We start from the raw sequence: 144,179 nt of genomic DNA, 5'->3' as shown, positions 1-144,179 counted from the left end.
CAACTATCTGCCAGCTTTGCAATTATCAGTGCGAATATGCAAATTCAGATTGATTTCATGGTCCGATTTAAGAAAAACAATACAGCAAAGAATCATCATGTGTGTCAAGTCGAAGAGTGAAAGGCAAAAGCAGAGAAAAGAGCAAATATGATGCTTCTGACATGAAAAGGGCTCTTGGTATGAGCTGTAGGAAAAAATAAGTTAATCAACAAAGTGTTAATTGAATACAAGTTCCATAATTGTTGTATTACAAGCACAAACAGCACTTTCCTTAAATATTGTTAATGCGTTTTTTTGTTGCACCTATTAGAGATTCTTGTCTCTAAGTTAATTTCATTATGCTAATCAGGCCCTCATCCGCACAGAACCTCCGCTTTGATCCATGTTAGTTGTCGTGATCTTCAAAGACAACGTCACCACTTACTTTAAATGAATTTTACATTTTTTTTAAAGGAATCTCATGGAAATGAGGTGGGTGGGGGCGTCGGGGGGAGTAATTAATTTTTTATGATGTGTCTGTGTTTTCGACGTGGGGAGAGTCAATGGCTTGGGCTGGATTTCATTTCACTGTTTTAGCAGGAGGAAATGTGAAGGCAGGAGGCGTGTGTGTGGGGGGGGGGCATGGTTTCAGATGTGGAAAGATTAAAGAAGCTGTGAATTCAAGACTTAATTTGGACTGATAAACTTTACTGTTTAATATGCTCTTTTGTGCTCCCAGCATGAATAAAGAAACTTTCTCTGCCTTTCTTTTCATTTCCTCCCTCTCACGTCCCGACTGCTCGCAGCCTTCCCATCCAAACTTTCTCTCACGGTGAGTGTTTCCTGTCCAGCCCCGGCCGTTTCGACATCGCCGCGAGGAAGCGCCTTTCTTCAGAAGGAGGGGCCGGGGACGGACCCCGAGGCGGGGGGTGAACCACCCGCGTACACGCCTGCATTATTAAAACCGGACAGCGCTGTGAATCAAAGGCCTGGAATGTGTATTAAAAACCTGGCCTTAGGCGGTGTGATTGATCAAAAATAAAAATAAAGTGAGGCTCCTGTCGATTTGTTTGTTTATTACTCCTGTAATGTTTCTGTGCTGTGGAGAGTTTGTTGCCAAAAACAGGGAAACGTGGAAAGTCTGCAACCCCATCATCTGGACTGAAAGGTGAATACCAACAACTTAACTTCTCATGTTTGAAAACACACTAAACTTTGTAAAAGTGAACTTTAGAGTTTGCTGTTTGACAGAATCATCCTTCTGCTGAAATGATGAGGCAATGAATGTATTTATCAATATCAATTTGGGTGATCAATGCTCTTTTATCAGGCGGAATACCAAACACACTTTGGTCAAACCTTCTCAAATTTGCTTTGCAAATTTTTGTTTGCATTTTTCTTTGTTTTTATATTTTGAACTTTTTCAATTCAACATGTTTGAGCTTTGGGCAGAACAAGTCACATCTGGCTCTGGAAAAATTGCCATGGACATTTTATAGATTATAGGAGTAATTGATTAATCTAAAACAACAACGGGAGAAGAAATCATGTGTTCTCTCCCTAAAATAAACCCTGAAACCTGAGCAACAGAACAAAACACAGACATTTCCTCCGGCTATCCCAACAATCAGCTCAACAATGAGTTTAATATGCTGCAGAGAAAACACTGTGTGTGCCAACACACACTCATAAATATGTTTAAATACCTGTGATTATTCATTTGCTTTCTTCAAACTACAGAAAACTAATAACATCTTCTTGTCTCTTTGTCCAGTAAATCCTTAATAAAAAAAAAAAGGAGTCGAACCTTCTGATTCATGCTGACAATCCGTGAACAATAAATACCTCAAAGTACAATCCTGCACAATAAACACTGAAGTCCTGAAGCTGTTTGTGTGCCACGGTGTCCTTGTTGGATAATATCACGTAGGTGAACGCGACAGATTGTGCTTACCTACTAAATCCGGCATTAGAAACATTTTTAAAAAAAGCCTCTTACACGCCAAAAATCAAATCTGTCCCGTCCTGTCTGAGTGCTCAGGCATTCTGCCAGATCTACTCAGGTAATGCAGGCTGGAAGCTGACTGCACAAATCTACCACCGGCTGTGCCTGGGATACCGCAGCTATAATTTTCCATCATCTATCATTTGAAAAACATACTGTGGCATGTCAAGTAATTAATTAGGAAGACAAATACAGGCAGAGAGGGAGGTTTTATGTCGATGGGAGTCGTGTTTTGATGGATTGGACGGCAGGTTTCTGGGCTGAAATGGAGTATTGGGCTTATACACGTTGATACTGACGTAGGGATAAGCTCTCTCTCTAATTCCTCTGGTCACTGCGGTCAAACTCTCACTCTGTTCCTCAGTCTTTCTAGCCCCTGTTTCTGCACCAGTGTTTAGTGATGGCGTGTCTTTGCAATGCTAGATATTTCTCGGCTGTAAAATGCCGTTAAATTTCTCTAAACACACTAAAAGTCACCATTAAAAGGCATAAATGTAAAGACGAGCTGTTCTGGAAATGGTTTTTATTTTATTTGGATAGTTTTGTAAATGCTTTATTTAATTCTTCATTTGTGTTAAAGTTGTGCAGACTTATGTGTTTCCCCCCGTCCACTGAGACTGGCCTTCTGTTTGCCAGAATAGTCGTATGTTGTTGTCTCTTTAGTTTTTTAGTACTTTGTGAATTTTGTTAATTATAATTTAGTTGTACGTAAATTCCTTTTTTTGCCGTCCACACCTGGCGGTCCTGAGCCTCACTGCTTAATCAACAAGACAATATACAGACAGAATAAGTGTAATTATCTTTTACACAGGAACATTTTACAGATTTTTCTCCAGGTTCCGTATTAAACTACGCCTTGTGAGGTTGTCTATTTTTTGCAGTGTGCTGCACCTTGCAGACTCCCAACAGGTGCCTGCTGGACTTGGTGGGTGTTGATCCAACGCCAGCTGGCTGTGCTGATGGATGACCAACCACCAGCCTTTTTCTTTTTCCCTTTTTTTTCCTAGCCTGCAACACGAGCTGCCGATCTAGGAGGAGAGAGGCGAGGAGAGACTAAGGAGCGGATAGTGATCTGAGAACCAAAAACTGATTGGGTTTCAAAGAGCTTGGCACCGGGCTGCTGCAGGAGGCAACCTGCCAAGAAAAGGTTCCTGTGTACTTTCACAACGGTAAATGGGAAGTTTAATCAGGGCTATATTGAAATGGTGATTTCCTCCATGGACACGCACACGCATTCCCATATACACACATGCTGATCCCCATGCAGGCATATACTCCTGCACGCGGATATTATATAACCACACACACACACACACACACACACACACGCTGTATTCATGCAGGTGCACCGTGTCAATGAGGTGCTTTTTCACACCCAGAAATGAATGCATTCACACATGTAGATAGTCATGCACACACACAATGTATGTGCACATATAACACATGCACAGTAACACACACATGGATAGAAACGGACACACAGACAAGGCTTTATAGTCCAAAATGACCATCTCTATAAGGACCAATGGACTAAAGCTCATGATGTTCTGTTTATTTTAAGTTAATTTTCAGTGACATTTACTCTCTAAATCCTAAAATTTCAATTGAAACATGAAATTCACCAATTGGAGTTAAGATGCTTTCCCACCACAGGAGCTGTGGGAAAAACGTGCATTGGAATGTATGGGATAAAGTAAAATGGAGGTACATGAGCTTCAAACCCTAAAGTAATGACGCTAGAGGTCAAAGGTCAAAGCTGGAATAGTGGCTGTGATAAACACCTCTGTACCACTGCAAGACAGGGAGGTTTTAAGTGAAGAAATAACCAGCATGTCAGTGTCTGCTCCACCTCTGAGCCTGGTGCTATTTTCCCATACGTGCATTTATAAGGGCAGTGTGCTTTATCTTTTCCCAGCGTGAGGATTAACAAGCCTCGGCTACGCGCTGCACCTGACTGAACCTGCCTCTCGCCCCTCAGCTGGAGGATAATGCCTCTCCGGCCGGCGCTCTGTCCAACCTCGCCCTCAATTTGCTCGGATTTGAACTCTTGAATTATGGCTTACTAACGGCGTATAACAGCTGGTACAAGAAGGGCTTCTCCTGCATATTTAATCGCATGAATTAAAGATGACCAGGAGGCTGCTTCCCTGGGCCTTTTTCCTCATCGCACTGACACAATGAGCAAGCAGGAGTCGAGCGTAGAGGTGATCTGCGTTACAAGAGGGTCGAGGCCTTTCTGCACCTTACATCCATTTCTGTAATCTAGTCTTCTCCAGATTGGGCCTGAATGCTAATGTGCACAACTATTCACAGGACTCTAATGTCGGACGAGAGACTGCTAAAAGGGGACACAGATATTTTACCTCAGCATGTTCCCTGCAGCAGCTGATATCCAGGTTCTAACTCATTTAATAACATTCAAGTTCAAAGTTAAAAATACTACAATTGAACTGTGCATGTGCTAGTAAACACAAAGTACACCTGAGGCTAATGGCCATGTCATACATTTTGCATTATTACATGTGTTTGTGTGTTTCCTAGTTTCATGGCAATTCATTCAACAGTTGTCAAGACATTTCACACATATGAACCCACTGTAGGTGCTAAACAGGAAGTCAAGATTTTACCAGCGACTCTAACGTTCATCGTCTGGGACCATTAATGTACAAACTCTCTTGCTCTTCATGAAAAACTAACTCCAGGGCTAAAAACTCTTAATGTCTTGTAAAGCTGAAAAAATTGGACAGAAATTCCTTTTTATTTTTTGATACACACAAATTTAGAAACAGGCTCCTGACAAGAAATTATGGTCTTTATCTTTTTTTCATAACAAACTCCAAACACATCTGTGCTGGGCACTTGTCTGTAAATAACGAATAAAATAAACAAACATCTTCGAGGTAAAAATATGAATTCATGAAACATCAGAGCTAGCTGCCTTGGGACACTCACACTCTGAAAGCAGCCTTAGTGCCACAGTCTCCCCACTCAGCTACAATTGGAATTTAAACCACAACACACACACACACACACACACACTTGTGCCAGAGTGGCGCCATGCTGCACCCGTTGAGCTTCAAAGCCTACAGGGGAGCGTGACCACAGCCAAGCCTGAGAGTCTCAGGTGCGGTGGGTCTTAGCCAGACAGCAGATGTATAGAGAGCTCCCACAGCACTGATCCCTATTAGATCTCCACAATTACCCCTCCCAAAACCCCCCCAACTGCAAACTCTGCTACAAATTAGCATCTGGCTCCCCGGGGCAGCCAGGGCCTCCTGTTAGTTCAGACTGGGTTAATGTCAGGTAAGCTGGCTGACTGGAGACTGCTGCTGTCCTCAGTGATAATTACGTTTTCACCATTTGACCCAAGTCATTTAACACTGGGGAGGGGGGGCGAGGAAACCACCATTTCCTTTCTTCACCAGAACACTCACCCCTCACCACCATGACCACACACCCATTCCTTATGTTCTCAGATCTCCATTATGATGAGAGGAGCCACTTATGTCCTCTTGTTAAGTACACCAATGACAAGCAGAAGGAAGAACGTGAGGAAGGGTGGAGGGGGCAAGAGAAAGAAATCCTCTCTGATGAGATATCCTCGCGCTCCCTTTCAACTACCACCATCTTGTTTTGAATATTGGCAATTAGATGAGCCTGAGAATCAACTTTTTAGTAAAAAAAACAAGCCTCGCTGCCATTTTCTCCCATTTCCTAACTAAAGTGATCCAGTCTTATTTCTCCCACTGGGTATGACTCCACTAATAGACCCTGGTGCATCCGGTGTCAGGTCGGGATCTGAATAATCTCTGTGTAAAGTAATGTCCTCTGTTTACAAGCCATTATCTGTTCAGAGTCCCTCTCTTGTCTCTCTCTTTGTTACTCTCCTCTCTCAGTGGTAGCCTAATTGCGTTATCCAATATGCACTCCCCTCTTTGATCACTTAGCGCCACTTAAGGTGTCTGCTAGAGTTGCTGGAAATTGTCGGAATAAAGCAAAAAAAAGAGGGGCAGAAGAGAAAGGAGAGGAGCTGTCGGCGGTGAGAAAAGGCCTCCCTAATTGCAGGGAGCCTTTGTTTTGTTGAGGAGAAAGGTGCCACAGCCGCTCTGACATGGTTTATGTGAACGGTTGACAGTGCTATTCTCTCAAGTTAAAAACATGGGAGACAGATGTCGCAGAGAAGCCATGCAGAGACGCTCGAGAGCCTTTTCAAGACCATTAGGAGACGAGGCCAAGGAGGAGGTAATTAATACACCGATGCTGATGAAGGTGACAGGTAAAGTGTATACGCCCTGACTTCAGTGCAATCTTTAACTCATGTTTTCTTTACTGTCTTAAAATCTGCTTTTTAATCTCACCAAGACAAAGACCAGAGAAAGCCCACCTGCTATCAGACGGAGTTAATTAAAACGATTATTTACCTGCCTGAATTTAGAAATACATCAGTGTTGGTTTGTACATAAAGTGCCATAATTGATGTCTACAGAAGATTAGCTTCACTGGTTAAGGTTGTTTCTAATTATTCTAACCAGAAAGACGTTAATCCCACTGGAATAATTGCAGAAAAGAAATATTCTCAGTGAAGGATTTGCAGATTCACTGGTAGTGAACAGTTTGATATGTTGATAAAAAAACAATCAAGGTGGTGTTTGCTTAAACTAATGACTTTGCGTTTTTATAAGAAGGTTGGTCAAGGACGAATCACAGATAGACGTGATTACTGTTACCTGTTACCTCTATCAACAGGATATTTACATTTTAAAGGAATAGTTCTAACTATTCTGTGGTCTCTTTCACGTCTGTAAGCTAAATATGAAAGACTGGAAACAGGTGACCAGAGGTAACAAAATCCACCTACATCTGTGAGTGAACTTTGTTTAATATGAGCAAAACAACAAAATGTCAGAATGACAAGTTGTGATTTCATGGGTGGGTGGGTGGTTGGGGTGGGGGTCGGGGGGTTATGTCTGGGACAGTTTCTTGGCTGAGTGCCGTCTGTGCTGGTAGCCTGAGAACCTCTTGAGCTTTGTGCATAATCACATCCAAATTCATGCACTCGATTCCACTGCTACGTCTTTTTTAATGGCCAAGTAAAAGATAAAAATCACACCTTTTATGGAAGATGAAAACTGATATTTGAAACATTTAGAATTCCCAAATGATCAGAATAACCAAAAACAGCAGATAATAAAGTGCAGCTGAATTTTTCCTAAGAGATTAAGCCGATTTGCATGGGATCCTCCACTATCTGCAGTTTTTACAAATCGCTGAACATCCCCAGGTAATATTAGTCCTGTGTAAATAAGGTTTTAGAATTTAATGTCCTGCTCTGCTGACACTCCTCTCCCACCGCAGTCTCCGTCTCCCTCATTTCCATTCCAGCTAAGTCTATAATTGCATTGTGCATCCACTTTTCTCCCTCTGTTCCTCCCTCTCTCGCTGTCTCTGTCTCTCTTTTGACATTCTGTTGCAAACTAAACGCTGGCAAACACACTGTACATACGTGCTGTAAAAGAAACCAACAACTGAAAGGTAAATACCACTTTATCTGGCCTGTCACAGCAACACGCAGCCAAGCACTTTGTTTACCTCGCTGCTGAGTGAAAGTGGCTCAGGCCCTGCTGCTGTTGTGATATGGCCTCTAATTAGCTTCCAGGCAGCCTTTACCTGCCTCTCCCTCAGTGGGAACCGTCAACTCCCTTGTGTTTTTCAATATCTGTAAAAAAAAAAAAACAACAATAAAATACCCTTAGCTCCTTTGCTGGTCCCTTTTTTCTTCTTCTGTTCTGTTTACTAAAGCCTTGTGTTGCCCACTTCACTTCCTGCATTTTCCCTCTGCATTGTTTTATGGAAGATTCAGCTGTTTTCTTATTCTTGTAAATACAAAGCTGTGATGCTGATTATTACACAACAGTAAAACAGTAAATCAATCTGACTCTACTCATAAAAGCTTCAGCAGTTGCTCTTGTAAACCCTTTGCATCTCCTGCTAAACAGGGACTGATGTGTGTAACTGTTTGTTTATGAATTCGTGAAACACGAGGGAAAGCAAGAACGAGCAGGAATGGCTGAGGAAACCTCACCTCATTAAAGGTATTCAGGGAGTAAACTATGTTTTTGATATTGTTAGAAAACTCCATGAAAAGACTGAAACCAAAGCGTCAATACATCTTTTTTTCCTCTGCACCATAGATGTCCCTATGCCATGCTCCTTTATTACCACGAGCACATACACTGGATTTTAATTTGATTCCACAACCCATTTTCAATAGAACATGCAATATGTATTAATCCGCTGCTGCAAATCGTCCCCATAATTTCCTCCTGTTCGTTACAATTCACTAAAAACTCCAGCACGCAGCTAATTCAGTAAAGTCACTTCACACGTTTTTCTTCAGTAGGAACCAATGGGGGCTTCAACCAGACACAGTAGGGAACTTGGAAAGTTGTGTCTTGCTCAAAGGCAACTAATCAGGGAGGACTGATGTGTTCCCAGTGGCTGTTGGGAAACAAACCAGCAACGTTTAGGTCTGCCTGGAAGACAATTCCAACTAAACCTTTAATCTGTTTCTCCTAGCCTCCTCTCCTTTCCTTTCCTTTCTCCTCCTCCACCTCCTTCCCTGCTGCCGGTGTGGTTAGTCGTCACGCTCTGCTGAGCCGCTCTCGCTCCCCGAGGAGAAAATTTGTGCATGCATACTGTACATGAACTTTGGATAAATAAATAAACACAGAAAGAGCTGCTAGATAATTGAGCACAAGTGAGAAAGAAAGAAAGAGGGAGAGAGAGAGAGGGGTAGAGAGAGGCAGGCAGGCGAAACACTTTCTCCGGCAAAGAAGCAGTAAGACAGGTATGATTAAAACCACAGTGATTTATGGGAAGGTGCAGCACCCGTCGTCATGCTCGCTGCGTGTATTAACGTTTTTGTTCTGCATAGAACTCATCTACACACACCTGACCCCCCCCCCCACACACACACACACACATACACCAACACACAGCTGAGAAACAACCTCTCCCCTTCAGTTTTGTCTTATTTAAGCAACAACCAGCTGGGACTTTAGAGGTTAAAGCGGGAGCGTCACAGTCGCTGGCATTGACCTGACTGGCCTCTGACTGTGCTGTGAGTTAACGTGAGGTGCTCTTCCCCTGTGAACATCTTATGGTTCGTGTCTGTAAACACAGGATCTACAGAAACTCTACAAAGTCTGGACTTAAACACAAATACTGTGAAGACAGCGAGGACTGGCTGCAGCTGCTCTGTCTAATGTACCTGTTAACTAATTTATAAATGCCAGAACAAAGCAGAATAAACATGCCTTTATATTAAAGACACCAGAGATAATAAAGCATCATCAGCCCACTGGACGATTTGACTCAGAACAAATATATTAAATGGCTGCCTTGCTGCCTTTTTATTCAAATGTTCAAATTCTTTGATCCACAGTGTGTGACATCTCCAGAGGTTTCATGTGATTCACTAGTTCCTGTGATATTGATGTCCATCTCTGTAAAAAGCAGCCATGCAAATAATTAAAGTGGAAATACAGTGTATTGTCAACCAGAAATCAATAAGGATGAGAATATTGATCAATATCCAATAGTGTTCATTCCAAACGCCAGAGTCAGCTCATTCCAGAGCCAAAAATGACTGAGGAGCCATCGTTTCCAATAACAAAGCCTTCATCGTTTAAATAACACACACCGCATGGATGTTCTGATCAACCTAACAGCTGCTTCTGGTTACACATGTGTAAAGACTGTGTTTCTCTGACGTTAGGGGTGTTGTGTTGTATAAATGTCATTTTCTGTGGCAACAACAGCAACATCAGAGTAACATCTGCACGTACTGCAGCTACTTTTCTCACTTGTCCAACAATAATACTGACTCGAAGCTGAGCTACTGTTACTTTAATCTGATCAATAAATCAATGCGTCATCATTTACCAACTCTTATCAACTCTAAGTGACCTGTTTAAGTGACGGTGTAAAGATTTAATATTTGATATTTTGGACTTTTTGCTGTGCCAGTGTGACGTCTTGTGTTATTTAACACACAACAAAATTATATTTTATTCACATATTCAACTTCTTTTAAATAATTCTGCAAACATCTGCCATATTGTGATATAAAACTAAGCTAAGGTGCATCCAGAGTGTTCACACTCGACACTCCACATTAGCCACAACATCATAGCCCGTCACGTTCGACTGTTATCAATGTGCTTGTCCCTATGTCTTATTCAATCTAAATAAAGAGACTTTTAGCTTCAGATGGACGTTTGGTGGGAAAACTGTTTAACGTCACGTATTTGGCAGGCAGACTATTCTAAGCATCCATAGGCACAGCATGTGTGCAAAACATTCATATTCTGTAGAATAAAAAACACAGATGCAAAGAATTATCTGAGCTCTAACTGAAAATGTGTTGAGAGCCACTAATAACAAAAACTAAAGTAAAACCAGGAGTCTGCATGTGTTATGACAATATCTCCATGCCGGTTAAATGACGATAAGGCTCAGGTGGCTCATATTAACCTGGGAAAATAGAGGAGGCATATTTCCTCCTGTTAAAGTGTCGGTGCGCGCCAGCGACGGCAGCGGCGGGGGTGGGGGCGGGGGGTAATTGAATTCAGGGCCGTCATACCTACCTCAGCTACGGGCTTCATTGAGATTAATTACTCACACAGACCCCACACGTACAAGCTCTGAGATAGCAGCCATTTTAACTCGATGGTGTCCAGGACAGCAACCTCAGCAACCTGAAGAAAAAGCGGGTGGCCAGACAAAAGGGGGAACCACACGGGCACTGATGCTATCGCCGGCACTGTTGTGTTACGATTAATTAATTTCAAGGTGATTATACATCACTGAGCATGCTGCGGCGTTTCCCCCCAGAAAAAAAACAGGGATATAGGCGGGCTGTGGTGGTGGTGGGGGAGATAAGCAAAACAAAGCTTGAGGTGATATTCAAATGTTTCCAGGACAGACTAATAATAAAGGCTAGTAATCTAAATATTCATTTAGCAGCATATGTGTGTTTAATACACCTTGTACTGAGCCATAAAGAACAATAGTATATTGCCCTTAGCTGTGTTTGCAGCTGTGACCTATAAATCCCATATCTGAGCACAGTGCCATGTAGACATTAGCTTTACAGTACACATGGAGGGAGGGGACATCCAGAGGCATTACTGAGGCAATAAGCAGCGATTTTACTACCCTGTAGCAAAAAATAACCACAATAGATGGAAAAGGGGACAACAGACTCTGGATCAAATCCAGTGTGTCAACACTTTACTTGGACAGGTGATTTATGGCTTTAAGAAACGCCTCTGATTAAACAGAAATACATTTTAAAATGTTTATTTTATAGTTCAGTTCTTGCACTGCCCAGCCTCCTGCGCAGTGTGTTTAAATATGAATTTGTTCCATGGAGATGTATTAGTCGGTCGTTCTTAGGATTTTATCTATAAGATACCTGACAGAAATGGATGTTATTGTGATATACTGTCTGCATAGTGAGGTAACACAAACTGTCACTGTGAAAATCTGACTTAAACAGCGAAGACATAAAACAATACCTCAGCCCCTAAATTCTATCAATAAGAGAAATCACTGTACAAAAATAATAACTCAGCCCAAGCAGGTCTGAACTCGGATCAGGTCGTCGCAGCACTGTCACACCCTTTTTCCACAGCAACACTTGTGAGTGATAAAACAATACACACCTTTCAGAATTAAACCACACTGGAGCCAGAGGATCAGATCAGCACAGTCCCACAGGACTGAGTGGGCTTCAATTATCACCACACACACGTTTTAACTTTCGACAAACACACACAGCACACAGTTCTCATAGCTGCTGACAACACTCAGCATGTACTTAAGGGGGACAAACATACTCCAAATCAGATTTTGTCTCTCTAATCAGAGTGAACAGTCACATTTATCAGTTCTTTTCTGAACTACATGGGTATTTGGAACAATGCTGGCTCCCATGGCATCCATCACTCTCAGTGTGAGTGCTCATACAACAGAGACAGTTGTCGTAAACGTCGGTATCCGGAGTCTGTCTTAGCATGGGGGAAAACAAGAGACAACACAGGAAAGAAAGCCAAATAACTGTCTCTACTGTTACTCAGGGAAATCCCCCAATTTAGTAAACCTTGAAAAAAACATACTGTGGCTGATGATGGAAAACAAGAACTGCACGAGACGAGCAAGAATCAGAAAAATAAACAATCACATGATGTTTCTCTGAGATCCACAAGACACGACAACCTCAGATGAATAAAATATTAGGTAATTAGGTAAAAAATGGACTTGACAAGGTTAAAAAAGACAACAGAATATCAGCTTATTAAAATTAAGTATCAGACACTAACATGGGTACGAGAAAGGACAAACGGATGTACCATCCTCTATTTTGTGACAGTTCTAATTAGGATGTGCTCCTGGACTGAGAGGTCTGGTCCATCCTGCACAAAGGTTGTGAAAAGACACGTTATGATTGGTCAGCTTTCAACGTGGAGCCTGAAAAGGCTCCAGGTTGGATTTTGAGGCACCATCCAAAAAGACAGAAATATTACATAGTGTGTTTTTGGTCATCAGGTTACGTCGGTCCCATTTATATAGCCCAATAGGTCCCTACTCACCTACTGGAACCTACTGCACCTACCAATAGGTCCAATAGGTCGTTTTTATCCTACAGACTTTCATTGTCGTCATTACGTACATTAAGTTTAAGCACAACAACTACTCAGTTATATTTAGGAAATAAAACGTCTTAGGTTAGGTTTAAGAAATAGCAACATTGCTAATGCTAATGCTAATTGCCATTGACACACATTGTCCCCAGTAGGGGCAGTAGGCTCCTACTGACCTATACAGACAGGACTGATGTACGCTGGTAACCTATTAAACAGTAAGACGACAGTCAAATCAAGCAGAAGTGACTCAAACTTCACATTTTATTACAAACATGATATGTTAAAGCACAGATTCATATTGATTCTGGGCCTGTGATTACAGAGACAGATGATTTCTGCCCTGCATGCTTTCTGTGATGTGGGTACATCACTAAAACAAACTTTCTAAAAAAAATCTGCTGTGCGTAGAATGAATGTGCGAATATATTCACACATGCATGTCTACTACTGTCTACAATTTCTACATGTCCACACAGCTCACATAAAAATCTCCTCATGCCTAAGGTGTTTGCACCAGAGAAACAAAAACATGTAAACAGTAGCTCATTAGTCTCGTTAGCACAACACAGTACACAAAAACAACGTGGATGCAGTCATCTTCCGAAGAACACAAAGAGGTCCACCTTGGCGGTCAATATTCTTTGCGGTGTGTGGGGGTGTACGGTTACAGATACCTCCCTGCTCCAGTCCCTCGCTGAACAGGCTCTGTTTCATAGCTAATCGACAATATTGACAAATATCATATGCTATGAGGTCCTAAAAGACCGAGCTGCAGTTAACTCTTTGTAAGCTCAGGATAGTCGAATCAAAGAAGGATTATTACACCTAAAATCTTTTCAGTAATCAATGTATATATTTGGGGGGAAATGAATTAAGGACTCAAGTGCTTTAAAAATAATCTTGTCAGCAAATCATCAACTCTTCCAGTTAAATGTGTATATTCAATCATTTAGTCCAACTCCTCAGATCTTCAATATTTCCAGTCGGATCTGTTTCCAGTCTATGATTTGTCTCAAATTATTCATGTTATACAGCACTATACACTTATCCTTACATATCCTATTATAATGTAGGAAAGATAACTGATGGGTGGTGAATCTATACGTGTTACCACATTGTCAATAGAGAGAAACACAAAAACTGTGATAATGGGCATACAAGAAGGGCTCCACTCCAAGAGGTGCATACATATTTATACCCATGTCCCCTTTCATGTGTTTCTACAAATCTTATCTTGCACATCTCCTCTCTGCTGCTCGCTAGCTGAGAAGCTTTTTGTATTAACAGAGACCTTCACCGTTCAGGCTCTATTTGGTTCCAGGGAGCCGATACCGTCTCATATCAGCGCACAATTTGACCGCGAAGAAAAGGGATTAGACCTGCAAAAGTGTGACCCGTTTTACATCTGACCTGCTAAATCAGTCGACTTATATTCATATCTCGCCTTCGCTCCCCACTTCCTCGCATATCCCCTGCTCACGTCCCCTTGGGTCGCTGCAGATAACCTGAGATGAGGATGAAAAAGAAATAAGGAAGGAGAGGAGCAGCCATGCAGGTCTTGTACGGTACAGTTGGTGTTCGTCGGGGTCCAAAGTAAAGCCAGGTTCTCTGTTTTCCCTCCTAAATCAATAAGAGGGGGTCCTCTGGGGTGCCCTGGCCAGCCATCTGGACTGAAATCCAGGGGCTCAGGTTGTCCCCTGGGCTCCCCCGCCTACCAACCCTGTATGCACAAGGACCTGGCACTAAGTTAATCGTCCTGCCTTCCCTGCCCCTCTCCCCCCTCCATCATCATCCTGCCTTCTGTCCCTCTTCGTACACCTTCCATCTAATCTGGCCGGCTGCGACTCAAATGTCAGGCCACCTGGGAAAGGCAGCTGTTGGCCTGCAACGAGAGCCGCCGCGGTGGGCCTGGACCGGTCCCAGCATGCACTGCCCAGCCGTGTTCCCGACATGCTAACTCAGGAAATAAAACCAAATCTCAAATAGTAGACAAAACAAAATAATGATAAATGTAATGATCTGGGATAGGTTTTTTAAAAAAAGCCAACATTTCCATCTACAAGGTCTTACAAGGCACCATTTGGACATTACACACACTTAGGAAGAGCAAGATAACTATTTAATAGGATGCACAATGTTACAATAGCTACAGATTTGAATAGAAGACCACCCAAGTCTTAGAAATTAGTGGAGGGACATACATCAGCAGCTAGATCATATGTAGTCTGAAGGTTTTTAATATAATGCTTGGAACAGGTGATCGACACCTGTCAATCAAGCAAACTCCAAAACACACTTTTACCGAAAGCCTCAAACTCAGCACATGAGAAGACAAACGTCTGATCAACACTAAACACTTATGGAGTCAAACTGTGACGTCAGAGAAAATACAAGACTTTTTTGTTTATGTTATTTTCTTGAAGGCACCACTGGATGTCAAGGCTGCTCATTGCTCTTGTCACGTTTTATAAGAAATGTTACTAGTAGGTATTAACAGATCATGTACATTTTATGTTTGAATTTTTTATATAGCCAGCCTGTATTTATGTAGCACCTATAATAAAGTAGGTCCAAGTGCATTGGTTTTCAGAAGGAGGGAGGTGGAGTAATTGGACCAGCGGAAACAGGGAGATTCTGGATGTGACAGGTTTCACAAATCAATGGCTTTGGGACACATGATGATTCTTCTTAGTCGTCTCCATGCAGCTCCACACACAAAAGAGCATATAGGTGCCAGGCTAACATTAAAGTGCATACACACATATCACCCTACATAATTATTCAGATTCATCAGCTATCATTAGTGTCAGAGTTATCTTCATCCTCACCATCATCCTCCTCCTGCTCGCTCACAATCTGCAGCACAGCAGGTTATAAATCTCAAACTGAAGTACAAATTACAGCAGGTACGTGAGTCTATCATTTGCGTGTGGAGGAAGGAAAGAGGGCCAGCAAATGAGAGGAGTGATTTTCATCAATACATTGCCAGATAAAGATCCATCTGGATCCACTGAAAGGAGGAGGGGGGGGGGGCAGCTTTTGGCATCAATGCGTGGCCATTGATTGTGCGTCCCATTACCAGTATATGATCCAATCTAAAAAGGGAGAAGAGGAGCAACGCTGTGAGCGGGCCTTTCTGCTGCCCTGCCATCAAATAACGAAGACATCCCCCCTTTAATCATTCAGGAATGATTTGGGAAGGAATCCAAACATGAACACAGAGCAACGCTCAGGAGAAAACCCAAGATTTGTTTGGGGGTATTAAAAAAAGAAAAGAGAAAGAGGGAGAAGAAAAGAAGAAAACACACTGACAAGGCCTCCCTACAAATACTGAGTCCGCTCCGTGGGGAAATAGGAGCAGAAAGGTAGCAATCAATATTGAAACACAGAAATTAAGCATTTAAATCAGTAATTAGGGAGCAGGCACGTTTTTTCACACCTGTACGCCGCCGAGGCTGCCAACCCCGGCGCATCTGTTTCCCTCCACCTGCCAGGCACCTGGTATCATTTCAATGGCGCTTGATTGCATTCAAACGCCGAAGACTCTTTTAAGCTTCTTAGTGATTCCCCCGCACCCCCCATCCTCTCCCCACCACCACCCCCTGCATTATTTTGTATTTATTTGTATCTGTTCATTCCAATGCAGGTGCCTCGCAGTAATACTCAAGTGCGGCATACATGAGTGATTCTTTTATGCCTCAGTTCCTGCATTTGTCATTTTGGCGAAAGCAAGAGGATTAGGGGTTTGGATGTGTACCTCCCTTTTTTCCTCCTCTCTCCCTCTCTTTCTCTCTCTCACACTTTTAACAACATCCTTCCCGAATAATTTGCATACCAAATTCTTTAACCCTACGGTGGTCAGAGAGGACTGTCAAATCCTCTCCACTTGGCTTGCTGTGTGCATCAGACCTGTGACCGCTGACTTAGTTCCATCACAGCAGATAGAAAAAAAAGTCAAACATGAAAGACGCTAATACTAAACTAGCTTTTCTCCTTGTACTTTTTCACAAGGACCACAAATATCTGTCCTTGCTAACAGGTTTTAGTGGCAATAGGCTCTGAATTCTTCATTAACTAATATGTTGGCAATCTCAGAGTTCAGGCCTAGTGAATCTCTGAGCCAACTGTAACATAGTCTCTATGATGCTAAATATAAACCCCAAAAGCTGCTTACTCCAAACGTGGCATCACTGGCGACATATGAGTGGACGTCAAGGATGTTGGATGATGTTATCTCACAGTTCTTATTTGCTTGATGAATAAATATTGAGCGTAAAGCAATGTGGCAGTTTGTAATCATGTATGAGAAAGCATGGGGACAATAACATGCACATTGCCTCAGTGTTGGACAACTGGAACATACTATGAAATTTAAAAATGTAGGGGGAATCACTGATTTAAACAATTTTTAATTAACTCTAGTTATGGTGAAATGCATATATGCATTTAATAAATTCATTTATTGTTGGAAATATTGCTTCATGATCACATAATCGCATTACGTTGCAAAATGGATGCAAAGCATCACAGATTAGATTTTCATTTGTACAGCAGTTCATTTGAATTTAAAGTCCTTAAATGAATCCTGGCCAGCTGAGTCACCCCTGAACCACACAAAAATCAGAAAGTCACCCAGGGGTGTCAGATGAAACTTGGCCGGTGGCAGCACCATGTGCAACTATTGCAAATTACCAGAATTCCCTCACTTTTCTCGCCCTCCCCACCCCTGGAAACTAATGGGATCATTCTGATTCGGCTACGGAGATTCAACAGTTAGAGAGCCACCATCTGGGTTTCTGTTAACCTGAGTCAGATGTGTGCCTGTCGCTACTGCAAGGTACAGCAGCTTGGTTAATGATTCTTAATCTTTTCTTTAATTAAATTGTGCAGCCAACCTGAAAAATCTATCTTAATGCAAATGAGGAACTCCTTTTTTTGGCATTTGCTTACCGTAATGCACTAATAAGGTTAATTTAATAAAAATCTGTTCCAGTTTTTAGAGATAATTGTGTGTTTCTTGATCTATTTTGTACAGAGCGGGGAAAAATGTTTGTTTGTGGAAATTGCTAAGGGAGGGAGAAGGGGCTCACAGGATGAGCCAGGGAAGAGAGACCTGCCGTGGATAATAGTATTTGTGTGAACTGAAAATCTATTTTGCTACACAGCAGTGTTCTACTTCAATCCATGATGACAAGAAGTGACGTACGTTCACTACAAAGGTCGATGGTCAGGACAGGCAGGAACAAGAACAAGTGGTGGACCAGAAAGGTTTACAGGACATGGTGGCTACTGTTTATAAAGCTAAGAGTTTTCCCATGAGCACAGTGGCCTCAAGGAAGAAGTCTGGATGCACCAGGACTTTTCTGAGGGTTGCTCATCTGGACGAACTAAGCATTGGTCAGGAAGGTGAACAAGGACCCAGTGGTCACTATCAGGCAGTCACAATAACTAACTTAACTAATAACTAACGTCAGAAGTCACTAACGAGTAGTCACATGTCGTCTGCATAGATACGGACCTGCTTTAAGGATGAGTATCTTATTAGCTCTATGTCAGTCAGGCCTTTTTGGTAGAGAGTCCAGACAGAAGTCCCTGCCAGAACTGCACTGATGAGCCATTGCATTTTGACCACGTGCCTGTTACTGTGTGTCAGTGCAGCAGCTGGTTGGCACTTGAGTCATTGTGCATCTTCTGTAAATCTGTTGGCTTCCATAGTTCTACTGTCAGGAAGAGCTCACACCTGTCTGCCATTTATCAGGAAAACGGCTGGAAAATGAGCGAAAACTGTGGCCGTGAGGAAGTTAGATATCAAATTCAACAGCCTTCCCACTATAGCTGAATATTTCTTTGGTAGAGACCAACAGGCAGTATTTCTGGTCTGTGCTAACCAGGGCTGCTATGATCATGAGTCATCCAGCCATCACAGTCTGGTTCCTTCCAAAGTCACTTAGATCCAGTCACCAGCCTAAAACAGTCACAACTTAACATACAAGACAACAACATTATGTAATAATGTTGAATTCCTTTGGAAACGGTTTACTATCTGCTAGACAAAATCAAAACATGTGCCACCAATATAATAAGACACAAAACATGTGGTTAAATATCAATATCATGTTCCACTACTGTAAATGCTGTTATCAGGATATTTTGTCCGCTACATAAAATCAATCAAATCAGTGTCATAGTCCACAGACACTATGAGACCAAACAGACCCAGTCAACTGTTAAACAGCTTAGAAAACCCTGTACCACAACACAAGAGAATTACTGAGTTAAGGCAAATTACTTGGGATAAAATCCCAATGTTGAGTTTCATCCAAAAAAATATTCAGAAGTTAATACACTAATGTAGCAAACTACAGAAAGTAAAGTGGAACAGCCTGGTGTTGCTTTATGACATATATGAAAGCTCAGGCTAATTTGACAAAATGCACATTTTAATGAAATATTCAGAGACCACATGCTTAAGGTACAGAACCTAATCTGAAAGTGTTAAATTATTTATATTTACAGCACAACCGGTGCCTGGTACTTGCAGCATAAGAAGCCCCTCTGGCTCTGTGGCTCTAAATTAACACCACTTACTACTCCTCCAAATATGCTGGAAATAATCAGCAGGTACCAACTTTTTGTGGGTTTAGTGCAGATTAATTCATCTGTGCACTGTGATACAGGAAGTAAAATGAGGTCTCTAAATGTATACAAACTCATTTGCGATTAGATAAAGACCACCGAAAGTGTTGTTTTGTGGAAAGCGCAAGCATGTTCCAAATTTTATTACAATGCCAGTCTCCTGATGCAGAGATTAGAGCCTTGTGGAGGTATGGCATTGTTAGAAAATGTGCCTAATGGTCAGGAACATAGGTACAACCCTACGTATCCTCTTTCATCTTTAGTACATTTGGGATAGAAGTTAATTTCTTTGCTTTGTTTTGGGGGTAAACCCAGGAGCTGCTGAAAACTGAAAACAAGGAAATGGTATTTCAATGATCTATAAAAAAAAACTGGGAGCTACGACCAAGAAAAATACATTCTCTTCTTTTTGACGTCAGTTCGACTGACACAAATGATTTATTATTTGAAATGAAACATGCTATCATGGTGAAAAGAAACGGGGTGCCCTGGACTATACTATGTAGACATGTAGCTTGTCTGTGAAGAGTTGGACCCACGATAATGAAATCATAGTTTCTGCCCCTCCTCATAGTCTGTACAGTTGAAGTTTGCAGCAGGATCAGGAAAAAAGTCATTAATTAGATTACATTAGCTGCAAAGGCTTAGGGGGGATTAATGCCGAGAAACGTGTGGACCCAAAAGCAAAACATAGCGTACCTGGGTGTGCTTCAAACCTGATTAGCTCTCGCACCGGTGAGCTACGAGAGGTTTGACGGCTCACGTCTCGTTGTCTACCTGGCAGTTTGTGAGTAATCTCTCCATTGTGCTTCTGGGAGGAAGGTAGATTTAGACATCGGTGTGTATTTCTCAGCTGTCTGCAGAATAACACACGCTTGGTGTCTGTTTTTTCTTCTTTTTTCATTTCTTTCCTCCTGTCTTGTACATCTGTTTTGTGCACACAGAGGCCTGCCCCTCTGCTGTTCCTGGCAGCAGCTTATCCAAGAGGCTTGTGTGCACGCCACAGTCAAGGTACGTGTGTGACACATTTCCTCCGCCAGTAGTAATAGGTGATTCACTGCAGCGTATCCCAGCATCCTCCCTGGTGGCGGCCCACTCTGGCAATGGAGGCAGGAGGCTTGTGTCAAGAGATGGGAGCTGGAGTAGAGCGTGTCAGAAGCTCCTCGTCATCGTCGGTGTTGTCTGGGACGGCAGCTCTCCGGCGGATGGAAGAAGACATCCGTCAACGTCTCCTTGGCATGTGATTCCTGTGCTGCTGGGAATAAGGACTGCGCTACAAGGCAAGTCAACAAAAAAGAAATCACCAGTAGAGGTAAGGAGGGGGCTTCGCACTGAGTGGAGTTATGGATTGAAGAGCAACCCCCTCTTCACTCAGTGAAAAGGTAGAATTATTATCATACCACATGTCATAAAGTGGAATTCAGCCGATAAGTTGACGGCCCCGATGTCAGACAGGCTCACTAACAAGTCTGACAATTGAAAGTCAAGGTGATCCTTCTGGGAGATGGAGGGAAAAAAGAAAAGGGCCTGCCGGCTACGTGCACTCCCTCCCTCCTGCTACACACTCAGTCTCGCTCGTTCCTCTTCCTCCTCTTCCTTTAACAGTGAATAAAATTCTCTTGCGGTGTGGCAAGCAAAGGTGCAGAATCTGGTAGCATCACCTAAGCGGAGGCGTGCTGATCACACCTTCACTTAATGAGCTCCTTAGAAGGTTTAAAATAGCAGAGCCCCCTCCTCCTCCTCATTCTCCCCCAGTTCAGCTGTACCTATACCCATCTCCTCACCCCCCTCGGTGGTTTGTCAGGTGGAGCCTCACTAATTTGCAGCTCCGGCTGTCATCCAGGGGGAGTTGAGGAGGAAGGAGAGAGGAGGTGAAGCAGAGTGAAGGTGGTAGTGGTTGAACGGATGCAGAAAAGTTTAGATTTGAAAGAAGGAAATTTACTAAAAACAGCAGCAAATCAGGAACCATGCAACAGACTTAAGGAGTCAGACCCGCAGTCTTTCAAAGGGCCGACACAAACACTCACATTCACACCACTTTAGAGTCAACAATCTACCAAACCTGTGTTTGGACTGTGGGAGGAAACTTAAATTATTGTAGTTATTTTCCTAATTCTGCTCATCTTTGACTTGATGGCTGCATTTATCTGCTAAACTGTAAACACGGGGCTGGTTCACGGGTTGTGTGGCTTTGCAGTGAGTCTAAGACAAACTGTACACAAGGTAAAAGCACTAAGTAAATATAGTACAAGGACACAAAAGATGCTGCATAAAACCATGTACCACGTTATAAAACCAAGATCAGTATCTCCAATCAGATCTACTGTTTACTTTTCCCAAGTTTTGATCTGAGTAAATCAGAAACCCCTTTCAATGGTTATATAAGCAGCCTTAACACAGATGGGTCCATAAATGTAAATTAAAGTCAAATGAGGTGAGTCTGCTATCTCGTGAGCAACCTATTATGGCTGAGGATAGAATTAACCACAGACACACTGTATACAAACACTTTACCAAAATACATTCGGCTATAACACATAATTCACAGTCTGTCAATAATTAATCCAGGAATACCTGCTCCCAACATGTGTAATCTTCTTAGGATTAAACCGGGGGAAAAATGCTGTCGCTGCTATGACAGGTGTTCCTGCATTAGCATCTATTAAAAACAGATTATATGCCAGTTGCTCTCATTTTGGCGGATGACATGGAAGAAAATGTTGTTGTTGGCGGTGAAGTAGTTGCAGAACACATATGCACCCATCGACGGACTGCACTGCAAACCGCCTCTGTAATCATGAACAGCTATTATCTAGATGTTTTTTTAAACCTTTATTTATCCGAGGAATGTTTGCTGAGCACGCACATCCTTCAGCAGCAGTGTCCTGCTTTGCATTCAGGCGATTACACACATTTAGACCTGCAAGCTGCCCAGTGCAATGGGCCTTTTTGTGCTGAACACTGAGCCTTAGCAGGTGCTGGAGTGGTGCAGTATTAACCCTACCAGATACACTCCTATTTGTTTCTCAGCAAACTTTAGTTGTTGACCTTTTTGGACTTGAGTTAATAATATCTACCATATAAATAAAGACAGAGGAACAGCTGAGCTCACTGAATGTTAGTGTGCTGTCACCAGAACCTGATGTTTAGACTTTCGGATTCCTGGCACATTAGCTATTTTCCCTCTGAAGGTTTCACAAGAAGAACAATATACAAAAATAAACTGACTGAAAGTTGCCAAATGTTATCTCCACTACCCGCTTCTGAAGCCATAACATTTTCAGGTGGTATTTCCTCTCAGCAAACATGCTGCCAACCTGCCGGACCGAGCTGGTTTTCTTCACTCCTCAAATGTGTTGTATTTGACTTTGAAACAACAAAATATCCCTTCCCATTACCTCCACAAGTCTTTTAGTATTTTTCTCTTTGAAATGTAATCTCTACCTAATCGCAGAAACATTACCCCATCATTGCATTACACCCCAGTTACATCCAAATAATTCTCATGTTTCTAATGAAAACTTTTCTTTGAATTTTAAACATATTGTTTCACTGTGAACCGCTCAGAATAAGAGTTTTAGACAAATACATCAAACATAAGCATCATTTAAAATCTAATCATCATGAATTTAACAGCCTACAAAAGACCTAACCCTCCCCCACCTCTTCCTCCAGCTGAAGTAATGGCTGGCAGGTCACACATGCACATTTGAAGAAAGGAAGTGCTAACGTTCAGTCACAGATGTGAGTCTATGTAATGAGGCCCAGTAAGAAGACGCCATAATATCCTTGCTAATAAGGTATAATCGTCTCATTGTAATCAAGTTACGTGCAATTTATGAGGGTTAGGGAATGGACCTTTGGAGCCGAGATGCTTTTTTTTCCTCTGGATGCTGGGCAGCAGGGCTGAGAGTGAGCATTGTTAAAGGGTTGAAGGAGGACACATAACTCCCCCCCCCCCCCGTTGTGTGCACAAATGTGTGACCGTGTGTGTAGCAAAAGAAAACGTGTGAAATGTAAAAAGTTAGTATCTTTTCCTCTTTAAATTTTGCTGTTGTTTAAAAAAAGTCTCAGTACGTTTGTTTTCTACCTAGAAAAAATATGTGGACAACAATAAATAGTTATTACATCGTGGAATGAAGCTTTTTCCCAAGATTAAAAATGCATCTGTGAATTCCCTTTTTTTTACATCATGTGAAAGTAGGAGGTTAATAATGATAAAAAAAAAACAAACATTTTACATTTAACACTAAGAAATAAACTGAAAAGGTCTTTGTTCGTACCAAGTAACACACACACAACAGACACTAGGTACTGCCAGCCCCTAAGAAGATAAATTACACCAAAAAACACTGGTGCAACTCTGTAACAATGACCTCTCAGCATTGGACTAGGACACAGTCTATTGCTACACAGTTTAAAAGCTGTGCAGTCCATGCTGTAACATTATACTGTCAACAGTTTGTGTATGCCTGAGCTGATACAGTTACAATTGGACGTTTGCTGCTTCTTCCATACATCAAACCTCTGCTACGTGAGAAGCGTATATAAAAAAAAGTGCCTCCTGTGCCACCTTGTGAGACCTACAGCAAAGTAAACCAGCTCACCTTATTGCACCAAATGTGTTTTCCATGTATGCAGCTCTACTCATACCACGGTAATTGCATTCCTGAGCCAAACACCCACCCACCGGTGATTTGACACCGTCTGTTTGATGCACCGTGTATGTGCGTGTATGCACATAAATGTGTGTTTGTGGTGCCTGGAACACATTACTGTCGGTAAGCCAAACCTGCCTGGGATTGCTCTAATAAAGGCCATGTTCCTACAGCTCAGCCCCAACAGTAAACAGCACCAATTACATAAAATGACTGGAACGCAAAGGGGTCGTCTTCCACAGCCTCCCTGACACCCGCTTTGAACACCCACTGACTTCAAAAGGTATTTGCTGAGTGATTACCTGGTAACAAACTGGGTAGAAAAGAGAAAGTGTATCCTTCAAATCACCTACATCCACACAATGACATTTTGATGCCCTTGAAACATGCACCATTGTCTGAAAACCAGTAGATACAGAATGACAATAAAGTGGGCCCATTATGAAAGTCAATAAAAAGTCTCAGTGTTAAACCACAGATGCTGAATGACAGACAACCAAAGCCTCAGAAAATGGACAATATTCAGATGGACACTTTGTCCATGTGTAAATTAGGAGCTGCTGTGTGTTTCCACTGATGGAGGAGCTGCAGATCAGTAGAGTCTTACACAAAGAGGAGTTGGCAGTCTGGTGGAGTCTGAGTGGGTGAGCACCGTGCTGAGACAGCCCATCAATCAGCCCTTCGAACACCTTTCCCCCCCACTTCCTGTAAGTGCTCTGCGATCCACAGCGGCCGCCAGGAGTCCACAGGAAGCCACCGGGTGAGGATTCAGCAAACCTATTTTTTCCTTTTAATTTGAGCAATTGCTGCAAGTATTGATTGAGTGAAAGCACAATTCAGTTACAGGAGAGGTGGAGAGAGGAGCACTGAGGGAGGAGGGTCCGGGCACCGTTAATGCAGCTCTGACAGCGGAATCAAACGCTCCCTCTTGTTTTAAGCGCTCCTCCACCCAGGCTGCACAAGGCAACGGTGCCGAGTGGGTCGATAGTGCTGATTAAACAGCACATATCCACAGTCATCAATATTATACACACTCTATTTATGGGACACCAATGTTAAAGTCACACTGACGGTGAAGTAGTTACATAGGAAATATAGTGTAGTGAAGCAGTGCAGGCACCTGACGCAACCTGTGATCCCATCTCAAAGAGAAAGAGATGAAATCACTACGCAGTCATCTACTGGTTAATTACTGCTCAGGTGAAATGCAGCACGACTGGAAATTTGAATTTTCTTTCTCAGGCTGATTTTGAAGCTCTGATTGAGTCCATCAGTGGCTATATCTGCATATAAACTACGATTTTATTCCATATTCCATGGAATCAATCAGTCCAAGAAGTGTGAACTTTTCCTGTGATATCAAACACGATCCGCAAAAAGCAGTTGATAACCAAGTCCACAGTGAAACAAGATGCCGTAAAGCCTTTTTACTAAAGCCAAAAAACTTACAGCAACACATCTGAGTGGAAAAGTGGTTTGGGTGAAGGTGGGGTCATGGGTTTAAAGTAGAAACACCAAACCCAGAAAGTCACAAACTTTAACTGGCGCTATGGATCAGATGTAAAGTACCTTACTATTCAACAGACAATGTGTGTCCAAGATGTGTAACAGCAAAAGATGAATCTGCAGTTGCAGAAGGCGCTGCTACACTTCAGAAAGTACAGACACAAACCCAGAACCCCGACACACACACTCACACATATACAAGTGTTGGACAGTCGATAGTACTACTGCATGATAATCGATCGCCATTTGTAACAGCAGGGTAGGCAGAGGGGTCCGATCAGTGCAAATTATTGTCACCACATGCTGTCGTGCTGTGCAGTCAGTCGGCTGGCATAGCGGCGCAAGATAAATGACAAAAGAGTCGCGGGAGCAAGATAGCAGTTAGTCATACCTGGTAGTGCAGGGGACCCGACAGGGGGGCACACATCAATACTATAGGGGAGGGCGCAGGGGTGAGGGGGGAGGGCAGATGGGTGGGAGGAAAAGGGGAAGGACCAGCGACAAATTAAAATACAACAAACGACAGATTTCCCCACATTCAGAGCAGCAGAGTTATGCTTTGTTTGTGTGCTTCTTTCCTCTTTCCTCTGCGAGTGAAGGTTATTAGTGTCAGAGATACACAAACACACCTGACAATTCATAATTTCCATGTATGTTTTATACTTTGAACTTTTGCAGGATTACAATTACCGTAATCAACAGGAGCAATTACACTTCACTGTTAAAACACATTCCTGGTTATGTGTAATGCACCAGATGTTGGTTGTCATGAAAGAAGAAAAAAATTCATCTAAGTACTTTACAAAGATTTTCTTTGACAGAAAACATATCTGTAGCACCTGCTCCTGGCTTTGACATATACACTGATTTCCTGTACTGATGGATTCATGACTCCAGTGTTGCACTAACTGCAAGTTCCACTAAATGCCTGCACTGTGGATTCTGTATAGCACAGATGTATTTGAGCTGGTCCAAAGCTGCATTTATTCCAGTAGTAATAAAAAAAAAAATAAACACAAAGATCAAAATCCAAGTAAAGTGCAACAATATCTGTGCGGTCCAACGATGAAGACAACTCTCAAGAAGTCAGCAGTGTTGCATCAAGCGGCCCCATTGATTTCAAAACGGGGAAATGGAAGGCGTTCATTGATTGGAGATGCTCAGGGTCTTATTAAACAACTGTGACTGTCCCTAAAGCAAACGTTGGGGACAACTTACCTAACATCTGACTAGACTGCATTGATTTTTTTCCTCCTAGGTTGTGTTTGCATGTCCTCCGCACTGCTCACTGATGCCTCGGCAGCATCGGAGCAGAGCAGCACAGACACAGCAGCTGTAATTTGTGATAGCCGATCAGACATTCTTCTCGGTCAATACTGTATCTTGTGTGGAAGCTGGCTAATAGGAATAAACATTTCACCTTTGTCTGAACAATTGAGTCATACAAATTCCCCATAGTGCTGCAGGGTCAATGGGTGATGCAGTCAGGTAACAGAGCTCCTGTTTAAAATGGCTTTCATACAGAAGAGCCCATTACAAGTCAATATGGAGTCGTTTTTACAAGGGAAGTGGTGTCAGGTGAGCTACAGGTGCAACTTTAATTGTCGCAGTTTGAATGATCCTCAAGATTTGCAGGAATCTATAAAATGTTTGTATTTGCTCCATGGCTGTGTGAACAGAAACATCATGAAAGAGTAAACCTGTGCCTGTGAAAGTAATCGGAGCTCGTGTTCATATTCAGAGAAAAGGAAAACACTGTGGAAAACAACTAATTTTGCTTTGTGTTCCCACCCAGAATCTTCTCAGTGCTGTATCTGGGCAGCAGTATAAAAACTCCAAAACATATCAGTAAGTGCAAATTTGTTGCATATGAATGTGACCCTGTCACCCTTACCTGGACACAGCCATGGAGAAAACTCACACATTTTATAGATTCCTGCAGATCTTGTTGAGGATCATCCAAACTGTGACAATTAAAGTTGCACCTGGAGCTCACCTGACACCACTTCCCTTGTAAAAATGACCCCATATTGATTTGTAATGGGCTTTTCTGTATGAATTTTGATAAAATTTCACCTTTACCTAAGGGACTCTGCAAAGGCCATGCTGTTTGTAATGTTTAAAAGAGATCAATTTCTATTCCCCATGCTGCACAAAGTTTCCAGGATCAGGATTTAAACAAGAAATTTTAAGGTCCTTTAGGACACTTAAAAGGAAAGTCCAGATCTGAAGCATATAATCAGAACCAGGCCTTTCTGTCTGTAGACGTCCCAATTTCTACATTTTCTTTGATTATCCCAAACAGAGACGCACCACAGAACTTTTTGCAGAGCATAAGAGATGTAAAGAAAGTGAGCTGGAAGAGAAAGGAGCCAGCTCTACTGAGGGAGCACATTTCATCTGAGGGCCAAAGAGTCAGCGGAGAGTGAAATGACTGTTTGACTCTATTCCATCCTTCCCTCTTAAGTCACACAAAGCGCAGCGGCTTCCAGCCAACTGTGAGGTATTGTATAATCACCATGTAGCTCTTAAGAGGCCAGGGAAGGAAATCGTTGTGGAAGGAAGTGCAGAGAGTTAGTGTATGTTCAGGGGAACAGTGGGAGTCAAATTGAGTAGGGGTGGACTGTAGAGCTGTCGGGTAACCAGCACTGTACACTCAGTAGAAAAGTCTCGTGTCTTAAGGCACTGCTAACAAGCCAGTTTGTTACAAAGAGGTTTAAACGAGGAGCAAAATGGACGAGAAGACAGAACAGGCCAATGTGTAGAGTCTGATGTGTTGAAGCACATTATAGCAACTGTTGGGTCTCAGTGAATGAGTTGTGTATTGTAGATTTATTCACATTTATTCCACAGTGAAGATGGTCTATAAAGTTTACAACACATGTTCTCAGGAAACTTCATTATCTATGTTACTGATCATCACCAAATGACATTTACGAGCTTGCTGGATCGCAGTTCCCACACATTCAATGAGCACGAGAGCCTGTAACATTTTAGCTTTTTTCACCTGCATCAAACAAGCTGAGAGGCATTTTCCATCTGTGCTTTCTAATCACGAAGTCAGGACTCATCCATCCTCCTCCAAAAAGGTCACACAAACGTTTTACAACCTGGGCTATTAAAGTTCAACTCCTTCTTTACTCCACCACCTGTATCAAACCTGTTATTAGCTTTGACACTAATGGTGTCAGAGCTTTTTGTACTGAAGACGACCATATCTGTGCACGAAGTGCTGACTTTAAATAACCCGTCTGGTCAAATGTGCCTTCAGGGGCGACCAAAGGTCAGACCGAAGGCTGTGTTTGATGTCCAGCTCGTGGCCTGTTAAGGTCTTGTGGCCACAAGTGATTCGTAAAAGAGGGCCGACTCAAAGGGCAAAGCGAGCCACGTGAGTACGTTTTATGAGTGACAAATACATTTTAATCTCTGTTTTCACAAGAGCAAATGGCGACAACGACGCATTGCCAATTAGCAGATGAAAATTCATCAGTGGGGGCTGCTGGGCAGAAGAGTGATGACCAGAAAGTGCACATGCAGATTATGGCAAATGTCTGCAGGCAGAGCAAGGGGACTGTTTATTATAGTTTATTTCCTATCTGATGAAATATATAACTCATGGGTTGGAGCATAATATTTCCAACAGCAACATGCAAAGATTTAGCATTAAAAGTTTGCATGGCACTGAGTTAACTTTAGTTTTAGTGCCTTTTCAAAGACACAAGTAAAAGAATAATTTGCCCAGTCCAATAGGTTTGTTGCTAAAAAGCAACACATTCATTTGGAAACTGACTGATTACTTTTAGATCATGAGTCATTTCCCTGTGAACAGTGTGAGTGAACTCCAGTCGACCACACTGTCCAAAACAGAGAAAATATTTGACTGTGAGAGTCCAAGGTTAAGTCTGAATTACATATCACATGTACAAACAAACTTGAACTTTAGTACCATATTGTCACCACATGTGCGTTGTTTGTTTTATTGTAGTTAAATGAATGGTACCGTGTAATGCAATAAGCATAATGCAGGGCATAAGCCTTAAGTAATGTGCTTAGTCGCTTTTTGGAGGACCCTGTGTTCCAGGGTACTGTCTTCTTTCATAATTTACTGCACCACGTCGACTGACTACACTTAGGGGAAACGGCATTCTTCAGAAAGTTCATTCCCCCGCAATTACTCAGCCTGTAGACTTTCACTGGAAACCACGCAAGGAGTTTCCTGCTTATTTAAGTTTGTGGATTTCTCAACAACCACATCATCTTTCCTTTTTTAAAGAAAAATGTTGGCTAAGCAGGATGTTTTCAAAGTTACAACAACGTGGTTCAGTCAAGGCAGGAACTAAATGACTAATACATAGAAGAACAACTGTGTTTTACAAGTCGAGGTGTAAAGTGTAGAGCGTTTTAGCTTTAATCCCCAACATGAGCTGTACAGATGGATAAACCTTTTTCATTAACAAACTAAGTCACTTCAGAGACGCCTTTTCTCCGACGTACAAGACGCTTTATACACTCCTCTGCATTTTCTGAGCAGCACCTGTGCAGAGCGCAGGGCAGATGACACCATATTGGATTGATGCACTTGACTTGCTCCGATGCGGCGAAGGTACTGTGAGGACAAACTGTTAAACACACTGATTCATCTCCAGCCGAGCGCGCTGGCACACACAGCTGTGCCGTCCGGCGAGCTTATGGCATTGTCATCATACTTCAATTATGAAAAGAAACATATTAGAGAATGTAAATTGTGTTAAATTGGAAAAAAAAAAAAAACTGCCTAAGGATGTACAGTACAACAGGAGGTGGATGGATTTTCCAGTTTTTTGATTAAGTTAAGCATAAAACTAAAAACATAACAACAAAAAGCAAAAGCAGTCTAATACCTGAGTGGATTCACGTTAGTTTAGCTCTGCACTCTGACCTGACAGACGCAAATTTGGGTTTTTGAGACAAAAAACATTTCACATTATCAGGCCTATAAATGCACTAGAATAGAGTCATAAATACTGGGTACAGTTTTTCTTGAGTTTGCTTTAAAGATTATAAACATTATTAAAAACTGCAGAATCTGCCTGTGTTCTTAACCCTGATTTGTTGTGCTTCTGATATGATGAGTAAAAATTATCTACCATATAATTCAGTGAGCCAGAGGTCACTTTCAAGTATTCAGTCTCGAATAGCATCACTAAATTAGGGATATTTTTCTCCATGGGATATTTGTTTTATACATATTTCTCTCTCTTCTGGGTCAAGAATCTCAGCTGGATATTATTATATTCTACATCAGCATGTATTTCTTGGTAGCATGGGAGCTCATGAGAAGGAAACACAAATGGCTCCAATATGACTCAGTCCAAACCAGGATTCTGGGTGTCCAGCGTCACCCTCCACCTCACCCACCACGACCATGTTTGGGTGTTAAAGACGTAAGGTGAATAGAAAGATTGGGACTCCAGACAGAGCACAGCGAGGCTTCATAAATCAAGCGCTCCCGCAGATTCTCATTCTCGTATTGCTCCGTCTGGCTGCTCGCTACAAGCTGTAATTACACACCAGCTAGCTGTTGTATGGAGGAATGAGCTACAACATAACGCACAATAAAGCCTGTCATATAAAAAATGGTGTAAAATAACTGGATCAACACTCTATTTTATAGTCTCCCAGTAAAACGACACTCAAATGTATAAAGAGAAGGAGTAAAAACACTGTAGTAAACGAATAGATGGGGGGACAGGGTTTCCCCAAATCCTGCATTTGGTCTCTATGTGCTTCTGACCAAATGTGTTACCCTCTAAGCTTTCTTCCTGCACCAGCTCTGCCAACTGCTGATAATTATTTACGGAGTAAAACAGGGAAGAAAATAAAGCTGCATATTGTGGCACAAAATCCAAACAGTGTCTCATGGAGCTGCTAACAGTCGGATGTACAAAGCAGAAAACTGCTCATTGCTTCATGCCTTTCTGCAGCTCGTCTTACAGTCACAGAAACCCAAAAGGACTAGAAAACACAAAGTGATACCAATTTAAAAACAGTGCCAATACAGAATCTTATATGAGAACAATGAACATGATCATAGGAGAAGGATGCCTGCAGACTTGGTCCAGTCACTATGATGGCAGATCATAACAACTGTCCTAAAATCTGCATATTGTGCTGAATAAGAGTCAAGATTTTTTATATATTTCATGTTTCTATTATATTTGTATGTGTATGTATCTATATATTTCAGGTTTAGCCTACAAGCTGCAGGAAGCAGGTCTGAAGACAGATCTCAACAGGGGCTTCTAGGAAAACAGCACATTTAAACCTGACTGGGTAGTTCGTGCCTTAGAAGAACAGAGGCCGCACATGGTAATGTCATAACTCCTCTGGTGACACAGCTCTTAATGGACCAGGGCAAAGTCTGAGGAGAGCCAGGTCAGGGATCAATCGGTATCGTGGGAAGCTTTTAAGGACTCGACTCTTATTTGAGATTTAAAAATAGAGCCGCTCTCGCTTCTCCCATAGCGGGGAGCGCTCTGTAGGATGCATGTGGACTGATGCAAGAGGCTGCAGCAGTCCCACAGCTCAAAAGAAATTTCCACTTGCTGATGTTCCACCGTGATGTCCACTCATCTCCTGGTGGGATTTCATAAAAGCTCTGTAATTTACTTCTGTCTTAACTTTTCCTTTCTTACTGTGTCCACCTTATCTGCTCCCACTTTGCTGTAATTTCCTACAATTCAAGAATAAACCTTTTCTTTCCGCTGTGGGTTTTTAATTTAGGTGGACGAAGCAGCGGTGACAGCAGACTGCTTTTGGAAATACCATTTCTTATTTTGTCTAACTTATTTTGTCACGCCTTCAAATCATCTGCAGATGACAGAAAAATGTTGATCGATGCAGCTTTGCATTGGGAGGAAGTAGCTAAAATCAAATCATTAAATAAGCGTAAATAAGAGTCTCCAGTGTGGTTCGTTACATATCACGTCTGTAGCACAACAGAACATTTTACAACAACTTGTTCTGAGAAGTCTGAGAAGTAAAGCAGTTTAAATTAGTGCTTTCTTTTCTATGGTCGGACGCCTCGTTTAAAAGATGTCTTGACAGGGAGGAGAAACTCCGTTGTCAGACTCAACATCCTTCCTGAGCCCCTCCCTGCCTCTAAATACACAACGGGAATGTCAGAGTCTGTGAAGCAGCGAGCCAATACCTGAATAAAACCCAGAGCGCATGTGGAATTCGTTCTCCAAGTGTGAACGGCTGCTCAGGGCTTCATGGGTATAATAAGGGCAAGTTGCACTGGTTTAAAACAACGGCATCTTACATGTTAGTGCAGAAATACAGCTGTTACATATGAAAACAACCCTTAAAGGTGCAAACTGCACTTGCTCCCTCTGTACTTTATTCAATCTGCATTAATGAGGCAACAGAGATCTTTTCCTTTCAGTGACAGTACTGTCAAATTAGAGTGACATCGAGATAATACAACAATAGATACATTCATTGGCAAATATCAGCAAAAATCAGGTTGTTGTCTGTGTCTTTACATGTAAAACACTGTAAACCTGATTAAATACTGGACCAACCGTGTTCACCCTGTGCCAGAGTTGACTTTTCCTTCCTTCTGTATCCACTTAAACATGATTACGGTTGTAAAGACTGTTTCACTACCAGTAGCTCTGAGAGGCTCTGTGGCTCCTTCTGTTTTGACAAAGGTAGACTTGTTCACTTGCTTCAGCCCACCACCCTCCTCTTGTTCTGAGCTTGGCCTATTATGTTTCAGAGCTTGGGAGCAGGCTCCCTCGACAAAGCTCGGGTAAATGAAGATATTTGTTTCCACTCAGGTAGCGCTGGCACGTGCCTGCCGCTGCCTCAGCTCTCTGAGACAATTAGCCGACACCTGCTCACAGCAGATTGCTCTGGCAGATTTCTACTGCTCCTGTCGCCTTCAACACCGCCATCTGGCCTGGGGAAGGTGTTGCACAGGTCGCCTCGCTGTGTGGCGAACCCATCAGCCAGGAGTGACTCAAAATGGGGGAACACACACACATAGAAGAAGCAAACACTGAGGAGTGCAGAATGGCTGTTGTGTTGTTTTAGCCACCTTTTTTTTTTTTTAAATTTCTGTCTGACCATCTGACCTCTGTTCGATCAATATATTGGCCATAATATTTACCAGTAAGAATAAGATATTAGCCAATGAGGGTCCTCCTCTTTCCTAATGTGTTTTTATGTATTTAATTCCAGACACTGAATGAGAAAAATCATTCACACCAGTATGTTTCACTCACAGTTTAACTGACTTCATCGCTACTTCAGAGAAATAAATACAATATAAATACAATATAAATACTGTTAATCAACAACATGCTGCCTTCAAAAACCCGTAGCAGCTAAATCTTCTATTTCTTTCTTCCGCTTTCTTGTTTGGAGTCTATTTTTAGGGGAAGGAAGGGAATTAAAGCAGCTGAAGACAGGAGGGAAACGTGGATGTTGATGCTAATGAGCTCTACACGCCAACATGCGGCCCTCCTTCTTGGCCTCACCTTTCTCCTCTCTCTGTGTCTGCACTTCACACCTACAACACTGACCCATCTGTGCATTTGCTATTCACGTGTGTGCAAAGACAAAACTAACAACAAAGACGTGCACGGAGGAAACACAGTCCTGGAAGGAAACGCATGCAGAGGCGCAAAAACTGAAAGCTGATTCTGCAGCGTGTGATGCTACAAACACAGGTTTGAAAGCTACTTACTTAAAGGCTCAGTTAAATCAGTTATAAATTCACTCATTCATCCCATAATAAATTTAAACATTTATTAGTTTGCTCATTTATGCGCCGATAAATCAGATGTGTTTTATTTCGAACACTTCTGATTAGATTTTGTTAAACCTTTTTTCAACATGATTTGTCACAGGGGAGCACTACAATTACAGATCAGTACAAACTGACATATTTGTTGCTGATTGGCCCTCAGGGAGACCACATCATTGGCTGGGAGATGTGTGGAGGTGGGGTACTGCTGCCTCCATTTACTGTTACAATCACTGAGTCACTTTGGATGAGAGCGTCACCTAAACGCCTCACGTTTGAGTAAATGCTCGTCGCTTCAGCGGCACAAACCCAAACTGACCAGCAGATCGCTGAGGATTATGGGTGTGACATATTTTCTCCCTCCCATGATCCTAATGTGCTTAATATTCATGTTTCAGACAAATCCAGCTGCTTTATTTGATCATCTCACTTGCATACACACCACTTCCTTTTCCAAAAGGATTCAGGTTCAGGGAGGGAACAGCTTCAGGCGTGTCACATCACCCCCCCACACACTGCAACACACATGCACACACTGTATGTAAACACATCGGTCCCTGAAGTAGCAGCAATACTATATAGATTAAAATAATTTTTGCAGCATGTGCATGCTATGCAGGCTCCTGACATCCTCTTTTATTCTAAAGCAAACACAAGTATAAAAATAAATATTATATAAAAGTAATAGCAGTAGCTAAGAAATTCAGTTTGAGCACAGAACAGCAGCAATAACTGCACATATCTTAGCAACGTGCACACAAATGCACACCTACGCAGAGAGAAGGTTCCCATGAAAACAAATACAATTTATAATCAGGACTTGATAAAATCATGCAACAATCCTTCACTACACTACGACAAACTAAAGCCACACACATCTTCTCTCTCCCCTGCAAAGACACAAACTCACACAGACTCAAATCTAACACAAAAATTTCACTCACAGACACAGTGTAGGCCTCCTGATGCTCGTCTTTCATCCACAGCACTGCACAGCTGCTCACCTTATTCACTGCAAACCCCCCCCCCCCTCGCCTCCAAGGTACACAGTGGATGTGTGTGGGCTTTGTTCGCCAGTGTGTGATGTGTTTCTAAGTGTAATGTGTTTTCATGAGTGTCTAAGGGCATGCAGGAATTGTCATTGCTTATGTGTGTGTGTGTGTGTTTATGTTTGTGCATGTGAAGTCTTTGTGTGTGTGTGTGTGCCAAACATGTGCAGGGTCAGGCCTCGGAGGCCACGCTCGCTGGCTGCTTTCCTGCATCGACTGTGTGTGTGTTTTAATGTGTGTGAGAGCTCGGCCTGCACGACCCCACATGTACACTCAGGAACAGGTAGCGGGGGCTCCATTTATTATTCATACCAGGGATGGAAGGGGAGGGGGTTTAGACAAGCACAGCGGCTCCTGTTGAGTCGTACAAGTAGGTTTGGATGCGGGCAGGGTGGTCAATGTCGACTTTCGTTTCCTGGCAGTGCAGCCTGGGGAAAACTGGAGATGCTGTACGTTAAGAGCGCTCGCAGTGTGAGCTTAAAACTGTAAGTTCATCCTGCAGTGAATCCTCCAGAGTACTTTCATATTCAAGTTAGCATAAGAGACGCAGCTACACGCACAATACGCTGCATCAGTGTTTCCTGTGTTTCAGAGGCTTCTCCGTCGTGATATCAAACTGTGCATTATCTTACACACACCTGTTGGTGCACGGCAGAAAGACCTGGGATGATAAAACGTTTATGAGAGAAAAACAACGTCTTCTGTGCTGATATATGCAACCAGCGCTATGCATGATGATATCCTATCCTTCACTATCAATCTTACCAGAGAGCTTATGGAATTAGTGAAGTACAAAGAAATGACCAGATGGTCCATCAGTGACCGTTGACACTGTGCTTGGAGCTGCCATACTGCTGCATATTTTGAATTAATACTGGTAATATATTTAATAATCTAAAGTATCTAAAAGGTTCCAACCCAAAAATCTCTCCAAAAGGATCCCTGACTAGTAACATAACCAGTTTCAGATACAAGACACTGTTACCAGTCATCTGACGGTGTAGTGACACTAAGGTATCACAATTAATCTGACAGTGACACACTGACCGGCTACGTGTAGCACCTTGGCTCGAGCAGTTAGACTCCATCGTTCCTGCAAAAGTGGGCCAGAGACAAACAGAAAACAAGCAGCAGCATCGCCCACACAGCGTGTAATGGATGCCTGGATCACACAACCACTTTCCTGTTCTTTTCAAACATGCCTGCATGGCCTAAGGAGGCGGAGAAGAAGTTAGGCACCTCTTAGCCTTACACCTGGCACAAGATACACAGAGGCAGCCAAAGTTCAATTCCCTGTGTGTATGTGTGGTTGTGTGTCAAAGATTGTGTGTGTGTGTGTGTGTGTGTGTCTCGACGGGCAAAAATGCAATATGAGGTGCGAAGAGGCGGCAACAGACAGTACAGGAACAGACCTGCATAATGGAGCACAGATCCCCCGTTGGTTCCTTTTTAACACCTCACAGTAGTCTGAGAGGAGAGTGAGACAGCGAGAGATAGACAGAGAGGGCGACAGCCAGACACACAGAGAGAAACAACAACTTGTAATTGAGCAGACAGCAGAAGACTGCACGGAACAACAACTTGAGACTTCTGTGAACACTTTTCAGAAGTTGTTGTGCTGTTGTTTGGCCTGGCTTGGAGAAAGTTGTCTGGCACCGAATCTGTAAAGAAGAGGCCTTTGATTTGGGGTCTGGAAATACCTTGTCTTTGGCTGTACAAACACAAACTCTTCAGGCTTAAGGGGGGTATCGCATCGATTCCAAGTCGGACACAACTATCTGAACTTCACACACCTACGTGGGGGGGATTTCATGTGCTACCTTTGGTACCTTCAGAAGTTTTCGTCTCTCCTTCGCCCTTACCCGTTCAGACGGGATCATAACTACAAAGAAGGAATAGTGCTTTGAAAGGCCAGGATTTCAAGCTTGCTTTGGGCAAATGGGGGGGGGGCTTTGAAGCATCCACTCCTTTATTAAAAGGAGAGTGGGGTGGATGGGGAGAGAAAAATCAATGTTGACACAAAAAAGTGTGCTATCTATTGCTGGAAATCCACATGGATGTAAGATTGTACCTCAGAGCGTAGAAATAACTTCACGAACTTTATATTTATTGCAGGAACACACAAACCTCAGGTTCTGACTTTGCTGTGAAGGAGATTATCTACATCTGATCAGAGCTTTTTGTTGAACCGTTGGCTTTAATAGTTTACTCCAATGTCTCCATCCACCCTGAACAACTGCAGTGATAAGAATCAATTAGATGAGTAATCCCAGACTTGGGATTTTACAGGATTAAACCGATAAAAGCTTTTTCACAAAATGTAATACTCACTGGGTTTATGATCTTTGCCCTGTTAATTCCTATGAAACACAGATGATGCTGTCTCAAGAGGTATTCCAAATTCTTGCGGCAATCTAGAAAATTCAGGTTCATGATAATTTGCTTTGTTTTCTCCTATTTTTTGTTTTTTTTGTATAACTTACTTTGAAAATCAAATTAAAGAACCCATGCAGCCCTTAACAGCCTTACATTGTGAGTTTGCTTTTGGCAATTAAAGTTAAATCAACAGAATTTAATTGGCGAGGTTAAACATGATGATTTCCTTATGTTATTTGCATTAAAACCTCTTGGCAAACATGTTTAGGGTAAAACTTTAGAGGAAGTAATTAGTTGTTACTGAACAATAACCATCTGTTAAACATGATTTTCTTCCAGAAAGTGATATATAAATTGAAAGCAGTAAACCAAAACCTATTACTTTGCAAAAGATGCTCCAGAAATGAAGTTTTGTTTCAGGGAAATGGCATATCTTCAGGATATCTTTGCTGTGTTTGTAAATAGATTTTTAATTTTAACAGAACACATACTTTCCAATTTTCACCAAATCATCAAATCATCAGCTGAGACTCTGTGAAGCATCAGATCCAATAGGATTTCTCCAAAAATGTCATCCACGCCCACAAGGCCCTACAGCAGGGAATTACCAAACGCTGAAAGACATAAAACGATAGAAAGTGCTCCTCTAAAATCTCTGCTACATAGAAATTTAGGCTATTTATCTCTTTAGCACGGGAAGCACTGGAAGTCTGGGGGCGCAACTGCATCTTTAGACACATTTTGGCCTAATTAAAGCATCTCAAATCGTTAGCCATGTGGGGTTGTGCCAAGCCCTGAGTTATGGGATACTCTCTGATGGTAAATGGACAAGGATTTGTGACTCCAGTCTCCGCACATCAAAGCATCAACTCAGAGGGAAGACGGGGAAAAAACATCGCCCTGAACCTTTCCAAGTCCGGAAAAACTCTGTCGTGGGTGTACCGAACCTCAGAGAGCTGGATCAACACAAAGAAAGAAAGAGAAGAGAATGCAGACAGAGAAGAAAGACGATAGAGAGAAGGAGTTTGACTTCAGAGTGTCGCGGTGTCCTTTCCGTCACTGCAAATTAACTAACAGGTGGTAGCTAGGAGGTTTGGAAGTATGGATCTGAGGAGGGGGGAGGTTGGCCAAGAGGTAGAGCCCAGACTGCAGCATCTCCAGCCCTGTGATCTGACTCCAAGCTGGCAGCATTGCTATCAACAACGGAGACTGCAGATGTTGCTGGGTTCCCCCTTTTCCTCCAACATGGCCCTCAGCTTTTTTTACCCCCCTCTCCCTCCCAGGATCCTGTGTGTGTGTGTGTTTGTGTATGTGCTGAGTAGGAGGTCCTGGGAGCAAATCCTGATCAAGGCCTTTGACTGTGACAAGCAGCGTCAGGGCTCATTTCTAAGTAGTTGCTGTTCCTTTCTTGTTTGCGTGTGTGAGAAACAGGGAGAGCGTGTGTGTAGGTGCATTTGTGTGGGTGTGTGATTGCAAGTGTGTTGTTTTGTGTGTTTGCATGTGCTTGTGTGCTTACTGGCATCTTTCTATACCCATTCTCTCTTTATAGCTTTGTTTCAAAGAATCCATTGTTCCCTTCTTGTCCATAAGAGTGTGTGTGGGTACCTCGTGTGTGCAGACAAGGTGTGTGCATCATCAGTGTATCTCTGCTTGTTCTACAGTGTCTGTCTTCCTTCTTAAGCCCAATTTGTTTTCAATAAAACTCATGTTTTATACAACTTTGTCTTATTTTCATAGTTTGGTTCAGGGTTTCTGTTGGGTATAATAGCATTGGACTCACCAGGTTAACTGCTGAGAGTCAGAAAATTAGATTTGTAAACAAAACTGTGTCACTTCATTTGGACGTAAACGTGAGAGTGAGCACAGCTGAATTGTGTAACCACACCTGCATACAAAGGAAACCTGGGTTTAGCATAACTCTGGGACTGTAACTATACCAGGTCAAAACGTTGTTTACTACCTTCCTGATATTTGTTGTTCTGTTTGTTGTTTATTATTACTAATAGAAATTATGGCCAATATTAAAATTACACATAATCCACTGGACCTACATGTTTTTTTTGCCTCTATGAATTTCTGCCATTTCACACACGACACTGAACGAAGCAAAACCATGTTGAGCTTTTTTTTTTTATCCGCCATCTCAATCAGCCAATGAGACTGATTCAAATTCTTCTGATCAGAAGTGAATCAGTTAATAAAAATGGCAGCTTTAAAGCTTATTACAGGTATTTCCACTATGAGTTAAGATGCTGCTCCGTTATACACTGTGTGCACACACACAAACACTAACTTTAAAACTCCATTTCTTTTCTTAGTCTCCCAAATTGTTTGCGTTCCTTTCTCTCTTGCCCTTGCCAGTGTGTATCAGTGTGTGTGTTCTCGTGCAGCTTTGATTCTCCCCCCTTCCTCTTGTCTCTTTTCTCTCCTGTGTGTCTGCGAATGCCGAACAATTGGATGCACAGGTGGTCGGTCCACTTCTCCTCTTCCAAGTGTTAGATTTCATTACAAACAGTGTTGGAGGTGGGTCGAATGTGTGTGTGTGTATGGTGCTGTTGGTGGGGGAGTCCTCTTGACATCTGTGGGCTTATTTGAACGGGTGGATGAGACACGAGTTCCTGCCGAGTTCCTCCATGGAGCAGCGAGGCTTCGCCAAGAGACCGACAGACAGGAGATTGTCAGGCTGAGATAATTTTTTAATGTGTTGTAATTTATCTTAAGGGCCAGAAGATCGTGTGAATTTGGAACGTCACCTATAGTCTATAGTTTAATTCCTACATCAGTGTCTCTATTAAAAACAATTAATATACATATCCATATATATATAGATATGTATATGTATCAGTAATAATCATTAGAAATGGCCTTGTTTTCTTAATGTAGACTTGATCTGTTTAGTATTTATTCAAATTTCTAACTGAATGTGTCACTGCGTGTTGGCATTGTTTTCCTGTTACTAAAAAGCTGATTAGAATTCAGCAGACAAACTCGATAGTTAAAAGGTGATTTACTATCCCACACTGTGCATTTTGAGACATCCTCCTTCCTCTTTCTCTTTGTTGAAAAGGTACGGGCTGCAGCCTGCTGCTCCTCTTTGGCTCCTGGTGAAATTGTTCTTGGCAGTCCTGTGAGGCTTCTCCCTGTTATGTGCCATTTGAAAGCATTATGAAATCTGCCATCTTGACTGTGCGAACCAAATAACAACAAGAGTGCATTGTGCGCCACCTGCTCCACACATTTAGGTGGCTTTAAATATGCAGGCGTAATGTCATCTATTCCCCCGGTCTGATGCAATGAAGCTCAGAAGCAAAGAAAGGGGTGACGGGGCAGTGGGGTGTTTTAGGGCAAATAACACAGCTTTTAGCTTAGTCTAGCTTTCATCTACTCGTCAGTCGTTTGAGCTCTTATTTCCCCCCTTGTTAGAGAGCAAATGTGAAACTTTGGCTTCTCTGAAGCATCCAGGAGGTGTGTTTTTTTCACTGGTGTGGTGTTATGGCTGTGATGAGGCTTTGTCTGGCTCTGGCAGCAGGAGAGACATAGCCAGAACGGCAAAGACAAAGAGGGAGAGAGAGGATATAATCAGGAGTTGAGGGAGAAAAGGTTAAATATGTGCTCTAGACTGATATTATCAGGCTGATGGTGTCTTTTCATTTACAAAAACACAGGTTTAGAGTTGTGCGGTATATGACAGGGCTGTGTATCAAAGATGCCATGCTGCAGATGCCAAATCCTAAAGGGGGCGGTGCCAACTTCAATCTGAAAGAAGTGGACTTCAAAAATCTATATCAGTCAAATCCTATTATTGATTGAGACGGAAGGAAAGTTAAGGGGGGGCCAAGCAGACAGAGGGAGTGTAGCAAAAAAAAAAATGCTGCTTTCTGTGTGTATCAAACCATCTGTCTATCCCTGAGAATGCAGCACGTTCCACAAATTACTAACTCGCAGAAATCTTGTGGACACTAACAAATGTTGGCAACACAGATATAACCTGCAAAACCTCAGGTGTGCTCAGTTCTTCTTGTCCTTTATACAGGGATTTAGAAGAAGGTAAACACACCCAAACTAACTTTACTGTTGCAGAAAAGAAGTACAAAAACAAAAACCCCGGAGCACGGCCTAAAGCACAGCAATTAAAATGACAGTCTTCAAATGTTAAAGCATTTTATCATAAACACAAACGCTTCAACCACAAAGCTGATTAAAGATCACCTTTAATGTCATTTTCAATTCATGTAATTTGGTTCTCAAAAAAACACTAATAAACATCCTGAAATCTGGTTATTTGATGGTCCTCACCTGACAGACCCACAGGAACAAAATCCATAAAAGGCAACACAACTTCTACAGGCAAGTTAAAAACCACATGAAATCTTATCACAGGAGATCCAGGAGCTTGATCAGTGTTAGCCCACATATACTGACTGAATCGTAATGAGAGCCTACAGTAAAGCCAACCTGTCGAATCACACTGGATATGTCAACAGCAGCACTTCTCCCCATGACCCCCACACAAACAAACAGTACGGCGCCTTATTAAGCTCATACCCCAGGTCTTGTGTCGTCATCGCGGAATATAAAAGGGAGCAGGGCTGGTAAATTAATGAGAAAATAACTCTGGCTTTTGTGATTTCCCACCTCATGTTAAGGGAGGGGATATTTTTGTCAGTTGTTAATTACTGTCATATGGCTATGGCACCTTTTTCACTGGAAATGACAGAGAATGGAGGGAGGGTAAGGATGGAGGGCGGGGGTATGAAAATTAACTCGACTCTTGGAGTGTGATTCTGTCATGTACCTGATGTACAAGGAAACATGTCTTACCCTGCTTTGGATTAATCTCATTTATTTATGCTATTTTTTATGCTTTGAGGTGATTTAATTTCCATGATTACTTCACAACTCACAGAAGCTCACAGAAGAAGAAGTGATGGAAGCAACGAGCTGCTGATATAAAGGCTTTTACCCAATTGAACTTGCTGTACCTTAGAAACACACTGGTTCCTTCTGATAATACACAAACTGGGGGGCTGCATGCAAACTCCCAAAATGTATAATGACAAAACCACCTCAACATAAAATCACCCAAACCTCTGCATCTATAAAAACCACTGTTACAAACCATTACTACCCTGACTGGTGATACCTCGAAGAACCGGGCATGTTGATCTTATCAAAAGGGTCATGGTAATGAAATAAGATCAAAATCCTATTAGTATTATTAGAGTGGTATAAGTGTCATTGACGTGATCAACACTCCTTGGTGCTAAAACACAAAATACTCACACTAAAGTGGGTCAGGACTGAAGCCCACAGCTATGTCAGCCTATATCATCTACCTCACACCGTTCTCTACTCTCTGTCTTGCCACTTTGGCCATTTAAAACTCATAATGGTCCTTAGGTGTAAAAGGTATGTGGCACTCGATGAATGTCCACTTCACACATATCAGCGGTGCAAAGGACAGAACGACGTCTGGTGCCTGGCTGGGAATTGTCTCCATTTCCTGGTTGAGCGCTTCAGAAGCTCCTGCCGAAAAGGGAGGGGTCATTACTACTCGCTAACCTTTTCCTGCTCCTCCAAAATCAAATCAATAACACTTTGGCCACAAACACAGAAACACTGTGTTGGCATTAATCACCTGCTCTTCCATGCCTGACTCTGCTGTTTGTTCCTGTTTGTTCTAGTTTGGTTGGTTTAGATGTAATGGATGGCTGGCTGAGTGGGAGACTGACTGACTGGTTTCCCTGCTGAATAACAGCCTGCATTTCTAGCTGAGGCAGACAGTCAACACTCCTTGTAGAGTTTATGTCTTAATGAGCTGCTCTCAGTTTTGTTTAAAGCAAGTGACAGAATTAATGACCAATCAGAATGAACTCAAGTCGTCCAAAATAACAAGTTTGATCCAGAGGGCTAATGTGCAGTGCATGCAGTACTTAAAACTAATAAGATTAGAGTTACAGTACACAACAAAGAACCAGAAAGTTCCTAAAACACTGATAAGTGTGTCTCCACTTAAACCATCCATCCATCATCTATACCCGCTTATTCCTAACCAGGGTCCCAGGGATCTGCTGGAGCCTTTCTCAGCTCTCTTTGGGTGAAAGCCAGGGGTACACCCTGGACAGGTCAAGCACTGAAACCATGAGGAGCAGGAACACGTGACTCCTATTGAAAATGACTGAGATGACTTAAGGACGGGTGGATGGCCAGCTAATGCCTTTCTTGCCTTTCATGCTTGACTCTAGCCAGTTTTTCATAGCTAATGGTTGACTGGTTTCCAAGCTTCACGACTCAGGCAAAAACAACATAAAGCCAACAGGTATTATCCTGCAGTAAAAGGCTCTTTCACCCATATACTGGGCTTCAGCACTAACAGCGGTCGCAGCAACAATGACCCAACAAAACAAATGGAAGTAACTAAGAGTAATAAAGTGCCACATTTGCTCTTTTGGTTTGTGAGACTGTGCCATTTAAATATCTTCACAGATTGTGCAGCAGCAGAAAATCCCTTTAGGTGAGTCCTGTGTCTTGTTGTGTTGTTGTTGGAGCAGGTTGGTGGTTTAAAAGCAAATAACACACCAGTTTCAAATGATTTTAAGAACACGCCGCAAATCTCAATATCTGGACAAACCCTGATCATTGTTCCTTTAAAGCTACTTTTCATCTAAGATTAGATACGTGCACACCAATCTTTTTAATCATCTGAATAGTCATTTAGGGTCAAAAGACTTCCCGTCTGAGCTTCTTTTGAAAATCCACATCCTGACTTGATTCGAGTGAATTCACCCCACCGTTGGCTTGCTTCACACTCGTCAAGTGTTCCCTGTCCTTCCTGTGATTGCATTAGCAGAGCCTGATATCAGCCCTGCAGTCCCATCCACATAAATACTCCTCTTGAGGCTCTTGTGTAAGCACATACAGGTGCAGCCATAGAGGGCCTAGCTAGCGTTGGCAGGAAACAGGTGTCTGGCTATTGATAGCGTCCTGATGATGGCGGGGGAGGGGTGCAACGAAATGCAGGGTATGAAAATCAGGTGGGTTGTTGTGTGGTCCCCGGGTACAGCGACTACTAATTGTCACCAACGCTTTTGAGTCTATTTTCGTGGCCTGGTGCCAGATGGTTGCGGTTGACAGGGGAAAGAACGGGAAGGTAGCTGGTGGTTTATAACAGGTTGTTGATTCCTGATTAAATGCAACCTCAGGGACCCCTTCACACCTGGCTAATAGAGATGTGAAATTATTAACAGTATGTACATGTGTGTAAGAACATTAGGTATATTTGTATGTCTGCAGTTTCAAGGTGCAAATATAAGTTTGGTCCAAGTGTGACTTCCAGGAAAGTTGCATCTCTGTGTTTACTTCAGTGCAACAGCAATGATCAGTGCACAAAGCAATGCCTGCCAAGAGCACTCAGGACCAATACATGTTCTAATTCTAGCAGATGGACACATGGAAAGATGAAATATTTTCATAGAGTGCAAACATTTATCAGCATGCATCATGGGAAATGCTAAATTTTGATCCTTATTATTTATCCATCTATTTAAGTAGAAATCAATGCACGTATGGTCTGAACAGGCTACAGTAACTTCAGATAGCCAGAGCTGACAGGCTCTATATAGAAGTGACTGTGACAAACACTGAAGGACCATAAATAATGTCTTTCACAACAAGACTGACTTTGTACAGTCCAATAACTGAGACACGAAAACAAATGGAAGCTCGAAAAGTCTGACAAGGATAAAAATAGCAAATAGGATATAAAAGTATGAGATGAACCACTAAAATCTCTCCAAACAACCAGACAGCAAGAGAAGAACCTCAGGTCAACAGCTTTACTTCGTTTTACTCAGACATCTCCACTGGTAGCTCAAGTGTTGATCTGTGTAACTACAGTGATCACAACTACGAACAAATCAAGATTTCAAAACAAAAAATTGTGCGAACATGTTCCAGTAACATTTAATAGTCCCATAACACAACACAGTGCCTCCTATGGTTGCAGTGTGTCTCTGCACTCAGGCATTAGAAAAAAGTTGACATGAAATTGATGCCTAAAACACCTTAATCTTCCAATTAAATCTCTTCAGCGGTTGTGGTGAGACGGTAACAGCGATAAGTGCAGGTTGGAATGAGGCAGCGAGGAGGAGGAGGGAAGAGGTGAAACTTACACAGGTACGTCTGTCATGGGTAATTACCTTCTCAGTGCCCTCGGCTCTCCAAGCTGCCAGTCGTCTGTCTGTCACAGAGATCAGCTTACCTCTTGTCTGGGAGCGTGTGTGTGTGTGTGTGTGTGTGTGTGTGTGTGTGTTTTCATGTCTGTGTAAGCGCTGGCTGAATGTTTATGAGCATGTGCTGAGTGAAAGTGTGTGTCTGATAGAGATAAAATGAGCGTGTGTGTCTGGCAACAAGAAGATAATTTGTATACGTGAGCATGTGTGTGGGTGTATAAGCAGTGAGTGCACATACAGGTGTGTTAACACGCTGAGTGTTTGCACAAATGAGTGTGTGTGCAAAGGAAAACTGTTTGCATGCCTGTGTGTATAAGTGTTGAGCGTGTATATGTGTCTGTTAGGCCACGAAAAGTAACCTGTAATTGAATAATGTGTTGAATATATGATAAGAGGGGGCAGGTGCGTGGTGTCGAGAGAAAAATAGTGCATGTGAGAGACTAGTGCTTCTAAAAAGTGTGAGAACGTGCTAAGTAAGACAGCATGTACCTGGAGAGAGAACACTGTGCGTGCCCCTGTTTACACACACACAAAAACACACAAACACACGCTTACTGGTAGACATAAACACACCTTTCGCTACGCAGCAAAGCGCTCATCGAGAAGTGAAAAGGTAGCACGCCGATGGGAGGGATTGTTGTGCAAGCAGGCGAACATAGAGGAGGTCTGTGTGTGTTAAGAGGCGGCGGGCAGGTAATAGAGCAGACATAATGGGAGCTAAGTACCTGTAATCCTTAGAGATATCACTCCAGACAAGAGGGGGACTCTGGGTAATTCCCTTCAGTTGGTGTAATTGGTCCCTCGCCAGGTTGGAGTGTGTATTGTGGGGGGGGGCTGTAGGGTGTTTGGGCAAAGTATCAGGTGTGAGAGGGCGTCAGCTGCACTGAGTGCTTTCTATTGATCCAGGAGAGGGACTGTGTGTGGCTATGTGTGTGTGTGTGTGTGTGTCCCTGACCCATATTCACTAGAATGCAGAAACAAAATGGTCCTACCAGATTCACCGTTGGAAGGGTAGGCAGGTGCACGAGGGCGGACGGAACGACAAACGACGACGACGACGACGACGATGACGACGACGACGATGATGATGATGATGATGATGATGCCTCTTATATCCTGCCAAAGAACAAAAGATAAAAAACAGTTGATATCAGTCCACAGCACCGCAGTGTTCACTTACGCTTTGCACAACAAAACACGACAGTATAGTTGTTTTCATATATTTTTCTTGCATTATTATCATTACTCTTATCAGAAAAACAACACTTGCAGTATTATGTGTCTCCTGTTTGTAATGTTGCACCACATGCAGTATAAACTCTGGTCAACAATCTCTTACAGCAAAAAAAAACACATTAACATAAAAATAGTGAAAATCTGTTTCAAAATCTTTCTTATTTCTGTGTAATATACAGTATATGAGAAGTTGACACAAACAACCCAATATCTGTGATGTACTGTGACATTACTAAACATGCACTTCATAGCAAAAAGATCCAAAAACTCCTCAAAATCCTCAAATTTCATCCAGGCTACAAAACATGACAAACATGGACTTAGGGTAAAACCCAAACCATCAGCGCAGAGACAACAAAAATGGAGATAAAAGACAGAACCGTCTCCAAGATTTCAATATTAAAGCAACGACTTCTCACTTTTTATTTGGAAAACATTTGTCCCTGAGAGCAGCTGAAGCATGAGTCAATATCAATGCAAGATTAAATTAAGGATATGTGAATGTGTGTGTGTGTGTGTGTCTACAGTGCTCACACATGCATGCATTCCTTGCACATGTGCATGTGTGTGTGTGTGTCCCATTTCTTCTGGATATCTGCTAATTGTGCATTTCATTTCTGCTCAAGTGCCTCTTTTAAGGCAAAACAGATACTGAGAGTTTCAGTGCCGAGAGCGACGACGAGAAGCAGGGACGAGTCGAAGAGACAGAGACAGAGGGAGACGATGCAAAAAAAAAAAAAAAAGCAGAGATAAGAAACAGGAAAGACAGCTGCTCTTTTCCCTCTCATTTCATCCAGTTATTGGTTAACTCAGTGGAAAGAAAGTAAATGTTCAAGGGATTTCAGGTCGGCCCCTGCCTCCGCCAAGGTAGATGTGTGCTCCACTTGAGGTCTAATTCAACTCTTGTGTAGTATTGATCGCGGCAGCAGCCACGAGGGAGCCCGCCGGTCTTTCCTCGGACCAAGGTAGACAACGGTGAGAGAAAAACGTGTTGTAAAATGCCTCCCTCCCTTATTCACTCCCCTGTTGATATAAAGCTGCTGCTTTTTCCTTATTCCTCTGCCCACTTTTGAGTGCATTAATTTTTCCCCTTCAGGTTTAGCCTCTGAGTGATGGAACACCTTTAAAGAACAGCTGCAGAGACCAGTCGCATTCGCTGCTCACACTAAACTGATGAAAGGAAAAGAAGCAGGAGGACAGTTGTGTGTCTGTGTATGCACTTATGTAAGTATGAAGGAGAAATGTTTAGTTTTTAGCTTGTTGGGTGGATGTTCATGTGGCAGAGGCTGGGAGCTGATTCAGCTGGACTGGGGAGGGGAGGGGGTCAGAGGGCGGATGGACAGCTGCAGAGACGTGGTTGTGGGGTGGACTCGGGGCAGAATGAGAGTAGAGGATGGGGTGTCCTGGATGAAGCACTACCTGCGATGAGAAAAATATGGATTCCTGTCTGCAAGACAAATTGATCTCCAGTGTGTGGGAGGAGCAGAGAGGCATCTGAGGGGAAATCTGCTGAGAGGCAGGGCAGGAAAACAAGAAGAAGAAGAAGAAGAAGAGGACAACACTGGACTCCAGGTTTTCTGTGTGTGTGTTTAAAGTCGTACTGAAAAGACTGCACCCCCATCCTGGAGCCTTGTATAAGATTCACTCAACACTGCTGCTCATGAGCAAAGGTGTTGGAGCTGAAAGGGTAGAGGTTGTCTGTTCCCCACAACAGTCCAAACTGATGTTAGCAGATAAGATACCTTAGAAAAACTCCCCAAACTGGATACTACATTTCCCATAATGCAACTACCACCTCTTCACTACTTCACATTCCACATTCTTCAACATAGGTTCAGTTTTATATATAATATTAGAGCAAAAGTGATAAAGGCTCAGGTTAATTTCTTCGATTTGACAAGGCTCCTCCAGTCACAGCAGATGTTATTTTAGATATTATTTTATGTAGTTTTACTTTACTTTACCTTTCTTGGTAAATACAGCTGGGGAGATTCAGATATACAAGGATGAATGAGAACTGACAGCAGTGAGCAATCCTTACCTAAAAGTTAGAATAATTTTAATTGGTGTTATTTTTTCAACCTGTGTATGTTTGGTCTTCACTATGTAATATACTGTGTGTGTGTGTGTATAAGTGTGTGTTACAGCGACATATGGCTCCTGACACTCACTAACCACACATGCACACACACTTATAAACAGGAAGGGGTTATTTGAGCAGAAATGCCAACTCTGTCCTTTGGGAAACGATGTGGGGTTTCTGTTTCTGTGCCTGCTGACATACAGTACAATACCTCACATTTATCTGAAAATAACTGCTGTAATTATCAGCATCTGGTGTGAGACAATAGTGACTATCCAGTGTCTAAAGAGCTTTGACATTTCTTGTTTTAAATACCGTCTGCTATGTGCAGTACACCCACTGGATGATTAAACATCACGCAAAGAAGACAACCACATCACATTATCAGTCACACCGTTGAGAAAAAGATTCAGTGGTTACTGTGAATACCGTATGGCTGCAGTACACAGGAGCAGGGGCCTGACTTTCTGTATACGTGTCAAAAAGCTTCATGCATAAACCATGTGACAGCAAAGGTAAATGTCACCCAAACACAACAAAACCCATCCAAGCATTTAACAGGTTATCACTTCATCTCAGAACCCATAAATCAACCACAAATAATGTAGGAGACACATTTCAGGATTCACACAAATGCAGCAGCTCCATTGTTATTCCCCAACTACCCGACGACTTCAAATGTTTGGCATCTGTAAAGGCGGCTGCTAAGTTTGCCTCTGAGCACCGGCTGGGTGACACCGTTATCTGCAGGCCCTGTGGATTGGCACCTGTCACAGCTCATTCAAAACACTGTGAGTAACACTGACAGACAGGTTGGTGCGCGGGACCTGAGGTAGCACCCATGGGTCCCCTGGCCTCCTTGGGTGTGTGGGTGGATGTGAGATGTAACGAAAAAAAAAAACAACACAAATGCTGTTTTTTTTCTTTCATACAAGACAAATTGTACAAATTATTTTAACTGCTACACATTTTTCTTAAAATCCTTAAAATTGTACTATTCATATACAGTATGTCAGATAAAAACAGGAACTTCCACGGAAGTTGTTCCAGCTAAGATTTAATCCTGATCGGTCCTTTCATTCTGTACTGAACGCCTTTACTCGGACTTCCTTATCTGAATGCTGCTCAGCCAATCAGACTCCACTGTTGAGTTAATGTGTTGACATTTCATTACGTTTCACCTTTAACTGAGGCACATTTGTTTAAAAGCTTCGTTAGGAACATGAATCTCATCCTGAGGAGGATTTGAGTTGAAAACTTTTGTGTAAATGGTAAAAATCTACACGAGGTTCTTCTTGCTGTTCAGCGTGTCATTAAGGGAATTAGAGGTTGTTTTTTTTAAGCTGAAGTCCTGGCCGTTTCTCTTATTTATTTATTTCTGGTTCGGACGTCAGGGTCAAAGCAGCAGAACGAGCACCTCCTTATTGAAAAAGACAAGAGCAATGATCGATGCCAATCGCGTAATCAGGCTTTATTTGAAGGGGGTCGTTGCTTCTCAGTCCATCAAGGTTAAGAGTGCGGCACTTGTCACGGCGTGATTTATTATTGCCAGGAGCAGACGAACGACGTCGTACGCCAAAGGGGGGGCGGCAGCGAGGAGGCGAAGCCCCTCGTTTGTATTAATAAGTCCAGACGTTACGTGTGAGGCACATTTTGGAAATTACCCTTGAAAAATTAGCATGTCATGATCAATCGACATCAAATGATTCAAGGGGCGTGGCCTAGCCGTATTTAAATGGTATTCATCATCACATGCTCAGAGGGTAAACTAGTGGATTGTTACTGTGATGTCTTTAGTATTAGAGTTATTTCACCCTCTCCTTGTTTTTGAACATCCAAGTGTGCACGTTTTTTTTGGATGCATGCTGCTGCTCTCCCTCACAGAAAGACCTAGCGTCAGTCCCTAAACTGTAAAGATACACACACCTGAGAATTCACATCACACACCTTCACACAATCTAAGGGATTCAGTCAACAGTGACACACACACTTTGTGCTTAATGACAGTGATGATGAGCCTTTTTCCTCAGCTGAAGCCCATTGTGCTGCAGCTTTATCATCCTCGCTATAAATGAAAGTGACGTGTAAAAACTCACAACACAGAATGTAAATCTTTCAGTTTGGCTGCTGTGCAGAAAGAAATGCCACCGTGAGTGATGCCTATTTACAAACAAAAGTACGCTGGGACACTCCCGCCTGTCCGTGAGAACGCAGTGCTATATAGGAGACGAATGGAGCGCAAACTGCATTTTTCATTCCGTTCCCCTCTGTTTGTGCTCCCCTTACACACACTACACAACAGGGAACACATGTAATGCATCACGCCGTGATTTCTGACAGCGAGGTGGAGGTAATAACTTTAGGAAGCCAGCTCCCCTTCTTTTCTTCCTCTCCCCCTCCCTCCGTTCGCCCCTCTCAGCGGCTCGACGCTCTTATGTCAGCCATCGATCTGGTGGCTGGAGACAACTCATTTCATCGCCGTGACACGCCATGATGGACCGGTGCGCCCTGAACCCCTCGACTTATTCCCGGCCCTGTGCTCCAGCACGCCTCTGTCAGAGAGGCAGCGTGTCGGACGCTTGGCGAGTCTATTGATCTGCCACGGGTGGACAGCCAGAGAGGAGCTGACGCCATTCTCTGGCGCTTTCTTCATTTCTCTGGGCCCAGTCACACTGCCACAGCACTCTGTCACCATTGTTGAGACCCTGACACACTTCCTGTGTGAATGTACTGTGTAGTAAGCTGTGTTAGGTGTGATTTAGCTTTGAGTCTTCTGTCAAATATCCTAAATTAGCTTTCATCATTTGATTTCAGTCCAACTTTAATTGTATTGAACTTTTTCCTTTTTCCTTATTTTGTATTTACTTTTTATTATTTTTTTACTGTATCTTTTCATCATGCACCACATACGTCTGAACACCCTGAACAAGGAGATGCATTCACAGCTACAGTAACATCCAGAAAGTTGAACTATCTGGAGTAAAGGACTAAAAAAAAGGACCAACTCAAACACATCCTGTTTATTGTTGTGTCAAGGATAAATTGACATTTTTGGTTGTTTGAAGTTTCCAAAAAAAGTTTAAAGTGGCCTCTTCATGTTTCACCAGACAGTTATTCAGCAGTGATAAATAATATTGTTACTGACAAATAAAATATGTTGTTATGTCTCCATGCCATGATTTTGGATTTTCATCTTTAGCTATGAGATGCAGGGTTTCAGTGCAGTCATGCAGGAAAAGCTGCACAAGTCCAGACAATCCCCAGCAACAGTCCAGGAAGATGCATCGACATTTGATGCTGTAACTGAGCTAACACTCTGGACAGAACATGTCCTTAAAGTAACAATGGGCTAACTCCATTTAGCGAAGAGGACTTTTATTACATAGGAACCGAACCCCTGGAATAAAACACCTCACCCAAACATAATTAATGCCTTGTTCTACCCATGACTCCACCCTGGCAGTGTTTGTGCCCTGCCGCTGTCAGTTTGTTGTGTTTGGTGTTGCAGCCCTGAGGCGGTACAGGTCATCCTGATTTCTGCACAAGTGTTGAACCTAACACCTGAGCCTGAGGCCTTACTGCAAAGATCCAAACCCGACATGACACATGACTACAAACGGGCATAAACACAAACGTTTCCCCCCTTTCTGCAAAATACTGCTTCACTTAAAAAGCCACAGCTACATATTCATGGTGTCAGACGGAGAACACGTGTAAGGTAAAATAAAGAAGCCAAGTGCTGATTTTATGCTCATTATGATGAATGTGTGCAAGTGTGTGCGCATGCATGCAAATATGTGTGTGTGTGCTTGTGTGTGTGGATGCTAGACTCAAGTCGAGGGCAGTAATGCAAATTGTCCTGTCACTTCATTTACTGCAGCATGGGCAGATGTGTGTGTGAGGTGAGAGAAGAGGGGAGGGAGAATCAGGCCGAACGTCCTCACAACACACACACACACACACTGACACACACACATTCATTGGTAGAACCTCAGGGCGAAGCTGAGCCTCAACCTGAACTTGGGAGTTCATTTTGTTTGTGTACGTCTGGAGCAAAAAGAAATAGCCTGGGGATATTTCGACTTTATTTTTTGTCTTATTTCTTGCCTGCCTGTTCACTTAATGTTTCAGTAAAACCTCTGGAATTACAGACAGAAAGGTAATTCGCCAGCGAGGAAGCTTTATTTTCCAGTGCTCCCAATTGTTCTGACAGCCAACCTTGCTCGTGAGATCTTTCCTTTGGCGTATGTGTTTGTTTCTTTCTCTTTCTTCAGTGTGTGTGTGTGTGTTCAGCTGTGGCTGGAGGTGTGCAAAGGCGCTAATAAATCAGACGAGGCAAAAGATGAAGATCATGAAAATAAGACCACAAAAAGGTTAGGGGAAGCTCAAATATCTCCAGCACTGCAGGCACCACAAAACCTACAAATCCACTGGATTTCCCAAAACGGTTTAGCAATCCAACTCTCAATAATAATAACAATAATAATACACTCCTGCATTTTGAGTCTTTTCCTCCCAAAAAACAGATACGCCTGAGGTTGAAGAGCTGCAAATTTAAATCATTCCTTTTCCAAACAGAGGAGCTCTCCTGTAAAACCTCTATTACAGGTATAAAAAAACCTTATCAGCTTCCAGTGCTCCTGCTATGTGTAAGAGCACGGCCACTGAGTATTAGCAGAGGCGCTTTAAGAGAAAAAGTTCATTAAATACCTCAGGGATTAGCTGCCAGAGCTGGCCTGGCATCTCAGCTGGCAACGGTTAAACCTTTTGCACCTGCTTCACCCTGCGCTGACATCCCACTGCTCCTTTTTCTCTCTCTTTTTTTTCAAAGAAGTGGTTTTGAGATGCTGCTTTAAGAACAAATTCAAAGAACCCCCCCCACCGCCCTCCCCACAATCTTCACCTGAATGGTAATGAAATCAGCCAATTTGGGCTGAAACATAAAGTTGGGGGAGCTTGGATGGATGGCATCGAAGCATGCACTCCAAAGTGGACTTCAAAGGAGCGAGATGGAGAGCTGCACCCAAGCACGGCGGCAGCAGCAGCGACCACGCGAGGGGAGACAGTTCCGGAGAGGTGGGCAAATCTGTAAGGCGCTGGAGCTGAGAGAAAGCTGGTCACCTCATCAGGCGCAGATTTTACAGCCCCTGTTGCCCTAATCCTGACAAGCCGACCACCATTAAGGAAGCTGCACCTCCCTTCCCACCTCCAACCCCCTCCCTCCTCCTCCAACTTCTCTCCCTGTGTGTGTTATCCTCACTCTAGAGAGGGAATTGTGTCCCGCTGCTGAAGATGCTATGCAGGGAATGAGGCGATTTGTGAATATTTATTTGGTTAATGACGATGATGATGATAAAGAAGAAACCAAGGAGGTCTCAGTGAAGGCTAGATGATTAGGACTCCACACACACTCACACATACATATACTGCTTCTGTTTGCTTTCTAAGTGGGATAAATCAATATTTCAACTACAGGAGCCTTCAAAGGCAGCCAAAAGTAGCCAAGTGAAAATGCTAGTTTGGGAAACAGCAATCGAAACGCAGGAGCATTGGATTTGGTTTGGTTCAAAACAAAAAATATGATTATAGAGGCACAGACAAGCATAAACACACAAACAATCCAATGCAACAATCCATATTTGGGTTTAATTAATTGCTTAATGCCAATAATATTGCTGTAATGCGATGCTAATTACAGGGTAATTATGTAAACGATGGTTAACTATGATGATCACCGCTCAAATTAGCATTCAAATCATTCCAGCGGAGGGCCCACCTCTCATAATTGCATTAAAAGATGTACACAACTTTGAAATGCAGAAGCAGAAGAGCCTTATTTTTGTGCAGAAGATGTGCAAATGCCCTGCATCCCTTATCCAACACTACACACACACACACAGACACACACACACACACACACCATCCACCTCTGTACTTTTTCACAGGCAGAATCCACAGAAACATCTGTTAAGTAGGAGCAAATGTCAGCTAATTATTTCACCAAAGCATGTTTTTAATTGATCAACAGGGGAACAGCTGTACAGTGGGTTTTCACGTCACAGTGCTCGGCGAATGAAGACGGGGGGGGGGGGAGAGGCAGCTGGGAGGGGAAGGGGGAGCTTCTCTGAGACAAGAGAGCACCGAACCCTCCAGTCCTACCCTCCAAACCGCCTGACCCATCGCTGTAATTACTTATTCCAGCTGAACCAAGCACCAACCTGTGAACGATGCCTTGACAGAGTCAGGGGAGGAGCGCTCGCGTTAAACCTTCATCAAACAGACATTAACAGGTTCATATTTAATGCGCAGACCTTTTTTTCACTGGCAACATATTTTAATATGCTGTTAAAGGTCTGCTCTTACTTTGTTCAAATGGAATATTTTAGTTAAAGCAGATGGCTGTTTCTTCTGGCAAGGCACTAATGCTGCCATTGTTAGGGGTTTGATTCCCTTTTTAATTTCACTTTCTACATCTGTGCACTTCCTGAGAACATTAATACACAAAAAGAAACACTTTGATACTTACATGACGGCCTCTCTGAGGGAGTATGGGTGTTTCTGTTTGGGAAGGCTGCTAATCAATACAAGTGACTCAACAAAGTCTTTGACTTTCACCTTTACTGCTCGGCTGCGAAGATTCTTTGACGTCCTGCTCACCTGTCTGAAATGTTACCTGTGTGCAGCTCGACAGGTGCACCAGGAGCTCCATTCTCACACTGCCCAAACATAAACGCCCTCGCAGCACTGGGAGGCACTTTGGATGAAGGTGTCAACTGGGTGACATATGCTTTGTTACTCGCTGAGTTTCATTCAGTGAAAACACAAAGAGTGACTCGGGCGACTACTCCCAGGTAAGTGTGCCTCATCCGTGAAAAAGCCTGACAGGTTAAAAACGTGTAATTTGTCGTGAGCCGAGCTGTTTTTCTCTGAGCTGAGGGCAAACGGAGCATTGTTGTGATGCTCCTATTTCTGTCACATCCAGGTGGGGGGGATCAGGGAGAGGTGAAGGCCCAGAAAGACACACAAATCTGGGTTAACCTGTGTAGATGCTGTCCCTTGAGGGTGCAGTGCGGAGCTTGGGAAAGGAGTCAAATTTCTAGACGAATGCATTTGTTGTTGCATTTTATTTGTGGAGATTCGAGCCCACATTGGAGATCTCTGTGTTCATTATGGCAACAAATGCGAGCCAGCGTTTGTCTACATACAAGGAGAGTCTATCGGCCGTGGGCTGTGTGCACCACAGAGGACTTGTATTTATTAGGAACATGTGTTCTCATTTTACTGCTAATTTGGTTTGAAACTGCTGATATCTGAGAGCAAAACATAAACAATGAGCTGATCTGCCATAAAACAACTACAGTGCCTTTAGTTGCTGCTATGTTGTGTCAAGGTTCCAGGTTTCAGGGGTACAATCAAGTCAAATCGATCAAACTTTCAACCAGAAGGTGAATGCCACCTCCTGCATTAATAGGCCTCTGCTGAGAGGTGGGTAAAACGGGCCTGCAAATCATTAGCTGCTATTCAAAAAGACAAAAACAGCTGGCAGGTGAAAATGGCATCAACATCTCATCTACTTTGGTTGTTGGACAGTAGGATGACAGAGTTCAGAAGGATGTGAGTCAGTAAAACAAACAGACTGTAAAAAGAAGGTGACTAATGGGTTTTTGACTGAAAACCCAAAACCACAAAACCAAAAAAAAAAAAAAAAAAGACCTTTAAAAAATGAGGGGAAAACACCTCATACACATCAGACCAATCTCCCATGAGCATTTCTTGAGAGCATTGTCCACTTTTGAGTTCTTCTGTAGTCCCAGCCAGGACAAAAAAAAAAAGCAGAGAAGAAGAAAGATGAAGAGGATGAGGAGTGGAGGAAAAGAGAGAACTCATCCAACTGGCAGCAGTATGGACTAGGGGAAGCTCAAGCATGACTAAAAAGTACATTCACCGCTAGTCAGTGAATTTTGCTCCCTATTTGTCACTGCCACCTTGGAGAGCAGTAAGCATTAATAATACATGGGAGCTGGGGGAATCTATTAGAGGCTACCCTTGCGGAGAGGAATCAGACGGAGGCTGGGTGCTGGAGCTGTTAGGAAAGGAGAGTGTTGGGCTGAGAAGACAGAGAGATAGAGAGGAACAGAAAGCCCGGGCGCTCCAACCATGTCCGTCTTATTTGTTGAAGAGATTTTCAGAGGGGCCGGTGGAGGTGTCAGGTGTGGCTCGCGTGATGCATCATCAGAGAGAGAAAGGCGAGGAAGAGGGAGCGCCGTGGTGAGAGGAACCTCAGGACACGGCTGTAATTGAGTTCATTGATCAAACGGAGGAAGAGGAGGGAAGTGGGGGAAAAAGTGGACACTTACTAAACTCTGCATTAAAGCAACTCAACAAACCCAAAGAAATGTGCTCATGCTGTTTGACCTGGAAGCCGTGGGCTGATTTTAACCTCTGCCACCTTATTATAACCAGTCACAACTGCCTGGAGCTGAGGGTTTAAATATCTTGCAGACACACACCTCGAAAGCAGTTTATTACTTTTTCTCATTTTTTTGGCAGAAAACATAATTTTCAACTCTCTCTCTCTTTTTTTTTTTCTAAGGAAGAAAGTTAGCGCAGGAAAAATGATCATTTTGAGTTAAAACAGCCAAATTTAATGAGGGTTTAAATAAGAAACTTTGGGCACTGATTTATCTAGCTGACAAAATTATAACGTGGAAGTATCCATTCATTCAAATATCTAGAATTATATTAATAAATCAGCACTTGCTATCTGTTCTATTGTTCTTTATTGTGATTTAATATTTAAATGACTCAGATTCGTTTTTTTCCTCTACACATGGAGACCCTGGTGCTTCTCTGGCTTTCTCTTACCCCACCTCCTCTATTTTGGCCAGGTCTAAGCACTTTGCGGAGGTGGGAGGGTGCAGAAAAAAAAAAAAAAGAAGAAGAAGATGAGGGAAAAAAGTGGACCATTTGTTGCTTCAGATGTGCTGCTAATCCTTTGATCGAACCTCTTATGCTCTTCAAACTTGCGACCGGGGCCAAGCTACTAATGAAATTCTGAGGCCGGCAGATAGGCCTCGAGCCGGAGCGTGACAGAGTCCATCTGGTGTGCTAAAGTCCCCCTCTGCTCTCAAACACACTGCTCGATGCAACTCTATGAGAACACTTTGAAGTGTTTTTGCAGCATTTAAGCTGCTGCACTGGGGCCAGACCTACTCGGCTTCTACCTGAAATTAGATGCCACATTAACTGTGCTATGGTGATTTTAATATTAATAAGTCATTATGAATACATTCGGGTACATTAGAATGAAAGTAGGCGCATTACTGATAAGACTGTCAGCCTGTCCAACAGTCTCTACACTGCATTTTTCATCGTGAGCCACCTGTTCAGACTTGGAGGGAAACCTGCTGGACTGCTTTACGGCACAAAACAGGAGGAGGGCGCTGTTCTTCCAGAGCAAACGGAGACAAAGATTTTAGAGCTTCTGGTGACAGCAGATGGTGGAAGGAGTGAAAGACGTCCAACATGGCTGTCCTGTTTAGGAAAGGGAGCAGGAAACCCATGCAACAAGGCTTATGGGAAACGGGTTAAAGTGGTAGTTCATCTAAATGATCTTTCTTCTGGGCATCAAACACTCACTTCTTGTGAACTTCAAACCTGGCTGTAAACTATCTGCACAGGGTAGATTCAGAGCAGATATATCAGGTACAAAGATCCAGAAAAACTTGATTTCCCTGTGGGATTAATTAAAAATCCTCTTTATTTATTAGGATGTGCTCTGCATTGCATTTAATATTGTACTTATACCACTGTAACTTCATTTGGATGCATTGTCTTAGAGCTAAAATAAATTAACTGGTAGCAATAACTGATAATGACTGATTGTTTTTTTTTTAGGAAAAGATTTGTGATTATTCTGCTGTTTTTCTAACGTGATGGGAAATTGCAAAGCAAATTTCTCAATATTAGTTGATATTTTATAAATAAAGCAATGAATTAACTGAGAAAATAATCAGCAGATTCATTTATAATGATAAATGTAGTTGTGTTCATTTATATCCCTGTTAATTACAGTTGGTTGTTGTTGTTTTTTTCTTAAATGTATCTGAGTTTGGGACCAGATAACAAAATAAAATGTTTTCTCAGGAATAAAAATGCTGTACTTTTTAAAAATGCTTAAGACAAGCATCCAAACAGGTATTTTACCTGCATAATATACAGTCTGATCACAAACTGATGAGAAGAGTATAAACCTTAGAAAATATTTTCAGTGTAGTTTTTCAAACCACATTTTGGTTAGGACCAAAAACACAATTCAGGTTCAATATCTGAGGTATTTTAGCAGCAAACCTGAAGAAACTGGATGCAGAAGGTTCATCTGCTCCAAAAGCCTCTTATCTCATGCCGAAATCGAGAATAACTTGTTAGAGAAAACAACCTGGTGACCACGGCCCTGTCCTGCACAGCAGATTCCAGCAAACCACTGTTTTTCTTTCTTCTCCCAAAGGTGCTGTCCTTTTGTCTCATATCTGAAACCATCAGGACCTGGACAGAGCCAATACCTCTTCCCTTTTTCATCCATTTTCACACTTGACAGACCTATGTAGGAACCCTGCTCTGTGTTTGTGTTTGAAAATATGCCTGGTTGCACTGACCCAATCCATACTACACAAATACACACACTCACACACACCTCTCCTTAGTCTCTCAGAGATAAACACACACTCCTTTACGCGCAAGGATGCGTGTCGATGTGTTTTCTAACACACAGAAAAGAATGCAGGAGATGCTCAGGAACACACACTCCCACACACACACAGACACACACACTTAACCATACAGTTTCTTATGCCTGTAGGAAAAAGACAAGAAACAACAAACCACCTGCTGTGAACTACACATTCATTCTGTTTGTATTTTCTTCAGTTTGCTGAACTTGCTCTATTGATGTGCTGTTTGTCTACTTTTTCACTTTTCAAACTTACTTCAAAAGCAACGCTCTGTCTGCTCTCTCTCTCTGTTTGGTTTCCATCAACAAAGCGGTTCTCGACATGAGGGTCCAACCACAGAACAAGTTTCACAGGACGACTGTAGGGAGACAGGTAAACCATGATCTGGTATATGTATATACATCTGTTAAGCAATGCAACAGTTTGGTTTGCAGCTGGCTCAAAACACCTGGACCGGCCAAATTACATCCCCTGTCTGGGGTTATGAGGTTTGGTTATGAGTAGAATCATGTCCTGTTTCGTTTAAGGGACTAATACTAATACTAGTCCCAGAAAATAGGGAGACAAATGCAAAAACATGTCCTTCTATTGCACTGAGCTAAACTGAAGATGTTTTTTTTTTTTTTACTGAATACACAACCAAATGTTTCTATTATTATATTTATCCTGCATCCTGTCTGGGCTGCTGCTGCAGAATATTCATGCAGGCTTGATAGTCTTTCATGCAGGACAATCACATGTGGCGCAGGGAAAACCTGCTGTTTTATTTCCTAGAATATTAGCTTTCTAAAGTAAAGTATATTTTAGGCAGCACCAACCTAATGTCAACTGACTACCACAGAGCTAGTCTCTATGAAAGATGTCTGGGGGTTTTGCTCTGTAACTGGGACACCGACTGTTTTTGAATGATGTTCCTGTTGAATTCTTTAAATGCAATAAACTAAATACGTTCAATTATTTGCACTGGAAGCAAAACATCCCAACATCTGGATGAAAAAATACTGTATCTGCATGGCTGGCTACCGTTAGAGGTAAGAGAGAAAACAGTATGTTTGTCTTTGAAATGTGGGTGAACCAGCCCTTTAAGGCAATAACAATTCTTAGGGGATAAAAAAAAGCTTAAAATTTAATCCACCTATGTTGATACTGATGATTTTAAAGTGCTGAATACTGGATTTATCCACCTTCTGATTCACCACTGCATCACTGATTACCACTGATTTGTATCTGTAAAAGGTGGGAGAAATCTTTTTTGACAAACAAAAAGGGGATGAAGTGAACAGAAGTGGGTTTTTAAAAGGTAATTGTCTGGAAACGTAAAAGTGAGGCTTTTATCTGCTTAATCCTGTTAGATTTGGATGGAGATAGCAAGCGACGCTCTAATCTGTTCAAAGGTGTGGAAGAAGAGATAATGGAGATTGAAGAAGATATGAGCATTAAGGAACCGTGCACAGTGCTTCACCCTGGTGTAGCTTTAAAACAACACTACCCACAATGTGAGCAAGTGACACGAAAAATAAAGTCTAATGAGCTTATAAAGATTTTAAAACTGCACTACGTACATTACAGTGACAAGCTACTGAGTAAACAACCTGGTAAACAATAAAACAGTGGTAACAAAAATGGCCAGAGACCTGTTTTCTTTATGTCATTCTCAAAACTTTGAGACAGAGGAAGATGAAACTATGAAACTCCATTCTCTCACATACATCCGTCCTCCTGCCAGTTCACGAGGACCTCACTGGCTTTTAATATGTCAGGGCCGCCGACATTTTTGACACTGTTACTATTGCTCGTCACCTCACAGGACGACTAGACGCGTCGCTGTTTACAACTTTGACAACTTACATTATTCTCCCGATGTGAGAGTGTCACGTCCTGCGACAGTTCCTCACTGCTCAAACCCAATCTGGGAGACGCCCCGATGTTTTCCATCTCGCCAACAGAAGATATCGCTTTCTTCTGAGCGACTGCTGAGGCTCGATGAAGTGGTGGCTGGACAAAAGTTGACACGTGCAACCACACACACACACACACACACACACACACACACACACACACACACAATGAATGACACTAGAAAAAGAGAGCTCTTCAACTTCAATACTGATGCCACTGATAGTGATGATCTCAGGCTGATATCAGTCCCAGAATAGGACTGTATTAGTGCCACTGTACTGTATATCATTGCACCCTTTACTGCACATGCATATCCGTCACAGTGCTAGAGAATTAAGCACAGACGAGAGTTTATCGCTGCGAGTGTCAACACACGGGCATCGGGAAGAAGGTGTATCAGAGAGGATGTTGTGGATGTAAGATGCAGGTCGCAGATAAAAGCCGTAATAACAACAAATGACCCCTTATTATTACAGATGTCAAGGATAACATGTTAAACGTGGGAGAGAGCCTGAGGGGGAAAGGGGCTCCACGGTGGTTTATTTTCCTCAGCAACAGGAAAAAGAAAAAAGAAAATACCAGCTTACATGTGAGACTGCACCCACGCCATTCCCAGGTTACCCCAGATCCACCACTGTTAGGGGAGTCTTTGAAGTTTTATTGGTGTTATACGTCTGCCACCCTGTTCCTCCTTTTTTTTTTTTACATCGAAAGACAAAATATAAACATACCACATTTAAAGCTGCACTACTCAGTCGAATGTTTAGCTTAATGTGTTACTTATGCCATTGGGTACTCATCATTTCTGGCTTTATTTTGCCATAATTAGATTTAATCAGTGCTGTTTGTGCAACACAAAAGGTAGATCATGTGTGTGGTTTATGCATGTTCCTCTCATGGTGACATGTACACTTCCTGTGCTCTTCCTGCTGAAGGGTCAGTGCTGGAGGTTGGGGTCATGCAAGAGGACACCACTAGTTCAGGTTTTCGATGGCTCCAGTTTCCACTGAGCAGAAGCTTTGTAGTGTGGGATATGAGGCCTGACTCTAAAGCCAAAGGAAAATAAACCCAAAGAGGGAGGAAATGTTGGCTTATCTTAGCTCAGGAACACAGCAAAGGGATTTTTTGCATGTACAATCCTCTCCCACCCTCCTACACTCCTACCCAACTCCCAGAGGCAATATCAGCAGCATGTTATTATGCGTTCTTTTTAAGCCGTAAAAATATCTAATACGCCTTTTCCTGTCTTTAAGTGAAGCTTACCTTATTACATTATTGTGTCACGTGTTTGCTGCCCTACAAAAGCCAAAGAGTGTGAGCTGTGTGGGCAGGGAAACTGAGCTGATCCCTTGCTCCAACAGGAAGCAGCAGTGGACAAAGAAAGGATTAATTATCATTTGGTCGTATTTATGAGCAGAATTTGTTACTGCAGTGACGTCAAAGATGTACAACTGACTTCTGATCTCACTTCTGTTTGTCTCTTCTCTACTTGTAGATGGAATGAGCACACCTCAAGCTGTTCACAACCAGGCTGGATCACCAACCAGGCAAAATGGGCAATTGCCCACGGGGCCCCAGAAGTCCAGGGGCCCGGAAATCTCTGAGGTTACTGTTTGTTAACTGGTTTGTGCAAATTTAATTGAGTTTGTTTGTGAATTTGCACAAACTGCAGCACTTCAAAGTATGTTCGTTAGTATCATCTCATCTTGTAACTGTTTTTGAAGACTGTCCATCAAAATCTAGTTATTAAATACTTTTGGTTTTGTGCTCAGATGCTGCAGATGAGGAAATGAAATAGTTGAACATGGTTGAACCTGTAGATTGACTGTAGATGACTGAGCTCCTGGAGCATCACTGTTAGCAGGTTCATCTGGAAGATACGTCTTTGTTATACTGAGGTATATTTTTACAGCAAGCACTATGTAGTCTTTAAAGTAATGTCTCTAAAATTATTTCAGTGGTAGAACAACAGGATGAAGTGTAGCCTGAGCGGGCTCGCATCCGCTACAACAGCACTATGCAACTTTCACGATCGGGTACGATCATCTGCTGTCAGCAGAAAGGGCGACCTGCTTTACGTCACACGTTGCATGTTTTACTCGTAGCCTGGGTGGAGTTAGCCAACAGCTAACTATAAGACGAAACAATCTAACACAGAATCCTCAAAACCAACACTATGGCAGAGCCATCGAAGAAACGAAAGAGGGGTTTTTGACGGAGGAAGTGAAGAAAAGAAATAGGGAAAGTGATCGGACACGAGCCTGAACACCAATCAACAACAGTATTTACAACAACGTTAACAGACAATTGAGCTTCTCGACCAGATGGAGGAAACCGTGAGCAAAAGTTCAATAGTGTTGCTTTAAAGCCTCAAGGTTACAAAAACAAGCTTGAGACCATCAGTGGATGCTTTGGGATTATCACTGTGTAATCTCTGATGAGTTCTTATTTAGGTCAGTGAGAAACACTTGTCATTTGCTTTCAATTATGTATTTAATTCAATTGGTCTGTGGTGACCTTCTTTACTTTTGAAAATAAATGACTTCACACTTCAGTGCTGCCCAGTACAGCAAAGGTTTTCTTCTGGGGCGCCATTAGGCAGCTCCAGCTCAAGTTTGGGGTTTGGTGCGTTTCCTATGGATGTATGAAGACTGTTTTCCTAACTGGAGAAATCCAAGGCCTTTTATTAAAATTGGCAGCTCCCAGGTGTTATTTTGGAACAGTGAATTCTTCACACTCAACAAAACCTTTAATTAAAGGTTAAAAACCTGATTTTAAGGGATGCTTTCTCCAATCTCCCCCTATAATATACTCACAAAATAGCATTTCTCCTCACCAAGGTATATTTTTTACCCAGCAAGTGCTTCATACCAGATTGCCACCTCAGTGTAACACCAATTCCCCTCCAAATCTATGGGAATCGCCTCTGGCCACAGCTGCCAGGCTTTTCTCACAGCTGTGGAGCATGCCACATCCATCTTTCCTAGGAAGTCGATTCCTCTGCGGCTCGGTCTTGTCAGCCAGAGTAAACAGGGTTTTGATAAATGGAAGTCAAGGTGTTCAGTCACCTGGAGCTGCCGTTGGAAGTCTCTCGCTCGTCGTTCGGTGAGAGAGTGTGTCTCACTGTTGTTTTTACAGCTGTGAGGTGCCTTTTTGGAGTCCTCTGCCCTACACCGTTAAATCTCTGCCTAATCCCTTCACCCGCTGGCAACAACAGCTTCAAAATACACCTTCAGAAACTCTACACACTGCCTGGACTGTCTCATGGTAGAAACAGGAGACATGTATTTGCAAATATTGGAGCCAGAAATCCACAAAGACTAACAAAAGAAATATCTTGTGAACTACTTTGCCTAGGTGGGCCAATCATCTCAAATCAAGCTCACATCTGCCTGGTGCATAGAGCTGTGTGTGTAGTGGGGTGTCTGTGTGTGCAGACCACTAATTGTAGAATATTACAAATGCAGGACGCCGCCTTTGTATCCCCTCACAGGAGTTGGGATGAAAAAGCCAGGATGTTACAAGCTGAAGTTTTAAAAGAGGCCGTGCTACTCCACACACAACAAGAAACACATGAAAAAGAAAACACTGATTTTAATTGGTGCCTTTGCTTCTTAGTTCCAGTAACAAAAATTGAATATACAAAGTACAGTTTGGGCGTTTAGCTGCTTTTAGCTTTTAAAACAAGACTACAAAGCTAGATCACAAGCAGGAACAAGGTAATTATACTTTAATGATCAACAGAAATAGCTTCCATTATCACTCTGGTACGGGGTCATTACAAATAACACATACTGCACGCTCTTCACTGTTAAAGATTCCTCCTTTTTCCTGAAAATATGGCAACGCTACATACATGAAACTCATGCATGACTGTGACGTGACTGATGGAGCGTGGGTGATGGTGTTGCTGTACGAAATTGAAATCTGTCGTAGAGAAACTCGAAGGTTTTGGGGACGTGAGAGAAATTGGTGCAGACTACACAGTCGAGTCATGTCACAGGTGCTGAGAGCTGCACTAACCTACAAGATGTTACACCTGCTTTCCACAGTGTCACTAATGTAATTACACGAGAAAAAAAAACACCTTGTGCATATTCAAAAGCTGTTCCGGTCAGCCGCTCTGACAACAGGACTCGGGTGTCTGGATGATTGCAATGCTCTGAACAAGAGCAGCTCTGTGATTAAAAAAGAGCACTTGACCATCGAGGAGCACAATAGGGGCCTGACCTTCCCGAGTCTACAAGAGGACCACCAGGCCCTGGGGGCTCCTCGCGACGTCTACAGATCTCATTTCAAGACATCGTGATTGAGTGCAGGCAGAGAGCTCAACAGCCTCTGCACATGCTCAAGAATTCAATGACCTGTAAAAATCTGATTATAATAACACACTCTTTGCTTCCTCTTTCCCATTTGCATATATTTAATTTATTATTTTTTGTGACACCCTTTCTTTTTCAGGAAGGTTATCATTTCTTCCTACCCCTCCACTTCAAAGACATGTCAGAGGTGGAGGTCAGCTTGAGCCGAGTCATGAACAACGACAAAGTCTAAGAGAGGTGGGACACAGCAGCAGTCAGATGCTTTATTTAGAGGTAAAATGAAATGGTGATGATCCCTCTGATGCTCTGGGTAAGAAATGTACCATTCGTTGCTTTCTCTTCTAAGTCAACTCCCCTAACCTGGTGGTTTATTTACAACCAGTCCCAGGTTGTATGTAGGAGTTTATCCTTTAATGGTGCAGTGCTCCAGGAGACGTTCGTCGTACGTTTTGCATCTTCGCCTTGAATAACTTTTACCCCCCTCCTCTCAGATCCCATCTGTAGTCAAAGTGAGGTCTGCTGTGAGTTATGTCAGATGGAGCGATTACCAGAGAGGGGGCCAGGAGGATAATGAGTAACAGATGTAGGTGGCTTGCTCTTGTTCTCACACATCCACTATTTCTTTCTTTCTTTTTATCTGTTAGTTTTCTTTTTCAGTCTCTTTCTCATGCTCTCTTCCACCTCCCTCAGTTTTTACCTTTTCTTCTTCATTCTACATTTCTCCCAATTCTTTTAGTCTTTATTCCTCCCGCTCTCTCTCAGCCTCCCTCTGGCCACCCACAGCTGTCCAGTACAAGGTGCAGGCGAATGCTCCCTGGAGCGGAGGTGCACTTGTTCTTTCCTGCTGCTAAATAGCGTGCATCAATCACGCAGGTGTCTCTCCACCAACAGCAGGAGGCCTCTTAACGCATTGCACATGCAGCCAGAGACAATCTATCACCAGAAAGGCAATGTTGAAGTGGGGCTGGAGCCAGGTTCCACACATCTGCAGCCCCCTCTGTCATTGCAATGTCAGTGCAAAACTACATGTTTAGCACTTATTCACACCAAGCATGCTTGAAGTGCTTTAGGTACTGGTTCTCTTTGTTTCGCCACATGGGAACACAACAACATCGAGACACTGGGAAATGCAGATTTTTCTCACTGCACCAGTGTTTGAGTGAAATCACCCTAAAACACTGGGGATTCAGGGTGGGAGGATACTCACACATGACTTTTATCCAGCAGGACTGCAGGGGATGTCATGACAACAAACCTCTGCCCAAGAACAATTTCTTCTTTGAATGAAGGTGTAGATTAGATACTGACCACTACAAAGAATAGAGATGTGTTTTTAATTCAGTGGTGCAGGTTTATGGTGCTCTTTAAACTCTTCATGGCATCAAAATCAGCTAAATATTCTTAAGAAATGTAAGTTATTTCTTACTGAAATGTTAAACTGCCAGATGATGGGACCATAATATCAGAAACAAACCTCAGACAACAAAGACCACCGGAGGTCACTGAGCCAAAGAGTGAGTTGTATTTAACTGGTGAGAAGCTCAGGTCCATTATTGCCCAGTAGATACTGACTCGACCGCTCAACACGCTGAGCTTGAAAGAAGTCGTAATAAGTCGTCTAATTGGCTCGGAAAAATATACAGAAACACATACAGCTGTTCCCGTCGCCATCAGGGCAGGAAGCTCACCTTTCCAAACAGTAACTGGTCATTTTCAGAGTTCACCAACCCTTTCTGCTATTTCTCAAGCCAACTACATTTAGACCGGCCCATCCAAATGATGGATAGCGTTCTGCCAAAGCAGCTGGAAAGGCTGGCAAACCTGCCAGCTGCAGCCAAAATGCATAAGCATTTGGGTAATTTCCCAACTAGAGTCAGGTCGTCCAACAGCATCAAATGTGACACTAACTTCAGTCAATCCAGGGAAAACAAAGTAGCTGCTCAGAAAATCAAACTATTCCATTTAAACTGTTATTAATTTCACATTACTTTCAGATGACATATGATGCAATGACATGTTACTGACAAGTACTAACATTTCTAATAAAGAGAAACCCCTGAAGTTCCCTAGTTCTTTTAAAGACAGCGTAAACACCATTTCTATACTTGCAGATATGGAAAAACACCCTCCTTTTCACTGCAGCGATATATGCTTCCTGATGTGCGTCAGCTGCCAATCATCAATTAGAGCAAACATCCCGACAACAAACCAATTGTTTTGCATCTGAAGGAAAATCAGATCATTAGCAGCCTGTAGTGGTACCATCCCTGTGAAAGACTGAATTTGATGAAGTGGGTTTAATATGGAAATGAGAAATAACTTTTTAAAAATGTTATCGCACAGATGAAACAGCATAGGAGTCACAAGGAAGCTTCTCATAAAAACTCTTATCTGTGTGGAATCTGGAGCTCAGGCGCTGGTGATTTTTACACTGATCTGCGGTTTGAGGAGAAGCCAAATGAACCAACAGAGACTAAGGAAGACGACAACACGCACGATCACTGATTATTATTTCACAGGAACTGGCCATTTACGCTCCTGTGTCATGGCTGTTTCTGTTTGAGTTGCTAAGAATTAAAATGATAATTATCTCAACACGTGTCACTATTTCTGTATCATGCTCGCTGAATCATAGTACCTGCTCAACGTGCACATTTAGCACTACCGCTTTTTGAAAGAGGAAGAAAGTGAACCTTTGCTGCGTTAGCTTAACTGTGACAGAGCTCAGTATGTCATGTAAATCAAGGAAAGGTGTTTCCACCGCTGCTTTGAATAGATACAACCGTTTTGAGGAAGGTGTGATGTCCCGCTCTATGCACTGAGGTTGCCCAACATCAGGCTTGTGGTTGGCACACTTCCCAGCGATTGTGACATAAGAGAACACTGTACCTGGGGCCGAGGAGGGAGTGTGTGCTCCTTTCTTATGAAATTACACCGCAAACCACAAAGAAATTGGACTCCGCAGTGGACTATGTTCCCTATGTTTTGGCAATTCTGTCATATAGTTTGGTTTAAGATGTGTTAGTTGGTGTTAGGACTCGCTGTTGTCCACCCCCTGGTCAAAGCACACAACATTTTAAAACTGCATCAACTGCAAAACAGGGGATTTTATGTTGTGGCCATTAAGAAGTGAGTTTATATCACCACGTTTGTCCAAAAAGAATATCTGATTGATAGAACTAAGGCTGGATTTAGGTCCTGAGCTTGGATTTATAAAATGAATAAGTAATAACAAAAAAAATAAAAAAAATCCCTCCCAGTAGAAACAAATGAGTTTGTTATTGAGCCAAATTGAGGTAAACGTTCCTCTGGAGAAGCAATCTGGTTAAATCACAGTTAAAACACAGTCTGAATATTTAATTATTATGCTTCCACCTTTAAAGGTCTTGGTCTCTGCAGTGCAAAATCACTCTACATATATAACAATAAGCTGAATTTTCATCTGCATATGTGACGTTTTGTAAAGAGATCGCTCACTGTCTCCACTACCTGCAGAGTGTGTGTGCAGCCTGCAGGTTGATTAAGAGCATCCATCACTTTTAGCTTCTCTATCTGGGCACGCTGAAGCGTAACAGACAAACCAACTGCGCCTCTATGCTCAGTTTAAAGTAATTCTCACTGCTTGATAAAAAAAGAAGAAAGAGCCAAGGTAATGACTTAATTTGCTAATAGGAATAATTATAGCATGGCCAGAGGCTAGCTCCATTAGCAGAAACAAGAACAGTTTGGCTTGTGTTTGTCTTGCACTAATTGTTGCAGGCGAACGGCAAATATTTTATTAACTTCAGGAATGCACTTTACCCACACAAGGAGTGAGCTGAATCTGAAATCATCTCCTGAGTATAAGTATGTTCATTAAGACTCGGAAATACACTCCACTATTACTAAACCCCTATTTCATCTGGGAATTAACATCTGGATGAGGAAAGTCGTCAAAACTCAGGCCTTTCCGTCTTATTCCAGTCTCTTCCTCATTAGCTGTCCTGACTCAGCACTGTTCAGTTTGGAGAACAAATGCTTTCTGGTCCCTGTCCACGTCACTTTACCAAAGACTTCTCTTTTTGTTAAACCCTGCCTGAATAGAGAAGGGAGGGGAATCGGTGTCTGTCTCCATGTGGCGTTCTAGTCCCTGATCAGAATGATACAGATGAAGGATGGCGCTCAGATGTTAGCAAATAAAGGTCAGTTGTGGCAAAAGAGGAAACGGGGACAGATCTGAGTAACTTTGACAGATTGCTGAAACATTGCCGTCATCACTTTAACTAATCCTCTTTTTTCTCCTGTGCTGCAGAGAACACAGTCTGAGAGGTGGGTCAGAGAATAAACCCTGTGTCTGGTTTGGGGAAGGCTGTAGACTGCCTGCATGGCGGACACAGGAAACAGGACTCTTCCAGTGACACCTTCAGCAAAGCAAGATGTGGAGGGGATAATAAATAATTGCTCACCAAGCGTATAACCTACATAATCCATGTTATTAAGCCTCTACCTTCACCCAGATAAAGTGAACCTTTACTATGGTTCAGCACCATCTTCCCTTTCACTCCAGATGTTGTGCTTTTGTATGTTGAGGCTATTATCTCCCGGCTTGACACAATCGTCTTGGAGCATGTTAAAGGCGCAGTAACCACTGAAGCACATGAACATAGAAACATGTGAATAGACTAACATGACGTAATGGGCCCGGACACTTGTCAAGTCGCCTTTTGCTCACACATGGGGGCCACTGTTTGCCAAATGACCCACTGTTTTTTTTTTGTTTTTTTTTTACATCAACAACTACGCGGCGACCATTTGCATTCACACGTTAGCTCTTTAAAGTGGCTGCCCGATAGACTCCGAAGAACTCATCCTGACACCCGAGGCATGAGCCAAACCTTGACAGCCTGTCAGAAAGGTGCGACTGAGCCAGGTAGACGCGACACCTCGTTCCCCGAGGTGCCATTTTCGACAGAGCTGCCACCGGTGTGAGTGAGAGGTCAACACCTCTGGAATAGACTTGTCAAATTAGAGAGTTTACACTAGTTTACTGCTAACAGGCACTAATTAGCGACACTGTACTGCAACACACACACAGAGAGAACAGGCACGAGTGCAGTCAGGGAACACGTTAGCTGGAGGGTGTAACCTCTGTAACAAACTACAGATTATTGGGTCAGGTTGCTGCTGCCTGCAGGGGCTGAGCTTCCATTGAATTGCATTAAGAGTCAATTGAGGTGACTACAAGTTAACATCTCCCACTTGTATGTGTTTTTCTTGTACCTGTTTACAACAAGACGAACATAAAAAGTGGCTTTGGATGTGCAGCCTAGAAGGTATTTGTTCTTTTAGTGCTGTGACATCCTGTGTGTTATGTGCTTAAATGTGTGTTCACTTCCTTTCTCATTTTGCCTTCCTCCTCAAACGAGTGTGTTGTCACAGTTCAGCTGACTCTATTTTCCATATTTTATAAATAGCCAGGAGAAAAGTATTAATTATCCTTGTACAATTTAATGCACCAAGTACTTTAACCTTTCAGGTTTCCGTTAAACACCGACATAACAAGGCATATCCGTAGCGGCAAACGTGATTTATGACAGGAATACCTAATTCTTGTTTTTAAATAGGTTGGACGGCAATCTGCATACATTTAAATGTGCCTGCAAACACTCCCCCCCCTCCCCTCTCTTGTCTCGGGGCCCTTGTTTAATATTCAGGGATGATTTTTTTGTCCACATACATTTTGGTCTGTGTCACCTTAGATTAAATTATTACCGTTTTGCAGCCTTTGCGGTGCAGGCCCCGGGCCCTTATTTACTAGAATCAATGAAACAGTAATGAAAATCCATTTTTCATAGTATCAGCCCCCGCTGTCTTTTATTTAGTTAGCTGTGTCTAAGCAAGCAATTCATTTTGTGTAAATGCCACCCTGAGAAAAAGGCATTAGCGCGGAAAGGGTTAACCCCCCAAAAAATTAAGATGCTCTGTTCGGCACAGCCGCTGTAATCTGACACACAGTCCCCTGAATAAGTTTATTCCCAAAACAGCCAAGTGGGATCGGATTATTCTGAGGTGTGAGGTTTGTCCGTGCTGTAATGCTGCTGCCATTATACACAGCCATGAATCTTCACACTTGGCTTTCAGTAACACAGTATTGATGACGCAGATACTGTCAAACAACAGTTCTGCACATAAGTGACTCATATTTCCCAACTCTGAAACGCATGATATTCATTTAAATACATCAGATCATGCATACATTGGAACAAACGCACGCCGCACCCTCAGGTTAACAAGCCGAGTGCAGAGAGGATTTGGTGGCGCTAATATTTTACTGGCGTGTTAGTTCTGAGCCTGCATATGCAAAGTGCGGTGGGGGCGGGGCTACGAGCTATCGTTCGCCTTCTGGGTCACGGCACATAACGCCGAGGTAATGTGACACGTGCACAATCTTGTGCCTTATAAAATATCCCCCATCTCTGCAGCGAAGTGTAGTCTGGGCTGCTCTACGTATCCAAATGGGCCTGTTTATTGACTGGTCGGGGGTCGCATGTGTGGCAGCGGTAATGAAACAGAAACAGGAGTAAAGAAAATGGGTGCGATCTGTTAAGCAGGTGTCACTGAAACAACTGTGTCAAATCACAAAAACACAAAGATCTAAAATAACTAACTATGTGAAGAATAGTTAGATTTTATTATGGGACATAGTGTAACAGAAGAGACAAGCTGCTATGAGTGAACAGGACTTTAACCTATTGGAGACAATAAGCAGCTACTGTGGTTCAAAACAAACTGTTTGAACAAATGTAGTAATGACTGTAATTAGACAGCACTTGTTAGTACTTGTGCTTTTGCTGTTGACAATGTTTTTATTTGCTCTGCTACACGTACAAAGAAAAATGAGAGCTAATGTATTAATATATTAGGTGTGTAATACTTTTATACACTGCTTGTAAATGGTAGTAAATAGCTTCAGCATACAGTTATTGTGTGTAGTGTAAATGCAGCACACGCCTTCATATCCGTGCCACAACAGATCAAAGGCCCTGCCATGTCAGACGTGACACTAAAGGTTCGTACACGCCTTCCCGCTCTCAGATCAGAGGACCTCATAAGCGTGTGTGTGTGTGTGTGTGTGTGTGGAGGTGAAAAGACTGAAGCCCTCACCCTTTTTGTCGTACGATGAAATAAAATTTAATAACTGAATAAAAATGTAAATAAAGATTTGGTTAAAATGAGTTGTCTATGAAATAATTCTCTCTTTCCTCCGCCCCTCTTGTCGTCCTCCTCCCCTCCATCCTTCAGCTAATACTGTGATATGAGGTGTGTGTGTGTGTGTGGGTGGGTGGGTGGGTGTTGGGGGGGGGGGGGGGGGGGGGGGGGGGTTATATCGAGCCCATCCTGATGTGGCATGTGACCTTTTGAAAGGCGCCCGGCGAGGGTTGATTAAAGACGTATTAAATTTGTTTAAATAAACCTCCTTGTAATGGCACATCATTTGTAAGAAGCTATTAGGGAAACGCTGGGGAAAAAATTGCGACGCCGCTATTTGCATGAAAATGTGCCCCGGCTGCTCAAATTGAGGATCGTTCCTGAATGAGCAGCGTCGAGAGAGGGGTGACACTTCTATAATTTTCCACCACACCCCACCTTAGTCGCCTCCTCCCCCCCTCCTCTTGATGCTCTGACAAAAAAACTGATCAAACTTCCAGCGTTGAACTGTGGGACAGAGGCGGAGCTCGTGTCACATAAAAACCTGTCTGTCTCACAGAGACACCACCCACCAGACCCACGAACACCCCCACCCCGTGAGAAGTTACACCTTTGCAGGGAGTGACAAAAAAAGTATAACTGCCCCTTTAATTTGTCCTCTCAGGACCAGAGTAGGACATTCTGTATCAGCTTGATCCAACTTTACTGAAGTTTAATGACATTTGATTTAAATGTTCAAAGTCAAGAAATATTTTTTATCTGGAAATATAGAAGTTGGACACATTACATGGACTTCCTTGTGAGGTCAAAAGCCTTTGTTTTAATTATTAAAACACTTTATATAGATATTTATATAGATATTTGGAGGTTATGCAAATCATCATCATTTGGTGCCTCTAAAATAGAAAGAATAAAGCTGTGTAAAGAAATACTCAGCTCAATATTCTTATCAATTAAGGGCTGAACCTTTGAGTCGGCCAACATTTTCATATCAGTATTGTTTTTGGAAACCACATTGCTGCTTTGTGGTAAATTTATATCAATGTTTTTCAGAATATTTGAATTTATGAGCAACTTTAACCCAAATTTAAATCAAATATTGAGGCATCCAGAACTTGTCATCTTTACTTCCTGTAAAGTACCTACATAAACAAGTTTGCTTGTTTGTTTAGAGTTTCTTTCTTTTTGACTCCCTTCTCTTTCGGCCCAGGAGGGAGTTTAACTCCAGTCAGAACTGGGGCAGGGAGAAATGAAGTGCTGTCAACCCCCTTGGAGAGAAGTTCAAGGCCTTGGTTAAGTTTTAGTTGCTGCTGAGGGATGGAGGGATGTGCAGCAGAGCATGAGGCTGAAGCTAAAGTTGCTGACAGGCGAACAGCTTGGGGAGAAAAGTTGAGATAATTAAAAAGATCTTTTTTTTTTTTTTTTTTTGAAAAACGGCTCGTTGATCAACTTAAGGAACGAAAACAGACAAAGGAACCAGCATCGTCCAAACGGCACAATACTCCATGTTAACTGCTCAGAGACGTCGAGTTAATATCTATTTAACGCCAAATTCTGAAGGTCGAGAAGCTCAGTTACCTGGTCTGTACTGTATCGAGCTCAAATTCAACAAGTTTGATATAATCTGCAAAGATTACAGGAAGAAGGTAAAAAACACAGTGTCTGACTTTCTTTTCCCTACTTCCTTTACCTCTTTTCCTCTTTCCTGTCTTGCAGGAATGGCCCCCCCAAAAAAAGGAAAACTACACGTTCCACATCCCTCCTCCTTTTCCTCCTTTCCTTCCATGCTCCGTCTGTCTGCCTGTCTGACCTGCAGCAGATTGGACGCTGTGATTTGAGGCGTCTGGTCAGTGTAAAACAGCTGAAGGGAGCAATCAGGTTTGTGGCTGATTACCTTTCGGTAGCAGTTTAACAGCACAAATATGTGCGTGTGTGTGTGTGTGTGTGTGTGTGTGTGATGTAACAGCACCTGACATGTTGGTTGCGGTGTGTCGGCTTGGCGGTTGCTTATTCACTGACAGCAACAGGAAGGCCAGAGAGGTGCAGCCAACCACACACACACACACACACACAGTGGAGGATCTTCCACTTCATTTATTCCTCTAATCTTTAAAGGCAAATTCTAATTTTGCAAATGAGAATCTAAAGGCAGAGAATAAAAGAACACAAACAGAGACTAAACCCAGAAACATCTGGAGTGTGACTGAAGCAGATAAATGATGGTGACACCTGATAAAACTGACCATCCACAGCCAAATGTTCCTCATTTTTCCCTTTTTTCTTCAGGTAGCGACTGCACAGCACAGGAAGCACCTTTCTGTTAAGAAATTCCTCGGTCTGACATCGATACAACGGCCGTCGTGCAGCCCCTGTGCTCGTGCAGGATGCTGTTGCATAATATTACACAGACAGCCGCCTTAAATATTACACAACGTAGCAGAATACTGACTCAAATTAGCATCACGGTTACTGTGAATCTGAACCGGTGAAGCAAGGCACTGGAGCCACACACAAACAGGAAAGGACAAAATAATCATTAACAAATCCTAAACAGCTGTTTCCATGGATACCAGATACTTTCAAAGGATTATGAAATTATAATATGTCAACCTGAAAACCTGCGACTGTCCATCACTACACAGTATTTTGTCACAGACACCTTTACACCGGTGTTTTTTATTGTTTATCTCCAAGAAGGAGCATAAATATTGCTAATACGTAAATATACTAGAGGCCGGACTACAGCTGGAGGCCTGATAGCAAACTGCCCCTCATATTAAAAACACTTTAAGAACTTTCACGTGTTCTTGCACCAAAACTCCTGTTACTGTATATCCAGCAAGATTCTCCACAAACAGAGTAAAAACGGACAAAATCCAAAAAGTTTTAGACTGAGTGTGAAGTTTTGTGACGGTTGTAGATCCTGCCTGATCCTGGAAACTGGTCTCAGAGTTGGAGCGAAGCTCTGACTAAACAGTTTTTTGAGCCCAGCAGGTTCAATCTACCTCGACTGGACAGATAAAAAGCCAAATGATCCCCCTGATGTCTCATCCATGCACAGTAATGAACTGAGAGGCCTTGACAGCCCATCACACACAAACACATGCTCTGAAAACAGCAAACTCAACAATACTCAAGGTTCCCCACCGAGACACGGGGAACCTCAGCTCGCGTCAAGGACTGAACACAATGTGGCCGGAAGAGCAAACTGTGCTGTCCCGGATAGACCACTTGCCCTCACACACAGTGCAGGTACACAAACTCCAAATAAATAAAAAAAGACATAAGACTTTCAGTATTTTTTTTTGTCTGTTTTACTTGTGAGACTTCACCACTAGATTTCCCCAAATCTAACTTTGGCACACTGGCGTGACCGATTTTCATAAATTCACCGTAGACGCATCAAAAGAAAATCAGATCTGTTCTCTCTGTAAGATTCATTCTGCCTTGATAGCGTCCACATTTCCTTATTGTAAAAATAAAAACACAAAATATTCACATATAATCTCAACATTACACGTAGCAGACTGTGGCTCACTGTGATATTCATATCAGCATTCATAGACGTACAGCATTAATCTGCTGTGTAACATCCGGTGTGATAACTGCATCATATATGTGTTAGGAGGTTAAAACTGCCTGAACTCAGCCGTCACTTTTTTATATGGAGGAAAAAAAAAAGACGAAGCAGAGAAACCTTGAGATGATCGATAAGAAAAAACCCCTCTGCAGACAGGATCCTCTACATTACTAGAGATGCAGAATGATGAGCTTCAGGTAATGAGATTTCTTCTTTTCCTTCATAAAAATGCACATATAATGTTCTGGAAACAAACTCTTCAAATGCAGACATCAAAACAAATGGTGAATTAAGGCACGGCACTCACCGCCTTGTTCTGAGAGCATGGCCTTGAGCTACCGATTTTTAAACTGTGCCGCCGTTAATTTATGCGAAGATCTGAACTAATTCTTTGGCAACTGTGAAGCGAGAATATTAACGCAATGTATTTCCTTGTCGATGATAATGCTTCGCTCTTAATTTGAGATGTGCGGTGTAGTCGAACATGAAATGGAAATTTGCCCCAAACTATATATTTGTCACTGGGTGTCGGATGTGGAATGAGGTTACATGCATCCTTTGCTACCCACACTGTTAAGATACAAGAAGAGGTGTATTTCTGCCCGTGCACACTCTGGTGTGTATGTATAGAGAAAGCTTCAAGTTAAAGCCCCAGTTCAGAATATATTATATTTACATATTTCCATCCAGAGTGTTTTTATAATGTATTTGCATAGATTTCCTGAAGAGTTTGTCTTGTGCATAGAAAATAAATGAATCTGCCATAACTAAAAATACAGGCAGGTTTTCCTCGAGCGTTTCCAGGCTGACCTCTCAGAGGTCAAAGCCCATTTTCTAAACACACACTTGGCATTTGTTCAACAAGTATTATATGTTGAGTACATACTGAGCTGAAGCGTAAAGTTGGTTAGCACAGCTGAAGTCCTAAAGACAAAAAAAAAAAAAGTGAAGAAATTAGAAAATTATTAAAATAGTTGAACTCATAATAATAATGCCAACAGATATTCCTTCACAAAACTTTTACAGTAGTTTTTGCGTGTACATTTAAAAGTGAGATTCATTGACCCAGAGTAACACCTAAAGTCTAACGTGCTGACGATGTGTAATGAGACACATTTGCTCCATCCGAGTTAAAAACTGCAAGAAAATTCTTAATGTATGCAGCAGTTTAAGGGTCACCATGCAGAAGTAAGAGGCTGGTGCTACTTTACGTTGCTTAAAAATACATTTGTGTGGCTGCACAGAACTGGGCCAAGTATGTTCTTATAGATAATGTATAGTACACTCATTATTTCTGATCTAGCTGGGGATAAAGACCTAAAGTCCATACAGAGCAGCGGGTCCACCATGGCTGCAGGATGATTCATAAGATGGAGACAAACATCTTTGCTACTAAATATGACTCCAATAAATCAATCACATATACATCACACATACTCTCTACATATAATATTGTTTAGATGTACTGTTTGCAGCACAGTGGGAGACTATTGATAAGTTTTTGCACCTTTACATCAAGTATTTGCTTTATTTCTTGTCACTGCTGAGGTTTTTCATGGTGATTTTTTTTTTTAGCTCACAAAAAGACAGAAACATGTATATGTTAAAAAAAAATCTAATTACATACAGCAAGCATTACAAAAGCACTGCAGGAAATGTAAATGAGACATAAACAGAAGTAAATGGTCTGTAACTGTACATGACAACGGTATTCTCCTGGAACCGCAGAACCACCCGCTCTGAGCAGGAGTAAGCAAACGCTCTGGATATTTAGAAAGACTTCAAAATATTTCAGCCAGGTGAACATGTGACAGGAGATAAAAATGCCCTTTTAAGAGCCTGTGAGAGGATGTGAATACTTTACACTACAGCCAGCCCATAACCCTAATGGATACAAACTGTCATCAGACTAATCCCCGGGCCATGTCATGGAAGTGCCACCCAGAAAGCAGCAGGCCAGACGTAAGGCTGGTGTCGTGTGGGTATACGGTCGGTTTATGTCACGCTAAATGAGGAGGAAGTGATGCGTTTATGCTGTGTAAACCTCTGCTGAGCATACAGGATGCTGCAGCTGCCTAAAGTTTACCTGCTGGATGTAAACCATGAACACACACTTACAGTATGAGCATAGGCTGCCTTCAGCTGCACACACACACACGCAGATATGCAACACATCTATAAACACGCGTGTTAATATCCTCAACCTTGTCTCAATCTGTATTCTGATGTACCTGCTAAATCGTAAAAACTCATTTATAGACCGATGCCTAATTACGCCGCAGCTCGTTCTCAGCCTGTTTGTCCGTTCAAACTCATTTCTTAATCAAATCCATCCATTACTGCCTCACCTCCCTTTTACCTTCTCACATACTCAAACTTCTGCAAGTCTTAAAAAAACCCCAAATACTCCAAGAGCCTTGTGCCCACTGCAAGAGGATTTAACAAACTGGGAGACGGCCCAGATTATACATGGTTAAATGATTAAATCGCTGAGGTACAGAACAGAGAAAGGAAAAAGAGGAAGAGGAAAACAGGTCAACGTGCACCCACAGAGTGCTCTGGGGAAGGCAGAAGATAAGAGTTTATCACAGGCGTATAAGTAGATACCGTTAATCCTTCTTCTGTGAGTGTTCTACATGAAATAAATCTGTGACTGACAAACTGGAAAGATACTATTGTTTTAAAGGTGGAGGGATACGGAGGGGTGCAGGGGTGGTGGTTGTCAGCAGATAAGCGTGTAGATAATCAATTCACGCTGGGATTGAACAGAGGTTGCAGAGCGAGCTTGGTTAGGCAGGTAGACAGGCGGGTGGTGCTGTGCTTAGCTGGTAAATGCTCAGCCCTTAATAATTAATCCCACAGACTTGCCAAAAGTAAGATTGATTATTCTATTAGAGGTGGGGATCAACAATGACCTGACTGTAGCTCTATTTCACACACCGTTTGAGTGGTGAGAATTACCACCACTGCAATGCACACTGCTTTTTTTACACTGTGAGCCATGATATTACCCTAAAATATGTGGTCACGTGTAATCTGGAACTATTTTTACCAACAGACAAGACAGCTGCGAGTTTTCTACCCTTTACAAACGTATTATATATATAAACGCCTGGTGGTTAAGGAGAAAACACTAAATTCCTTAAAAAGCACGTGATAAATCTCCTCATTTGTTGATAAATGAGAAAAGCATCAGCTGAAATGTTGTTATTCTTCTTCACTGTGTGACCTGTTACAGGATTTGGGTACACAATCCCAAACTCAGCGAGGATTAAATTAGAAACGAAATCTACTCACACAATTTACAAAACACATCGTGCTTTGAAACGTATCCTAGACAGAGTCTTGACCGTTTACAAAAGGCGGATTATGAGGGCCATGCTGTGCACCAGTTAAATCGATTCTCGCTAAAATAAGACACCTGAACAAAAACACAACTTGTAAGGACAGAAATACACAGAGAACCAACACTCTCCCCAAATCACGTGTCGTTGTGTGACTAAAGCCGATACAGAGTCTGCTCAGATCAGTTCAGGTAATACACATATTGACACACAAACCCAAGAGGCGCAGTAACAGAGGGGAACCCTACGCCGACCAATTAGACTGGATGTGATGTGGTCTGACCAGAGTGGGGCTGCAGGCTGGGTCTCACTCAGCACAAAACTCGACTGAAAACAAATCCTCTAGTCGGGCTCACATCATTAAGATCTTCATAAATGTTCTGCCGCCCAGTTTCACTTATTTCCACAGCCCCTCCCTCCCTCTGAGAGACGACAGTACCGACTACAGAGCTGAGGCTTTTTACTGATGGCTCAGTTTCCATCTAGTGCCAGGATTATTTATTTCTTCTTCTCTTTGGTTTCTGGAGGGAAGGAAAAGTCTCAGGAATTGTCCTTTGACTCCCTAAATCCTCAACCACTCCACTTTCCCTCTCATATCCACCCACTCTCTCTCTCTCTCACACACACACACACACACACACACACACACACACACACACACACACAATACCAAAGCCACATATCAACAGGGTATCTAACCACTGGGAGGCAAGAGATCCACAGAGGTGTACATTAACATAAATACCAAATCTGCTGGAGGAGAGAGGGGGAAGTGTGTCTATGTGTGTGTGTGTGTGTGTGTGTGAGAGGGGGTGGTATGGGGGGAGAACAATGCATTCATTGTGTGCAGATGGAGGATGAAAGAGAGAGAGAGAAGTGTAGAGTGTAGCTCCATCTACAGGCCGAGAGATCACAGGCACACACACACACACACAAACAAACACACACTTACACTCTTCTTCCCACACACTCTCCCTCACAGACACACACACACACACACACACACTCCCTCACACTCCCTCACACACACACACACACACACACACACACACACTCTGACAAAAATGCTGAATTGCTTTAAAACATGCATGCTGCCCCCCCCCCCCCCCACACACACACACAGGCAGTCCTACATTCATCATGCACACAAACAGTTTTGCATGCACATTATCTTCTGCACACAAACACACTTTTCATCCTTTATAACCACACATTTCTTTTTTTTTCCCCTCATTGATACACACACTTTCAAATTTACACATCCACAAAGTAACTCACAGGCACACACATCATTTGTCTCGTTTCCACTGGAACACACACACACACACAGTTATTCTATTCCAGCCCCTGAATGAACAATAACTCTCTGCACAAGATGGTAAGAGCTCTTTTTTTCCACATCTTCTCACTTGTGTTAAGCTTCATATTCATGCAGATCACCGTTTACAGGAGAATTAAAAAAAAAAAAAAACAACATGAACATTACAGCATCATCCTGATTCCTAAGATCAGGTAATGCAATTAAAATCCAATTAAAACCACATTAAATCGCTTTTAAGCATCATTGTTTGTGTCAAGCACAGACAGGATCTTTTGTATTAGCATGCTAACACACACAGATGCTCAGATGGGAAACTGGGCAATACACACAGGCACAACAATATGAATAGAGCCACAGGAGCACAAAGACCTCAGAAGAAGAACGGTTCTCTGATGATAATTTTTGAGTCCGCTTGTGTTGCCACACACACAACACAGTCCTGAGGAACCTCACTAATATTAAACTATAAAGAAGATGTTCTGACCAAACCAGGTAGAGTACTGAAAAACTCCACATGTTGGCTATTCCAAAGAAAACAAAAAAATGTTTTAACTAATGCTAATAAAAAACTCTGAACCCCCCCCGTAAAGCCTGCTCTACATAACAGATGCAGAACATTCCTAAAAGACTTTCCCAGGATATTAAGAGCTTTAGAAAAGACTCTGTACTCCTGTTCAGGAAGTCCCATGTGAAGCCAGTTGGTCCTGCTCTGTCATCACCTCAGTGACCGAGCGCTCATACACGTCCAGCGGTGGCGGCATTGTGCAGAATCAGGTAACAAGCCTTCACTTCCTCTTGCCATGATTTAGTCAAAGAGGAAATTTACAGTGATAGCTTGACTAAAAAGGCTGACAAGCAGAATGGAAGAGGGGGCTCAGCAGCCTGGTCTGCTTCCTGCTCTTTTTCATTTGTTTGTTTGCTTTATTTCTTTTTACATCCCTCTGTCTGCACTCTGCAAACCAGACCATGCCTGACCATCCCTAAAGAGCTATGTTCTGAGGATAACTGGCTTGAAAAGAACCCACACTGCTCATTTCCATTTTCTACCTGGATCTATTTCAATATGTGAGGACAAAATTACAGAAATGTGTTATTGTTAAGCGGTAACACATGCTATTTTGTTGTATCCTTAATTAAAATGCTGAAACTACCTCCCATTATTGGACCTCTTTTTTTTTGGGAGATGTGAAAATGAAGTTACATTTGCTGTGTTCAGATGAAAATGAGGTTTTCATGAAGCGACAATCTACCTCTCTTGCTCTGTTTTCTTAAATAATATTAATGTGATATGGTATTGATTTTGGTAGGAAAACCTCTTTTCCTCTTCCCCTCCTCCGCAGAGAGGTCAGCGGTGAAAAAAAAACAGCAGCAACCCCTGGAGCTGGTAGGAAACCAGCATTTTGCTCAAGGACACTTAAGCAGGGCAGAGGTTTTCTAACAGGAGGATGACTTTGGCTGCAACTCACATTACCACCCTGAATTCCTCTAAATCTCCAACATGCAATTACATTAGTGATGTTCAGATTCCAGACAGTCAAACACGGCGAGCAGAAGCACAAACCGCTCAGGTGTGATCACATCAGCTGCATCCTCGCTGCAGATGCGACGGCAGAAACCGAACCTGACATTGCAGAACTGAGAAGTAATTAGAGGAGGGGCCGCAGCGCTCCTTCGGCTGACACCAAATCAATGCAGTTTTTCCGCGTTATCAATTAAAGACGTGTAATTACAAGCGTGGAGAATTGCTTCTCACAAACAGTCAGGCCAGAAACAGCCCTTCACCGCCGGCTGGCTTCAGACCCGCTCCTCAATACGTCACGTCTTGACCCCGTCGCCTCGAATGACATCCTGAAGCTGCAACGACCGAGTTGTTTATGGATTTTATAGCACTCGCTCCAAACACCTGAGCGATAAAATCAGTGTAGCGTGCAGAACCAAAATGCTGTACACTTGGTAGTGAGCCAAAGTGCAAAATGTATTACTCAAGAGCCCAGCTCCCAATTGAAGCCAGCTGGGTTTGAACCATTAGCTGGTACAAGCAGAGACAACCTGGTAGCCGTGTGCACCAACACTCCTGGGTAAATGAAACAGAGGGCTCTACACCACTATCCCCCTCCCCTCCCGTCCTAACATCCACCCCCTCCACCCTGCGGCCTCCCATCAGCACCTGGGAAAATGGATTTGAAACGAGGGCAGCTCCCCACCCCCTCCCCCAAATGAGCAGATGGAGGCTTCCACAACGATTATCACCACATTACCTGGGAGTCTGTTGACGAACAGGAACAATACAAGCGGCGGTAATAAACCCCAATCAAACATGACACCCCCACTAATGTTGCTCACTTCTCTATCCCTACAAGGCAGAACTAGTTGCACTGATTCATTTTGATCAAACAGTCGAGCTCCAGCTGCATTTGGTGCAAGTGGTGGAGAGTGAGTGGAGGATTCATTCATAGGCCTGAACCTTATGGTCGTAACAAACAGACTCATGAAAAACAGCATTTACACCATCATGAGACCCAGAAACTCCCCACTGCTCGTGTGTATGTTTTTACTATATTTCAGCCTCTTCGATTTACGCAGAACTTTACTAAACACGTGTTTATTTTCGCTTTAAAATAGCATTTGGAGTCATTTGTGCAAATACCACTGCAGAGGTTTCCCTGGCATGCAGCAGTAATTCTCTTCACCAACTTCACACTTCTTTTCCCTTCTCTACTCTTGTTTTAGTGTTAGTGCTCAGTTTCCCCCCCTCGGGGAGTCTAGTGCTCTCCCTCAGTCTCTCTCATGCCTCCTTTTTTATTTTTTACCCAAAAAAGCCCAACTGTAACAACAGTGGTCTCCAAACAACCAGGGGATTCCAGACGACTGACCTCAGCACTGGTCGTCCACTGCTGAGATACAAATATTTACCCCTATCGCGTTCAGCTCAGCAGTGGGGGCCACCCTGCCACGAGAAACACTCCCCTGATTGGGCCCTGCCTGGCTTCAATGCCCCTGGAAAACCAATAAAACTGGCCTCATTTTCTCTCTTTTACTTCTCGCAAACCAGCCTAAACCTAGAAAGCACAAAGACTGACAGATATTCAAGGAAGTGCAAACTGGAGTTGAGAACAAGTCTGAAGTCAAAGTCAAGTCAAGTGGAGAGAAGAGCTCATTTGCCAGTTTCTCATTATCCTCCTCAGAAGGTACTTTTCAGTTTTAGCATTTGTGCAGCTATTTAGCAGATGCACAACTGTTTACCTGACTAGTTACCTAAAGCATCTGTGGGTGGAGCAAAGAAATGATTTTCTGAATAAGTGAGAATCAAAGCCTGAAGGCGGACGACAGGATGAGAATCTGTGTCCACAGTGAAGCCAGAATGGAGCCTCAATTTGTAGTAGTACCTAAATTTTAAACGCGTTCATTTATGGCTTAATTGACAAATTATCTAATGTAGCTACTCGTGCACATTCTAGTACTAACTTTTGCACTGATGATTGAGTTTTTTTATTGCTCCATAACAAGATATTGACTCCCTGTCTGGTCTTATCAGCTTATGTTTCCCAGTTGGTGAATGTGCTGTGATTGTGCATGTTTTATTGTGTGCCTTAAAACTCTCTGCAAACCGTAAAATTACCAGAGGTGTTTTTCTCCTTGTACTTGGATTTTTTTTTTTTCTTGTTTCTTAAAAAATTAATATGAATATGCTGCTTGTTCACCAAAGGAAAAACCAAAAAGATTACACTTCTCAGATCTGGGTGAATTGTATAAATCACCGCGTTCTGTGAAAACACCACTAAGGGTCTGAAAAAGCCTGAGTACACAATATATTCCTTTTCAAAGCACCCGCTGCAGTAGTTTGTGTTTGACACTGATCAAGCATAATCATCAGGCGATCAGGGCTTGGCTGTGTGTGTGCACGAAGAGCGTGCGTGCACGCACACACACACACACACACACACACACACACACACACACACACAGGCTTCTCCCCCTCTATCCTCCCAGTGCAAGTAGAGCTAACCACTCCAGGGAACTGGAGACTCAATTAATGACATACATACAGCACTTGCAAGATGTCAGGAAAAAAGAAACACACAACTGCACATGTGCAGAGTGAAGGCAGGTCTGTACAGCCTGTTTGTGTAGCTCTTATATGCATATAGTACAGCACGTCGTATGTCTGGACTATGCATGTTCTCCTGCATTATGAGCCTTAACGTAACTAATGCACTGGAACACACTAGAACCTGTTACTACACATTAACTCCACTGCAATGTTTGAAACAGCAACTAGGAAGATTTGTGGCTTGTTTAAGATGTAACAAACTAGAAAACAGTGATGTCTCTCTGCATCTTTTCCTTTACGCCAGACGTGCACTGATAGTCGGTGTGAGCGCTTCAGGGTCATTGTTTTCACAGTAAAATACACTCATTCTGGAGCAAATTGGTTTCAACTAAATGTTATGTCTCGACTCACTGACGTTCTAGTGCCTGCTGCCATTAGGGGACACTGACCACTGCTCTGTGGTAAACAAGAAGCTCTCGTGATAAGCAAGCCTCAGAAATCTATTTAAGAGAAAGTGAAAAGACACAGATCAGCTGCTTATTCAGACACTCACCTACATTTGTAGCAGCTCCAAGGGAAACACAGAACAGCACAAAGGCCAGTAGAGAGCAGGCTGTAAGAGAAGAACGACAAGGGGCTTAATATCCTCGCAACAGATTTTAAAATCTACCATTATATTTGTTAAACAGAAAGCACGACTCTGAAACTGCCTTAGTTTTTAGGGGCAGTGCATCTTCCCCACTTATATCTGAGTTTATATTTGTCCAGTTCTGTCGTTTTAGAGAATTAACAAACCTGAGATTCTTTATATTCTTGCTAGTTTTCTAAGAGAAAAGTCTTTTTTTTTGGAAGGGAACTCTTCATTTCACACCTCTGTGGTCTTCCACACTCCAAGGCCTCACCTCCTCACTCTGTCTTCCCGGCTTAGGCATGGTCGGCTGCAGCCGAGGGGTCGCCACTTGGAGAGAGATGGTAGCTGCTCACAGATCCCAGGGTCAAAGGTCATCCCTGTTCTCCTGGTAAAAGGTGAGAGAACCAGAGCACGGGTCAGTGGTGCTGAAATCTCATTTAAGAGATTGACCCTTAATGGCCTGCTCAGTCGGTTCGGCCCTCAGAGATGTCGTCACCGAGGATGATGTATAGGTTTGGGCTGAGACAGAGCCCTAACACAACAAACACATCACACGCAACACATCACACACCCACACATGCACACACCTAGGTCGACAGGCGCTGCTGCACAGAGTCTTACAGGATAGGATGAAACTTTAAATGAGACTCGTGTTAGAAACCGAGACCTTAACGCAAACAGCAAACTGGAGATAGGAACAGGAAGAGGTTCAAAGTCACACACAATAGATCAATTCAACACGAAACACGTTAGGTGGAAAAAATCACAACAATCAAACCATAGTGATGAATAATTTCCGTAAACCAAACGATGCTGTACAGTAAAATGTGATTCAACCTACTGACATGGAGCCACGTTTTTCTGCAACTGCAAACATCTTGAATTATTGCAAGTAGCATGGGTGTTGCACTGAACAGAAGGGAACAAAGACAGTGAAATGAACCCCTCATTGATCTCCGTATTGGGAACATCTGCCTCGAACCTGAGGGGGGCTGGGAGACTCGGTGGAGCTGTGGGAAGTTGCATGAATACCAAGCAGCAGAGTTCACTCAGGTACAGTATATGGTTAATCTGGCGTATTGTGTGCGAGGACTAAAATGAGGAATAATGCGAGCAACTAAAACGACAACTTAATATTCAGAAAACACCTTTCAACGTGACGTCATGCATTTGTAACTCAGGCTGTCATTTTGAAAGGGAAACCTAAATCATGACTTCGAATGTATATTGTGTTTCCTGCTCCATGTTAGTTACTTGCTAACTTCGCTTTTCTCATGTGTAACTGACATGTTTGGCTTAATTACGCAGCTCCAGTGGGGTTTGATCAGGCCAGCTAGCTCCGTCCAAAAATCAGAGTCACCACCCGTCTTTGGAGGCTGACGACGTTATTCTGGGAAACACAGGAAAACTAAGTGAAGCAGAATTAGACAAGGCAGCTTGAGGGAAAGCGGGTTCGTAAGGAATCTAAGTTAATGCATTTCAACACATATTAAATCCTGGAATGCACTGAAATCACAGATTGATGATATCTGTGTAATAATATCCAAGGGAGGGGTTTTCTTTTAACTGCCAGCTGCTGGAGGTATTTTGTGGTGCAGCTGTTATTTAATAAATGTCCCACCTTAAGCACAGATCAAACGTAGGGGACCTGTTTGAAACCTGTGCTAATTATAACAGGAGGAGAGCTGAAGCTCAAATATTTATCAAACTCGCAGACCTGACGCTGTATCGGTTTCACACGAGACGAACACCCTGATGGACCTGACAGTTTTTCCTTGCATCCAGGCGCTGGACGGGAGCACGTGCAGCCTGAACGCAGCCACATGTGGGGCTGATTATGGGGGGATGTGTGTTTATGGCGGGCCCAGATGTTGGCTGTTTAACATGGCACGGGCCAAGCAGCGAGTTTTGACAGCTCGCGGTTCAGCTCGACCTACACTTTGGCTGTTGGGCCGCTGAGACACAATGTCAAACACGCAGATAAGGGCCAAGTAAATGTGATTAGGGCAATTCAGTTTCTCCGCTGCCCGGCCGATCTCCAACATCGGTCAACACCTCTCTTGTGTTTGGAGGGAAAGATCCAAGGCTGCAGGGCTTCCTGAAAACCACCCGGTTGAGTAGATGGATGGATGAATAAATAGATGACTAAAACACAGAAAGGAAAAGAGGGAGGAATGTGGACCCGTACACTGCTGATTACTTTGTCATGAATTAGTCGGTGCAGGAAAGGAGGCAAGAATAAGTCTGTTAAGGAGGGAAGGAAAGATGAAAGGAAACAAGTCGGTGATAAATGATGAATGAATGAAATAAGAAATCAAAGAAAGGACAGATGATAAATATGATAGAACATCAAACAGCATCACCTGCTGGAGAAGGAAAAAGAAAGAGATGATAAATGAAAGAGTGAGTGCATTAATGGACAGACAAGACGTGTAAAAGAATGATAGTATATAAAACAGACATCTGCTGATGGGAGAGAAAGAAGAGGCATTGCGAGTCATTAGCTTTTGAATGAATGAATAAAAGAATGAATGAATGACAATATGATTTATTAAATGACAGAATGAGCAAAGGACCGAATGGATGAATGATCTGGGAGGAAAGTAAGAGAAGGAAAGCAGCCAAATAAAAGTTTATTAATTTCATGACAGCGGCGTAGGAAGGAAGGAAAGACGGGATGACAGAGGGAAATTAACCTGCTGATAAATTAATGAATCACTCAATTAACAACTTCTGATTCAGAGTCTGAAAAATGAATGAATGGATGATGTTTTTCGCCAAATGATTGGCTGTTAATCAGCTTTAAATCAGTGTTTTCTTTATTTTAAAGCACAGTTTTGGTGTCTGGCCTCTGAGGAGTCGTCCATGCGCTTATCAAGGTAAGTTAAAAATAAAAAGATAACCCTGAGTGTCTGCAGGCTCCAGGGCAGTCACACATTTCAGAATATGCTGCTGTCAATTTAATATTCCTGGCCTGTGAGGCAGTGAGAGATCAGGTGACCGGGGTATAAATAGGCCATTCGCCATCAGTTCATCTCGGCTGACTCCTTGACAGCATCAGAGTGACTGAGGACTGACTCTGATGTCACTTGAAATCAGGACGGTTGTCGCCGAGGGACCTCTGAGCCGGCGGTGAGCTTCGGTGTGTCCCCAAGACGCGGACATGGAGGATGAGGTTTACATCTGTTTTCTCCGAAGTGATGGGGGTCACCGGAATCGCACCGGGGAGGGTGGGAAGGGCCAACGAGGTTTGCAGGCGAAAGGAGAGAGGAGGAATGCAAATGTCCGTGGCGCACCGACTGAATGAAAGCGACTCGACGGCGGTTTCACTGATGCAGCTCGAGGCAGTGCATACCTGAACAGATGTAGCTGTCAGACCTAAATAAACTCCAATGTGTCTGCAGGGTAAATAAACAGAAACGTTTCAGATCTAGCTGCCATTTTAGTAACTAGCTTCCTTTGAATTCATTTTGAACTATTTTAACCAGGTGCACTTGAGCAAAAACACGTCCACAGTGATGGCCTGAGGAAATATTTGTTAAGAGGAGGGAGAGACACACTATTACAGCTGGAGGATACCTTTAAGACCTGTGTTTACCCTGTTTGAGCACTTTAATAAGCTAAATGCTCCTGAACTGAAACTGCTGATAAAAGATGCCACATCGGGTGTTTTACCTTTTAAATTTGCCAAATCAAATGCAAAGAAACGCCAAGATTATTGTTGTCATGGTGGAAAAGCTTTAGGAAAAAGCTTTAGGATCACAGAGGGACAGTAAAAATCCAATGAAAACCACATATTGAAATTCATTTAACAGCTCTTCAGTGCAGGCTTCACAGCCACTTTTACAGACTGACCACACACTGCTGGATATTGACATCATACAGTAATGTCACTACATTAAAACAGAGGTTTCTGGTTCAGGATTGAAATGTGAACGTAATGTTTGAAAACAGGTGAACTTCTAAACTTCTTGGCAAAAGATTCAGACGTTTTTACTTACGTGACTAAACCTCAGTCCTGCTGTAATTAATGGTGGATAACTCTGCCGTGTTTCCAGCTATCTGCCCAGGTAATGCTACTGCAGAACTACAATGATCACAGCTGCTGGAAGTTGCTTTTCTGTTTTTGGCAGATAACTGAAGAGTGGAAGGTTTAGACCAGCAGGTGCACCTGCTATCCACCAAATTACTGAGGCAATGTGCAACAACTTAAGTGGTAATTTAGGACAACAGCCATTTCTACTGCCGTTTCACACAGTCAGCGAATCTGTTTTACTAGTAGCTCAATGACTTAAGATACTAGGTTCCTCAATATCACAAACAACTTTAACGTTTCTTTTGTAAAGACAGACTTCAGTGGATGTTAGATTTTCCTTTCTTATTTGCCCCCAGCTTGGCTTATAAAATTCTTAGTGCTTTTATCCATTATGCCATTCTCCTCGAATCCCTGGGAAATTCAACGCACCCTTTATAATTACTGCACCAACTGCCGGCTGACAAGGCTCATTTGCCTTCACTGGAAGAGGTTGTCTCTTTCCTTAGGTACCTCTGTTGTGCTGGTGCCCTCCCCTTGTCACTACAAATTCCCATCTTTACCTACGCAGCCTGTGGCGCCTTCAAATATGGATACACAGCCTGCCTAAGGAGGGCACAGTCAAGACAAACAGGGCTGGGTCTGCTCAGAGGTGTGAGATTTCCAGACCCGTTTGTTGTCTCTGAATTAATACCGCACAAGTGAGTGTGCTTGAAGGTGGACTTTGTAAGAGGTAGGCCTGTGCACTATAAAAATTTATCTGACATATGTGATGAGAACGGCTATTTTGATGAGCAGACTCTGTGTCTACATGTTCAAGGAGCTTAATTAATTAATGCTCGCGGCGTGGGATATGATTTAGGTAAATCTACACCTGCACAAACCAGTACTGCAGTAATGTAACAATGTAAACTGGGTCACCACAGTAGAGGATGGACACTAAATATCAGCTGCAAACATGGACAACACGTGACAGGGATCAGAGGAAAAAAGCAAACCTTCATGTTGTTTTCTGTTCATCAACACTGTAACCACACACAAGTGAGAAGCTTCACGGCTCCGACTACAGAGCAGCCGAACAACAGATTCATCAAAACAACGTTAAATGTTAACCTCGTTTACACGCTGACGGATCTGAAACACCACAGATTCTGGGCAATTAAATCGACAAAGACTTCGAGTCCTAAAAAGCGAAGTGAGAGATGTCTGAGCTCTGAGGACAGATCAAGAGATTTGTCTTTTGAAAAGCACTGCTGCAGAAGACACTAAGATGAACCTGAAGATTTACAGAAAACCTGCATCCTTACGTTTCAATTTCATGTCAGCTTTTGTTGGCTTTTCCTTTTTTTTTTTTTTTTATACATTCAGGTATCTGAGGTTTTGCACTGACTGATGATTTCATGCAGCTGGATGTTAACTTTGCTAACAGGCTGTTGTCTCTTCTGTTTCTCCCTTGTTCCTCATTTCACATGACAGATGGCTGCAGCAGACAGGTAGCTGGTATGAATACAACATCAGACTGTGTCATTTCTTTGTGAAACCAATTCCCTGTTGTCTCCATTCCCCCTGCATCACGAAAAAGAGGATGTCTTCCCGTACGAATGTCTCCTCTGTTAACGTCGGCTTCATCTGTCTCTGCAAAGTGAGCACATGGTTCATGCATAAATCAGCAGCACGGTGATCCCAGGTTGTCCCCTGATGCACCGCCTCCGGTGATCTGGCTACCAGAGCCGTGCCATTACGCTGGCGCATTGAGCCAGTCACCACTAAACAAATATGAAACCGCGCCACTTTGTGTCACAAATTTTTACATTCAACAGAGGTCACGTAAAAAGCAAGGGAACCTTTTTTTTTTGCCCATCTGTGTGCTAAAATGTTAAAAAGGTGGGCGAGCCTCAGAGCAAGAGGGGGATGTAAGGCCATTACAGCTGTGCACATCACACATCTATCTAAGATGTATGATCCCTGTGGCCATTTGAAATATTTACACTCTTACCTGTGTATCCCACATGCAAAAAAAAAAATCACAAAATGCGACTTCAATCCATAAAACATAAAGCTTTTGACGAAAGTAAAGGGACAAAATGGAGGGGCCTTGTGATGCTATAATGTTCCTAAACCACCTACGAAAATACTAACTCAAAACTTCACTGTGCCTTAATGATCAGCTAAGTGTAAGAAAATAAAGCAGCATTTCATGTGTGACTTCATGAAAATGCAGCAGGATCTCAGCACACAATTGCAGCACTTAGTGGGTTTTCTACACTGATCACATCTGGACGGGGTAAATCAGAAACTGGGTCAACTTTGAACTGGAGTCAGTGAAACAAACACTAATATAAAGAAGAATATCTGAATATCTTTTCAGAAGAATAATTTGTTTAGTTTCTTTAGTCCTTACTTTGACGTCCTCTATATCAGCCTGACACCACATGAATATAAATGCACAATATGAAGTCAAATCCTAAATGAATCTGCTCTGAGAAAAAGATTTTTACATACTTGTAAAAATACCTGTCTCGTGAACTTTAACAAAACTTTTTTCTCATTTCTCATATGTGATTCTGTCAGTCTAAGACGGCCCCTCACAAAAAGAAAAGGTTGCTAAAACAAACCGAAAACAGTGAAGGACTAATGTCAAACCCAAACAGTGATAATGTTATAAAGTAAATATTACGTTCATGCATCAACAGAGCCAGGAAGTTTGAAATCAGCTCAGCTGCCTCCAGCTGCTGATGCCTGGTTCACTTCTACCTTAATGCTTGGTGTATCAGAGCACACAGGATTTCTCCTGTGCAGGATTTTTCAGGCTGACTGACTGTAAATCCTCCAACTCTCCCATGAACACAGAAATATGGACTTGAGACTGTTTTAGTCTTTATTAAGTTTTGATCCCAACCAGGTTGACCAGGTTGAGCCTGAGGTGTATTATCCCACTGGGAAACCTGATGCTGATAAACGTAGAATTGTGAGTATTTAGACATAAACCTATTCTCATTCTGCATCACGCCATCATACGCTGCTCTGCCTCAACTACACCAGCTATAAATTGCTTTACTTTCACCAGCAGATTAAACTTCTTCCACAAAGAGAGTCAGTGAAAAAGGGACGGAGCGAGGTGGGAAGAGTCATTTGATGATGATATGTTTTAATTATTTCTCTAAATACAGGAGGCTGGGGCTCCAGAGCGACCCCCATCAGTCGATTTCTCATTTCACGTGGGGTTATAAGGTGTCTAGGTCCAGCCGGTCGTCTAAGCTGAGCAGCTGCCCATGGGGGAATAACACTCCCCTCCAACACACTTCCACATATCCCACAGCCCTCTTCTTTCATCTTGTTAATGGACATTCCTCCACAAACGTCGGCAAGTCTACCTGACTGCAATCCTTTAAAGTTTAATTCACTCTACATTTAGCCCTGGTCATAAATACCATATTAGGTAGCAGGAGCATGTTTTATGCGCTCCCTATGGTCGTGCTTTTGTTTTAATGAAGCCATTTGCAACTTATGAGCAAAAAAAGGAGAGAAAGTCGCATATTAGATGGGATAGATCAGTCAAACCTATTCCCACATTGTGTTTTATACATGGGCTGGAATAAAATGAGGCCGGTGCCCATCCAGCAGCAAGAAAAGAGCACTGTATTTTGACATCTTTTTTCAATCCTTGCTGATTTAAGGGGGGGCTCTTATTGTGGAGAGACCGCTGGTTTACTGCGAATCAATGTGACCTCATCACATTATTCACCTGCTGGAATAAATTTAAAGGCATTTGTCTTGGTGAGATAGGTGAGAGCCTACACAACATTTGGCTATGTTATGGGTTAGGACAACATGAGCCCAGGCTGCCTTACAACAGGCTGGTGGGTTGATGCCAGCAGGTAAAAGCTACAGTACAATAAACAAATTAAATGCTTTGACTGATGCACGTGATGCCGACTCAAACACACAAAAAAACGCATAAGAATTGTCACATAACGACTCATTCATGCCAATTTAATATCCACATAGATGATGTTTTCTCCAACTGCAGAGGAAGAACAAAGGAGAGAAAGGATCTGTTGTGTTTTAATTGATGCACTTGCCAAAGCTTGCACAGCTTACACAAACTAGACAAGGTATGTTAGATAACTACCTTAAAAAACAACAGCAAGAACACTAATTGCATTTTTCAAATGACTGCCACGCAACACCTTCACAACTTGTGATCGCACAAAATTCTCTTTCCCAGTCGCTTTTGCCGCTGCTGAGGATAATTAACATGTAAGCAACTTGTAAAAACTGGTAATTCTGAGTCTTGTAAAAAAATACCTAGTGGAAGCCAGTGGGGTCAGTAAACGCATCAAAGCAAGTAAAGTAAGCTTCTTCCCTCGTTCCATTTCATTAATCGTCCTCTTCTGTAATTTTACTGTGAAATGCAGCAGCAGACTCTCTTCTACTGTCTGTTGGATCCTGTTTGTCTACACAACACGCCTGTGTATCAACGTCGCACTGAAAGAAATGCGTGCTGGTAAAAGCTCCTCTATTCTGTCGCTGTAGATAAAACAGAAAGTGACACCAAACTGTTTGTCTGAGTAAATTGGAAAGTTTGCTTTTTCTTCCTGTTAGATCGCTGGAACGAGCCTTATCATGACGAGCATACACTTATTTCACTGTCACAGGGGTTGTATTGTGTGTGCTTAAGACAGCAATAACAAATGCAAATTTATGGACCAGTTAAGCATCACCTCACTTTAAACACAAACATCCAAAAACGTTCCTCATCCCCCTTTATTTAAAGTTATCGAGTGGAGCTTTGAGCGGTGGAATGATGGGATGTCACATCTTTTGTTTCCCCCTAATATCCCTGGAAAATCTGGTTAAAATGGGAAGATACAGAAACGAGCTGCACAGATTCCACACTGTTTTCACAGCTGTCTCACTTAAAGGACGCGACCGAAGGTGGGGGAAGGTTCGGGGGGGGGGGGGGACGATCAACTCGTGTGCAAAGATGAGAAATGAGAAGCAAAAAGGGATAAACCAATACAATGTGCGTTCAACGCAACAAGCAGCAAAGAGAAAAGTGTTTGAAAAGAAGAGTAACAGCATTGGGTATTATCTTCAAAAGCTCTTCAAAGTTTAGATTCTTCAAATGCAGAGCTTTCCTCAACACCAAACTTATGACAATAAAATAAATAAAGAGCTTATTTCTTTGTGTTTGCGTTGTCTGAGCTTCTCTCCAGTCACAGATACTGTATGTGACCAGAGGTTAGAAAAGCAAGTTCAAACGACTGAGCAGCTCAAATCATTATTAGTGACTCCATTCACATTTGAACGGTTATTGTTGGGCACAGTGTCATGCGACTGGATGGCAGCTGCTCACAGGTAATGTCCCTGTCATGCCGTAGTTATTAGGCCTCTGGTCAACAGCCAAACACAGCAGCTGTCCATCCAACACCAACCTATAAACACACCCCCCCCCCAGTCCTGTTCATAAACAATAATATGCAGCAAATGGGGTGGCCAATGTCATACGTGGCCAGACAAACACAGCGAAGGTCATCATCACCACCCAGCCTCTTCCCCTAAATTATTGGCTTGTTTCTGACTTTTCAATCCCTGATTGGGATTTTTTTTTTTTACAAGAAAATAACAGGAGATTTGACTTTTGAAGATCAGTGTGTTCTGACAGGTAAAAAAAAAAAAAAATCTGATCTCATGTGAGATTAAGACAACTCAGCTCAATATATTAGAGAAATACAAAAATAATTAGTTTTCTTATTGAATCTTGATGGGGGAGACTTCGGACCAGGCTAGGACCCGCTTTTAAGGCTAGGCTAACTCGCAGAGCTAGGTGTCTTGGTTCTACTGGACTGTACTACGTTTCCATAAGGCTGGAAATAACTATAACTGAAATCAATGAACTGAATCAACCTCTGAAAACACAGAATCCCACAGCAACAGGTCTACACTGGTGACAGTTAATGAATGATGATAACATACAGAGGCTAGAACTTCATCAGCCTGGTTATTAGTTTTTAAGGGCTGTAGCCATCACAGAGCTGATTATTTTCCTGTAAACAATTCATTCCTGGCTCAAGCACCTTGGAAGAACTGTACAGTTGTGACAGGTTTTTTTTTTTTTCTCTTTGCAGCATGAGGTAAGCCCTCCATGTGACAAAGTGCCACCCCAGCTACCTTTTTTTTTTTGCCTTGAATAATCCGGGGACATGGGCCTAATGTGATCTGACATTTGAAACGGCCGTCACAGGTTTCTGTTAATAAATGATTCACGCAGCCGGCTCAGGAGACCTGGAGTTAATGCCATCTCAGTGGCGGCGATCTAAAACTTTGACTCAGATCCAGCTCTGCCCTCCGGGGAATGGACAAATGGACATGGCCAACGTCTCTCCAGTGCCCCCGGTCTCCATTATCGACCCCAGAAAACGGGAAAAAAAGACAGACATGAGAGACCATAATGATCCAGTGTCAGAATGCAAAGTGCTGCATAGCTGCTTTTTATGTGTGTGTGTGTGTGTGTTTTCTGCCATCGTGGCGAGAAGGAAGTCGTGATTCTTTTTACTGCCACACAGCTTTAGGTGCACTAACAGCATCCGAAGGTCCCTCAGAGAGGCCTAATGTGAATTTAATGACCTGATGCTGGGCGAATGACAAGTCTGCAAGGTGACGGTGACAACCTTTTTTTTTTTTTTTTTCCATCTATGATTTTTTTTTTTTCCTCTCCGACGTCCTCTCCCCTCCCCAGGTCGTGTTTTCTGAAAGCCAGGGTGACGTTACATCTATTATACCACTGTGCTGCTGGTAGTCACTGCTGTGAATTTCAACAACAGTGAAAGCTCCCTTCAAATCAACATGCTTCCTGCATTATGCAAACAACTTCATCCTCCCTTTGTCCAAAATGGCATTAGCTTTAAGACAATCTCCCAGAATAATTTTAGGATAGTGGAGGAGCGGGCTGCAGCTGGAGACGTGCCTTTCACAAAAGTGATCCCCGCGAGAGCGGACTGTACAATATGTCACCATCCAGCCAAGACAAGACACTGTACATCAGAGTTTTAATTATGCAAACATCCCTCAGAGGCAGAGCCGCTCTGCAGGCTGAAATCATCTCATTGGTTAACCTAAACCTCCGTGAGTGGAGCCAAAGAACCACGGTTCCGAGGGCGGATGTAAGTTCACTGCTAATTTCAAGCAGTGGTCAAAATCTAACCAGGGGAAAACTTTCAGTGACTCAGAATCGCGGTGCTGACTGTGAGTCATTTGTACAAAATGTGTACACAAACTTTGATAAAGGTGTGTGCTCACAGGGCTGCCATGCACAAAGTCAGGCTAAGGAAACATCGTAGTTTGTAATCAACCAAATATATAAAAAAAAACAACACAAATTTGAACCATGTGTTGGAACATATTGTCCAAAATCTTCTCTTAACCTTTGCCATGTGTTTTAGAAGCCTCGCCCTGCACCACTTTTTACAACCATCCAGCCTGTAGCACAGGTGTGCACCAGAGAAATGCACCAGGACGACTAAAAACAGTCATCTGATAAGTCTAATCAGGGTTAACTGGGTCTGCCAATCCAGTTTAAAGAGATTACTGTAACGTATATTCCAATCTGCCACTACATTTTGTGATAATTCAAATTACTAAATGCAATGTCAATAAAATCAGCATAATATATGAGACAGAACAACAGTTCACAAGAATGAAGTCCCCTCCCTGAGCATGTTTAGAGAGACAGATTTCCCAGAAAGCACACCGTACAGGCATTACAACCACTAAGTGCATATTTGGCCATCGAATCTAAGGGTCATCATGATCACATAATGTGCTCCAGAGGCTCCCAACGGCACAAACACATTTATTTCCAACAATAACTCTTTTCATACTTCGACAGGAAACCTTGCATTCGCACAACACTTAACCACGGCCAAGTCAAATTTGATTAATGCTTAAACTAATTACAGCTTCCCCCAATTAGAGGACATTACCAGGTTAAGAGCTTTAATTTATCTTCGCCAGATTTTTTCATGAAGTATCTATGGATGTTTGTCAGCAGATTTATTGACGTACCCATGACACCCCCGCCAATAAGAGATGTAACGTTACGAAAAATACGCTCGTATGATTCTGTGACCACAATTGTGATTTAAGTTTCTAATTAAGAATCAGGGAGTAACGTATCACACACAGACACATCACTCAGCTCCTCAGCCATAATGCTGCCCTCTAATGCCCTGTGTGGTCTCAATTACGCTTTCCATGATGTAGAATAACAGCATTACTGCAAAGCAAGACATGCATTCATATACTTGTAATTAAATAAAATCCAAACCACGATCAGAGCCGAGTGATCCTGAGCTACATTCATTTAGACGGATGGGGGACAGCTCTGACCTCTCGGTTGATTCTTAAAGAGACCGAGTCCAAAGGTCGCTGTCACAGTAAACATATATTCCAAGCACTGAAGGAAGCTTTAAATTTGGACCCCACTTTAGGAGGCAAGTTTCATTAGTGCAGATACCGAATAAAACTGCTTAAAAAGTGTTTATTCTCTGACTCAAGTGTCTGTTCTTTTGTCCACACAAACCAACTCAGGCATCAGAAATTTAAGGGAAGCTGCAGAAAAACAAAAAAAGAGGAAGCAGTACTGGACAATTTTATGTCTAGATGATCAACGTTCGTGACACAAATAAGTTGATGTGATGTTTAATACTCTGAGTAAAAACCGCCAAAGGAAAAGTGAAGCGTGCTCTTTTTCATTGATCAATCTGAGTCACCTGATCGTGCTTTGCCCACCCTCTTTCGTTTGCTGACATCATCCCAGCTGCCACCATGCAGAGGTCAGGCAGATGGAGAGCTGTGTCTGCCTCAATCCCACCCTCCAATGCCATCTACCTGCATGGGCCCCCAGCCCCATGGTCTGTGCCCTGAATGGAGGTTGTGGTAGTAGGGGGGCAGTATTGTCATTTGCCCCAGCATGGTGCACTGATGCTAATGGACATGCACAGGAGTCCAGGCTAGATTGGTTATTTTGGTCTTAATTCAGCCATTAACATTTCCTTAATGCACTGTCCTACTGCTCGCCTGCACCGCGGCCTGCCGGCTGCTGCCTGCTGATGAATGCTGCAGGCGGCAAAACACCACACTCGCTCAAGGTGGATGGGACCCCTGTATGAACACGGACATATAAGTGCACCCTCAAAAACATGTTTTAGCAGATGTTAGGAGTAGACTAGATATAAGACTAGTTTTGCTCTATCATGATGCAATAATCCTGGAGAGAGGGCTCAGTCACCTAGAAGACGTGTTTGTTTTACGAATAGTTTGCCCTTATTTAGAGCTATTGCAGTCTTACAGTTTTGTCAGTGTTGTCTTATTGTGCAGACAGAGCAGGTTGTTTTTGTTTTATTTCCTAAACCTAACCAAAACTTTTATTTCCTAAACCTAAGACGTCTTATTTCCTAAACCTAAGACATTTTATTTCCTAAACCTAACCAAAACTTTTATTTCCTAAACCTAAGACGTTTTATTTCCTAAACCTAACCAAAACGTTTATTTCCTAAACTTAACTAAGATGTTTTATTTCCTAAACCTAAGACATTTTATTTGCTAAACATAACCAAAACTTTTATTTCTTAAACCTAAGACGTTTTATTTCTTAAATATAACTGAGTAGTTGTCATGCTTAAACTTAAGGACGTAACTTACGTAATGATGACAATGAAGATCTACCTACCAGTAGGTGCAGTAGGTTCCAGTAGGGACCTACTGGCCTATATAAATAGGACTGACGTACGCTGAAAACACCTATTTAATAGTAAGACAACAGTCAAACCAGGTGAAAAAACACACCAGAACTCTGTGCTCTGTGTTTCCTCGAGTGTATCTTTGGTATTTCTATACTTTTGTTACTTCCAGTATAACGAGACATACAGTATACAATAAAGGCGGTTAATTTATATGTGCTGCTCTGATTATCATCATTAATGGTTAATGAAAAAATCTGGAAACACTCTTATAAAACAGCAAAACAAAGAGACGTTACACATGTAAACATCAAATCCTACTCAGCAGAAAACGCATCTGTCGTCACGGTCCTGTGGCTTTAACCCTGACCTCCACAATATTGCTTACATTCCTGCTGATCCAGATATGAGGAGCTTATTCCACACTTCTGTTAATGCACAAAATGCATACATCCACAGGACAGGAGTCTTTGTGTATGCAAATCACTCTCTGTATTATGCTCAAGGCAGTGTCAGTTTGCAAAGGTATTCGCCTGATAATGAACGCTGCGTGTCTGTGACTGAGTGTGTGTTTACGAGTGTGTACGTGCCTGCACTCCATCCAACAGCTCTAACACAATATTCTAATTAGACTTCTATGTTTATTTAATGCGTCCTGAGTAAATTAGTTGTATAAAATTATGACTAATTAAGTGCTGCATTAATAAGTGAAGTGCAATGGCAGCATTTCTGCCGCCGAACAAAGACAGGCACATAGGTAATCATCATATCTGTGACATGACATATGACAATATATGCTCTAGTCCACATGCCCACACTGAGGCATATTTGGTAAAAATGAGATGAAAACCATTTGGAAATAGCAACACCTGCTTTTATCTGCTCTACCTTGCATGATTTCTACTAATAATATGTTAAGAATGTAATTTAGTTACTTCTGTTGTAAGAAAATAGAAATAAATCATGTTTTTAATTCTATAAAAAAAAGAGTTTTTACTGCAGGAAAAGTTATGAGAAGTACTGTTACACCCAAAGATCAAAATAATGAACTGAAAATTATGTGGAATGTGCGACATGCACTCGTTCTGCAACCAGCATGCAACATTTGTGATTCAATGACAAAAAGACAGACTATTGGCGCAGTCCTAAAACACATTTGATATTTCTGGATCAGTGAAGCTGTAGGTAGGCTGTTCATCTGTCATTACTTAACAGTGAGCGTGGAAAAAACCCAAAGTGCTACATGAGTGATGAATATCCGGCTTTATCGGAGATGTGTATGATATATGAGATTGGTTGATAATCGACACTTAGTTCTGCCATATGGTTGGACCTGCCTGCCAAGGTACAAGGACTCTAAATATGGAGGTAAACTCTCGGGGATGGGAGAATAGCAGCTTGCCTCTAAACAAATGGAAGAGAACATGGCTGTGATTTTAAATAATGACCTGAGCGGCTCCTGAATCCTGTTCAAGGACATGTGAGCTGTTTTGTTCCAAACTGAGAGGAAAAAATAAAAACACTCTACACTTGAAAAATGGATGATTGCTCAAAAACGATAACAGGTTATGGTACATTAGAAAGAACAAGTGAATGACACGTTAGTGATCTAAATTAAACAAATGATTTCAGACAGTTTCCTGTGTTTTAGGATAAGGGCTGGCACTGGTATCGAGCTTCTCATTCAAACACTGTCAGGAAAAAGCAACAATAGAGACGTTCAGCTTTCCCCCCATATGGAAAAGATCTGAACAACTGTTACATGAGTGTAGCAACTTTTCCCCGTGCCCTCTGTCACCCCACTTACATCAGATGATGTACAGCACACCCTAAAAACACTTTCTGAAAACTTAAAGACATCACAGATGACAGCAGATGCCAATATAATCACTTTTAGCAAGGAGGGCTCCAACAGTTTGGTCTATTGCTGTCAGCCAAGTGCAGGAGTCGTCATGAAATCCGTGTCCATCACACTCTTCTCACATCTGAAGTCATTTAGGTGGTCCCAGATGTGACTGGTGTACCAACACACAGCCTGAAATAAATAAGTAAACACAGGCACCAGCAGAATTAGGAGCCTGGATTTGTTAAAGACATCTGACAGCATGTCTCTTGGATCGAAGGTGAACAAAACAACTGGCGTGCCGCTGCCAACCTCAGGCCCCACGACAGGCCGCCACTCACTTGACGTCTGCTGGCAGCAAAGGAAATCTCAACCAGTCTGCTCTCCCATCCTGTGACCCGGGGTGAAGGGTATTGCTTTATTTAGTTTTTTTCATGTGACTCAAAAAGTGAGTAATATCAAAAATTTGTTTATCCTTTTGCCCCTCTTCTATTTCCAGTCGCCTGATGTTCTCAAGACGTTGCTGCTGGCACCAATCAGAGCTGCAGATCCATCTTTGTTGGCTTATTATTCAAATAATTACCACTGTCTAACCAACACCAATAAACAGTCGATCATACAGACCAAAGTCTTCCAGAACAAATATATATGCCAGGATCTTGTCATCCCACACAGGGGTGGGGGGGGGCTTTCAAAATGCTCAATGGATTTCAGATGGACAGGAAGTGTAGACTTTGAAAGCACTGTAATTCCAGGTGGCCAGGGAGTGTTTTGGCAGGCCGACCTGCGCGAGGCCCACAGATCGCCAAGAAAAGGGACCTGGTGTAGGTGGAATGTTAATCATGGAGAGAGGAGAACATGTGTGACAAAGGGAAAGGATGGAAAACACATGTCCCATTTCACACTTATTTACCTTTGACTGCCAAACCCCTGCCAGATTAAAGCAAGAGGGGGTGGAGGGAGAGGCAACGGCAAAAGGTGGAACTCTTTAAAGTTTACCTCTTTGATGAAGACGCCAACTCTTTGATAGCATTTCAAACATTTCAGAGAGGAAAGAGGAAACCTTGGCGGGATTGGTGTTGTAGTGGTCCACTGACAAAGAGCTATGTGTAAAGACGAGGGGAGGCAACTCAGAAAAACTGCTATTCAGGACACAAAAACATCGTACTGTTCACCTATTTTTCACATGGCCGGGCATAAACTAAGACAACAAGAAGAGAAAAAAGGTATGAGAGCACTGCTGGAAGGTTCACCTTATTATTCTAATGAATCATATTTCTGCAGCACATTGCGGAATAACACTCATTTTAATTATTCACATATGTTGCCCACATGTTTTTAGAAATGAAGGTAAAATGAATAAAACTACATCTTGTGTAGTGAAATGTGTAGTGTGGTGACATGTACTGCAAAACCACCTAACATTTGAAAATATTGGAATATTTTATATACTGTGTGTACATAAACATGCTCGGGCCTCGTCCCCCTTATGAGCCATTTTTAAACTATGTGTAATAAGCAACAGTGTTCTGATGTAGCTTCATCTCATCTTATGAGTTGTTTGAAGCACGTCTTGTGTTGTATTTTTAATGGCTCCTGCAAGGCGAGCTTCCCCTGAAGGGACAATAAAGTGAAGCAAAGTATGATATGCATGTACTTTGTCTTATCTAAAGGTCCATACTAGACTGGATTTTGGCTGTATCAACCAAAGCTATCTGTACTTTACTGACCCTGACATCCAGCACCGGGTCGAGAAAAACGCACCGTGCATCATAATTTGTGGGTTAAACTCCAGTTTTAGTCATTTGACCTTCTGACTTTTCATGGTCTGCAATGACACAGTTCCCTAGAAATGCTCAAATTTAGAATTTAATCAAGCTGCATGGCTTTAATATCTACTTTGGAAATGTCTAAAAACATCTAATATTCACAGTAAGATTGAGACATAATGTTTACGGTGTGCTGGCAAGAAAATGACTTTGAGTAAAGAAAATGAAAACTCACAAACCCCATCCAGTGGAGACTCACGATACAAGTCTGATTTTCAGAGAACCGCTTTTTTCCTGACATGCCATCTGAAACTGGAAGACATAAGCACGCTTTGAAAAGACTGTTAAAAAGTGAAAGTGTGATTGGAGTTGAAAAGTTTGCAGCTGTAATGGAGGCTGTTTGAGATAAGTGTAACTTATTTCATTTGTCGGTAGCGTCACAGGCTCTCTCTGCTTTGAAGTGGCAAATTAATGACAAGTGAGAACAGTAGCCATTCTGCAAAGAGAATGACCCCTTTTCTAATGGCTGTGTGGCACAGTGAGAGAGTCATCTGTCGGCCCCATCTAATTATGTGAATCGAGCAGTTTGAAAAGTGTCTTAAGGCTGTTTAGGAATAAAAGGGACATTTAAATGCAGAGCACTTTGAAAATTACAGATCCTTCAAAATACTTTCCATGGACACGTCTCTTCTCTGCTACGGAGTCCTATTTTTTCTTCATCTCGTTAATTCTGTGCTTTGAGAGTACAGCCGGCATTCAGGGGCAAGAATTTGGAGATAGCCTCCCACTCCCACCCCGACTCCCCCCCTGGTTTCCACTTTCCTATCGTAAACAGGATTCTCCTAAACTTTCACCCACCACTATGAAAAAGGACATTCATGCAGGAAACAGTGCGTCTCTTGTTCTAAACGTTTAACTTCAGTGTGCTATATATGTTGTACTGTCTTTAACCACTGTTACTAAGAACACTGTGGAAATTTCCCAGTGCTCTTGTAGAAATCATGTTTACAGCGATAATGACTCGACTGAAGTCATTCGTAGTTCTGCATTGTAGCTGCCAGGACCGAACATATCGAGCACAGTTAAAATTGACTATTGTTATTCCAAGATACAATATTTGTGTTTCCATCCTGCCAGGACAAACAACCCCCTGGACCTGCGTTTACAGTTCACCATCCCAAGAAACTTCAGAGTAAATGCAATTTACAGAGAAAATATGATTTTACAGCAGATCTGCGTTCAGGTCCTGTGGCCAAGAGGAGGTCTCAGAGATGGATGTGACTTAATGAGTAACATTTACTGTATTAAATCTGCGTCGACTCTACAGACAGGAGCCCTTCTAATGTAGAGCATGAGCTGAAGATGTAATTTGGCATTTTTCAGACTCCTTGCAAAGATTATTAGAAGCTAACAGAAGCTATTATGTCACCGATATCACAACTACTCAGTCATTTCTTAACACATTATTTATCATGTGAGTGAAGTTTATGATTCTCTCTAAATTAATGAGAAGCCCATTAACGACAATAAGTTTATTGTTTCACCTACAACCTGCCGTCTCTCAAAACCTGTGTACAAAGTGTAAATACACCCGCATCGTCAACGTAGGCACAGTTTTTGTTTCGAGTATCTTAAAGTAGCTGATTCCAACATAATGTAAAGCTTTTTTTTTTTAATCGGCGCTCCAGACTTCACTTTCCAAGTTTTTTAACCTACACATCTTGCATTCAAAGCCTCCCTTCTTTCTCCTCTGCCTCGGTTTGCCTAATTATTATTTGATTGCTCATTAGGCGGCGTGTTCGCCGAGCATGCATCTGCTCATGAAACCTTTTTTGTGTGTGTGATTTCTCATATGTGAGAGAAGCAACCGTCTCGCTTTAATTACATCGCCTCGCCAACATTTGTTAACACTCCTTCGAGGATGCACGTGGATGTCTACAAATAAAGCACAGGGCAGTTTACAGGCCAGTCTGTCTCAATGTAAAGCAAACACACTGCACGTAGGAGCATTTTTTTGTGTAGGAAACACAGAATCGTCCTTTTCATTAAACTAACCCCGACCCTCTCATTTCTAGCAGCTGTCCCTGCGGATACACACCCTGCTTCCCTTCTCTTACGGGGTATGATGTGTGGATGAAGGCTCTTTCCTGCGCCATAATGACTGTACACCAAGATTTTCAAGGGCCCGCTCATGACAATCCCATTTTCTGTGTAATTTCATGGTTGTCTTCTTGAATGAAGATATTGGCTGCTCTGAAGCACGAGGTCAGAGTCTCCCTGCTCCGTTTTCTGGATTGTTCCGGAGTATGTTTCCCTTCACTTGATGAAAAGTAATTCATCATTTACACCCCTGAATTCTGCCACTTTTTTCCTTTTTTTCTCCCCCTAGCCAGGCTACCGTCTCTCTTTTCAGTAACAACTTTCTTCACCTCCCCTCCCCTTTGCTTCAGATTCCCCCGTGGTACCTATGGCGGTGTTGAGAGATAGATAGGTTCAATACGATGGCAGGTCAGCCATCTCGGAGAACAGGTTAGCCCTCCCAGGCCTCTGCGCTGCCCTCTACCCGTGATAGAGTTTGTCACCTCTCTACCTCTGGAAGTCAAATCCTGTCAACTCCGGCATCCTTCAGTATTCCCGAAGTGGTTTTGGCACCCAGTGGGGCATGTGAGCTTAAAATTGATTTTTTCCCCCCTCTTCTGTGTTTTTTTTTTTTTTTTTCTGTGCGAGATCTGCCAGGTTCCCTTAAGGGAAGTGGCTGACAGCCAGTGAAAACCTTCAGCCAATCACAACACAGCGCCGGTGTAAAAGACACCTAGGGAAACTTTCCATGCGCCTCCTGGAGCCGGAGGGGGGCAAAGGTTTCTGACATGTTGAGGAGAAGTGGGTGGAGGGGGGACACTGCTGCTAAGAGATCTGTGGGGTTTTTCCTCCTGACTGTTCCTGACAGGGTGAAATTAATTGACTCAAGGGCCCCCGAACTCACTTTTAATTGTTTTCATTTCATCACTGGCCTCTCTGCCCAAAGAAAGTACAAAAGCCCCAAGTTATATGATTCTCCATTTGCAAATATTGTTTCTTCATGCAAAGTGATGCTTGGACTCTTTTAATCACTGTACTCTTTGGTGAGCGGTGAAATAATTGGGCTGTGCATATGCAGATTCCTTTGCACGTCTCTGGCTGAACATATGTAACTACGTGCATGTGTGCACCCACGTTTATTAGCAGTTTTAAAGCGACTAGCGAGGCGCGATGAGGGCTCACGTGACTCCCCTTTTTGCCAGCTGGTAAAATCTGCAGGGTGTCCAGAGCCCAATCAGGGAGGCTTTAATACTGACGAGGTTAATACTGAGAGGAGAGGAAACCCTTGAGACTTAAGACAGACAGAACCTGATCATGCCGTCTCATCAAGGCTCTGGCTCTCCTGTGACCCTTCCACATTGAATAAAACCTCCCTGCACTGCTTCTCAGAAACTAATTCACAGGTACTTAAGGAAATACAAAGAGCTCAGATTGGAATCATCAGTAAATTACACCTACGGCTCAGGCACCGCTGTCTGAATTCGACTCATTCATGAAAGAAAAGCTCCTCTAAGGTCGCAGGGGATTATATTAAGGTCCATACGTTGAGGGCGTGATGACACTCCGCTGATCACACTAAAATAGGACCCTGACACCGGTCACTCCGAAGCCTATTCAAAGATCTGAGCAACATGCACACAGGGTTGACACTGATCCTTTTCACTGACTTTTTATGAAGAAAATTTTAAATACAGCTTAATCACTAATAGTTTTCTTTTTTTTAAATATTATTTTTTCCAAAGCTAAACAGAAATATAGGGAGACACATGACTATACACAAAAAAAAAATTAATTACGTGAGGAATCAAAGGCTTGATTTGATTTTCACCAGAATTTTTCATATAACTTGGGAATTTATATTTTCACGGCTCCATAGTTGTTCCTGGGCTCCTGAGAAGATGTTTGATGCTTTTCTGTGTGTTTGCTTCAGGTCTGTCCATCTTTAGATGAAAATATGGCTCATGCCCTCAGCAGACAAATAAAATCAGACACGCACACACACACACACACACACACACTAACACACAGTTTGCCCACGTTCTGCACATCTTCGCCTCGGAGCCAATAGAGCACCCAGGTGGCACAGAGGAGGCAGAGCTGGGCATCAGGAGAAGGGGAATAGCCGGAGATCTGTGTGTGTTTGCCATGGCTGAACGAGCCGAGTGTGGCTGTGCGTTAACAGAAAGGAAAAAAAATACATGCACAGATGGATTTTCAGGGTTGGGGGGTTGCAAAAGAGGCCAGAGTCACATATCCTTCAGCGATGACAAAGATAGTCAGCACAGGGATTCGTGACTGTATTGATGCCACAGCCGCTGCAGTCAGGTGCCACTCAGGTGATACATGCTGACATTTGTAGCTAGTGGATAAGTTTTCAGCAAAGCATCAGCTCAGGTTATTTTCCCACATTGTTTTTGACATAATATTTATTTTTCCTTTCGCAGCACTGCCAGCTATGAAAGTTTAGATTTCACCGCAATTTTCCATCAGTCATGTTTTGTGTTAAGCAAATGTCCTTTGTAGTCACCGGTTTTGACTTTCGTAAGCCTGACTGCCTTCGGTGCTTTCTAGTTTTTACCCAGCAGATTCGTACTGGGCCTACCTGCTTATGACAACCGGCAAGTTGCAGGTGAACTATCTCAGTTTAAGGAGTCCCCCCTTCTGCTGGTAGAGACTTTCACAGTGTCTCCCATTAGCCCCTGAGAGCGACCAGCCACCTCTGCATTACCACCTCATTTCATACATTAAGTACTTTAGGTTCAGGAGTGTGAAAGCTGACCGGTTATCTGTCCTTCCCTCCTTCGTTCCTGCTCCCTCACCTCGGCCTCATGCCTGCTTTTCACCACAGTGAATGGGTTCTCCGTCCCGGTTGTGGGTTTCTGGCCCCTCAAATGAGATTGCACAAAAGTCATATTCTGATAAAAATGATCCTTAACCCTGTCCTCTACGGTTAACGAAGCTTGCAGGTGCAGCACCTTCCTTATCCCTTTAGTGCTAAAGCCGTGCCAAAGTGCTGCCATCTGCACTCGCTCTGCAGGAGTTTACTGCACGCAGAGTGACGCCATTACACCCGACTTTACTACACATCACTCATTTCATCACGTCTACTTAAAACCTGAGAGATGGATCTTTAAAGTTCCAACTAAAAGCGTCTTTTTTAGCAATGACGCTCAAAACTTTACTGAACGAACACCGACTTTTCAGATTTTGTAACTATTTCCTAAGTGATTTGTACTTTTCTGGTGTAAGAACGTGTTCCTGCTCTGACTGAACGTATTCTAAGACAGCCGCATTGACCACAACTGCTGACCAAGTCTGCTCCTAAAAATATCACAGCCAGTCAAACCACCAACACAAACGCCTCCAGAGTCTGTACAACTGTTTTATTTCCCATCACTCCTGTAGGAAACACGTCCTCCTCCCTCCCCTCTTGGTGGAGGTGAACGGGGTGCGGGGTGGGGTGGTGATCCATGGCGTGGGAGGCACTTGCTGTGATAAGCTAAACCTTGTGGGACGACACTGAACTTGTTCGCAACACTGTGCTGTTATCCCGCAGCCACTGATGAGCCTGATATGTTTAATTGGGGTGGTCCAGTTCCCATCCAGCTTCCCCCCTCACCTCCTCCCAGCACCCTTTGGATCCACTCCTCCTTGTCATTTGCACCCCAGCTATGACTGTAGGCATGGAGGGTGTGGGGGGGGGGGGGGGGGGGGGGACACAAGATCCCCCCTACAAAACAGAGATAAAGAAAAAATGTAATACTTCCACATTTTCCAGTGCTCCTTTCATCATTATTCAAAAATTAGTTTTTAATGCAATGAGTAGCTCCAATCATGTTAAGGTCTGCATGATTCAGATAGTATCATAATTACAATTAGATTACATTACCGCAATCAGAGAAAGGGAGGATCGTTAAGAGAAGGAATATAAATTGCTTTAGTTTTACAAGTACTGAGCAAGCAGAAATTTGAATTAATCTCCACTTAAACATCTTCCCCCTTACAGAACTGCATAGCACGCTGGATTCTTCCAGGCCATCAATACAAATTAAGAGAGAACTATGATTTTCTTCCTTTTTCTGAGGGCCTTAAAACTTCAAGTTTTACAGACAGAGTTCAGTGCACTGTGGCACCGTATGTCCCAAACTTTCTGAGCAGGAAAAGTGACTTCTCAGACATGTGCATTTAGACATCAGCGTGTTTGTGCAGAGACTAGATGCTCACATGCATTTTTTTCCTCTGTGTGCATCTGTAATCCATAACACAGACTGCATCATGTGGACTGAAGCAGTGTAAGATCACGGCATGCTTATTAATTATGAAATAATGATTTGAAAGAAGTGTTCAGATCCTTTACTGAAGTGGCAGAAGCAATAGCACGCTGGGAAAAAGACTCGTAAATTACAAGGAAAAGTTTATATTAAAGGTTAATGGCTTGGCACTAGTTAAGCTGTGTTTATGTACACAGACAGCGCTGATATACAAATGCATGCGTGTCTGTGGCAGTCAGCCAGTGTCGCTTCATTCCTGTGCCTGCACTACATCAACTCGGACACATCGCATCAGCAGAGGCGACAGCTAATGTCCTCACTGTCCTCTACAGCTGAGGAAGTGTCTCAAAGCTCATTTGGTCACATTGTGCAGGATTATCCTGAACTGCAAAATACAATAAAATACAAATCACTCAGAGACAGAAATATAAACCATCAGTTGGCGGATGATTAGGACTGAAGTTAGCAAATCCCTGATCCGCTAATGAATTAAGACTCCAGTCAAGAGCAGCATTCCTTTCTTGATGACAGCTGACAATTTCTCTGAGCTATTCCCTTCAGTTTCTAACACAAACAATAGTTTTGCTTAATCGTGCTTAACACATGAATGAAGAATTAAAACAAAGCACTTTTCTTTCCTGCTCAGCTCACATATGCAGTCTGTGCAATTAATAACACAGATGATCGCCTTAGTTATATCTGCAGAACTTTTTTTAGGGGGTCTGCCCATTTGCTAGATATCAATTACCTTTTTTCTGCTTCCTATTTATTCCCTTCTTAGGCCACCATTGGAGATTAATGGGCGTTTCTAAATTACCACACATGCCGGCCATTTATCAGCTCCGAGAACAATCCCGCAGATTCACCCCAACGCTAAGTGGCAGAATATTCATGAAACAGGGAAAAAAGGAGTAATTTTGTACACCCTTTGATGATTAAAAAAAGGAATTTCTCACTCTCGCTCATTTACTTTGTGGGGTTTTTTTGTCATTGTTGTTTTTTTTGGTTTTTTTGTGCGACCACTCAAAAAAGGACAGGCTTCATTGTGGAGGCAAATCCTTCTTAATTTAGCTGAAAACACAGACTTATATTTATGGGTGGAAAACAGTGCGATACATTACGGTCATACAATGTGATAATGGTGATAGCACGGTGCATTGTGCCTGTTTGTAAAGCCATGGTGCAGAGGCCCATAATAGACCAGCATTCAATCCCTGACTTCAGTAATGAGTTGGGTAAACAGAGCTTTCAAAATGAGTTTCTAAATCAGTGCATAGAGGCAGCAGAGAGGAAGGAAAGAAAAAACAGGGCTGGGGGCTTTTTGGTCCTCGACACCCCGGCTTTAATCAGGCATTAGGAAAAGGGAGTGAAGATGTTATGAAAATGCGGCGTTGGCCTTTGTTCAGTGTCTGTCATGGCATTGACTTCTCTGACACAATGCTACAATGCATGACGGATCAAAGTAATTAAAGTTCCAATAATTTACCTTCCTCTGTTGCGTGTCAAGTCTGCCAGACCGGCTGCTCTCAGGCCCTTCATTGATTTCCTCATCACTATCAGAGCACGATCCTTAAAGACAGAGAGACACGAGGGCAGGGTGTGTGTGTGTGTGTGTGCGTTTTAATAACTTTCCATGCTGATATAATAGCAACGCTTCAGATGTTTAACCATTAATGATCACAGACAGATGACGGAGATAGAGAGACGAGTGCGTCTGAGCCCTCCTCACCCGTTCCCTCCCTGTCAAATCACTCTCCTTCGGCTCCTGTTTCTGAGGTCGCCTGTGAACCGTGGAGCTGTTTTCGAGCACATATTAACTTTCCTAGCCGGCTCAGAGTGGTCACATCGGAGCTCGCCCACTTCACCTTGTTAAACTTTGGAATCCAGAGGGAAAACCGGGCTTTATCTTCAAATCCGCAGGAGGTTCATACGCCGGTATGCAAGGATTGTGAAATGATTATCTGTACACAGAGGAGTAATTCTGTCTGCCGTCTAGGCCCAGGATTGATGCGTAATGCTTAGGAAAGACTCCCGGTGTCACCGTGGTGGCACTGTTTCTCCACAACAGTCAGAATAAAAACTTCCCTCACTCATGCACTTGAGGTTGCTCTGTCTCTGTCATCCTCCCTCCCTGACTTTCCCCCTCTGAGGCACGACAATGTGTCATTGTCATTATGGTTTTGCAGCAGGTTTCTGTGGAGGGAAGGAGGTTCTCTTTTGAAGGCTTACTCCCCCCAAAACCATCTCTCCTTCCTTGACGAAAGTTAAATGGTTGAAGTATTCCTGTTCTGAGATGTGATTAGTGTGTCACACATTAAAAATGCCATATTAAATAATCCCATCCTTCAGGCTTTACTTCCTCACCAGGTATTAGCTTAGACAGAGAATAATCCTAAGCTATTTGGAAGTAGAGAATCCACATAGAGATCTTGGCACTCGGTGTTTGAATTTTCGATCTGCCTGGTAGGTGCGATACTCAACCGACTTACAGCGCAGACAGCAGCGGAGGAAGCTGAGCTTGAGTACTTATAGCTCACCGACACAGCGCCAGGTTCTCTGTTTCTAATCTTGTCTCTCTTCTGCTTCTCACTCAAGATATTTCACCACAGCTCCAGGAACCAAAACTAGAGGAGCCGTGTTTCCATTATAGTTTTGGTTTTATCTTATGGAGGTCCATTTTTGATTGTACTGCACACAATCATGATTAGCACGTTTTAAAATTTCAAAAAACTCAAAGCGACGATTATTAAATGATACTTTTTGTTTTGTTTTTTTTTTGTTTTAAAACAAGTTCAGCAATTAAAGATTTTAAAGGTTTCATTTGACAAACTCTTAAAAAGTCACATTCGGAACATCTGTATTACAGCTCTTTGATTATAAATGCATATAAATAAAAATTTGGTCTGTGATCACATATCAGATGTTGCCTCAAGCTTTGAAGACATGTTCAAATGAAATAACTTTTCTACAGTTTCACTGTATTATGATACAATTTCAATATAACGATTCTGAGTTTGATAAGAGTCAGGGATCACACAAGCCTGTTAAGGTTTCTATCATCATTGTAAATGAGGAGCTGCTGGTGCAGTGATTTTAAGTCTGATAAATACAGAGTTCATGTGAACTCATTTACATCTAATGGGAAATAAACAGATTAGACAACTGCAGCCAAAAAAGAATCAGAGCAGGACAGAAGTCTTTATCTTCTGTTGCATGTCAAAGATCGCCTGGGGGAGCGCTGAAAATGATGTCACAGTCAGAAAGTAAAAATAATGTTCTCCTTATGTTTTTTATTATAGCAAGCGTGTGTGGAGCTACAGCTGATGGAAACCTATTGGCACAATGATCTGAGATTTGTCAAGGTCAGTCCTCATTGGCGCACACAAAGAGTCATTTCAGCTCACACACTGGACACTATTCATGCACCACAATATGGAGCTAAATAAAATATTTCTAAATATACTATATTTAAAGACATTACACACTGTGGGGAGTAAACAAGTCCCTCTCATGGCAGAAATGTCAGGTCTTTCTCCCGCCTGACAAAGAGAGCCTTAAACCAGTGGGTTAGTTTTCATCCCTGCTTGGAGGTCAGTAGCCCGTGGCTGTCCCCGGCTAATTATCACGGTGCAAATGGGTCATGGTTGTCTTTACTTCTGGTCACATGACTGTATTCATCCAGCATGTGTTTTCTCTTTTTTTATCCCAGGATGACAATGGCTCTTCAGTACTGAGGAAAATTCCTCAGAATTTCCCCTGAAGTTAAATGTCTGTCACAAGTCATTTCAGCAGAGAGGTTTATATATAGCACAGACAGCAGGTCACAACCTCTACAGTTGTTTTGTTGTCCTGTCTACATTTCAGTGTGGACTATTACGGGTTTTTTTTTTTTTTTAAAAAGTTTAAACTATCCACATTCGTATTTTGTCATTTTTGCAGCTAATATAAATATTTATAAATTTCTTAACCTCCCAGTTTGTCCTGACTAATTTAATCCTGATTGAGTTTCACAAATAATAATATTCCACAAAAAGGCTCGAGGATTCGAAATTCCAAGTCTTTATTAAGTGGCTTCAAACAGCCGAGAGGCAAAAACCACCACCAGGACACTCAGACATATGCAACAAGTTTCTTGAAAACCAGCTCCATTACACAGTTAGCACACGAAGACTAACCTAAGAGCAGAGTTCAAGGCAAGATGCAAGAAGATCAATGCCTTATTTTGTCTTAAAGACTTAAACTTTTGTTGTAAACGCAGCATCAAAGCCATGTTGCATGAAGGCCAACGTTTTTAAATGCAGCTTATGATATTTCTATTCAGAGCCAAAGGGCGACTGTGACCTCCAGGAGGCAGCAGAAGCAGAGCAGAGGCGTTTTCCTGTTGTGTTTAGACACTGGCATAACTGGTGACAGGATATAAATAACATTTACACGGGTTTAATTTTACCACTGGCTACTACTTTCAACGCTGTCTGGTAGAAAAACAAGAAAATCATTGTGTTCAAATTTAGAATCACCAACATCAAAAACGGTTTACTGTAATTAGCATGTGAATAGGATTTATGTTTTATGTCTGTGTTGTTTATATGACCTCTCCAAGGAATAATGGTGGCTCTACTCGTAACTAACGCCAGCACAGATGATGCCGGGAGAAAAGCAAACACCCATTTGTGTTCGTTGCATCGGTGAACATTGTCCGTCCGCTGTGGGCCTGTTGTGATGTGACCTGGGGCACGAAAAGTGCAAAAAGCTTTAAATGCAGATCTGGGGTTTTTGGGGGGTTTGAAGCCAAATGACATTTATGAACACACAGAGGCCCCTTAAACACAGTTATATACAAATCTATACAAGTGCATTTCCTATGTAACTCGAGGGGCGTGTAATGCTCTTAATACAGTTTATTGTGGTAAGTGTTTCTGTACAAAGACAACTGAAGCTGAGACAGAGGAAACAATGCCTCCCTTCTATTTGTCTTTGACAATGCACGGATGGATTACGCCCAGAAACCATGAGTTATTCAATTTCCACCTGGAAAAGCTTAGCTCACGTTCATCATATTATGAGCGTATCTGCTCGATTGGATATAATTCACACCTCGACGGAAGCTTACACCTGCTTGAGGGAATTAGTTCTGAGGCCTTTAATAAACGTTTAAACCTGTCAGACAAATGAGATAAGTGCATTCATGACCCGTTCCTCCTGTTCACCGCCTTAATTCCATCTGAGGGGATCCCTCTCCCTACCTGAAAGTGGGATATCCTGCATCACTCGAAAAGGGGCCCTTGGGACCAGCAGGGTGCCAATTCACCGTCAAAAGCAATTAGAAATATAACTGACGAAGGTCACAGAGCATCTTGGAAAGTGACAGGAGTGACGGTATTTGAAGAGGAGGGGGGAGAGGGAACTAAATGCTAGATTTTTCCCTCATCATCCATTATAAAGGTCTCCTCTGGAGTCTCTGTGTGTGTGTGTGTGTGTGTGCAGATAGAGAGGGAGGGGTGAGGGCCATGAGTGGGGCCCCGCCGAAAAAGACAGTAAGCGGATGCTAACTTCCCACTGAGAGAATTTCTCCAGGTCGAATGCAAAATGTTCCCGACTAATCATCCGCGCTGTGGAAACGCCAGCTGCGGCCCGTGGTAGGATTATCATTCTCATAGACCTCTTACCGAGCTTTTAGCTAAATGAAAAATCTGCTCCATAGCCTAGGGAGAAGGCAGCGTGCAGATAAGAAGGAAGAGTGTTTACCGAGAGGCAGCGCCGGTGAAAAACAGAACAGGTTTTTTCCTTTCCGCTGCAATGTAAAAATGGTAGGGGAAGAAATCATTAGGCTGGCAAGGAGGGAGGAAGAACGGAAGAAAACAACACCAGAGAGGAGAGAAGATCAATGTATTTACACGATTCATTTGTGACAAAGTTCTTCTGGGCTCATTAATTTAATGTTTCTGTCTACCTTCTGTCCTGAGGGCAACATGCAATTTGTTTTTCTATTGTTCTCCACTCCTTCCCTGCTTCCTCCCTACTCTGATTTTCCATTACAAAGCTGACTTATAATCCTGAATCTCAAACGACGGAGGAGGATAATCGAATTGCCATCTTCATCAACCCGGTGCCAGACCCGTCACCACCTTTGGGCTTGATCAAATGAAATAATCAGTTTTAGAGGGAGGCAGAGGTCAGCTACGAGTGTACTAATCTTATGAGGCTCTTTGCCCTCCCCCAGACACGCGCACACACACACACACACACACACACACACACACACACACACACAAAACCAACCTAAGGGTAATGGATCTCTATTAGCGCTCTATTACCGACATCTGTAACAACGGAGCAGTGCGCCAAACATTGCTAACAAGGGCAATGTATTTGGAAGTCACTAGCCTGCTCCCTCCGGATGCTGTCTCTAATTACAAAGCTATCAGGACCATTCTGTTTGCCCGGACACCGTGGTGGGGGAGGAGGGGTGAAGATGGAGCGCGGTGAGGAGGTAGGCTAAAATAACAATTAGGCCTATGCGACAGTCATACCCGCAGAGCTGTTAGGGGTTTTGCGGGAGTCCCTGGGGCGCCCTAGAGGTCCAGTTGCTCTTGACCCTTTTCCTCTGATCTGACAAGAGACAATGCCTGAGCAGGAGGTTAGTTTATTATTCCGAGTCCTAATTCGTGCTTGACTCTGAGATTTGGAGTCAAACGTAAGTGGTAAAGAGCATAAATGATTTACACGCCGAGGGATTCGTATAAATATTACTGAGGAATGCCACTGAAGTCCCCCTCCTTGATTTCACATGCTCCGCTCCGGTCTTAATCAAATAAACCTCAGAGTCTTAAAGGAAACTCAACCAATTTTGCTTTGGAAAATAAAGCTCCTTTCTGTGAACTACTTCAAAGTGATTACTCTGATTATGGCTCAGTGTAGAGGCATTAGATACGGTCTCTGTCAGTGATATTTTGATCTTGACACGGGTCTTTTTTGAACAGGGGAATCAGGGTGACAAGAGCCTCGATATTAAAGACGTAGCCCGAGGGCGAAAGATGAGGTCTATGTTAGGAATAAAAAGTTAGGATCACTTCTGGCGGCTGACAATAGCGGCTCAAGGTGCGGCTCTAAAGCCCCATACAGTAAGCACAACATGCTGTGAATAGAAAACCGCTCAACCCTGCTGACATTGTCGGTCACAAAGCGTTTAGATAAACACAAAAAAGTAAGGAATTAGCATAAGTCCATCACAGCCGTGCTCTGTGCTGACCGTACGTAGACTGTCAAACAATGCGGAAATACCCCCAGCAGGATGGCGCCTAATCCAATTGGCACTGGAGCCAAACTTGTAAACTAATCTATGCATTAGCCCAGCTGGCACTGTGCACCCAAACGCTGCTCTGGAACCTGGAGTTTGGAGCAGTTTGTCACCCGCCAGCGATAACAGAGCATAGAAGCCCTTTGGAAAAGTGGGCTTAGCTCCTATTCTTTTCAACTGGAATCACTTTAGTCCATTTATCACTCTACCTGTCTCTGAGACCTATTGGAGATTAAGGTCAGTGGGGGAAAAAAGGCTCCCCTCTCTGCTTTAGATACTTTTAAAATTCATAAGTCAAGAAGCTTAGGCTTTCTCAGCACAAGTCTTCATAACAATGAGAATTCTAATATTTTATGTAAGAATAGCTGACAGGAGATTTTTTTTTTCTCCCTCCACTCTTGCTCTGTTTTGCCCTATCAAAGTATAAATACACTTGCGCTTTGACAAGAGGGGAGACGAGCACGCCCGCTGCTGACTGGCACTGATGGACACAAATCCCACCCAATCACATCACATGCATATTCCAGAGATGGAGAGAGAGGTGCGTTTTCCTCACATCTGTGCTTACATTCTCCAAATTAAAGAAGGAATAAACCTTTTCAATATGCATCCAGATTCACTGTCTGCTGGTTTCTTAGACTTTCCAGCTGAAATACTGCTCTTCTTTTTTTATCTGCTGTGCCAAGTTGTAAAATCTGAGGTCTAACTTACAGGACTGCAGCTGCCACATCTTCTGTTGTTATTCCTGGTGTTTTTTAACTGCTGAATTTATTATACTTGAGCTCTTAAGCCCACAGTACAGACACAGTGGTAAGTGGAAACTGATGCCAACATTCCTCCTTATTATGTTTCAGGACTTCAGAAGCTGAAAATTAAATGATGCCAAAACACAGCACTGACTGAATGCTCAATTCTTTCCTTTTCTCGTTGTGCTATATGATGAAATATTCAAAACGCTGTCTACTACTCTTAAACACAGACAGAATGTGGAGGTTTAAAGAGATACAAAAAAAAAACCAACCAAAAACTGTGAACTGAAATGAATTAATAAAATTGCAAAAACAGAGTCCACAAGAAGCTGCGGAAATAATTATATCATTTATGTGGACATACACTCCACATTCACACCCCAGGGGCTGAGTGTGTTTTAAGGTTCTACACTAACGTCCTTTTGGTTTGTTCTGTTTCATCTATGTTGCAAAAAATAAAAAATAAAAAAATTCAAGATTGCCTTCTTAGTCTTAGTAAGATCAAGATGTTGTTAAGTTGAAATATGTCTTTGTAATTCTTTAAACAATCAGGTTTGTCATTAAACACTCCGCAGAAAACCAACAAGATGCAAATTAATACAAAAAAAGGATGAAAAGAGCAAGAAACTCCAAGAAAGAGGAGCCCTAGCTTGCGCGCCCACACACTCGTCCTGTTAATAATCTATACTGCAGTCCATTTCTATAATGCAGAGTAAATCCCACAGCAGTTCAGCAGTGCAGTTAACCTACAAGTAAAAGCAAATGCCTTGCAGTCTTGGCTGCTCGCCACCAGCTGGTGCTCCAGTCAGCTGTAGGTAAAGAAAGAGGGGAAAAAAGCCCATGTTTTACATACTCTCAAAGCCAGGGGATTGGTTTTGGACCGATGTCAAATTTCTCCGAAAATTCAGGGAATCTCTGAGTGCTTCTCACAACTTGGATGGTGGTGGATGTCTGCCACGGGGTCAGATACAGCTCGGAGTGCGGAGCAGCTCAACAGCACATATTGTACTGGTTTGGTTGCACATTAAAAGGGTTTGTACTGAAGCTGTGCTGCAAGTTACCGAAGTATTAATGTAGTATTTCATATCTTAGATCTTTCATATCTGCACCTGCAGGTGCTTGGTGCTTAAGGGGGTCTTTGTGGGTCAAAAACATAAATCTATTATTTCTAATGAATATATTCCACCAACTAATTCACATGAGAGATTAATAGCTAACATCTATTTTGTCAGGAGCTTGAACTAATTTAAAAACTACAGTTTGGTTTCAGCTGTTGTATGAAACGCACAGACGGGAACAATGGGCAGTGAGTGACACCCATACTAGATACACTGCATCGTTCCTGGGAGAGCGGGGAGCAGCGGGAATATGTTTTTATGCTAAATACCTGAGGCTGATCTGGAGCCACAGGGCAGAGAGGATCCCCTTTAGAAAACCATGTCTAGGCCCTCCATCCCTCCTACTGTATTTGGGTCATTGTGTTTGTGTGAGGGATTCGGGGGCGGTGTGTGTGTTGGGGGGTTAGGGTTGTATCTTGGAGGGGGGTAGAAGCTCAGCACGACTCACCAATAAATATGCCAAGCTGCTTTCTTTTTTTTTTTTAAGGAAGAAAAGAGAGATTTACATGAGCAATATAATATCCTTGTGTGTAAGTGATATTTGGGCCTGGCGTGAAAGAAAATGCCTTTGAGATGACTTCAATAATGGACTGCCCCCTATTGAAGCTAAATAAGAAAATTGAAAGCACAAACGTGGAAATTAATTTCTACTCTGGCATTTTCAGTTTCGAGTGGGTGGAACACAGATTCACTGTTAAGCATTTTATCTAACTCTGTTTTGCTTTTCTAAAATCTTAAGAGTTGGGGCAGCAGCGTGGCCTTCACAGGGCAAACTTTTTGTTTCTTATATGTATCTCCCTTCACTTAGAAATGCATATTTTCTTATGATACTAATCAGTTTTGTATTTTGTATTTTTCCTGTTTCACCCACACAGTAACCTCTGACCCCAGGCCAGAAGTTGACACTGGGCTCCACACTTGGCAAGGAGACGTCTGCTAACATCGCAGTGCTCGTGTCAAATCCCTGCACCCCTTTATGTGAACAGTTCATCCCGAAAAATTTCTAATTTCATGTCTAATGATGCCCATTGTGGCAGCCGGCATGCAATTTTCTAAGAACACTGAACAAAGCTCACCCCCCCCCTCCATCCCCTAACCCCAGTATCTTCTCCGGTGCAGAGTGTAGGTGCAGGGGCCGTCCTCGTCTCATTTTCGACATATAATATGTTAATGTAATGAACGCCACTTCAATTAGCGCAATCACTTCATGTTCCAAATGGAAACGCTCTGCAGCAAATGACAGCCTAATCTCAGCCGCGCTGGATTTTCCCTCCTGCCACAGGAAAAGGGGGAGAAAAGTTCATTTGAGTACAGTAGTTAACAATACCTCCTCATCACCTTGAGGCCATATTTTAATTCGCCATTGAAAAGTAAACCCTCTTCCCTTTTTTTTTTTTCTTTCTCACTCCTTTCCCTTTCTCCCCCCCCCCCCCCCCCCCCATCAAAATGAAACAACCTAGGCCCCGGCTAATTAAGTGTGTGAATATCTGGACCCTAATTAACATATTTGTGAGACAGGCAGATGCAGGGAGGGCCCAGTCGGAGCTCCTGTGTTTGCTCACAGCTTGAGCAGCGTCGCTCTGTCTTCAGTTAAAAAGGAAACAGAGGCACATTCAGGCTCCAGGTCTGCCCAGGCCCCTCCAAACAGGGAGAAAATGCCAGTAATTGGATGACCATCTTATTATCCCTTTGTTGGTTGCAATTCCCTGATTAGCATTTTGGAATATTTTAAATTATAATCCAGGAATTAGGGGATTTTATAGTTTTTTCTTCTAACCTCCCCCTCTCTCCAATTAGCCCTGACGCTAAGCATGAGGATGAATCCGCTGAGGCTCTTACATTGTACGCAGGTAGAAATTTGTCTCATTTTGTATGGAGGTGTATTAAACAAGATGAGCAATATGTCGCATTCATAACTACACGATTAAAGCACACCATCTAGGGACAGCTTCGGATCGGGCTCTAAAAAGAAAAAGTACCTGAATTCCTCCATCGGTCAGCTCAGACAGTCACTGGAAGTGATTTTAGTCCATATCAAACCATTTAAAAAGGTTTTTTTCCCACACAGCTGTATAACGCACGCCCTCTCCTCTATCAAATATTTACGCATTAAATTGTGCCCTTCACAAAGTCTCCATTGTTGCTGAGAGGTGATTATCTTCACTGATTTTTGACTTGTTGGTGTTTTCAGATGCTTCCTGTTTCTTTAGGTCAATGGAAAGCTCTAAACTGTGACGTTTCACAGTAAACTGAGCGCTGCAAAGTCCTTTCTCCTGATTGTTTCAGAGACCCCAGGCATTGTGGGTCCGTGGCTGAAGTTTCGTGACTAGTCTAGGTTGTGGTGGGGCGTACGTACGTGCATTCCTGTTTGGCTCACGTGCATGTAAATACAGATATATGTGGGTGGTAAGTGTGAGCCTTTGCACTGCATGTGAATATTTTCTAGGGAGAAACAAACGCGTGTGTGTCGAGTGGTATGTGTGTTTCAGGGGACCAGGGCAGCAGCCCATGTCGTCCCAGGCCTCCTTCCCTTAATTGGAAATGCAGATTGTTGAGTCAGCATCATGGCTCTAATCAGGGGCCTGTCTCTGAAACCGAAGGGACTTCAGTGAAGTAAATTTAAAACACAGGCAACCAAAACTGTTATTTTTGTGAAGTATGATGAGTATGTGCCCTGCAGTCGGCTCAGACAATGTAGTTGAGTCCTTAAAGTGTATTATGCATCCAGGTAATCAGCCTTGTAAACCAAGAGTCCTACTACAGCTGCCAAAAAACATCTTTCATGGACAAAAAGTACAAGAATTTAGTTGTTAGTGTGTGATAGTGATAGTGCCCTTTGAGTTTGAACTGACTTTTGAGATCAATCAGTGCAGATATAAATAATCTATAACAGGAGAAACTGCTCCATCGAGCCACTCGCTGAAGTCTTCTCTGCACCAGCCTTCCTGAAAGCCTCCAGGTTTCTTAAGGCTCTTTGAGACACATTGCAAACAAGGGTACATGCTCCTCACATGGTGCTTACCACACACGATTTATTACGTTCACCTAATACAAGGAAATGTCATCCTTTTATGCAAAGACACCTCGTGACAATACCATTCATGACGCTTTGAATCGCACGCCTTCTTTTGTCCCGCTCTCAACGCCAAATTGCATTTGTTCCAAGTGTCACGTTAATGTATGAAAAGTTTAAGATGTCACTGCCGTAATCTGACAGCAGAGGTTTTAGTTAAAGCAAACGTGTCATATTGTACTTCTATTAGCAGGTCGCCATTGCACTATTAGTGACATCCCCAAGTCACTGGCATGTCACCTTAATTTAAAGTTAAGCACTGTGACAGTTTAATATGCCAGGCAGATGAAAGCCCCCTCTGTTTCGGCGCCACGTCAAACCTTTCTCAAATGGGCGATAAATAGGGCTTATTGTTTCAGCAATTGAGAGGAACTGTCTGTCTAATGTGCCTTTATTCCAACCCCTCCTCCTCTGTCTTCCTCCACTTCCTCTCTCTCGCTCTCTCTCTCTTATGGAGATTTTGTTTTCAAGCTCGAGCGGCGCTACCTAGAGGTTAAAGATTACACTTTGAACACAGGCTGAGTGTCTGTCAGCCAAGGGTCGGGCTCAGCTAAGTTGTGTGAAAGAGAGAGGGGGAGACAACTTTAAATGCTGAAACTAGAAGACAAATCATGGCGTTGTCTCTAAGCCTTTCCCTTCTCACAACCATCAAGCCACAAATATAATCCGCCCCCCTGAACTTTGACTCAATTTACAGAGGACAATGGTCAGGCCTTCAGACGGGCACAGACTTATTTGGCTCCTATTGAACCGACCTGGGTTGATTATTCTGCACATGCATGGAGCTTTAGGCAAAGAAACACCGAGCCTGAAGGCCACTCTCCATGTGACAACCGAACCACATGTACAAAGTGCCGTCAATAATTTCAGTGGTGGCAACACACAGCATTTGCCTTGTGTGAACGTTGAAACGAGGGAGCCTCACTGCGGGTGTCCGCTGACACATCATTAGCGAGGGGGGCGGTGGAAGTGACACAGGTTTGCTCACTGAACAGAAGTCAACTCCCATTAAAAGAAAACGCAGCAAAGACCATCCTCGAGTCCCCCTCTCTCCTGTCCTCTGGCTACAGGTGGGCAGTTCTGATGGCTGCACAAAAGAGGCCTGGGGGATCCTGGCATCCAGACAAGGAGGACTATTAGACCAGGGAAGTGTGGTGGTCGAGGTGTTCAGGGGGATTTCACCACATCAGGCGAGTCCGTTTGTTTTTCCTCACTCCCCTCCTCTCCTCCCTCCCCTCGTCTTTTACGCGAGGTGGAGGAAAAACGAGGTGCCGTGAAGCTTGAAAGAGTGCCTGACATCTGAAGTCTTCTGATAGCTCCCCGCGATGCTCGGGAAAAATTAACTCTGACGCCCAGATCAAGCCTCAGGAGCTTAATTACATCAAAGAGAAAAGGATCCTTGTTAGATCCAATCCAAACAAAAAAAGAAAAAAAATGATCTGTAGTGTTCAAGGCTTTGTTTGACATTGAGAAGACGTGAATGTAAAAATAAGAAGAGAAACCATATGTGTGTGTGTGTGTGTGTGTAGGTTATAGGAAAGGAGAGAGAAAGTTTGTTGTGCAAGGGGCTCAGAGGAAGAGAAGAAGAGCAGGGATTATGGAAAGACGACAAGTCATTCGAGGGTGGCATTTCACAAAATCAGATCTGCACATGATGCGGCTGCAACGATGAATCACGCTGAAATCAAGTGACCTGGGTGACGAGTGGCCGTGTCCAATGCAGCAAGCTACAAAAAAAAAAGGTAGCTTCACAGGGGCCCTCCCTCCCCCACCGGCCATCCTGTTGACAGGGATGACAACGGTCCCACGACGCACCATTATCCTTGACCGTCAAGCCGACATCAAATGGGCAGGGAGCTGTCCCTGTCAAGACGGAAAGAGAAAGGCCTCTCAAGAAGTCCACAGCTGCCGAGACAGAAGAAGGAGAGACGGAGCAAACGAGAGAAGAGCTTGTTACATACATTGCTTTCCACCTTGCTTTGTCAAAACAGGCTTATTCAGTGTGTACACAAGCCTTGAGGGATGTTTCTTTCAAAAGAGAGGGAAACAAAGGCGAGAGACGCGATAAAGAATAGACATGCCGACATGAAACCAGCGACTTGTTCTTTCTTCTGCTCTGCATATGTTTACGCAAACCTTTACTTCGCACTTGAAATGGAAAGACGGAGTAATGCTGGAAAAAAAAAAGAAGTGCAGTGGGTTGTGTTGGGGGGAGCTTTGAACTGAGATAAAACAAACCGCTCCTCTGCAAAGCACGTCATCTCATCTTTGTGATGTTTAAAGCAAATTGATAAACAAGGGCTCTCGCTTTCAAGAGGTCCTGTCACAAATTCAGGGGGTGGACGCTTCTCACTTTCATCAGTGGACGAGTCCCACATGAGTTAACTCTCACTTAGCTACCGCGCAGCATCCCTTGTTGTGATGCCCTCATTACTGTGCAGCATTTTGTCTCAAATCAAAAAGGTCTCACTGGTTCCAGGCGGCCACTTCAGAGCTGTAACAATCACCTTTACAAATACTTCCAAATATTTCTGCTGGTTGTGAAATAGAGGAAAACCAGATGAAAAGTGAGCGGCTTATGAGCACGATGCTGTGTGTTCAGGAAACCTGAGGCTGCTGCTGCTGCTGCACGCAGGCAAGAAATGATAAAACAGGAAATTATTTGGTTTAATTTGCTGTATAAATTGTGTCATTGTGACAATTTAGCTAAATATTTAAATAAGTTTTGTGAGAGATATTTTGCTCTGCAATATAATAAACAGGATCTGGGGAGGAGCAGATAGACCCACCTAAAGAGGTGAAGACCTCATACGACTGTAATTTATAGTTTTTAATTATACTTAAAGGTGTCAAAGTGATATTAGTTGTGAGTCTTTTAGGAGGCAAAAACTGTAGATTTGTTTTTCTGCACCAGATGTTGCTTGTATAATCATCACCTAGTGCTGCAGACATCTTAATTAAAATGAAAACACACTTAAAATTTACCTTTAATTTATCATATTTACATAACACATGATTATGTTTATGCCCAAATTAAATTATATAAAAACTGCTTAGGAGCTGAAGTGTTTTCATAACCTAAACATGCCAACTATACAATGAACCTGCTTTTATTAAAAACTCAGACCTGCAGTAACAATTAAATTCACCTGATAAAATTTTGAAGTGGTATTAACATAATTTCTGATCATTAGCCTGCACAAGCCAACACACCTGCCTCAGGCTGATGCACTCCCATCTGCAGTGTGTTTTTAATTGATGTCGCTGTGTGATGAGCCTTAGCCCTGCTAACAGAAAATCATACACTGCTGCAAAGTAAAAGTCAATCAGAGTGAAAAGGAGAAAGCACAGGGGCCATTGTGCACAAATTAAAATTACACAGCAACTTATTTAGTCGAATGTAGTCATGTTCAGTCATTAGTGCAACAATTATGATTCAATATGAAAAAGAAATCAGTTTTATTTAATTCTGTATAATTTGTTTATGAGCCTCTGACCTTGGACTTGCCCTTGGTCTGTAATCAATAGGAAGGAAAGAGCTCTGAAGAAATTAGAAAGGAATTATGACATATCAAATCTATTTCATTTAAATTCTGAACTCACCTAAATCCTCCTCCATACGACAAGACTCTCTAGAACAAACTGACAAGCTGCAAACGACATGTTCTAAATACCAAGAGCTGTGAAATATATAAATCATCTTTCATTTCGCTGAAACTCAAAATGTGACTAATAAGAATACAGACACAATAATGCCAGTTTTAACTGCTGGGCACAAGTTATATGCCAGACCTGGCTCCAAATACAATCTGAAAAGCCTCCAAACACATTTATTAAGACTGCCTGACTTGAGTAGTAATGTGTCAGAGATGCAAACCATTTGGGTATCCAGACAGCCTGAAGCAAACGCTCTGAGTAATTAAGTGTTTCGATTTTAATTTGGCCCAGGGCTGAGATGACTGAAGCCGTCTGCTCCCGATCTGGACGAAGAGGCCAAAACTCAGGATGAGTCACACTTTAAAGAACGCGGTATAGATGATAATGAAAGTCTGTGATGTGCAACTTTCTAGGGCTTAAATATGTATGTGACTTTTTTTTTTATTTTTTATTATTAAATAATACAGAGGGACTGAAAAGATTACAGTTACCACATGACAGATTAAACAGACAAAAAAGACCAAACAGGACTGAGGTTCAAACACAGTGAAAAAAGCTGTTTACCAGGTCAGGAGAACGTGACTTGACTGGACACACCTGATCCAGGTAATCTAGCACTGGGTAAGGGTACTCTTGCTCTAAACACATTTCCAAATGACTTATTAGAACAGCACCAACAACCTGCAACTGCATATTGTCCAAAGGCCACATCCTTTTTTAGTTGTCTTTCAAACCTTCACCAGTTATTTTCTACTTTACTGCCCCACCACAAAGAAAAAACATGAGTGAAACAACTAAACCAGTCGAATATTCGGATTGTTCGTACCAAAGAAACACAAAACTACAGTTTTCAGCAACGATGGAGCTAAAACAATCTGCTGTTCTGCTGGTTAAAGTCATAGAAATTCATTGAACTGCTGTTGATTATCTAAGAATCAGGCCAAACAATGTCAGAATCAGCACAAGTCTGAGACCAATGGGGCTCATGTTTGGTCATGTGCTGCTTACACAGAGCCTGAAACACACTGTACTCTGAGGTCTGGTCCCCGCTAGCAGCCTCGTTGGCATTCAGCTCTCAGAGATTCATGAGTGGACCAGTCAGACGGGCCGGTCTGAAGTCTAATCATGAAGAAAGCACCACAGGGCATCGGCCCAGTTCGCAGTCTCTGAATTCAGAGAGACGCCCATAATAGCATGCTTAACCTTTGAATGAGACATGCGTGAGGCCAATCGCTGTCTGCCCAGACATCTCGTCAGGGTCCCTTCCAGCCGACAAGGCCTCAGTCATCGCTTGAGCCTTATCAAACAGCCAGATCAACCACTGGCCTGAGGGTGAACAGCACCCCTACTGGGTGTCACGCCGGACCCCCTTCTACTGAGTGAGCCTTCATGCCCCTGCTGATGAGGGAGGAGAGGAGCGGTGGGTTTTAGTGGCACTGGGCTCAGATGCCTTTGTCATGACGCTCGTGGTCTCTTGGGAAACAACCTCTTGTACCTACATGCTTCTAAGAAACGTGGCGTAACGTTCCTGCAGGTCAAACACCAGCACGGCAAGACCTCAAAATAAAAACAAACACACATCACATCCAAGAAACAAGAAGACATCCAGCACCATGAAAAACTTTGGAGCAGTAAGAGCCCGATCCAGGTTTGATTCAGGATCAGGGTCATCAGCCTAGACTAGACTAGACAGACTAGATTTGTACAGCAGTCTAATTGTATAGTTGCATGTTTGGGGTCACGTATTGTTCGGTATCCCCCCCAGAAAAGCTGTTGTCTGCCCTTCAGCAGCCTCGACTGAGGAGTGCACTGCCTGGCAATTACTGATGAACTTTTCAAAGTATTCGTAATTGGATTGGACACAGAATAAAGTTGAGATAGTTATTTTTGTTGTTGCATATTCAAGGAACAGGCTGTGGAAAAATGATGTTTATGGCTTCTGAAGAAACATTTGGCAGCCAACGGTCATTAAGAGGAGTCCCGCCAAGTGAAAAGTTGCACTCTTTACCAAAATACACACGAAATCAAGACATAAATACTCAGAGGGGAAATGCTGCACGCTTCCCTGAACTAACTCCAGCTCTCTATCATAATTTCATTAATTGCTCCTGAAGTCTATGATATAGCGAGCAATGCACCAACTGTGAAGAGAGCAAACATATTTCCTGGCCAAATGTGCAGGGGAAAACAGTTTTATTTTGAATAAATCCAGTCATATTGTATCCTGTGTCATTTACTGAGTTAAGGCAACCAAAAGAAAAATATCACTGCTATTACACAAAATCTCTTATTATTCAAGTTCTTTGCTTCAAGTTCTTTTTTTAAAAAAGCAACTTAACACTCAAATTTTTCCATTAAATCTGAACTAACATCCTGGAGACTCAGACTTGGATACTGTGATTCATTATTTTAAGAGCGTCGTCCAAAATGTGTCAAGTACAATCAAGTAAAAAAAAAAAAAAAAGGCTCTGAATTCATCATCCTGGTGATTAAAGGCCTAATTTTGGTGGTTTTAGACTCTACTTGTTCAAGCCAATCTCTCTTACAACTTCTTGTGTTTTTCAAAACAGTAGAAACTCAAAAGCATTTGAGAGTTTCAGCTTTGTAACAGAATAAAAAAACACATTCTGTGGCCTGAAAGCAGGTTGAGGCATCTGTCTTTATATTTGCCTGACAGGGACTGATTAGTTCTGTCACGAACAAAAAAGTGAAGGTGTCTTGATGTTATTAGCAACATAAAACATCCCGATGACAACAAATGATGTTTTTCTCTCTTTATTTCAACGAGCCAGTTCCTTTATGTGCCTTCACCTAATTCAACCTGAACCACAGAGGCACCAGAGAGAAAGCGGATCAGTGGCACGTGACATGTTCTTACTGACGACGTTACTGATACGGACATTTAGGGGCCTGGGAAACTGATTCTAACTTGCACACGTGCAGCTCGTCCACTCAGAAGGAACCGTGCATGCTAGTGCACAGGGAGGATCAAACAAGCGAAAGAGCAGAAAGAAAGAAAACTTTTCAACACAAAACCCCTCAAAATAAAAAGGAGTCAAGCCCTGACACTGGCTCTGCACTGTGCCCATCCAATTTGCTTTGTTCCTAGTTACCTGCCCCTGCCATCACAGGGAGAGCCACTGGGGCCCATATTGGGAACATCTTCACTCCCTCTGCCCCCTTTTCTCGCCACAGCCTTTAAAGTCCTGCACTGCGATGTGCATGGCCTTGATGTTTGCCTTGTACCCTACATGCAAAGCTATCATTATCCATGCCTCTTGACAATCGCAGGCCCCGTCTTTGTTACATCTGCAGCTCTTTGCCTTGGGCTATGACATGACTGTATGGTTGATCTCTTCTCTTTTACATATTGCTCCCTGGGTCTCTTTTTCTCTGTTTTTCTCCAGTCAAGACCGTGTACCGTGTTTGAATCTGAGTCTGACTTGACGACTTGGAAAATCTTTTACCTCTCAGCCTGTGTGACACCTCTGCTGCTTTGATGTGTTCGACACTTTTCCAGATAAACTCGCACTGCAGTCGGGCAAAAAAAAAAAAAAAAAGTGTATTGATGTTTAACACATGTTAGCGTGCAGGTTTAGCTTGGTGCACATCATTTCTCTGGCACTAAAAAGCCCTGACTTAAAGTAAAATAAGTAATTTATCATTTAGTGAAATTAAACAAACTGTTATCAGGCTCGTTCTGAGCGTCAGCAGGAGTCAGAATCTGTGCTGCAGTTGCAGCAAATGTGTATGAGCCAGATTTTTGTCTTTGTACTCATATCACTCTATTTTTGGGGTAATATGGGTCACTGGCACATACAGTAGGAGACAAGAAAAGACGGATGAAGAAAGACACGTGTGTGCTCTCCACTAGTTTTAGAAACTAAACTTAAAGTCTTTGTACTGTCAAGAAAAAAAGTGACATTTTGAAACAAAGAGCTGAAAAGTAAAAAATACTAATTTATTCTCAAAACAACATTAACCAAATGGGCTACAAGGATTCAGTGCACCATTTGCAGAAGGAACCATCTGGAAGTCTGTTGTATCACAAGCTTTCTGTACTGCTGCATCTTTCTTGGGCTGGAAGATTTCAATTTTATCCTCTATTCAGGCGTCTCATTTCCACAACAGACTGGGAATTAGCAGCTCTTTAGAAGATTATAGTTATGGTTAGCACTTCAATATTTCTATTTCAGCAGTAATGTTGGAGAGAATAAGCGACAAAGTCTGTTACAGTGCAGGAGCATGATGGCTGCTAATGTAGAATAAGTTTTTTAAATGACAAATGTAATTGTTGAAACGCCTTAAAATTATATTCAAATCAGTCTTTTCTCTGTGTTTTGAAACTTCCAAGAAAACACAGGTAGTAGATGAGCTTGAGCTTCAACACGAGCAGAGAATAAAAGTGTCAGTATTGATTGATTGATTGATTGATAAATAATGCAGCAAGTAGAAATCAGCTCCTAAAATGAAGACTGTTTGAATAATTTGGTGATCTCGTTTAGCTGAGAAGTGCTGTTTTCTTTATTATGGAAGTTACAACTACAAAGTCATGTCCAATCAATTAGACACATCGTCAAAGTCTAACTGTACCCCAGTGTGCAGTCATTTACATTTGTATTTCAGTCCAAACTCAAGAGCTTTTAATTAGTTTAGCATACAGTCTGCCAAAGCTCTCCTGACCTCCGCTCTCCTCCTCTGCTTGACGTCTGCTTTGTATTTTTGGTCTTCAAAATTCCTCAACACATTATACTGTATGCAGATCTGACCACTTCCTAAAAATGATCATTCTTCTAGGCATTTTCTAACACATGCACTTTGAAAAAGTTTCTTTCTTTTCATTAGTTTTGATGCCTTTACTGTTTCTACCTTATGCACTGACCCCCCAGCTCCACGGATCCACAGAGAAACACCACTTAGGGGAAGTCAACAGATCTCTTCTCGTCAACCGCAGGACGTAGCCGCCGGCATTTCACAGGCCCAGCACTGATCTTCCAACCAAAGACCTGCAGCACTGTCAAAAACCCGGGTGGGACTCAAAGGCCCCTGCACTGCTCTGTTCTCAGCGTGAGGAGCAGAAAGTGGAGCTGAAAACCTAAAACTCTTTCTAAACATTGCACTGTGATTAAAAGACAAAGCAATACTTTAGGACAATTTTATTTTTATAAATTAGTAGACCTAATCAGACTACATCTTATCCAGATCTCTGGTTAGAGCAAAGCCATGCTGCTGCTCACTATATGAAGTGACAGGTAATCATGTACTTTCAAAATCCAAATCCCAGCTGGGACAAGTTCTCAAACCTGCATTAAGTAACGAAGCTGTAAATGGTAAACTTGTTGGCAAACACCAGCACTGAGTCAAAACAAACATCCACTCTCACATAGTCCACTGTCCAACAGACATAATTAAAGACCAACAGCTTGTTTAAAGAGTCTGCTCATCTGTGTTTGATCAATTTTATATGAAGTGGCAAACGGTCCAAAATGTTCCAGTTGAACTACCTGGAATAAAAACAAGGTGCCTTTGCTGCTGAACGACACCGTGAAGAAAAAAGTGTTTTAGGCGAACAGCAGCCGGACATGAAACTGAACATGCAGCTTCACAGTTTTTTGGCAGGCTGCATATCCAAAGCTGCAGACAGAGACAGAGAGCTGCATGCAAAGTGCGTTGATTAACTTGCATTGTCTTTCAGCGTTGCTTTGCTAACTCTGTGCACTGCATTCAAATTCAGTCCGAGGCAGGGAGGGAGACTCGATGCCAGAGAGCTTCTGATTCATCCTCATATGTAAAACGCTCTTTCTCTATGTCCAATGTCTATTTCAAGACCCACACCCCCCAACCTGGGAAATTAATAATGAATGCATCCTGTCCGATTTAATTCGGTGCTAATTAGGTCAGGAAAGTTTGGGAGTGAAAGGTACAGTCCAGGCCACGTGGTCGGGTCTCTCAGCGGGCAGCCACTTTCATGTGCGAGAAAAAGTTGAGCGTCGAACAGAGGGATGGCAGGGGCAAGGCCAGTGCCAACAGCGCCAGCGCAGGGACGAAGGGCCAGGGCTGGAGACAAAGATAATAAAACCAAGAAGTGGCAGCTTCAGAAAGCTGAAAAAAAGCCACCAGGGAGATATCAACTGTGGGCCTCCACCGAACGGAAAAAAAAGAAAAGAGCTGTCAGTCTGTTTGTTTGGACTGTGACCGCCGAGAAATAATTATTCCCTTTTAATTACAATTTGGAGAAAAGAAATCCAGAGCTCAGGCTTAGGATGCCTCCTCCGTCTCCTGACAGACACGCTGGTGCCGGGCGAACGGCGCTGCCCGGATCGCAGAGCAAAGCGCCGGAGGATTCGCAAAGCAATGTTATCACCTTTCACACGCTGTCAAGCCAAAGAATGAACGACTTTGATCCGACTGCGAGTACACTTTGGCCAACTTGGGTGGCACTCTGCGGTTTAAGCCGAAACTCTGGCAGGAAGAGTTCAGAGCTAGTGGAAGAGGAGGAGGAGGTGGAGAGGGGGGGACAGATGAAGGTGACAGCTATAGAGGTTAACCTCGATTTGAAGTCCCAGTGGGGCTGGAAAATCCCGCAAGGCTAGATATCACTCTGATCTTTCACATCTAGCTCACAGATATTGTACCAGACAGTGCCAATAATATCTCCTCGCGACAGACTGACAGACCTAAAACGTACTTCAAAGGTTCCCCGATATTCACCCCTTCACTCTATTTTAATATCTTTCCCTCGCAGAACAATGTGCTTTATTTCTGATGTACGTACTGTATATTTTAGGTAATAAGTCCTGAATACATTTGAATAACAACTTCCCCTTACATATGAAGATTGGCAGACGGTAGCAGCTCCCCTGATTCAAATGATGCCAACCTGCTTAGTGGAGGCGATCCAGATGGAATATCAGTTCAAGTACTGTAAATCTGCCTGATTGGAAGGGTTCAGACATTTGTTGGAGAGGAGCGACTAAAAATCAAGTCCAGCTGTGATGTATTACCTCAACACCAACTTAAAACCTGCCTGTAGAAAATATTCTTTGTTTGGAAATCAAAATTAGCACATCCGAGATAAAATTCCCAATCTTCTCCCACACATATTCCTACTGTTCTACTTAGTACTCTCCAAAGAAAATGACCACAAATAATCAGTGAACTCCAAGGATTTAAAGTAAACAGCTGCATCTGTAAACTTAAAAAGACAACAGACATTGTTGACGTCTGGTTCCTGCAGGTCACAGGCATGTTTCCCGCATTAAACCTGAACTAACTCTACATTTCCAAACTAACAACAAGCAACAACATTAGAACAACAAAACAAAGTTTCTGTCAGAGCTCTGCTGATCTCTGCACCCCCCCGGAGCTTGATGTGAATGTCAGCATGCTGGGAGGTTAAAAATGGCAAAATTAAACCGCTCTGTCCTTTCACCTGCAAGGATCTCCAGCTGGAATGTAATCACCAAATCGGACCAAAACAATAAATCTGATTTACAAACAGAATAATTTCTAACTAATTCCATCGCTGAAGATGAAAACCAAAGCAAATATAAACAGCTCAAAGGTTAAAGACTATAGGTATGGAAACAAGAAGAATGTAGATGTCAAAAATAAACTAGGTAGAAGGAGGAGGCAGGAATATGTATTCATGTCCCTCTGCTTTGATATCCTGCCAGCACAAAAAGAACCGGATGTGATTTCCCACTCAGCAGCTGAATATCATCAGTCAGTGCCTGGGAAACCTCTCCCTGCACTGCCAGCCAAACAAGCCTTCTGTTTACTGCTGCGCTAAAATACACGGAAACTGAGGAGGTAAGCAGTACGTACAGTGAGGAGAAGATAAAATCCAAATCTGCATGACACACTCGGTATTTTTTTATCTGATTAAATGTGCTGCACTTGTTTTTACTTTTCACTGTGAAATGTTTTCAGCTTCTGGAAAAAAAACCTAAATATTCCTTGATATACAAAAGTGTTGATACTCATCTCTACTGCCCCGCCCCCCAAAGTCAAATGAAGCCTTTGTGAATTAATTTAAACAAGAGCCGGCAGGAAATTCACCTCACTGGGAGGAGCAGTGTGAATGAATGAATCCACTTTCAATCCAGTGTAGAGCAAAAAAAAAAAAGAAGAAGAAGAAGAAGAAGAAAAAACAGCCGGAAAAGGTTTTGAGAGTTGTGGCACGAAACAAGTCGACAGTTCAACCTTTTCCTTTTCCTTTCTGGAGTTATTCAGACCCGAACCTGCTCACTGGATTTTAATACCACTAGACCTTTCCCCATCCGCTGGGAGCAGAAGAAGTAGAGAGATATAATCCTTTTCCCTGTAGAAAAGGCCTGCAGGAGAAAAGACTAGCACCGAATCAAATTATTCTCATAAGATGGTTTGACCTTAGCTACACTTTATTCAAGGCTTCTTACCTCCACAATTTAACTGGTGTTCTTTTTTCCCCTCGACAACTTCTTGCCATGCATGAATCACAGGTTAAATGCATTCCTTTCAATGGCAGCGCACCCCGGCGACGGAAATATAATTATGTTTTACAAGTCGACTCTTATCTGTAGCCTCCTTCATTTCCCTGCCGACTCTCGGCGTATTTTGAGGGCTTTTCAGAAGTACTTTGTGGTGTGTCAGGTTGCTGTTCCTCCGTGTAAATGCACCATTGTATCACTCAAAAGGTCTCTGCTCTCCATATCAGGGTGGGGGAAAAACACGGTGTAAATAACCTCTGTGGTGCACTTGACTTTTTTTATAAGTTTAACATACACAGTAGGGACAAACTGCCACATAATGGAATTTAAGTGGTTTGCTCCACAACAAATCCACATGAATACTTTCTGTGATTAAACACAGTTAAACTGGAGGCTTTTTGCGTTCTCGAACGTCCTGAGGTGAATGTTAATATTTCAGCCAACAGCATGGCGAAGGACAACTAGTATTATCTAATAGATTTTAACCGTTTAACTATTAAAATGTGTTGACTTTTATGTTTCTAAAACCAAAATCTCTGCCCTCGTCACTAGCCCATAAGATCTGATATGGATCCTAGTTATTTATTTAATGATTAGAATTATTAAACTCCACATAACTGTGGTGTTTTATCTTCCAACTCTCAAACTGGAACAGACGCAGATCACTCAAACTTAATTTTAACGTATGTCCGAGAGTAAACAGCCTTTACCCGTGTGTTTTTACTGCAGGCTTACCTTTCACATCAGTAATTATCACACTCCTAAATGCAGTTACTGCTGATTGTCTTTATAGGGCAGGGTTTTTCACGTCCATGTCAAACATATCAATACATTGCAGACTTGTTGGCTGTGGTGGCCGTCTAAGGTCATCACGTCCTGTTCGTATTTCTTTCCAAAAGATTATTTTCTTATATTAGTTTAGTTTATCTTCATTTTATTTAGACATATGCATCATTGCATGTAGCTGAACTGTGTCTGTGTTGTGACTGCAGCATGAAAACACACACAAATAGGAGTACGTTGGATAAAACCATGATTAACTAAGCTGCAGAGTACAAAAACACCTTGCCTTGATTCTTAGAGAGAAAGCGTGTGATGATTTAACCACAATTATAGCAATTATCCTCCAAGTGCCCTCTTCCCCCTGTGTGGTAAAGACATGGACAGGTGTCTTCAGGTAGAGAAACCCTCACTGTGACTCTGGGCTAAGCTTTATCAGCCTGTCTTTGTCTAATCAGCTACTATTGTTGTATTGCTCATTAGCTGCTATTGTTAACAAGCACGTTTAATTATGCTAGTTACGAGACCGTTGGCGCAGCTAAAAACAAAATAATAATAAAATCCCTCTCCAAACCATCTTATTAAAACGTGAGGAAGAGAGAACCGCGAGGACGACATGAGGACGGAGAAACAGAAGAGACACAAGCAGCCAAACAAAAAAAAAAAAAAAACAGAAAAAAAGCTGCTGTTAAAAACTGAAAATGTAAAAGCAAAGAAACAAGGATGAGCAGACAGAAATAGTCCATGTGAAGGCAAAACAAACTATTTGTGTGGGAAAATACCTGCCGGGCTGCTGCCACCGATGCAGTTAGTTACCGCCGATCCCTGGAGAGCGGCTCTCCTGGGTTCCCTAAAACATGACAGCAAAGGAGAAAACAAAACACAGGCGTCAGGAGTCTCAAAGCACAAAACAAATCACCCCCTAACTGTTACATAACCTATTCACTCACAAACAAGGTGAGGAGAATAGCACATAAAAGACCTTCTGTTAGTGCTGCTGTCAAAAACACACACACACACATCACTGGTTGAGTCTAAGGAGATAAAGAGGAAATAATTCTGGGGATTTTATGAAGCACCTCAGCTACTAAAGGCCCGTACACACCTACACCTCAACAAACAGCAAATACCATCTGTCATGATCTGATATTTCTATATTCTGCATCACTATAGTAAAAACACCCAGGATGCATTGGGCCTGGTGCATCCCAATGTCCCGCCCATTGTAGCTCGTTTAACGCTTAAGACTTCCTCTTGACGAGAGACGAGCTGTAATGGACGAGCATTGGATTTTCTGCTGATCACTGAGGAAGGTTTTAGTCGTCCCGGTGTCCGTCGGCACACAGAGAGAAGATCACTACACAGCTGACACACAAGGGTCTGGTTGGGAATCAGTGAAATCTCGCTTTCACTCACATTTTGGCGGCGACCTCCAAAGCTCCACCCACTGAGCATCACCTCAACCAATGAGGTCATTCATTCCTCGAAGACAGATTTTTAAAACTAAGGGCCCAATCTGCGAGTGCACCCTGCTCCTGCAGAAACAGAGCGAGGGTATTGTTTGTTGAGGGGGGGGTGCAGGGAGTAGGTGTGAATTATGCAAATAAATGCTCTGACACAAACTTGGACGGGGATTCGGTGAAGGAGAAATTGGCTGAAGGAGGAACCGTTCGTATGGTGGCGGCGGCAGAGGCCTCCCTCCCTCCTCCTCCTCGCTCTTTACCTTGAGGCAGGAGCTTATCTTATTTGCCGCTTTTTTTTTTTTTTTTTTTTAAGAAGTGTCAGGATTAACGTAAGCACCTCCGCCATTGTGCTCCCACTCAAAATAATTTTATCTGCCTGTGCTCTCAGGGGAGACAATCGTCATTTTATCAGGTAAGCGAATACCTCCCTCAACCCCCCGCTACTGCAGGAAATGCGCCTTTGAGGACGGCTGCCACCGCCCCTGTGTTTGCCAGTTTATATTTAGCAGAACAGCGCTTCATTTTCCCATCTGCAGAAAGGAGGGAGAATGACACAGAGAGGGCCTCGGGAGGGTGGGGGTGCAGGGACTGTGTTTTCCACACAAATACCAGCTGGTTGAAAAGGTACAAGAGAGGATAAAAGGCAGCTCTTTTCACATTATCTCGCTACAGTGAAAATCTAACTTCTCCTGTGTACCTGTAAAATACGGCATCAGAACATGCACCAACATTTGGCCTTTCATAATAATCGTTGTCTTTTTTTTTTTTTACCCAGACACCCGGTCACTCCCATCAATGCCTTTTCAGCCGAACCTCCATTTTTTGTTTCCGCAGTACGGTTTTAAGTGTTCCCTCTTGGTTTAGCCCCTTTGCCCTGTGGAAATTGCCCATTATGGGGATTTTTTCCCTCCTCTCTCTCCTGAGGTCGACAGGAAACACTAGGAGGAAATGATGTAACGATTGCAGACGCGGCTCCCATGCACAGCTGCTCCTTGTTTGACCTCTGAGACTGAGAGGAGGAAAAGGAGGAGCTGGCATCGCTGTGTACTTGTGCATGTCGCCTGTGCATGCATGAGTGCAAAGTCCAATTTAATGTTTCTGACTCTTAAATCGCTGATTCATCAGTGATGCATTCAGTGGTGATTGTCTGATGTTGAGCTTAACAACATCTTTTTACAAAGAAAACACATAAAGTGGTTAAAGAATCTAACAACCCTCAGTTTAAATGTACTATAATTAGAGAATACACTGCATCCAGTACTGTATAATACATGCCTAAAGTGTGTGTGTGTGTGTGTGTGTGTGTGTGTAAAAGGGAACTTCTTCCACCTGCATGAATAAAAAATATCCAGAAAAATTACAGAAGTAGATTTGCATATTTCTCTTTTTAAAGGAAAAAAAAAACAGGAAAAATAAAGATAAATGATGACATATGCTATCTAAACAGCCAATGAGCATAAACCCTAAATGCCTCGTAGAGAAAATATGTTTCATGAGTAAAAAATAAGTAGAAAATTTAGTTTTATTCTTATCTGCTCGTATTTCAGTAAACCACGAGTAATATAAGACGTGACGGATGGACGCAGAGATACTTCGCAGAATTCCTCAGCTAATTAGGCGAACACTTTGCCATCTCATCCAAATTTTTCTTGACTGGGGCAATGAGAGAGAAACCTCTGAGCCAAAGTATAATATGGAAGTTTTGACCCCCTCCATCTGCTAAATTTGTGCACAGAGGCTTAATTGGGGCCAAATCTTGTCAAAGGCTCTTCCAGTGAACATCCACTATTAGTTTGGAGCATGTGAACAGGGGAGCAACATAAAAACCCAAAGTTTTCCCAAACTAGTTAATGCTTTGTTTCTTTCACAAGGAAACACCACTGACACACCTCAGTACAACACGTCAAACTAAGCAGAAACACAAAGAACATCCTCCAAAATAAAACCTGTTGGTCAGGTAGTAAAATTAACACTACAAGGTTGGATTGTTCTTGTATTTGACTGCTATTAGTTCATTTGCAGCAGATGAACATGTCGTCTTTACTAATTCATTCCCATGCCACTTTGAGTGAAATTCAACATTTCCTTTAAGTGTTTCAAAGTAAAAGCCTTGCAGCAGTCAGCAGGAAGTGGTGCAGTTCAACACTAAAAATAAAAGTGATAAGATTTAATTAAGGAATAAGAACAGAATTTTTTTTTAAGAGAAAACTCCCAGGAGTAGATTACTGTGACTAGTTTTCATTTTTGGTGCCATAATTAAAAAATAATAATAAAATACACATAAACTACCTGTTAAAGATCCCTCTGAAAGTTATAATCAATAAATCTAAATAATCTTAGAGACTACTTGTTACCTTATGAACCACTCCTATGTAGTGTAGAAGGGGATATCTGTGGAGAATGGCCTAAACCACAGCTTTCTTTCACCTTCTCTAATAAACACATTTACATTTTAAGAGCGTTTGTAAAAAATGTAAAAACTGGTATTTGGATTTGTTCTACTGAGCAGACTAACTAATGTTTTGTGTTGTGCTCAGAATGAGCCTGAGCTGTCAGTGTTTGAAACATGTCCTCCTGGGGTTCAGCAACACTTACACGCTCACCATGATAGCTCTGCATTAATGTCACTCACTCACTGCTTTCTGCCCACACACACACACACACACAGGCTGCACATGCATACAAAATACACACAGAAGATATATACATATATATGTATACATATACATAGTGCAGAGTATTTTTGTCACTCACGTTAGCACAAACCCACACATATGACTCTCTGCACACTAATGGTGACACCCACACACACACACACACACACACAGTTTGTCCATTACAGTGTGTCTGTACATTTGAACCTACTCAGACACACAACATGTGCACGCTCAGTTTTTCTTTTAAAGCATCATATTTACGTCGCCACTGTTGCCGTGTCAGTCGGCGCCATTATAATCTCCGACACATTTACATAACATATATTACCCTGCTGTGTTGACGGCCAAGTAAGTACTCAAGCTCATCCCGGCCCCTTTTCATATTTACGGCGTGACTGATTTAAGATGGACTGATTGTGGGGATTTAATTACGGGGGACACAATGGCCACACAATTCTGTTTTCTTCTCTTCCCTTCTTGCGAGGCGCTGACACGCCGCACACTCGGCTGCACACTGCCGAGGAATGTTTTACACTCCAAATGAGCTGTGCTTGCAGAAGAATTTAATTTGATCTGCTGCTGTAATTGTGCTCTCAAAAAAAGAGGGAAAGAGAAAGAAGAGTGGTGGTGGTGGTGGCAGATGGGGGGGGGGGGGGGGGGGGGAGTCTGGTTGAGGCTTTCCGGGGTGGGAGGGGTCGCAGTGCATGCAACTTTAAAATGTAATATGCACAAAAAGTAAATTAACTCAAGAGGAGAGGCCCTTGTGATGTGTTGACACTTGCACTGGGCTCTCTTACAGGGAAGGGGGGGTTAAGAAGAAAAAAAAAGGAGGGGGGGGGGGACAGCCATGATAAAACACCACAAAGAAAAACGTTATGAATTTTATTAATGACTTGCAAGACAGTATGCAAAACATCAAAGGTCCACGGGAAAGATTAATGACCCTGTGTGAGACTGTTTAATTACCTCCAGCTAATTAGATTCTTGACCAAATTTTTAATATCTGCATTCGTGCTCGACGCCTAATTGAGATTCCACCATATTTATCAATCTTTCAAAAAAAAAAACCCCTTAGTGGAGTTTTTTTTTTTTTTTTCCCTTTAGCCTTTCTCCTGCTGCTCTTGACACTGACGCCGTTTAAAGAGCGATTATGAATCTCTCCCAGGTTGGAGAGAAAAGGTTTCTAAAAACAAAGCCACGAAAGGCCACGAAGAAGCACTGATGCTTATTTACTCACTAACAGGAGATGGGGGGGGGGGAAGGAGCGTGGCTATCAACCTGATCTTGGTTTCTAATGAAGTGCGCTTGCTAATAAACAGACTTAGGAGCTCTGTCAACTCTCCTTGTCGTGCCATAATTCTCTTATCTGGACCTGAGCTGAGGAGAGAGGAGCTCTCTAAGGAACCGTTCTCCATCTATGTCTTGTTTCGGCTCAACTTCCATTTTGCTCCTCTGGATAATCCGGGTGCTGTTTACCAGCACGCTCACACGGTTTCATCTAAACCGCTGCCTTTGAACCTTCAGTGCATATTATCTGTTCTGTGACCCTGTTGTTGTTGTTGTGGCTGCTGCAATAATTGCACTTGGATTATTGCAGTGAAGTCAGAGATGAGATGGGTCCTGGGTTTTCGTGTCCACCTCTGCGGCTGTTTGCAAAGCTAGTTCGAGTCGTATCAAGACAAAAATCATAATTTGAAGCTCATGACTGCAAAGCTTCACTATCTTCAGGTTGCAAGTTGATTATCATGGAAAGAAATCAGAGAAATCCATCTTTTCAGGCCTCAAGCTCAACAAATATTGCAAAAAGAAGATAAACCAGTTGTTGTTCTGTTGAGATCACAGTGTAACTCTTTGTTTGGCCTCTTTGTTTGCTTTTCACTGCTTCCACTTCAACCTTAAATGTGTCTTTACTGTTAATGGCTCTTGGGAAAAATGTTCTAAAATTAATTTACCAAGCACCAACATTTACATTTTCTTCTTCTGTGTTAAAAAAAAAACAATATTTGTATTCTTCTGTTGCATGAATGTTTTGTCATACTTTATTTACAGTGTTTTAAATACTTAAAAGACAATATGCAAGAGGAGGTGTCACATTTTGGAAGGAGACCTCATGAAGCAGAAACCGGGGTGTGATGCACAGCGTCGTGGACCGGTGTGGCCACGCACAGCACCATCTGCTGTGCAAACATCTCCATTACAACAGTAACCCACTTCCAAAAACGAATGCACAAACAGCCAGGCAGCCCTGCAGCCGTGCACCGTGGAATCACATCACCATGTCAAGTTTCACAACACTGGTGTGAGAGGAGGGTTAAGCCTTAATTAGCATGAATTCGTTATGAAGATGTATCTAAAAAGGCCTCGTTCACCCCTGACTTTCCCTGAACTCAACACTCATTTTTTCACTCCCTCCTTCACTTTTCTATTCGTTTCCATCTGTCTCTGTGTCTGTCTTTAAAGACTGAGATCTAAATAGGAGGAGATCACCTCCCTCACTGGTGTTTCATTAGAGGCAATTAGAAAGCCGACGCTGCAGCGTCCCATAAGGCTCGACGGGGAGAAGCAAGACGCGGGCCGCATTAGCTCGTTGAGATGAAGTATGTATGACAACGCTTTCATCAACGTGCAACAATTCCTCGCCGACATCTCCAGGCTGAGTGTCAGAGGTACCATTCTGACAATTAGGACAATTAACACTGTCAAAATAAAGCCATTAGCTTAGTGAGAGGGCAAACCAATACACTTAATTACAGGGTTTCCTGTCAGAATGGATTCCCTTCAGACCACTTCCAAAATAATAAAAAAAAAATCAAATAAGTTGAGTGTTTGGTGAAGGCCAGGGTGAAACAGCCGGCATCTGCCGCCATATTAAGGCTAGCCTGAGTTTGACGTACCGCCGAGCTGCAGCTTCATGTCTCACACACACACACACACACAGGGGCCTCACTATGGCTGAAGTAATGTGGGAACAATAAATCATCAAACTTCCTCCAAATACCAAAGTCCTAAGCAATCGCACACTATTACCTGTGATTAATTAATCTCTTCTTGTCACAGCCACTCAGGTGTGTGTGTGTGTGCGTCCTATTTTAATTTATTAACATTCACTGAAAAACTTTTTTTTGTTTTTTAGAGAAGTGCCAATTTATTCCTCTCAATTAAATTTGTTATTCTTTGAAAAAAACCTCTACAAATTACCACTAAGAAGAAGAAAAAGAAGAAACATCTATTTCTTTCACATTTTCCTCTTAACTGAGATTCCGAGGCCAAGCACCTTAAATGTTCATCAATGCCTCATAAATCTTCTTCATAAAGGGGATTTGGCATCTCAATAGCATTTGAAATTACTAAATTAAAGGCTATAAATTACCATTTCTCAGAATGCTGATCCTGCACTGTAGAGTCCACATCAGAGTAAACTTCACTGTGCACCAGTTTCCTCATATGCACCACAATAAAGAACTAAAGGATCTGCAGCACACGGGCCTACAGTCACTTTCCAGGCTCCAGCAGGCAGTTTGTTGAACCAGCACTGAACCACAAAGTGCAGCGATGCAGTAGCGATGTCGGGGTGCGGTTTTTACCTCAGAAAGAAGTCGAAAAATACTGCAAAATGTAGTAAGATTGCGTTTAGCCACCTTTGGATTATGCAGAGCTGCCCATCTGTATGCAGACTCAACTTTGACGCGACAATGTGAAAATGCAATTACACAATCTCCAGGGACCCCTGGCCTGTCACATTATATTTACCTTGGGTCAGAGCAAACATGTACTCACTTCTCTGTCTCTTTATCCACCTCTCCATCCATCTACCCAACATCTTCTCTGGGCCGACGGGGCCGTTCTTCATGCGGCAAAGCAGTACAACCACATTTGTTTAAACAACAACCTTGGCAGGTAACTAATAGTGTAATGTTGAGTCCTATAGACTACACCCTACAAATAACTTCTCTCAAGAGGCTCAAGTGCATCCAAAACAAATTCCCATTCAGTCCACTCCGTCCCAGAACAGACCCTCATTAACAAACTGAGTTTCAGCCACTGGTGCCCAAAGGTCATGGTGGTTTACTGAAGGCTGTGACCCTTAAAGATCCTCTGGCATCCGAACGTGTACCAGTTCAAATTGCAGTCACAAGGGGTCACGGGTTCAGGCCAAAAGCCTCTTCTATTGCAACCACCATTCACCGACTGAAGCATGGAGGAAATCTGTTCCGGGTCAGCGACGGGTTTTCTCTCAGTGCGTCTCTGATTTGTTTGTAATTAATGATCACAACCAAACAAAGCGATAAAAGGTTCGGGAAACGACTGACTGGACCTAAATGCATCTGTGATGAGCATCGGAGGATACATGGAAAAGTTGGGTTGTCAACAAGCCTGTCGCCTTTATAAAAACATCAGGCAGCAGTTTGACAATTAGTGTGTTGGTGCTTTACAACATAAACACCACATAGTGGACGTTTAGCCAGTTCAAGGCTCCTATTGCAGATAATTAAGTGCATTATTAGGCTTCTTTCTCTTCTCTGGAGCACATTTTCTTCCATGTATTAAAAATTCAAGAGAAATCTGACATCTTGGTGTTGAGCACTGCAGTTTCAAACGTTAAACCAACAGCGAAAAGCAAAAAAAAAAACAAAACACATGCAGCTAAAGCTCAAGAAGATCAGACAGACTGGATCAAGATGTGGAATGATATCAGCTCTGCTCAATAAGAAATGCATGTTTAGAATATAACAATAAAAACACTATAATTCTATTTTCTCAATCTCATTTCCAGAGATTGTCCACATCACGGTGGAATCAGCGAGTCTGTAAATCAGAGCACTCTGGGTCAGAGGGATCGCCAGCGCT

Source organism: Mastacembelus armatus, chromosome 2 (genome assembly GCF_900324485.2).
Source record: "Mastacembelus armatus chromosome 2, fMasArm1.2, whole genome shotgun sequence".
Taxonomy (NCBI): domain Eukaryota; kingdom Metazoa; phylum Chordata; class Actinopteri; order Synbranchiformes; family Mastacembelidae; genus Mastacembelus; species Mastacembelus armatus.
The sequence above is the reverse complement of the archived record's forward strand: the minus strand, read 5'-3'. Positions refer to the sequence as shown.